The sequence below is a fragment of the Pleurodeles waltl genome, chromosome 12 (genome assembly GCF_031143425.1).
Source record: "Pleurodeles waltl isolate 20211129_DDA chromosome 12, aPleWal1.hap1.20221129, whole genome shotgun sequence".
Taxonomy (NCBI): Eukaryota; Metazoa; Chordata; class Amphibia; order Caudata; family Salamandridae; genus Pleurodeles; species Pleurodeles waltl.
In genome coordinates, this window is record NC_090451.1 from 53,332,589 (window position 1) to 53,476,767 (window position 144,179).

The 144,179-nt window shown below is 46.3% G+C and overlaps 1 protein-coding gene across 1 annotated transcript; it reads right to left on the minus strand.

Annotated features, from left to right (window-relative positions):
• Positions 1–40,972: 40,972 nt before the first annotated feature.
• Positions 40,973–117,649, minus strand: LOC138267730 (uncharacterized). The gene is made up of 3 exons (XM_069216904.1): positions 117,541–117,649; positions 56,387–57,314; positions 40,973–44,297 (listed from the first exon to the last, which is right to left on the minus strand). The coding sequence occupies exons 2-3, from the start codon at positions 57,307–57,309 to the stop codon at positions 44,147–44,149; spliced, it is 1,074 nt and encodes a 357-aa protein (XP_069073005.1). The 5' UTR covers positions 57,310–57,314; positions 117,541–117,649; the 3' UTR covers positions 40,973–44,146.
• Positions 117,650–144,179: the final 26,530 nt, after the last annotated feature.

Here is a 144,179-nt window from a genome sequence, read left to right on the forward strand (position 1 = left end):
CACTGATGCCAGTGTTGGATGTATTGTACAATGCTGTCAGAAGGCATCCTAGAGATGCCCCCTGTATTGTATCCAACCCTCTAATGTAGGGCTGACTGGTCTGTGCTAGCCTGCCACTAGCAGACAAGTTTCTGAACCCATTGGGAGAGCCTTTGTGCTCGCTGGGAACAGGAACAAAGCCTGTTCTGGGGGGAGGTGCTTAACACCTCCCCCCTTGCAAGAACTGTAACACTTGGCAGTGTCCTCCCCCCCCCTACCCCCCCGGGACCAAGCCCCACTTTTGGTGGCAGGTCTGGTGGCAAAATTAGGTAAAACAGGGAGGAGTGACCACTCCAGCTAGGACCACCCCTAAGGTGTCAAGAGCTGAAGTGACCCCCCCCCCTGCAGAATCCTCCATCTTGGTTTGGAGGACAGGGACCAATAGGGTTAGGAATGTGCGGCCCTTCCAAAAAAGAGTGGGCACAGGAAGGGTGAAGCCACCCTCCGGGACAGTAGCCATTGTCTACTGCCCTCTGACCACCGTAATGCCCCTAAATTGTGTATATAGGGGTACCCCTGAACCTAGCTCACCAGATTCCTGGCAACCTCAAGAAGAAACAAAGAAAGAAGCAAGAAGGACTGCTAAGCTGACCCCAGCAGAGAACACTCCAGACACCAACTGACTTGGTCCCAGCCCTATCGGCCTGTCTCCAGCTTGAGAAGCCCTGCTACAAAAAGGCGATGCATCCTGCAGGACCAGCGACTTCTCCAAACCCTAAGTGAACTGACTGCCCACCAGAGGACCAAGAACTCCTGAGGACAGTGGCCCTGTCCACAAGAATTACCAAGAAGGACTCCAGAACTGCCCTGGATCTGCAAGTCCAGCCCACTCTGCACTCAAAGACCATGGCCCGATGTCCAGGTGCCCACAGGTCCAAAGCAGGTCCCCAGGTGATTCTGACCTTGTGTCCACCCTGGGTTGACCAACACGACGACGCCTGCAGCCTAAATCCGGAGGACCCCCCTACTGCAAGAGAACCGGATGAAAATTCCCGACGTCTAAAGGTAGCCCTGCACACGCTGCCCCCTGGCCTTGGAGAATCCTACCACCGGTCCAGCAACATTAAGCAGGCGGCCCTACTCCTTGCCCATCCTCTGGTTTTTCCGGAACCAATCCCCTGAACCCAGCCTGCAGCATCTTTGTGACCCCGGGGTCCACCTATTGAAAAGAATTGTGAGCCCGACAATGTGTTTGCTACCTGCATCCGGCTGCCCCTGTGCTGCTGAGGATGTGTGTTTGGTGCTGACCTGGCCCCCCGGTGCTCACCTAAACCTCCAAGGTCTGCCCTCCGAAGTCACGGGTACTTACCTGTCAGCAGATCTGTTTCCAAGTGCCCCCAATCTCCATACGATTTCATTCTAAAGCTACCTTCAACTTTGAACTCTGCACCCCCCTAGCCCCATGTTGCTGGTGGTGTAAGTTTGGGGTCATCCTGAACCCCGACCAGCAGACATCCTAACGCCCAGAAACTGGAACTGTAAGTCGAGTATTTATCTCATTATTGCACTAACACTTTTCCCTCCAGGACTGTTCTGAAAATTGCAGTCAACTTTTGAAATTGAAAAATGTTACTTACCTGTAAACTGTTTTATTTACCAAATCCAAACAAAGTGTCTTTGATACTTATGCATGATACTTACTTACAAATGTACTTTCCTGCAACATGATCCTTTTGGTTCTAGAAATAAAGTAACAAAGTATATTTTTCCAATACAAATACTTTGGCCTGGAGTTAGTCATTGAGTGTGTGCCTCATTTATTGCCTGTGTGTGTACAACAAATGCTTAGCACTACTCTCTGATCAACCTATTGCTCGACCACACTACCACAAAAGAGAGCATTAATCTTCTCTACTTTAGTCTCTGTTAAGCTTCTGGGAACCCCTGGACTCTGTGCACACTATGGGGGTCATTACAACATTGGCGGTAAAAGGCACTTACCGCCGTGCAGAAGACCGCCAACACACCGCTGCAGCCACGGAATTCCACCATGGTCATTATGACCCAAAGCACGGAATCCGCCAAAATCTAGACACCCACACAAGTCCGCCACACCAAAGGTCAGTGAGAAACTGGCGATAACAAAACCTCCACATCACGCCAACAGGAATACGTCCACACTATCACGAATCCACGCAGCGGTCTTTCAACCGCGGTATTCCATTGGCGGTACATACCGCCGCGCTCAAAATACACACACATTTACAAAACACAGCCACATTGGACAATTCGAAATATACACACACCTGATACACATACACACACCACTCCCACACATCCAATACAATATAAAACACACACCCACATCACCCACAAACCCCTACGACAACAATAGAGAAAGACGCATAGAGAGAGACACCAACATCTACAAACGAGCATCCACAGGCACTCAACACCATCACTCACATAACATCCACGCACCTCACACAACACACCTCTAAATATCACCCCACACATCACAACACACACCACCCCACACATCACCCACACCACCCCATGGCACCGCAAAGACACCCCAGGTTCTCTGAGGAGGAGCTCAGGGTCATGGTGGAGGAAATCATCTGGGTAGAGCCACAGGTATTCGGATCACAGATGCAGCACACCTCCATACCTAGGAAGATGGAGCTATGGTGAAGAATCGTGGACAGTGTCAACACAGTGGGACAGCACCCAAGAACTAAGGATGGCATCAGGAAGAGGGGGAACGACGTACGGGGGAAGGTGCGTTCCGTGGTCTCAAGACACCACATCGCAGTACAGAGGACTGGCGGCGTACCCCCACCTCCTCCCCCACAACTAACAACATGGGAGGAGCAGGTCTTGGCTATACTGCAACCTGAGGGCCTCGCAGGAGTAGCTGGAGGAATGGACTCTGGTAAGACAAATCTTTACTACCTTATCCCCCACCCTACCTGCATGCCATCACATACCCCCACCCTCACCCCCATCACTCCAACTCCTCACACATGTCCCAATATCACAAACCACACATCCCAAACCCAAGCCCTGCATGCAACACCAAAGCATGGACACCCATCACCAAAGCAGGGCCACTGCACATACCCATACACCCCTCTAAAGCATTATCACACAAGGTCCTACACAGGAATGCAATCACTGGGGTACACGGTCATCCACCCATTGCACACCATGGCACACACAGATGCAATAATCATGCTTTTACACCCCTGCAGGACCCCTACCCAACGTCACCGGACAGGTGGATCCATATATGTCCACTCCACCAACAGAAGAGGCCCACAGAGATGACAGCAGCTCTGTCGAACTGGATTTAGATGACCAGCCCGGCCCATCTGGGACCTCGGGACAGTCGGTTCCCCTCACACTGGCACAAGCCACTACAGACCTTCCCCCCTCTGGAAACACCAGCGCAGCACCCACCCAGCGGGCGCATACCTCTGTCCCCAGGACACGTCAAGCAGCAGTGTGTCCACCACTACAGGGAACCCAGGCTAACCCACCACCCCAACAACACCAGGGACCTGGGGGCAGTGGGCACACGGTTCAGGGGACAGAGGCCCAGGAACACAAGGGAACTGGGAGGGCTGCTGTGCGACAGGGGGAGGACAGGCCCAGACAACCCACTCTTCACGAGGCCCTCTCCAACATCATGGGAGCCTACCACCACTCCCAGGAGACAATGGCAACAGTACTGGCCAAGTTTCAGGAGGCCCTGCGGCTGCTGGAGGAACAGTATTTGTGCTTCAGGGAGGAACTCAAATCCATCCATTCCACCCTGGGCACCATTGTAGGGGTGCTGAAGGAACTCGTCAACACCAGGAGAGACACTGTGGCACAACAAGGGGCCCCTAACACTAGCCTGGACGATGAACTGCCCACCACCTCCGCCGGTGCTAGTGGACAGGAGGCACCGCCACAGGACCACCACACCAGCACCCCACCCCCTGCAGAGGGAGAATCACCCCGCAAACAGTCCCTGAGATCCAGTACAAAGACAGAGAATGATGCCAAGACCCCCGCCAAGAAATGAGACCACCCTGATTGTCATCCTTTTGTCCCACCTTGTCACCCTGTCCATTCTTAAACTGCCCCAGCTCCACTTCCTATGCCCCTTTGGACAATGCACCTGTGAGACTAATAAACTGGACTCTGCCATGGATATTCCTCCACCATCACCCCTCACCATTTTTCAACCCCCTCCAATATTGAGCACTTAAATAAACACCCTTAAAGCACAAAACAATCAGTAGTCTGTCTGTGATTTCAAAATTGTGTATTAGCAATTACAGTGGCAAAATGCTCATTCAAATGTAATGTCAACATACGTATGTCACACAGCTATAGTCCATGAGGATACAAAGCAGATGTCACACAATGGGACCCACATCTGTGAAATCGTAAGGGAAAGTGACAACTCAGTGACCATACACTGGGTGAAAATGACAGACAGTAGAGAGGTAGTACATTTACATCAGATGTAGAAGGCAGTGTTGTTTTCTTACCTGTGTCTCACTGGAAGTATTGCAGGATCACCGTGTCCCTGTTGTAGATGTCCTCTTCTTCTGCTTCCTCGTCTTCACTGTCCACAGGCTCCACAGCTGCCCCAACACCTCCATCCAGACCATCCTCCTGCAGAAAAGGCACCTGTCGTCGCAAAGCCAAGTTGTGAAGCATACAGCAGGCCACGATGATCTGGCATACCTTCTTTGGTGAGTAGAATAGGGAACCACCTGTCATATGGAGGCACCGGAACCTGGCCTTCAGGAGGCCGAAGGTCCGCTCTATAATCCTCCTAGTCCACCCATGGGCCTCATTGTAGCGTTCCTCTGCCCTTGTCCTGGGATTCCTCACTGGGGTCAGTAGCCATGACAGGTTGGGATAACCAGAGTCACTTGCAAATGGTGAGGGACAACTGTTAGACACACACAAACTCATAGGGACATCCACAGACCCAGACAACTATTCCCCCTGTATTGGGTCCATGTGCTCACCTAATAGCCACACCCGGTGCCTCTGGAGTTGCCCCATCACATAAGGGATGCTGCTATTCCGCAGGATGTAAGCATCATGCACTGAGCCAGGGAATTTGGCATTAACATGGGAGATGTACTGGTCTGCCAAACACACCATCTGCACATTCATGGAATGTAACTCTTCCGGTTTCTGTACACCTGTTCACTCCTGCGGGGGGTACCAAGGCCACATGTGTCCCATCAATGGTATCTGTGATGTTGGGGATATGTTCCAGGGCATAGAAATCACCTTTCACTGTAGGCAAATCCTCCACCTGAGGGAAAACGATGTAGCTCCGCATGTGTTTCAGCAGGGCAGACAACACTCTGGACAACACGTTGGAAAACATAGGCTGGGACAACACCCTGATGCTATGGCCACTGTAGTGTGAAAAGACCCACTTGCTAGGAAATGGAGTACTGACAGCACCTGCACTTGAGGGGGGATTCCTGTGGGATGGCAGATAGCTGGCATCAGGTCTGGCTCCAACTGGGCACACAGTTCATGGATTGTGGCTCGATCAAGCCTGTAGGTGATGATCACATGTCGCTCCTCCATTGTCGACAGGTCCACCAGCGGTCTGTACACCGGAGAATACCGCCATCTCCTCACATGCCCCAGCGGACGGTGCCTATGGAGGAGAACAGCGAGCAGAGAATCAACCAACTCTGAGGTACGTAGACACAGCTTACTCTGAAAATATTAGCAATTTGAAATTAGCCTGTATGAGTGTTTAGGCAAGGCCTACGTATGTGTGACGCAGTCAAACGTAATGCCATGTGGGCCCATGAAATGGCGGCTGCCTGACCTGTAAAGTGGGACAAGGGGATATGAGGTAACTGCGCTGGCATTGTACACCGTCGCAGTAGGCAGTCGAAGACCGCGGCGCAATCCTGCATTGGTTAACATTGGACCCTATGGGTCCCAGGAGCCTATGATGATGTACGTCGGCGGTGACGGTACGCACCACCGCGGACGTGACTGCCATTTTCTCTCTGTTTAATCACTTGATACCTGATCTTCGACAGGAGAGGACCTACACTGCAAGTGCTGCTGTGACCTCAGTCTGGAAGAGACAATGGCTCGTGTGTCTGGGGAAAGGGCCCCTGCCTTCAGCACGGAGGAGTTGGAGAAACTCGTGGATGGGGTCCTCCCCCAGTACACGCTACTCTACGGTCCTCCAGACAAACAGGTAACTACAATGTGAGCATGCTGTATGGGCAATGCCTGTGTGGAGTGGGGCGGATGAAAGATAGGGGGGGTGAGAATGAGGCGTGCATGAAAAGACGGTGAGTGCATGTGCGTCATGGCAAGGGTAGGGATGCGGGCCAATGACTGTGACGGTGCGGGTGGTAATATCTTCTCCTTTTCCCCTGTACTATTCCTGTAGGTCAGCGCCCACGAGAAGAAGGACATTTGGCTTGCCATCGCAAAGGAAGTCCGGACCCTGGGGGTCTACCACAGACTGAGCACCCACTGCTGGAAAAGATGGGAGGACATTCGCTGCTGGAGCAAGAAGACTGCAGAGGCCCAGCTGGGGATGGCCTCCCAATGTGGGAGGAGTGCCCGTCGCACCATGACCCCCTTAATGTTCAGGATCCTGGCGGTGGCGTAGCCGGAGTTGGATGGGCGCTTAAGGGCATCACAGCAGCAACAAGGGGGTGAGTACACTCTCATTCTGCTGATTCAGCGTGCATTGGAGGTGTCTGGGTGGGGGAGGTGGGCTGTGGGTTCCACTAGGCCAGGACGAGTTTAGTAGGCAAGGACCCTACTTAAGGCAGGCCCTGTGGCACCCCACCACACCTGTGTGCATTGCCAACTACACCTAGTCAGGCTCCTGTGACATCCATGTGTGCAGAAATTGCCCATAGCCTTGTAACCCATGTCCCTGGGATTGAATAGTGGACTCCAAGTGCGCGGCGTAGTGCAGGGGGCTTCTGTGTCTGTCGTGTCCGCCAACAGTAGCGGTATTGCATGCACTGAACATGTCTTTCTTCTGTCTTCTCCCCCCCTTTTTGTGGTCTCCCTGTTCTTGTGTGCATTGGCATAATCAGGCAGAGGAGCAGTGGCACCGGAGCAGGAGGGAGCTGCATCCCACATGGCCCTGGAGGGTGAAACTACGGAGTTTGAATTCACCAGTGGGACGGAGGGCGAGGGGAGCTCCACGGCGGGGACAGGAGCTGACACCAGCGATACGGACTCCTCCTCTGATGGGAGCTCCCTTGCGGTGGCAGGCCCATCTGTGCCCCACACATCTACAGGTACAGCCACCACCCCCCCTACCAGCACCGCCCTCCCAGCAGCCCCTCAGCTTTTGCCCCGTGCCTGCTCACCCAGGAGGGTGGGCATCACCTTCGCCCCAGGCACCTCAGGCCCTGCCCCAGTCACCCCTGCTACCCTCAGTGAGGAGGCCATTGACCTCCTCAGGTCCCTCACTGTTGGGCAGTCTACCATTTTGAATGCCATCCAGGGTGTAGAGAGGCAGTTGCAACAAACCAATGCATACCTGGAGGGCATTCACTCTGGTCAGGCAGCCCTTCAGCGAGCACTTCAGACTCTGGCCTCAGCACTGATGGCAGCCATTGTCCCTGTCTCTAGCCTCCCCCCTCCAACTTCCTCCACCCAGACCCACACCCCTGTACCTCAGCCTATCCCAAGCACACCATCAGACCAGCATGCACACACCTCAACACACAAGGGAAGCTCAGGCAAACATAAGCACCACACATCCCACAGGCACTCACGCAAGGATCAGACCCATGCAGACACACCAACATCCACAGTCTCCACTGTGTCCCCCTCCTCCTCGTCTCCACTCACACCTGCATGCACTACATCCTCAGCCAGTACGTCCATCACCAGCACACCCACCACCACACCCCGCTCATGTGCAGCCACCACCCCCACTACCATTCACACGTCCCCTGTGTCCTCTCCCAGTGTGTCTGTGAGGCCACCCCCAAGGTACACAAACGCAGCCACACACCCACCCAACAGCTATCCACCTCACAACAGCCTCCAGCCCATGCACCTTCACCCAAAGTCAGCAGAAATACATCTCCTACAAATACTACCTCATCCTCCACTCCCAAACCCCCTCCAGCTACCCGTCCCAGTGTTCTGAAGAAACTTTTCCTGGCCAACCTTGATCTCTTTCCCTCACCTCCCCCACCCCTTCAGTCTCTTAGGGCCCGACTCTCCAGGCCCCAAACTAGCACCTCAGCCACAACATCGGCGGGACCAGTGGTGCCAGTAGTCACCAGCTTCTGGAGTGCACCAGGCAGCAGGGCAGCCAGTGTGACAAGGAGCCAGAGTACGGACAGTCCCCCACCTGTCAAGCATAAAAAGTTGGCCAGTGCCGTGGGAGAGGGGAAAGAAATCAGCCACCAAAGCCGCTCCCAGGGGTACAGTTGGGAGTGTGGAGACAGCTGCGACACCATCCAAGCTGGGGAAGGGGCACATTAAATCCGGCAAGTCTGGGAAGATCAGCACGGGGGACAAGACCGCCAGCAGCCCCGCTGCCCAGGACAAGACCTCCAGCAGCCCCGCTGCCCAAGAGAGGACCGCCAGCAGCAGCCCCGCTGCCCAGGACAAGACCGCCAGCAGCCCCGCTGCCCAAGACAGGACCGCCAGCAGCAGCCCCGCTGCCCAAGACAGGACTGCCAGCAGCAGCCCCGCTGCCCAGGATAGGACCGCCAGCAGCCCCGCTGCCAAAGACAGGACCGCCAGCAGCAGCCCCGCTGCCCAAGAGAGGACCGCCAGCAGCCGCCCCGCTGCCCAGGACAAGACCGCCAGCACCACCGCAGGACAGTGAGCGCCAATGATTACTACGCTACTGAGGTTGCCACGGGCAGGATGAAGCACTCTGGGCACCAAGCCCCCTCCAGAACCAGTGGAGAGTCACATCCACTACCTCAGTCCTTGGCAGGATGAAGCACTCTGTGCACCAAGCCCCCTCCAGAACCAGTGGAGAAAAGCATCCACAACATCAGTCCTTGGCAGGATGAAGCACTCTGGGCACCAAGCCCCCTCCAGAACCAATGGAGAAAGGCATCCACTACCTCAGTCCTTGGCAGGATGAAGCACTCTGGGCACCAAGCCCCCTCCAGAACCAGTGGAGAAAAGCATCCACTACCTCAGTCCTTGTCACGGTTCACTCTGGGCTTACCGTCAAAGTTGATGAGAGGTGGGGAACGACCCCGGTTCCGGCAGGTTCTGCTTTGGCCGAGGTAGGGGCGACCCCTTCCGGTAGCCACGGTGCTGTTTGACAATAGCAAGCCACGACAGTCCGTGCCCTCCAGAAGGAGTCCCAGAGTGTTGGACTTTTGCTTATGCAGGGTCATCCCCAGTCTTTTTGCCTCCTGCCTCCTATTTTTTTCTGACCTGTTGCTGTTGGCTTTTCAACTCTGAGCACTTTACCACTGCTAACCAGTGCTAAAGTGCATATGTTCTCCGTGTAAATTGTATGTAATTGGTTTATCCATGATTGGCATACTTGATTTACTAGTAAGTCCCTAGTAAGGTGCACTAGAGGTGCCAGGGCCTGTAAATCAAATGTTACTAGTGGGCATGCAGCACTGGTTGTGCCACCCACACAAGTAACTCTGTAATCATGTCCCAGACCTGCCACTGCAGTGTCTGTGTGTGTATTTTTACACTGTAAATTCGACTTGGCAAGTGTACCCACTTGCCAGGCCTAAACCTTCCCTTTTCTTACATGTAAGGCACCCCTAAGGTAGGCCCTAGGTAGCCCCAAGGGCAGGGTGCAGTGTATGGATAAGGTAGGACATATAGTAATGTGGTTTATATGTCCTGACAGTGAAATACTGCCAATTTCGTTTTTCACTGTTGCAAGGCCTGTCTCTCTTATAGGATAATATGGGGGCTACCTTTAAATATGATTAAAGTGTAGATTCCCCTAGAGAGTAAATGGACATGTGGACTTTGGGATCCCTGAACTCACAATTAAAAAATACATCTTTTAGTAAAGTTGATTTTAAGATTGTGCGTTTGAAAATGCCACTTTTAGAAAGTGAGCATTTTCTTGCTTAAACCATTCTGTGACTCTGCCGTGTTTGTGGATTTCCTGTCTGGGTCAGTTTGACAGTTGGGTTGTTTTTCACCTCACACCAGACAGTGACACAAAGGGAGCTGGGGTGTAACCTGCATTTCCTGATCAGCCATCTCTGCTAGGAGGGAGGGGAGGAGTGGTCACTCTCATCTGAAAGGACTGTGCCTGCCTCTGACAATGCCGGCTCCGACCGCCTGGTGTGTGTCTGAGGCCTTGCCTGGGCAAGGCAGGATTTCACAAGTAGGTGTGAGTCCCCTTTGAAGAAAGGTGACTTCAAAGACTAAAATGGGTATAAGAAGGGCACCCAAATCTACAGACTTTAGAAACACTTCTGGAACCAAGAGGAACCTCTGCCTGGAGAAGAGCTGATAGCTGAGGAAGAAGTGCTGCCCTGCCTGTGACTGTGCTTTGTGGAGCTTTCCTGCAGTGCTGCTTCTGCCAGAGTAAGAGGGCAAAGACTGGACTTTGTGTGCCTTCCATCTTGTGAAGAAATCTCCAAGGGCTTGATTTAGAGCTTGCCTCCTGTTGTTTGAAGTCTCAGGGACAGCAAAGACTTCTCTCTGCCAGCACCTGGAGTCTCTGGAGAGACTCCTACTCTGACAAGTGGTGCCCTATCCAGTCCCTGGGCCCTTGAAAGGAAAGCTGGTGGAATCCAAGGAAATCGACTTCCGACGACTTCGGACCGACGCCGCTGCTGAATCCGGTAACGCCGCCTGCACCTGACGCTGTGACCTTCGCTGGAACGCGACGCTCTTCGCAGGCCCGACGCTTTAGCAGCCCCACTGAAGTCCGCGACTCCGTGGAAGTCACCGCACCACGTCGTGAACAACGCTGCTCAAAGTGCGCGGATTCAACGTTTCGCACAGACGCCGCGATCCCCGACTTCGCGCATCGGCTTGTTTTCACTCTTCACCAAAGGTACTGTTCTTGGGGGTCTACACGACTCCATGTCTGGCGCCGCTGGTGTCGGCTTGTTGGGAACGACTCCGTCACAACGCCGTGTTAACATCTCATCGAAGCATTTTTGTTTCTAAGTGCTATTTTTGAGTTTAATCTCTAAAAATTCATAACTTGGCTTGTGTATGTCGGATGTTTGTCGTTTTGGTCTTGTTTTGTTTAGATAAATATTTCCTATTTTTCTAAACCGGTGTTGTGTCATTTTGTAGTGTTTTCATGAAGTTACTGTGTGTGTTGGTACAAATACTTTACACCTAGCGCTCTGAAGTTAAGCCTACTGCTCTGCCAAGCTACCAAGGGGGTAAGCAGGGGTTAGCTGAGGGTGATTCTCTTTTACCCTGACTAGAGTGAGGGTCCTTGCTTGAACAGGGGGTAACCTGACTGTCAATCAAAGACCCCATTTCTAACATTGGTGATCAGCGGTTGGGATTTGGACTTGTATTTGTACTTGACATACAGTGATTAAGTGTACACTACTGTTTTGAGGTCAGACCACTACTTGACCACATACTACTTGTCTTGTGATTCTGCTTTTTGTTCTCTGATGTCCTCCTGGAAGTATTGCTAATATTTTGGGACTTTGTTTTTTGTTTGTGAAGCCTTTGCAGAATGGAAGTCAATTTCTGGCACCTATTTATGTATAAAAAGTGGCAGCTTAAAGCATTCTGCATGGAAAGGGGAATGGCTGTGAACAAGAAATCCAGAAGGGAGGATCTTGAGTCAGCCCTGTTTCAGTATGAATTGAAACGTTGTCAGGCAACACCACCAAATGAGTCTGAGAAGGATAACTACTCTGAGGAGGAGGGCAGTGGCCCTGAGGAGGGAACAGAAAGAGATGATTGGCTCCTAGCTCGAATCCAGAGTCTGGAAGAGCTAGATGCAGAGCTTGAGAGGGCTGAGGAGAAGAGAGCCTTAGTCCTGGAAAAAGAAAGGATTACAGCTCAAGAGCTGAGCTGTGAAGAGCTGAAGCTGGAGACCATGAGGGCTGAGTCCAGTTCAGATGGTGGCAGCAAAAATCTTGTATCCAGTACTGCTGAAGAAGTGCACATGCCCAGAGATGTGGTGCCCTACTTGAAGGAGGGAGTTAACACACGCCAGGAGGTTCAGGGGTATGAGGTAGCTCCAGTGATGCACAGGGTCCCTGAGGTGGATTGGGGAACTGGCATGGGGAGTTATATTCCTACTGGTGGGAGGGACACTCTACTGACTCTAGCTGAGAGTGACAGGGAGAGGGGTTCCCCCCAGGTAGAAGTCCTGGTTATGGAGTGTGAAGACATCCCAGAAGAGTGTGGGTTGAGTGTCAGGGACAATCAGGTACTGTTTCACCAGTCTCAGGAGGGTGATGTGGGGTGCGTTTTCAAAGCAGAGTCACTGGATGGTTGGGTGAAGGGTACTTTGGTTAATTCATGTAAGGGGCTGAGTGATGTAATTGCTGGAGAGCATATGTCTAGTCCTTATTTTCCAGAGCTACGCCAACACCAGGTGGAGTGTGAGTTCTCTGACCCCAGGGAGCTTACAATGGAGGCAGACCTCTTGGTGAGTACCAGAGAGTCTGAAGAGGCATTTGGGGGGGCTCCTGAGAGGAGTGGTCTAGGTATTTCCCAACCAGGTGAGGTAGGGAAGGATTGTAGTGTCCCAGGTAGGTCCCAGTGTAGTGGGATGGGTGAGGGATCCCATGTCCAGTCTCTGAGGAGAGGTAATGGGGATGGGCTGAGGTCCAAGGTGCCCGAGATCCAGTCCCAGGTCCTGGAGGGTTCCATGAGGGAACACCAGGAGGGGAGCCTAGCCTGTACCTTAGGGCCATCTGTTGAGGGAGATCCCACATTGTCAGGAGAACTTGGGGCGGGCGGCTGTAGCCAGCGTCCCACCAGTTCTGGTGTCTGGCAGTGCCACTCCTAGTGAGGGGGTGCAGAAGTCCAGACAGAGGGTTGAGAGGGGGTTGCGGACCCCAGTGGAGAACCTGGAGGGTCAGGGGTCAGCTCTGAGAGCAGAGCCCCCCAGGAATGACCTTGGTAAGACCATTTCTGGGTTGGGGGGGATCCAGACTCTGTCAGATGGGCAGAGGTCAGGAGACCTGCGCCAGCCAGACTCTTGTGTGGCCCTTGGGGACAGTGTGTCCCTTGAGGGCGGTAAGTGTGCACCCCTGGAAGTCCTGCTGTGCCAGGCAGTGGTTCAACCACAGGGTGGTGACTGGGTTGAATGATCAGGTTCAGGAGGTAAACTCTGACCTGGTGGGGGGTAAGTGTGCTCCCAAGGAAGTCCTGGTGCGCCAGGCAGTGGTTCAACCGCAGGGTGGTGACCCTGGGTTGGATGACCAGGTTCAGAGGGTAAACTCTGACCTGGTGGGGGGTAGGTATGCCCCCCAGGAATTCCTGGGTTGCCAGGCAGTGGTCTAGTCTGGGGGTACAGACCCTGGACTGGAGGATCAGGTGCAGGGGATAAACCCTGACCTGAGGGGGGGGGGGGGCTGTTTGCCCAATCACCCCCCCGGTGTGATTTCAAGGGGTACTCTCCCTGAGGGGTGGGTGCAGAACCATGAGAGTAGGGGAAGGGGAGAGAAAGACTCACCCCTGACCCCAGAGCAATCTAAGGGTACAGACCCTGGATTGCAAGGCCAGGTTCAGGGTGTCCCCCCTGACCTGGAGGAAGGGGCTACTGCTAACAGTGCCCCTACCATGTTGTCTTCTGGGGGGGCCACTCCTAGTTGGGTGGTTCAGGACCCCAGAAGAGACGGCAGGGGGAGGGAAGCCTCACCCCTGGCCCTGGTTCAACCTGAAGGTACAGACCCCAGGTTGGAGGATCAGTTGCAGGTTAACATCCCTGCACTGGTGGAAGAATTATACAGGACTGCTTCTACAAGCACCCTGACAATTTTTTACTCTGGGGGTGCCGCTCCTGGAGGGAGGGTACAGAGCCCCAGAGGGGAGGACCAGGGTCAGGTTATCTTCTCTGACCTGGTGGAAGGGAGAGTGGTCAAAGGGTGTCAGGCACCTGGGGCTACCGCCCTTCACTCTCCACAGTCACAGTGGGTGGAGAGGCCTGAGGTCAGGCTCTCATCCCTGACAGTCATCAGGGTCACTGTGGCTTGCTGTCCTGGTGGACAGAGTTGCCCCTGGGTGTGGGACGAGAGTCACACCCCAGGGGTGGAGTGGGCAACACCACTGTGTTGGCCCTGGTGGTACTATCTGCCCATTGCAATACATCTGTGAGCAAAGTAAAGTTAGGTGCTGCACAGATGGTGTCTGCAGATGTGGAGAAGGGTTCCCCATGGGTTAGCTTAGTGGGCCCCGAGAGTATGGACAGAGGGATCCAACTGGAGTCATGAAGGCGTAGAACTGGAACATGCCCCTGCTGTTGTGGGCCTGGGTCCTTGTTCTATCGCCCCAATCAGGGAAGTACATCAAGGTATTGATTGTTCTCCCCTGGCTTTAGGCTGGTAGGGGGTCATGTTGGACTTTTGCTTATGCAGGGTCATCCCCGGTCTTTTTGCCTCCTGCCTCCTATTTTTTTCTGACCTGTTGCTGTTGGCTTTTCAACTCTGAGCACTTTACCACTGCTAACCAGTGCTAAAGTTTATATGCTCTCCGTGTAAATTGTATGTAATTGGTTTATCCATGATTGGCATATTTGATTTACTAGTAAGTCCCTAGTAAGGTGCACTAGAGGTGCCAGGGCCTGTAAATCAAATGTTACTAGTGGGCCTGCAGCACTGGTTGTGCCACCCACACAAGTAACTTTGTAATCATGTCCCAGACCTGCCACTGCAGTGTCTGTGTGTGTATTTTTACACTGTAAATTCGACTTGGCAAGTGTACCCACTTGCCAGGCCTAAACCTTCCCTTTTCTTACATGTAAGGCACCCCTAAGGTAGGCCCTTGGTAGCCCCAAGGGCAGGGTGCAGTGTATGGATAAGGTAGGACATATAGTAATGTGGTTTATATGTCCTGACAGTGAAATACTGCCAATTTCGTTTTTCGCTGTTGCAAGGCCTGTCTCTCTCATAGGATAATATGGGGGCTACCTTTAAATATGATTAAAGTGTAGATTCCCCTAGAGAGTAAATGGACATGTGGAGTTTGGGATCCCTGAACTCACAATTAAAAAATACATCTTTTAGTAAAGTTGATTTTAAGATAGTGCGTTTGAAAATGCCACTTTTAAAAAGTGAGCATTTTCTTGCTTAAACCATTCTGTGACTCTGCCGTGTTTGTGGATTCCCTGTCTGGGTCAGTTTGACAGTTGGGTTGTTTTTCACCTCACACCAGACAGTGACACAAAGGGAGCTGGGATGTAACCTGCATTTCCTGATCAGCCATCTCTCCTAGGAGGGAGGGGTGGAGTGGTCACTCTCATCTGAAAGGACTGTGCCTGCCTCTGATAATGCCGGCTCTGACCCCCTGGTGTGTGTCTGAGGCCTTGCCTGGGCAAGGCAGGATTTCACAAGTAGGTGTGAGTCCCCTTTGAAGAAAGGTGACTTCAAAGACTAAAATGGGTATAAGAAGGGCACCCAAATCTACAGACTTTAAAAACACTTCTGGAACAAAGAGGAACCTCTGCCTGGAGAAGAGCTGATAGCTGAGGAAGAAGTGCTGCCCTGCCTGTGACTGTGCTTTGTGGAGCTTTCCTGCAGTGCTGCTTCTGCCAGAGTAAGAGGGCAAAGACTGGACTTTGTGTGCCTTCCATCTTGTGAAGAAATCTCCAAGGGCTTGATTTAGAGCTTGCCTCATGTTGTTTGAAGTCTCAGGGACAGCAAAGACTTCTCTCTGCCAGCACCTGGAGTCTCTGGAGAGACTCCTGCTCTGACAAGTGGTGCCCTATCCAGCCCTGGGCCCTTGAAAGGAAAGCTGGTGGAATCCAGGGAAATCGACTTCCGACGACTTCGGACTGACGCCGCTGCTGAATCCGGTAACGCCGCCTGCACCTGACGCCGTGACCTTCGCTGGAACGCAACGCTCTTCGCAGGCCCGACGCTGCAGCAGCCCCGCTGAAGTCCGCGACTCCGTGGAAGTCGCCGCACCACGTCGTGACCGACGCCGCTCAAAGTGCGTGGATTCAACGTTTCGCACAGACGCCGCGATCCCCGACTTCGCGCATCGGCTTGTTTTCACTCTTCACCAAAGGTACTGTACTTGGGGGTCTACACGACTCCGTGTCTGGTACTGCTGGTGTCGGCTTGTTGGGAACGACGCCGTGTTAACATCTCATCGAAGCATTTTGTTTCTAAGTGCTATTTTTGAGTTTAATCTCTAAAAATTCATAACTTGGCTTGTGTATGTCGGATGTTTGTCGTTTTGGTCTTGTTTTGTTTAGATACATATTTCCTATGTTTCTAAACCGGTGTTGTGTCATTTTGTAGTGTTTTCATGAAGTTACTCTGTGTGTTGGTACAAATACTTTACACCTAGCGCTCTGAAGTTAAGCCTACTGCTCTGCCAAGCTACCAAGGGGGTAAGCAGGGGTTAGCTGAGGGTGATTCTCTTTTACCCTGACTAGAGTGAGGGTCCTTGCTTGAACAGGGGGTAACCTGACTGTCAACCAAAGACCCCATTTCTAACACAGAGGAAAAACCCCAAAAGGGTATAAAACCTCCAACAGGAACTCCCTGAAACAGAAGGGGGACACAAGGTCGTTAGGGCGGAAGATACTGCATTCAGGAGTACAGGAGACGAAAGACAGGTCAAGAATAACTGGCTTCTCAAGAGGAAACCAGCCGGAGCGTGACTACCACCACAGGAGTGTTGAAACGCAATGAGAAAGAAGCTAAATTCCCCTTATATACCCCTAGACAGGAAGTGAAAAACAGGAAGTAGAAATACCACCATCTTGGATTGGGGAAAAGGTCATGAGTAAAGATAGGGAACATGTGCCTAGAAAGGAAAAGCAATGCATGCAGGGAAGAGAGGATGTGAACAGCATGCTGGGAAAAGAGAAAGCATGCATAAAAAGAAATCATGTGCATTCAGTCGGCTTTTGCCTGTGTGACCGGTAAGTGAGGGAAAAGAGGGTTGTAGAATATGCCCCAGAGTGTTAAGCGCACTAAATGCGCTATGCGCGGCAGGTTCGAGACCCAACTCGGAGTCTCTTCCCCTGCCTGCATCTGCCCTGGAAGTGGCGAGGGAAAGAAGGGGGCGCGGCGAGTGCCGCGACCCCTGACCTGAGTCACGGCTTCCCCCGCGGCCTGCTTGCGAGCCGCGGCTTCCCCTGCTGTGCTTGCGGCCGCAGCGCGACAGTAGGTCCCCCCCCGAGGCCCCAGGTTTGTGAGGAAAAAGCAACGGACCAAAAGAGGGGCATGAACCGAATGGGCATCTTCCCAGGAACAGTCACTCATAGGGTAGCCCTTCCAATGAATAAGATATTGGAGGCGTCCATGAAAAAACCGAGAGTCACAGATTTCCTGGACCTCGCACTCGGGCACATTATCAATCAACAGAGGAGGAGGACAGGAGAATTGTCTGTGAAAGGGATCAGGAAGGTAAGGTTTGAGTTGAGAGACATGGAACACAGGGTGTATCTTCCAAGTCTGGGGCAGACAAAGACGCACAGACACTGGATTAATCTTTCTGAGAATCAGGAATGGACCATAATAACGGGGTTTAAATTTGTTCTGAGTAAGTCGAAGAGGTAAAAACCTAGAGGAAAGCCAAACCTTATCATGGACCTGATACTGGGGAGCCTCACAATGTCCTTTATCAGCCATCTTTTTCATGCGGGACTTAGTGACCATAAGGTTAGAATGGATAACACGTTGGACACCCCATAGCTGCCGAACATAGGAGGAGATGGCAGGAAGATTGGAAGTATCTTTCAGGGGAGTTGGAAAGGCCTTAGGATGGAAACCGTAAGACACATAGAAAGGAGAGACTTTCGAGGCACTGTGTCTTGAGTTGTTGTAGGAGAATTCTGCAAGTGGTAAATAGGTAGACCAATTACTCTGCGTAGCATTGCAGAAGCTGCGTAAATATTGTTTGAGGCCTTGATTTAGTCGTTCCGTCTGTCCATTGGTTTGAGGATGGAACCCTGATGATAAGGCCACTTCGATTCCCAAGATCTTACCAAATTGTTTCAGAATCGGAAAATATATTGAGGACCCCGATCCGAGATAATGACCTGAGGTAATCCATGAAGTCGGAAGATTTCTTGTGTAAAGATTTGGCTCAATTCCTTGGCCGTTGGTAACTTTCTTAACGCTGTGAAATGAGCCATTTTGGTGAAAGAGTCAACGGTTACCATAATTACTTGATTTCCCACTGAAGAGGGTAACGAGCACATGAAATCAGTGGAGATAGTGTGCCATGGACCTGGGGGAACGGGTAATGGGCGAAGTAATCCTACTGGTTTAGTACGGGGTGTCTTGGCTTGAGCACATATAGGACAGGATGATACATAATCTTCAGTATCCGTCTTGAGAGTTGGCCACCAGCAGGAGCGAAGCAGAAGTTCTTGGGTAGCTTTCATTCCTCGATGACCTGCGATGGGGGAATCATGGCACATACGTAAGGCTTCGGTCTGTACTAACTTAGTGGGTAAGAACAGGGCCTTGTCATGCTAATACCCTTGATCTATTTGAAGTTGCGGACAAAACTTATTCAGCTCTGTATCTTCTAAACGGGAATACTCGGACTTGACTTGGTCTAAAAATGTCTGTACTAAACCAATTATCTTGTTATTTTCAAATAGGTTCTGTACAGGAGAATCGCTACACTCAGGGTAACGCCGAGACAAGGCATCAGCCAGGATATTCTGAGAACCAGGGGTGTATGTGATATAAAAGTCATATTGACTGAAAAAGAAAGCCCATCGAGCCTGCCGGCTATTCTGACACTGAAAGTTTCTCAAGCATTGTAGATTTCTGTGGTCTGTCCGGGCTTCAAAGGGTTCTTTCGAGGCCATCAGAAAGTGTCTCCATTCCGTGCACGCGGTCTTCAAGGCGAGTAATTCTCGTTCTAACACTGAATAGTTCCGCTCTGAATCGGATAAGGTGTGTGACAGGTAGAATACAGGGTGCTCTAAATCATCATCGTCTTGTTTTTGCAGTAAAGCAGCCCCAATGGCTCTTTCTGAGGCATCTGCGACAACAATGAACTGCTTGCTGGTGTCTTGGTGTCGTAGAATAGGTGCTTGAATGAAGGCTTTCTTTAAGTCTTGAAAGGCTAACTCTGTGTCTGATGTCCAATAAAAGGCCTTCTTTAGATTGTCTTTTTTAAGGGTTTGAGTAATGTAACTGGTTCTCTGGGCAAAGTCTGCTATAAATTGTCAATAGAAATTGGCTAACCCCAAAAAACACTGAGTTTCTTTGATGGAAGAGGGAGATGGCCAATCCAGTATAGCTTGTACCTTGTCTGAATCCATGGTGACCCCAGTTTGGTTAATGCAATATCCCAAGTATTTTACTTCTGTTCAATCAAACTCGCACTTCTCTGGTTTGCAAAATAAATGGTGTTGTCTGAGTCTCTCTAGAACTTGGAGAACATGTTTAGAGTGGTGCTCTGGGTGGACAGAAAATATTAAAATGTCGTCTAGATAAACAACTACTGTTTGTTGTAGAAGATCGGAAAAAATAGAGTCCATGAACCTCTGAAAAATGGAAGGGGCATTGGTGAGTCCGAATGGCATTACTCGATATTCGTAGTGACCGAAAGGTGTTCTAAAGGCGGTCTTCCACTCATCCCCTTCTTTTATCCTTAAAAGATGGTATGCTGCTCTGAGATCCAGCTTGGTGAATCTCTTTGCCCCTATGACCGCTTCCAAGATGTCCTTAATAAGTGGTAACGGGTACCGTTCCTTAATAGTGATCTTGTTTAATCCTCTAAAATCAAAACAGGGACGCAAGTCTTTCGTCTTCTTAAGCACAAAGAAGAGAGGAGCCCCTGCAGGTGAAGAGGAGGGAGCAATCAATCCGCTCTGTATGTTTTCATCAAGGTATTCCTTAGCAATCTGCTTCTCAGGTTCTGTTAGAGAGTACATTCGCCCAAAAGGAACCACAGCATCTGGTTCCAAAGGAATGGCGCAATCATATTCTCTATGGGGTTGCAGTTCAGGTTTTTCTGGCTTCTGGAATACATCGGCATATTCTTGATAATGACTGGGTACTCCCTGTAGGACGTTAATAGAACATCCCACCTTAGGGGGTGCTGTTAAAAGACCTTTTGGGGACCAATAATCTCCTGCTAGGTAGCAGTGGTGTTGGCAGAAGTGAGAGGATAACGAAATAGTTCTTGTTTCCCAGTTGATGTAAGGGTTGTGCTGTGTGAGCCATGGAATTCCCAGGATCATGGCGTGATGTGGTGATGAAATTAAATCGAACGAAAGATTTTCTTGGTGTTTCCCGAATTGGAGACAGAAAGTAGGGGTGGTATACTGCACGGGTCCTGAGGCCAAGAGTGATCCATCCACCGTGTGGACTTGTTCTGGTACTTCCTTAGGTATTTGTGCTATCTGTCGTTCCTTTACCCACGCTTCATCTAAGTAGATAGCACTGGCTCCGCAGTCCAATAAGGCCAGAGTTCTTTCTTCCCGGCCATCAGTTAAGTGAAGGATAACTGGTAAAAGGAAAAGAGCGGTTCCTTCCTCCCTGGAAGAACAAATGGAAGGTATTTCACGTTATCCCGTCCTCACCCTTCTCACTGAGGACGGGAGTTGGCGTTTCCCAAAGGCTTGGCTGGACGAACAGGGAAGGTGCGAATTAGGTGACCAGCTGCACCACAATACAGACAAAGTCCCTTCCTTCGTCTGTGTTCTCGTTCACTAGATGATAAAGGTCCTCGAGCCATATCAATTTGCATTGGCTCTTCCTCGGTAGCCCCCTTAGGTTCAGGACGGACTTCTTCGGTACGATGAGGGAAGGTGCGAGACGTCACTGAGTGTGATGGCAAACGACTCTTCTTTTTCTTCATTCTTTGCTCATTCAACCGATATTTTATCGTCAGGGTCTGATCCATCAACCCCTTAAGGCAGAGTGCACCAGTTCATCCTTAATGTCCTCTCTGAGACCCCTGCGAAACAGAGTCACTAAGGTACGTTCCACCCAGGACGTTTCTGCTGCCAATTGTCTGAAACGGGTGATATATTGTAATACATCTTGATTTCCTTGTTGGATATCACAGAGAGCTTCTTCTGCTGAAAAGACTCGAGTCCAGGGCGATCAAACATCTGTTTAAAGGTAGTGACAAAGCTGGAATAATTAGACAGGCTGGGGTCATTTCTTGTCACTAAAGGAGTGGCCCACGCCAAGGCTGGCCCAGATAGGGCGCTAATCAAATACCCCACCTTGGTCTTGTCTTGCACAAATTGTGAGGGGCGAAAAGCGAAATAGACCGTCGCTGCCGGCGTTCGTGCTCCTGGTAGAGGAGCAGGAAGATAAAGGCTGGGAGTATCTGAAGTTCCGGCTCCATGGCGTCCTGGTTCCTCGTGGGGTGTGTAGAGGTGAGCGTTTTCCCTTCGAAGTCCTGTTTCCGCCGTATTTTTGTTCGCGGTGAATCCGCCCCGGCAAAGGTGGCGGATTGGCCTCTCATGATACTGTGGGCGGTACATTGTGTTCCGCCTGTCTGTTGGCGGTTACCGCCGCGGTGTCTGCTTGTACCGCTGTGGCGGTCGGAGTGTTATAGTGGCTGTCTATGTTGACGGTTTCAGCCACGATCGTAATTCCAATTTTTTTTCCACTGGCCTGTTGGCGGTTTTACCGCTGCTTTAACAACGACCGCCAGGGTTGTAATGACCACCTATATCTCCTTTTGATATAGCATGCACAGAGCCCGCTTCCTACACTGTTCGTGTAATTTCTTTAAGTACTTTTTGATTTAGGTTCACAATTTGGATAGCGCTGTGAAGCTACAAAGATATGGATCCTGTCTTCCAAAACAGATAAATACATCGAGCAATGTAGATACCCTAGTATTTAAAAGGTGCGTCATACTTTTTGAGAGTTTGGAGACTTTCGTTTCGCTTTAGCTGCATGCCATGTTCTTCTGAGCCAGGCCAGAACAGGTTAATCAGCCCAGTTTTTATCTTGGCATTCTGGACCGGGTACGCCCGCACTTACCTTTTTGAAAAGCAAAATAACAGGTACTAGGCGGCAAAAAAAAAATGCCACGTGACAACTTTAAAAAAGATCTCCTAAATGATGCAGAAAGAGACATATCTCAGATTCTGTTTTTTAGAGTTTCATTCTTTTTTTTTCGAAGGGGTTGATTTCCAACACAGTCACTATTGCTCTGAGGTGCGAGGCCAATGAAAGCAGTAGGGAACTAAGGAAGCAACTTTGTGATTCATACCTTGAAAAGTTTACAAGTAACATTCATATTTCAGATCAACGGCGTGAGAGACACTACATTTCTTTGGGAGGGCACAGACAGCCTTGAGAGGAGGCGAACATAGGGTCTGACTTGTCTCTAAGAGCTAAAGCATGAGCTGAGCCCTCAAAAGATGTAAATCAGTCAACAAATGTCATGAAAAAAAACATGAAAAGCTTTTCAAAAAGTATTTTGAACAATGTTCTGTGTTTCATTACATGCATACGATTACACCTTTGATTTAAGTACACTTTTTAACGTATTATTTTAAACGTGAAACATTCAAGAATACCTCTATGACCTAATGACATGAATTAACTGTGTCACTTTGTCATGTTCTCTGCTTATACAGTCTACATTGTTATTGAATGTGAAGCAATATTAATTTATATTAACCATATATACAAATATGAGTTTTTTTGTAGAGTATAGATTGTTTACTGACTTACTTTAATGTGCTGTCAAACTGGATGGTAAAGGAAAATGATACATAGTGAAGTAAAACGATGATCTGTAGATGACAACTGTCAAGTTGTGAAGCTGAGATTTAAGTGCAGGATTTCATATTGTGCAGTTCATTGACTGTAGGGTTACATCCTTCTCTCTTCTCTGGTTATTGGTATTCAATGAGTGCACACAGTGCAGTTAATACACTTGCACTTTACATCAACCTGACACTATGCACACTTGTACACATGTGAATAGTCATAAGATTGAAAGGGCGCGCTCTTTAGTTTGGAATGTTTCCACTGACACCAAAGAGCGAACACATTGTTAGGATGCTCTTAGTGATCGCCTCCTTGCAGAGCTGAAACATAAGCAGCAAACTCTGTGATCGCCTCCTTGCAGAGCTGAAACATAAGCAGCAAACTCTGTGATCGCCTCCTTGCAGAGCTGAAACATAAGCAGCAAACTCTGTGATCGCCTCCTTGCAGAGCTGAAACATGAGAAGCAAACTCTGTGATCGCCTCCTTGCAGAGCTGAAACATAAGCAGCAAACTCTGTGATCGCCTCCTTGCAGAGCTGAAACATAAGCAGCAAACTCTGTGATTGCCTCCTTGCAGAGCTGAAACATGAGAAGCAAACTCTGTGATCGCCTCCTTGCAGAGCTGAAACATAAGCAGCAAACTCTGTGATCGCCTCCTTGCAGAGCTGAAACATAAGCAGCAAACTCTGTGATCGCCTCCTTGCAGAGCTGAAACATGAGAAGCAAACTCTGTGATCGCCTCCTTGCAGAGCTGAAACATGAGCAGCAAACTCTGTGATCGCCTCCTTGCAGAGCTGAAACATGAGAAGCAAACTCTGTGATCGCCTCCTTGCAGAGCTGAAACATAAGCAGCAAACTCTGTGATCGCCTCCTTGCAGAGCTGAAACATGAGAAGCAAACTCTGTGATCGCCTCCTTGCAGAGCTGAAACATGAGAAGCAAACTCTGTGATCGCCTCCTTGCAGAGCTGAAACAAACTCTGTGATCGCCTCCTTGCAGAGCTGAAACATGAGAAGCAAACTCTGTGATCGCCTCCTTGCAGAGCTGAAACATAAGCAGCAAACTCTGTGATCGCCTCCTTGCAGAGCTGAAACATGAGCAGCAAACTCTGTGATCGACTCCTTGCAGAGCTGAAACATGAGCAGCAAACTCTGTGATCGCCTCCTTGCAGAGCTGAAACATGAGCAGCAAACTCTGTGATCGCCTCCTTGCAGAGCTGAAACATGAGAAGCAAACTCTGTGATCGCCTCCTTGCAGAGCTGAAACATGAGCAGCAAACTCTGTGATCGCCTCCTTGCAGAGCTGAAACATGAGAAGCAAACTCTGTGATCGCCTCCTTGCAGAGCTGAAACATGTGAAGCAAACTCTGTGATCGCCTCCTTGCAGAGCTGAAACATAAGCAGCAAACTCTGTGATCGCCTCCTTGCAGAGCTGAAACATAAGCAGCAAACTCTGTGATCGCCTCCTTGCAGAGCTGAAACATGAGAAGCAAACTATGTGATCGCCTCCTTGCAGAGCTGAAACAAACTCTGTGATCGCCTCCTTGCAGAGCTGAAACATGAGAAGCAAACTCTGTGATCGCCTCCTTGCAGAGCTGAAACATAAGCAGCAAACTCTGTGATCGCCTCCTTGCAGAGCTGAAACATGAGAAGCAAACTCTGTGATCGCCTCCTTGCAGAGCTGAAACATAAGCAGCAAACTCTGTGATCGCCTCCTTGCAGAGCTGAAACATGAGAAGCAAACTCTGTGATCGCCTCCTTGCAGAGCTGAAACATGAGAAGCAAACTCTGTGATCGCCTCCTTGCAGAGCTGAAACATGAGAAGCAAACTCTGTGATCGCCTCCTTGCAGAGCTGAAACAAACTCTGTGATCGCCTCCTTGCAGAGCTGAAACATGAGAAGCAAACTCTGTGATCGCCTCCTTGCAGAGCTGAAACATAAGCAGCAAACTCTGTGATCGCCTCCTTGCAGAGCTGAAACATGAGAAGCAAACTCTGTGATCGCCTCCTTGCAGAGCTGAAACATGAGAAGCAAACTCTGTGATCGCCTCCTTGCAGAGCTGAAACATAAGCAGCAAACTCTGTGATCCCCTCCTTGCAGAGCTGAAACATGAGAAGCAAACTCTGTGATCGCCTCCTTGCAGAGCTGAAACATGAGAAGCAAACTCTGTGATCGCCTCCTTGCAGAGCTGAAACATGAGAAGCAAACTCTGTGATCGCCTCCTTGCAGAGCTGAAACAAACTCTGTGATCGCCTCCTTGCAGAGCTGAAACATGAGAAGCAAACTCTGTGATCGCCTCCTTGCAGAGCTGAAACATAAGCAGCAAACTCTGTGATCGCCTCCTTGCAGAGCTGAAACATGAGAAGCAAACTCTGTGATCGCCTCCTTGCAGAGCTGAAACATGAGAAGCAAACTCTGTGATCGCCTCCTTGCAGAGCTGAAACATAAGCAGCAAACTCTGTGATCGCCTCCTTGCAGAGCTGAAACATAAGCAGCAAACTCTGTGGATGATACTAGACCTCTTTGTTTTTGCCTAATTGTTTAATCGCTGTAAATGGGGTGTTCGGCCTCTCCCAACATCTTATTTTATTCAAGTCAGCCGAGCCTGAGAAACTAATGTCCAACATTGACGACATTAATGGACAGTGAAAAATACCCAGGAGTTAATGCACATGGCAAACAGAAGTCTTAAGTACCATGGTCGTCATAAGGGGGAGGGGACCGAAGGCGACATTATGCCCCGAACCCTCACCCTTTCCAGAGTCCTCTTTCATTCTGCAACATTTATACATTCATTTTAAATGCAAGCAAATCCGCCATCTTCATTAATGGTGAGGTAACTTGAGTGGCCTGGCCACTAGATGGCACCAGTTAACAAATGTCATGTTCTCTTTTTCCCTGGAGTGCATTTTTTAAGCCTTAGAAATAGGTGTTGCGTTTCGCACTTGGCCAAACCCGAAGCAGCATCCACGAGGCCCACCTCCACTAAGTTTCGGTCCAGGCATCGCATTACCTTCAGACTACCCTGAAAGTGCCTAAACCAGAGGAAATAATGGCAGTTGCTTCGTGCATTTTCCCAGCTGGACTGGCATGTTTTGCTTGCATTGCAAGCGAATGACAATGTATAGTAGAGTCATGGACGTCATTTGACTACCTAATACAGGATGGGAGTTGTAGTCTTGGTTTGCTTCTCTTAAATACATTGTACTAACACAGCTTTCCAACATTAAACCGAGCCCTGGAAAAAGACAGTCCCCCTGCAATGTAGAGGAAAGTGGAAGTATGTCATTGAATGCAAGATGCCCCTATATACTCCTAGGGCAAAAGTCAGGGGTTCATGCGGTGGACGGCGTCCACTCTACCAAGAAGTTGGGCCCGCTGTAAAATGTTGAACTAGACCCTGTGAATTTTTCAGACACGGGGGCACATTCAGCAGCTCCTGCACATTGTCTGCTTTTGATTCAAACAACAAAGTGCAGGCGGCGAGGGGGTATTTCCATTTTCAGACTCCAGCTGGGCCTATAGCAAAGGCTGAGTTTAAGAGGCCTCTTTTTGTTGGCGTAACCTTGGCTGGAAGGAATCTGGAGCGTCGCATCTAGATGCAAATGCAGTGGAGGTGAAACAAAGGCACAGAGCTTGTTAGCGCTTCGAAGGTACTTAAGAGAGGCACCCTTTTCACTTTGTTCAGTCCCGGCATATGACAGATATGCATGCACTATAATCATTTCAGATATGGTAGTCTGTCCTGTATTTACACAAAATAACATTTTAAATTCCGCTATTATTGTTCTTGTTATAGTGCTGCTCGTCAAAATGCAGGGTGTCAGAGCGCTTTCCATCACCCATGCTCATTACATTGAGAATAAATCATACAAGTTTGTACATCAATGTTCAGGATATGTTACATAAGACCGTGAGGGTTACAAGGTGTAGGGGTCATATATCGTCCTTCATAGCTCCCTGTGCTATTTTAGAAGGATTACAACATATGAACTGCAAGTATCAAAAGCATCTCTACCTTAAAACAGTAACTTACCTACTTACATAAAATACAATTCTGTCATCTTCATGTTACATGATGTGCTTTGCAGGAGACACATTAACCTTCTATGCTACTTTTAGTCATAATGGGCACTAGAACCCTCCATGCTACTTTGAGTCAAAACAGGCACTAGACAAAACACAGCAGATCCGTTAACCACTAAAGGTATCTCACCATTATTATACCCTCAGATTTACTGAAAACTCAAAGATCTCTGTAGCTGTCTTAACCACACAATAAATTTTAAAATTTAGACTTTGCAACCAGTTAAGCAGAGCATATTTACTGTCTTGTTTCTCCTTGTTGCCATTTTTTTGTGGCAGAGTTTTAAAAACTCAAATGTATAAGTTGATGTGCAGATTTTGTGTCAGGGTTTCGTCACTTTTCTGCCACAACCCTGATGCAAAATCTATTTTGGGATTTGCAGTGCCACACAAATCACAGTTGTGTAGATTTGTTTAAAAAAAAGCACAAATGCAAGGCAGCACATTGTCCTGCATTGCCTTTCTTCAGGTATCGGTTCATGCACAGGCAGCAAAAGCAATTTAATCTACATGGAAATGTGCTGCATATAGACTATTATGCCTGATGGAGGTAGTTTGTTTGGTCCTTGGATAAGAAAACTATACGCTGACAAAAGGCAATATTGTTTTATGTGTACTTTACAAACACAGGGTGTAGGAAGTTGGCTCTGTATGCACTATTTCAAAGTAAAAAATAGCATGCACAGAGTCCAAGGGTTCCCCTTAGAGGTAAGATAGTGGCAAAAAGAGATAATTCTAATGCTCTATTTTGTGGTAGTGTGGTCGAGCAGTAGGCTTATCAGAGGGTAGTGTTAAGCATTTGTTGTACACACACAGGCAATAAATGAGGAGCACACACTCAAAGACAATTCCAGGCCAATAGGTTTTTATATATAAAAATATATTTTCTTAGTTTATTTTAAGAACCACAGGTTCAAGATTTACAAACAATACTTTAAATGAAAGGTATTTCACTCAGGTATCTTAGGAACTTTGAATCAACACAATATCATGTACAGCTTTGGCAAAAATGGCACACCACACTACCACAAAATAGAGCATTAGAATTATCTCTTTTTGCCACTAACTTACCTCTAAGGGGAACCCTTGGACTCTGTGCATGCTATTTCTTACTTTGAAATAGTGCATACAGAGCCAACTTCCTACATTGGTGGATCAGCGGTGGGGTACAAGACTTTGCATTTGCTGGACTACTCAGCCAATACCTGATCACACGACTAAATTCCAAGAATTGTCATTAGAAACTGATTTTTTTAATTTGAGCTATTTTTCTAAATTTTTAAAAGTCCTGATAGGGCCTTGTGTTAGTCCTTGTTAGCATTTCTTTTAGAGTTCTAAAGATAGTTGTAGATTCTAAAAAAGTATTCAAACTTTTAGAAACAAAATGTCTACTACAGAAGAGATTGTGGTGGAACTCAACCTCACCCCTTACCTGCATCTTAGGATGTCAGAGTTAAGGTCTCTCTGTAAAATCAAAAAGATAAAGACTGGTTCAAACCCTACCAAAGTACAGCTCCAGGAGCTCTTGGCAGAGTTTGCTAAAAACAACCCCTCTGATGATGCCCTCACAGAGGGGGACACTAGTTAGTTGGAGGAACTCCCACCTCCAGTCCTAGATAGGGAGACCAGGGTTTCTCCAACCCTGACTCCACATGTGATAGTCAGAGATGCTGCTTCTCTCACAGGAGAGTCCAGCAACTCTGAAAGCATTGAGGACAGCCTCAATGAAGATGACCTCCTGCTAGCCAGGTTGGCCAAACGATTGGCTTTGGAAAGACAGATCCTAGCCCTAGAAAGGGAAAGACAAGAGATGGGCTTAGGTCCCATCAATGGTGGCAGCAATATAAATAGGGTCAGAGATTCTCCTGACATGCTAAAAATCCCTAAAGGGATTGTAACTAAATATGAAGATGGTGATGACATCACCAAATAGTTCACAGCTTTTGAGAGGGCTTGTGCAACCAGAAAAGTAAACAAATCTCACTGGGGTGCTCTCCTTTGGGAAATGTTCACTGGAAAGTGTAGGGATAGACTCCTCACACTCTCTGGAAAAGATGCAGAATCCTATGACCTCATGAAGGCTACCCTGATTGAGGGCTTGGGATTCTCAAATGAGGAGTACAGGATTAGGTTCAGGGGGGATCAAAAATCCTCGAGCCAGACCTGGGTTGATTTTGTTGACTTCTCAGTCAAAACACTGGATGGCTGGATTCATGGCAGTGGTGTAAATGATTATGATGGGCTGTACAATCTGTTTATGAAAGAGCACCTTTAAAATAATTGTTTCAATTATAAACTGCATCAGCATCTGGTAGACCTAGGACCAATTTCTCCCCAAGAATTGGGAAAGAAGGCGGACCATTGGGTCAAGACTCAGGTGACCAAGACTTCCACAGGGGGTGACCAAAAGAAAGGGGTCACAAAGACTCCCCAGGGGAAGAGTGTTGAGACATCCAAGGGTAAAAGTAAAGAGTCTTCTACATGGCCCCAAAAACCTGCTCAGGAGGGAGGGTCCAAAGCCTCTTCACAACCCAATTTTGGGTACAAGGGAAAAAACTTTGATCCCAAAAATGCTTGGTGTCGTAGCTGTAATCAGCAGGGACACCAAACAGGAGACAATGCCTGTCCCAAGAAAGGTTCCACTTCAAACTCTACTCCAGTTAGCAATGGAATAGCCAGTCTCCAGGTGGGATCAACAGTATGCCCAGAGCAAATCAGGGTTCACACTGAAGCTACATTAGTCTCTGAGGGCGGGGTGGACTTAGCCACACTGGCTGCCTGGCCCCCTAATATGCACAAATACAGGCAGCAACTCTTAATTAATGGGACTAGTGTAGAAGGCCTGAGGGATACAGGTGCCTGTGTAACGATGGTGACAGAGAAACTGGTTTCCCCAGGACAATACCTGGCTGGACAAACTTATCCAGTCACCAACGCTGACAATCAGACTAAAGTACATCCCATGGCTATGGTAACTTTAGAGTGAGGAGGGGTCAATGGCCTGAAACAGGTAGTGGTCTCCTCAAATATCCCTGTAGACTGTTTGCTTGGAAATGACTTGGAGTCCTCAGCATGGGCTGAGGTAGAACTTAAAACCCATGCAGCCATGCTGGGTATCCGTGAACTGGTGTGTGTCAAGACAAGGGCACAGTGCAAGGCTCAGGGTGAAAAACTGGTGTTGGAGCCTGGAATAATGGCCCAACCCTCCAAGAGAAAAGGAAAGAAGACTGGGGAACCAGCTTCAACACAACAAAAGAAAAAGAACCTCTCTTCCCAGGAAGACGTTCTGCCCTCTGACGGAACTGAGCCCATGGAGTTAGAACCTTATCAGGTTGAGCTCCTAGGCCCAGGGGGACCCACAAGGGAACAGTTGTGTAAGGGGCAAGAAACATGTCCCTCTCTTGAAGGCCTTAGGTAGCAAGCTGCTGAAGAGACCAAAGGAAAAATCACTGGAACACATAGAGTCTATTGGGAAGATGGACTCCTCTACACTGAGGCAAGAGATCCAAAACCTGGTGCCACTAGGAGAGTGGTAGTGCCTCAGGAGTTTAGGATGTTCATTCTGACCTTAGCTCATGATATTCCACTTGCTGGTCATTTGGGGCAAACCAAGATTTGGGGGAGGTTAGTCAACCATTTCTATTGGCCCAACATGTCCCAGAAAGTAAAGGCGTTTTGTGTCTCCTGTGCCACCTGTCAAGCCAGTGGTAAGACAGGTGGACACCCAAAGGCCCCCTCATTCCACTTCCAGTGGTAGGGGTCTCCTTTGAAAGAGTGGGTGTGGACATAGTGGGTCCACTTGAGCCTCCCAAAGCCTCAGGGAACCAGTATATCCTAGTGGTAGTGGATCATGCCACTAGGTACCCTGAAGCAATTCCCCTTAAGTCCACTACTGCCCCTGGAGTAGCTAAAGCACTAATTGGTATCTTTACCAGAGTGGGATTTGTCTGACAGGAACTTCACGTCAGCATACTTGAAACACATGTGGAATGAGTGTGGGGTGACTTACAAATTCACTACACCATACCATCCACAAACCAATGGTCTTGTAGAAAGATTTAACAAGACATTGAAAGGAATGATCATGGGACTCCCTGAAAAGCTCAAAAGGAGATGGGATGTCCTCTTGCCATGTCTGCTTTTCACCTACAGAGATGTGCCTCAGAAGGGAGTAGGGTTTTCCCCCCTTTGAACTTCTGTTTGGTCATCCTGTAAGGGGACCACTGGCTCTTGTAAAAGAAGACTGGGAGAGACCTCTTCATGAGCCTAAACAAGATATAGTAGACTATGTACTAGGCCTACGTTCCAGGATGGCAGAGTGCATGGAAAAGGAAGCAAAAACCTTGAGGCCAGCCAACAACTCCAGAAGATGTGGTATGACCAAAAGGCTGCTATGGTTGAGTTTCAACCAGGGCAGAAAGTCTGGGTTCTGGAGCCTGTGGCTCCCAGGGCACTTCAGGACAAATGGAGTGGCCCTTGCCCAGTGCTAGAGAGAAGGAGTCAGGTCACCTACCTGGAAGACCTAGGCACTAGCAGGACCCTCAAAAGGGTGATTCATGTGAACCGCCTCAAACGCTTTCATGACAGGGCAGATGTGAATCTGTTGATGGTAACAGATGAGGACCAGGAAGCTGAGAGTGAACCTCTCCCTGATCTCCTCTCCACAGACCCTAAAGATGGCTCAGTAGATAGAGAGATCTATTCAGACACCCTCTCTGGCCAACAGCAATCTGACTGTAGGAAAGTCTTACAACAGTTTCCTGAGCTCTTTTCCCTAACCCCTGGTCAGCCACACCTGTGTACCCGTGATGTGGACACAGGAGACAGCATGCCTGTCAAAAACAAAATATTCCGACAGTCTGACCAAGTTAATGAAAGCATTAAAGTGGAAGTCCACAAGATGCTGGAATTGGGAGTCATTGAGAACTCTGACAGCCCCTGGGCTTGCCCAGTGGTCTTAGTCCCCAAACCTCACACCAAGGATAGTAAGAGAGAGATTAGGTTTTGTGTGGACTACAGAGGACTTAATTCTGTCACCAAGACAGATGCCCATCCCATTCCAAGAGCAGATGAATTGATTGACAAACTAGGTGCTGCCAGATACTTAAGTACCTTAGACTTGACAGCAGGGTACTGGCAAATCAAAATGGCACCAGGAGCAAAAGAAAAGACCGCATTCTCCACACCTGATTGGCATTATCAGTTTACTGTAATGCCCTTTGCCTTAAAGAATGCCCCTGCCACCTTCCAAAGGTTGGTGAATCAAGTCCTTGCTGGCTTGGAGTCCTTTAGTGCAGCTTATCTTGACGATATTGCTGTCTTTAGCTCCAGCTGGCAGGATCACCTGGTCCACCTGAAGAAGGTTTTGAAGGCCCTGCAAGCAGCAGGCCTCTCTATCAAGGCATCCAAATGTCAGATAGGGCAGGGAACTGTGGTTTACACGGGACACCTTGTAGGTGGAGGCCAAGTTCAGCCACTCCAACCCAAGATCCAGACAATTCTGGACTGGGTAACTCCAAAAACCCAGACTCAAGTCATGGCATTCCTTGGCTTGAATGGCTACTACAGGAGGTTTGTGAAGGGATATGGATCAATAGTGACACCCTTCACAGAACTTACCTCCAAGAAAATGCCTAAGAAGGTAAATTGGACTATAGAATGCCAACAGGCCTTTGACACCCTGAAACAAGCTATGTGCGCAGCACCAGTTCTAAAAGCTCCAGATTACTCCAAGCAGTTCATTGTGCAGACTGATGCCTCTGAACATGGGATAGGGGCAGTTTTGTCCCAAACAAATGATGATGGCCTTGACCAGCCTGTTGCTTTCATTAGCAGGAGGTTACTCCCCAGGGAGCAGCGTTGGAGTGCCATTGAGAGGGAGGCCTTTGCTGTGGTTTGGTCCCTGAAGAAGCTGAGACCATACCTCTTTGGTACTCACTTTGTAGTTCAAACTGACCACATACCTCTCAGATGGCTAATGCAAATGAAAGGTGAAAATCCAAAACTGTTGAGGTGGTCCATCTCCCTACAGGGAATGGACTTTATAGTGGAACACAGACCTGGGACTGCCCATGCCAATGCAGATGGCCTTTCCAGGTTCTTCCACTTAGAAAATGAAGACTCTCTTGGGAAAGGTTAGTCTAATCCTCTTTCGTTTGGGGGGGGGTTGTGCAAGGAAATGCCTCCTTGGCATGGTTACCCACTGACTTTTTGCCTTTGCTGATGCCAAGTTATGATTTGAAAGTGTGCTGAGGCCTGCTAACCAGGCCCCAGCACCAGTGTTCTTTCTCTAAAACTGTACCTTTGTCTCCACCATTGGCACACCCTGGCATCCAGGTACCTCCCTTGTAACTGGTACCCCTGGTACCAAGGGCCCTGATGCCAGGGAAGGTCTCTAAGGGCTGTAGCATGTCTTATGCCACCCTGGGGACTCCTCACTCAGCACAGACACACTGCTTGCCAGCTTGTGTGTGCTGGTGGGGAGAAAATTACTAAGTCGACATGGCACTCCCCTCAGGGTGCCATGCCAACCTCACACTGCCCATGGCATAGATAAGTCACCCCTCTAGCAGGCCTTACAGCCCTAAGGCAGGGTGCAATATACCATAGGTGAGGGCATAGGTGCATGAGCACTATGCCCCTACAGTGTCTAAGCAAAACCTTAGACATTGTAAGTGCAGGGTAGCCATAATAGTATATAGTCTGGGAGTCTGTCAAACACGAACTCCACAGCACCATAATGGCTACACTGAAAATTGGGAAGTTTGGTATCAAACTTCTCAGCACAATAAATGCACACTGATGCCAGTGTACATTTTATTGTGAAATACACCCAGAGGGCATCTTAGAGATGCCACCTGAAAACATACCCGACTTCCAGTGTGGGCTGACTAGTTTTACCAGCCTGCCACACACCAGACATGTTGCTGGCCACATGGGGAGAGTGCCTTTGTCACTCTGTGGCCAGGAACAAAGCCTGTACTGGGTGGAGGTGCTTCTCACCTCCCCCTGCAGGAACTGTCACACCTGGCGGTGAGCCTCAAAGGCTCACCCCCTTTGTTACAGCGCCACAGGGCATCCCAGCTAGTGGAGATGCCCGCCCCCTCCGGCCACAGCCCCACTTTTGGCGGCAAGGCCAGAAGAGATAATGAGAAAATCAAGGAGGAGTCACTGGCCAGTCAGGACAACCCCTAAGGAGTCCTGAGCTGTGGTAACTCTGACTTTTAGAAATCCTCCATTTGCAGATGGAGGATTCCCCCAATAGGATTAGGGATGTGCCCCCCTCCCCTCAGGGAGGAGGCACAAAGAGGGTGTAGCCACCCTCAGGGCTAGTAGCCAATGGCTACTAACCTCCCAGACCTTAACACACCCCTAAATTGAGTGTTTGGGGGCGCCCAGAACCGAGGAAGACAGATTCCTGCAACCTGAAGACGAAGAAGGACTGCTGACCTGAAGCCCTGCAGAGAAGACGGAGACACCAACTGCTTTGGCCCCAGCCTGTCTCCCCCGTGGAGAAAAACTGCAACAGCGACGCGTCCCCCAGGGTCCAGCGACCTCTGCAGCCTCAGAGGACTACCCTGCATCTAAAAGGACCAAGAACTCCAGAGGACAGCGGCCCTGTTCCACAAAGACTGAAACTTGAAACAAAGAAACAACTTTTAAAGGACTCCACATTTCCCGCCGGAAGCGTCAGACTTTCCACTCTGCACCCGACGCCCCCGGCTCGACATGCGGAGAAACAACACTACAGGGAAACTTGGTTAGTTTTGCAGGTAAGTAAAACACCTACAGGGTTCAAAGTTGGGTCCAAGGTAGCCCACCGTTGGGGGTTCAGAGCAACCCCAAAGTTACCACACCAGCAGCTCAGGGCCGGTCAGGTGCAGAGGTCAAAGTGGTGCCCAAAACACATAGGCTTCAATGGAGAAGGGGGTGCCCCGGTTCCAGTCGGTCAGCAGGTAAGTACTCGCGACTTCGGAGGGAAGACCAGGGGGGTTTTGTAGGGGGGACACAAGTCAGCACAAAAAGTACACCCTCAGCGGCACGGGGGCGGACGGGTGCAGAGTGCAAACAGGCGTCGGGTTTGCAATTGGTTTCAATGGGAGACCCGGGGGTCTCTTCAGCGAAGCAGGCAGGAGGGGGGGGCTCCTCGGGGTAGCCACCACCTGGGCAAGGGAGAGGGCCACCTGGGGGTCGCTTCTGCACTGGAGGACGGATCCTTCAGGTCCTGGGGGCTGCGGGTGCAGTGTCTTTACCAGGCGTTGGGTTCTTTGAAGCTGGCAGTCGCGGTCAGGGGGAGCATCTGGATTTCCTCTGCAGGCGTCGCTGTGGGGGCTCAGGGGGGTCAACTCTGGCTACTCACGGGGTCACAGTCGCCGGGGAGTCCTCCCTGTAGTGTTGTTTCTCCACAGGTCGAGCCGTGGGCGACGGGTGCAGAGTGGAAAGTCTCACGCTTCCGGCAGGAAACATGGAGTCCTTTAAAAGTTGTTTCTGTGTTGCAAGTTTCAGTCTTTGTGGAACAGGGACGCTGTCCTCGGGAGTTCTTGGTCCTTTTAGATGCAGGGTAGTCCTCTGAGGCTTCAGAGGTCGCTAGACCCTGGGGGACACGCGTCGCTGTTGCAGTTTTTCTCGCAGTGGGGAGACAGGCCGGTAGGGCTGGGGCCAAAGCAGTTGGTGTCTCCATCTTCTCTGCAGGGCTTCAGGTCAGCAGTCCTTCTTCGTCTTCAGGTTGAAGGAATCTGTCTTCCTCGGTTCTGGGCGCCCCTAAATACTCAATTTAGGGGTGTGTTTAGGTCTGGGAGGTTAGTAGCCAATGGCTACCAGCCCTGAGGGTGGCTACACCCTCTTTGTGCCTCCTCCCTGAGGGGAGGGGGGCACATCCCTAATCCTATTGGGGGAATCCTCCATCTGCAAGATGGAGGATTTCTAAAAGTCAGTCACCTCAGCTCAGGACACCTTAGGGGTTGTCCTGACTGGCCAGTGACTCCTCCTTGTTTTTCTCATTATCTCCTCCGGCCTTGCCGCCAAAAGTGGGGCCGTGGCCGGAGGGACCGGGCATCTCCACTAGCTGGGATGCCCTGTGGCGCTGTAACAAAGGGGGTGAGCCTTTGAGGCTCACTGCCAGGTGTTACAGTTCCTGCAGGGGGAGGTGAGAAGCACCTCCACCCAGTACAGGCTTTGTTCCTGGCCACAGAGTGACAAAGGCACTCTCCCCACGTGGCCAGCAACATGTCTGGTGTGTGGCAGGCTGGTAAAACTAGTCAGCCCACACTGGAAGTCGGGTCTGTTTTCAGGGGGCATCTCTAAGATGCCCTCTGGGTGTATTTCACAATAAAATGTACACTGGCATCAGTGTGCATTTATTGTGCTGAAAAGTTTGATACCGAACTTCCCAGTTTTCAGTGTAGCCATTATGGTGCTGTGGAGTTCGTGTTTGACAGACTCCCAGACCATATACTCTTATGGCTACCCTGCACTTACAATGTCTAAGGTTTTGCTTAGACACTGTTGGGGCATAGTGCTCATGCACCTATGCCCTCACCTATGGTATAGTGCACCCTGCCTTAGGGCTGTAAGGCCTGCTAGAGGTGTGAGTTATCTATGCCATGGGCAGTGTGAGGTTGGCATGGCACCCTGAGGGGAGTGCCATGTCGACTTAGTCATTCTCTCCCCACCAGCACACACAAGCTGGCAAGCAGTGTGTCTGTGCTGAGTGAGGGGTCCCCAGGGTGGCATAAGACATGCCGCAGCCCGTAGAGACCTTACCTGGCATCAGGGCCCTTGGTACCAGGGGTACCAGTTACAAGGGACTTACCTGGATGCCAGGGTGTGCCAATGGTTGAGACAAAGGTACAGTTTTAGGGAAATAACACTGGTGCTGGGGCCTGATTAGCAGGTCTCAGCACACTTTCAAATCATAACTTGGCATCAGCAAAGGCAAAAAGTCAGGGGGTAACCATGCCAAGGAGGCATTTCCTTACACAGGGGTGTTTGCATTTATACTCATAATGCACTCGAATGTGCTAATGATAGACCTGCTAAACACGTCTGAGATCTTAAGATCTGATGCCACTTCTTATTTTGTCACTTCCTGTAAAGTCATGGGTTGTGATGCCACTTCCTGTAATGCCAAGTGCGATGTCACATGGTGTGATTTTGCTTGCATACTGCCTAACGTGGTTAGCCCCCCCCCCCCACTTCTCTTTTTTAGGACTTGTGCCCTTTATACTCCACACTAACAAAGACATCTGAACGCAGTATAGAATAAATAGATCTGATACCACTCAATTAATCTTTTAGTGTTATTCTTCCATTCATCATATAATGGCTCTGAAATATGCAGTAAAGTATGATAAGCTATGACACAGCTCTGGTCAATTTAATCACCACAAACTACAGTTCAATTGTTTTACATTTTAGCTCCTAGCTATGCCCAGGTGAAGTTTTTTGATATGCAAAAAATCATGCTGTGGAGACTGGGTGAAGCAGAAAATGTTGCAAGAGCAGTAAAACTCCTGTAGCATGACGTCTTTCCCAAAATCAGTCCCCTACCTGAGTCTGGCATGTCTTTTGAAAGTGAGGAACATTCTCTTTGCATTCAGTTTTCACGCGAGATACCGGTAAGTACATTTCGAAAAATGTTACAAAGTTTTGCAACGTCAGTCAACCTTACTCTTAACTAGAGTTAATTGCTAGAGTTAAAGAATGGGGTATACTGAATCAGTCCACACATCATTGATCACTTGAATCTGCTGGTAGCAGTTTCCCATGAACCATTCAGCCATGTCCGAACAAACAGGACAGAACAGACTGGTTAAAGGAGCCATAAGGAACCCTGGCAGACCTGGTGAGGGTTAGCAGTAATGAACCATATTTGTAATAAGGATAGTAATGATAATGTAATAATAATCATAAAAAGATTATTGAGGATTAATATCATGCTCAAGTATGTTTGAAAAAATCATTGAGCTGGCGCAAAGGACCACCGAGAGACAAAACCAATGAGATGAATCACTCCAAAAAGGGTCTCTGATTATAAGGGTTGCTTCTCTTCTAGTTGGTGTTGAGAACTGTAGTTTGTGGTTGGCAGCAGTGGTGGTTGGTGAGATATTTAAATGGAGGGGGCGCAAGACAACATTATATATATATATATATATATATATATATATATATATATATATATATAAAGGTTCACTTACCTTACTATGCCGGCAGCACATCCCCGATGTTCTGCAGCATGTTCTCGATGTTTCTGGCTCCGGACTCCAGTCCAAGCGTAAGGTCCCGCGGCCAACTCCTTTTCTCAATCAAGACACCGCTCTCATGCTGTTAATCAGCATGAGTTAAGCATCTTAACGGACGGGAGCAGGCTTCCTCAGTGCTCTGAAAAGCACTGGAGGTCTGTGTCTGCTCTCCAACCCAGCTCTCTAAGACAGCTGGGTTGGAGTAGTTTGAATTGTTTGTGCCATTTTGGCCATAGCAAGGTAGTTAGCCAAACCAACATGCGCACTTCAAACTAAAGTGGCCACGACACACTGGTTCTGCCCTCACACTCCATTTGCTGGCAGAGAGTAAAAGATAAAATGGTAATAAAATCATTTTATTGCCATTTTATTTTTCACACTTTCTGAGCAGCAGTGTGGGGGGGGGGGGGACGCTCCTCCACCCCTATGGAGGAACTGCCGCTAGTTGGTGGGAAAGGGGAACTTGATTTTGGAATATAAATGAAAGGTCTGTGCAAGCAAATGTTCCCTGATCTCTGCTTGCATTGCTTTAAACACATCTTTCTGGTCCTCCAGTGAAGCCCAGCGAAACACTTAACAAGTCCGGGATGTCCAGGTATGTGACCTATGCATAATTGTGTTTTTCAGCATAGTGTGACAGGTGACAGGAAGGACATTAAGAGGTCTCTCTGAAAGCAGAATAGGTAGTAGGTGATAGAAGAGGGACATTCTATAGGGAAACTAGTCAAGGGATAAAAGGCACAAGCTAATAGATTCGTCCAGCAGATTCATACTAGGGAGTAAGAGAAGTGGCCAAAGAGGGGTTCTGCTAGGTGAATGGCTTTAGTAGGAAGTTCAGATAAAAGTCTTGGAAAGAAGGGTCCAGGGAGTTCACTACGTTCCCTCTCTATTACATCATTGCACCTCAGCCAGACACACAAACCCTTCATTCTCCTAAAACCACACCCTATGACAATCACACGGCCATCTAACTTCAATAATATCTCGGCCTTCCTCACATAAACCATGGACATGAAGTGGGTGTGGACATCACCTTCTCCATATCATACTTACCGCTCTAGTTATGATAGATAGGTCACAGTGGGTGGCAATATGCTGTTCTCTGACTCTATCTAGGCTTGTTGCGAGTACCCGCTACCCCAAGCCACACATTCCCTTCCTACTTGACATTGCTGTGCGAGCACAAGCATGAAGCACAGTGCAAGGTGGACATCACTGCCCACTATGGGAGGTTACTAGATGACTCCATGTCACCAAGGAGGCTGGGTTCCCGTACTGTTTTTTCAATTAACACCGTAATCCTTTCTGAAAGTTGTAGTCCTGCTTGACCTTGCGGTTGAGGCACTTGAACTAATAAACCAGAAAACAATGATTTGCAAAACAGAAGACAAGAACTGGATCAATACATCCTTGAGGACATGAAGCATCTGGTAACCTTACCAATACTTGTCATGTTTCTTACACAGCACTTATTTACAGTCAACTATTTTTTTTTACAAAGTTGACTCTTATGAACTTTAGCTTTCACTGTTCTCTAAACCCATTCTTTCTATATGTATTTCTTTCTCAATATTCACTGCATTTCTAAGCAGATAAAGATAGACGCAGACATAATGGAAACATGTTTTATTGTTAGGTCTGACTTAGCAGCGTTAGCTGTCTGTCAGCGCTCTCGTGATTACAAAAAAGGTTAAGCAGTGTGGGAAATGGATCTTGGGTCCACCCCTTTGTTGCTCTTCTTTAGAGGCAGGTGATTGTAGTTAAAGCAGACCCTGCCTGACGTTCAGTAGGAGGGAGCTTTGCAGAGTGAAGGCACACAACAAGTGTAGTAGGGAGTGGGTTTGCACTCACAGACACCTGCAGTATCAAGGGGATCTACACTGTGAACTAGCAGAATGAACTGTGAAGCAGAGAGGGGGCCTGAGAGGGTGTAGGAAACGAAGGCGTAGAAGTGATGAGAGAGCCAAGGCAATGTGAGAAAGGGAGTGAGATGAAGAGGTGAGGGGGAGCGAGATTCAGTGTTAGAAGGAACAAGAGGGGCGGGAGATAGAGAAAGAGACAGAGCGAGAGTGGAGGGGCGAGAGAGGCAGAGAGACAGACAATAGATAATAAGACAGCTAAAGACTGAGTAGAAAATACACAGCGAGAAGATGTCAGTGATGTGAGTCAAGAGCGACGTGCAAGCTGTTCGTTGCGAAAGCTTAGACTGTGCTTAGGCCAGCTTGGCAGCAAACACCCAGTTCCACTCGCCACCCCCACTGATGCCCAGCTCATAATGTGGCACGCTTGTGGCATTCGCATTACCACATTTTCTGAATGCAAATGTGCAAATGGAAGTCTTCTGCCCCATTTCTGTGTGCAAAATAGGTCACAAGACTATGCTGCAAGAATCCTGCCTCAGCTTTTATGATGAATCAGATGTCTGGGAATCCTTGCATTCAACCTTCTTGCGCAGAAGTTCAGCAGAGCAGAAAGACCTGACCAGGTTGCACTTCAGATGCAACCTTCTGCGATGACCCAGGACTCCGAGAACCCGCTGTTCAACAGTATCACATGCAAACATGGCTCCGGCCAGTCGGTTCACTGATAGCATATTGAACTGGCATGTCCAGGCCCATTCAAACTCTGCTTGGACTACAGAATTTACATTTCATAATGTGTCAAGAAAAGGAATAATACCAGAATGCAAAGCAGTACTAACTGGAAAAAGAACTCTCTAAACATATCGCACCTAACCTGAAGCAGCCTTAGATCTCTGCTCCCACAGGTGGGATAGGCAGGCCCCTCGAGGTAGCACTGCTACAAGAAGGCTCTAGTCGGACACTTTTTATTGAGCTGAAAAACAAAGCTGAAACAGTGGAACATTTTAAGTTCTTGAAAATGATCAAACTCGGGGCAGCTTTAATTAAAGGGTGGAACAAAGTAGTTACAGGTGGGATGTGTACTGATTATTTACAAATAAAAAGAACATGATATTACATTTATCTCTATTGTAAAGCATTTTAATTTGTCAAAAGATGACTTATAATTTCTGAAGTAAATTCAAAGATGGCAGACAAATACATGCTGAAATATTTCGAGGCACAGGCAACAACGAAAAGAGGCTCACATTGTTTCTGTCAGAAATTGACTATTTAATTGCTTGTGTCTACAGAGTTACAAACTCACTGTTTTATGTACATGTGACAAGGATAAACACTACAAATAAATTCACAGCAAACCTATCGACATTATTTGCACCATTCACATTCTTCAACACAATTTCCACTGCCTACAACATCATGCAACAGGCCATCACTCTACCACACACCACAAATCCTCTCGCACCTCAAATCACCTACCACACATTGCCGCACTAGACAGCATCTAAGCTTCCGCGCCTCATCGCAATATGACACGGTACAACTCTTGTCGATCACATCTCCTCTCTCCTCCCTGCTTTCCAGCTTCCTTTCTCCCCTTACCTCAATCTCACCTCCACCCCTTACTTCCTCCCCTCCTGCTTCCCTTCCTTTCCCACTCCATCTCATCTCTCATTTATCCTCACACTCACTCCTGTACGCCCTGCCTATTCTCCCTTACCTTTAAGTCTCGTCTCTCTCCCCACTCCCTTCTCACAAGCTCACTTTTTCCTTCCGTCCTTCCCCTCGCTCTCCTCTGTTCTTATTCCTCTTTCCTGGCTGCGTTCTCCTCTCAAAAGTCCCAAATCCTTTACTTGACCAGATTTCTTCAGACTACATCAGACAAGACTATTGCTGCAGACAGCAGTTCGCCATAGATAGAACAACGTCTCAGCATGTACCAGCATACATCAGTACAATTCCCTGTCACCAAACACAGCACAATACCTTTGCAACCTAACTAAACAAAACTGTATCGAACCATAACAAACAGCCCTAAACCACCCAGTACCGGACAGCTTGCAGAATGTGACTAAATACCACTATCTAACACAAAGTCCTGTTGATCATGTCACACACAACACCTGTTATCCACAGTATCACTGACAATCTCACCTTCCCTCTTCCTTACACACAACCCACCACATCACAGGAAGCCTCACACTACACAATTCATGTCGTCGCACTGCATGGCGCCACTCTATATCGGACACCATACTGCAACACATGACATCGAAGCCATTACAAAATACTACACTGTCCCACCCAAAGGCAAGCCAGATCACTTGAAATAAAAATCTCTACACGTAGTTTCTCCCAATGACAATTTACCACTTCACTGTACAACAAGCACTGCCACACCACAATACAGGACCACGAAGTTCCACCACTTCATCATACATCTGACCGCTTTTCACATATCATATTGACAGCCCAACACTCACCGCACGTTCCTCCACTATCACATCACCATCTTTGTTGTACCAAGCCAGTAAGCAAGATCGAAGGCTATTGTAACCAATGGTGTTTCACTTCCCTCAGGAAATGGGGGTGTCCCTCTGATAGGTATCCCACCAAGAATGTTCCTATGAGCGAATTTAAGGATGCAGCAATAAGGAGGGCAATGAGTCTGGAAAGGGCAGGGAACCTGAGACCTTTCATTCTAGAGAATGATAGCCTCAAAGGTAAGGTCTATTGGGGAATGGAAACATCAGCACAGAGTGAGACGCGAAAACCCTTCTTTGTAAGTGACAGTGTATTGCCAACTACCTTACAATTGGAAACTTACTAGCTCTCGATACATGGGAGCATTTTGGTACCTTTTCTGTACCTTGGTGAAATATCAGATGCACTACATTTTAGAAGGATGGACTAAACAGTGGGCCACGGTGATACTGTGCACTGTGTTTTGGGAGAAGGGGATACCTTGAGTGCACAAAAACTCTTTCAGTTTCAGGACAGTGCAGTAGATTTAAACCTTTAGTTGGGTCTTTGGTTTTGTGTTTTTTATGTAGTCTTGCATCTCAAACACAAACAATGCACATATGTTGCATTAACAAGTTCATCATACCATTGACAGTGGCCAGTAACTGAAAACAGAATGAGGGTGGAGAGAAGGTCAGTTCCAAAATACGAAACGGAAATATCGTTGTTCAGCTTTTAATGACGCCCACGGGAGCTAACTTAAAACACTCTTGCCTTACAGTATTGAAAGCTGTGCATGTTTTCTCTAATTAAAAGCCACTGTGCCTGACATATAGGTTTAACCTTTAAAGCGGAGTGTGCCTAGTTTAGTTCGCTAAAAGCAAACACAATCTCCTGCATGGGTTTGAGGCTTGAAAAGCACCTACATTAAAGGAAGTCCAGTAGCTCCATTTTTTTCCCTCGAAATGTCGATTGATTTTTCTTTTCCTTAGATGTTTTTTATTATTATGAAGATTATCTGGTTCTGTATGAAGGAGCCTTTAGCATGGATTAATGAATTTACATTTACAAGCTGTTGAGTGGCAATCCGCTAGTTTTCCTGCGCACCCCAATATTGAGACTCTGTGGCACAAAGCAGGGAAGTGGTTTCCCAAGATAACACTGTGTATGGAGTCATAAAGCAAAGACCCAAATGATAGGGAAAAAGCATTCCATCCTAAGATACAGCCCACACCGCCTGTCCTCCTCTTCCTCACTGCAGACACCCGATCTTTTCAGAATCGCCAATATAAGACACTCATAAAGTTCACGTAGAAGGTGCTGCTTTAAAGACCTCCACTCGTTTTCATAATCCCATCTGTCCCAGAAGTGACAAGAAATAGACTATTGGTTTGACCCCATAAGCTTGAGAACAGAATGAAGGCCATATAACCAGCAGTTCTCTCCCACAGACCCCAAATAAGGCACAGCAGTTTGAAAAAAAAACCACAAGTATTCAATTACTCTACCATCTTGGGTCTGTTTTAAGATAAACTAAATAGAGTCATTGGAGGTTCTTCCACGTTTCTGGTAGAGAAAACAACCGAATTTTGGCAAACTGGAATTTCTCGTTGAAGCACACGGTAAGCATCACAGTTTCTGTTTTAAAGTTTCGTTGGGATTATGCGTCAGGCATAATGTAGACATCATCGTCTGCCTGATTTAGCGGGCCAGCATAATTGTAATACATCTGCTCTGTATTTCCGTAGATAGGTTGGTTGCCTTCGTTGGTATCGCACTGCATGTAATAGTCTTCGTCCACAACATGGCTTCTATTGTAGATGGTGGAGAAAGCAGACAGATGTATAAGTACAACAGGGACACATGGGTAATGCCAAGACTCACTATCAATACACATGCTTCGAAAAATCCTACAACTCCTTCCTCCCACCATTGCATTCCAGGTAAAAATTATTCTCCAGCATTAGAACTTTCAAAGATTCACAACTTGAAAGATTTCCTGTCCTCAGGGTGTAAATAATTCCTAACTTGATGAAGGGGATGATTTAAACATGTGAATCTATGAAAGATGCCAATGCTGGAGAACAGTAGTTAAAGTAACTTTTTCATTGCCTTGCTTTTGGTGCCCCTGCCCCTCCCAACAATACACATGTTGAAGAGTCCTACAAAATACAGACATCATTAATAACAGAGCAATATACTTCTAGTGGTGGCTTCCATGCAATGCTACAATGCTGAAAGGCAGCAAACTATCAGCTCTTCTAAGAAGTTTCATAGCAATCTTTTACTGGTTGACAATAGGAGTGGGATGTATTTTTATAAATATTTCCTTTTTTATTTTGTAGTATTTCAGGTCAAATGAAAGTGAACCCACATTACTGCGCTTCTGAAAACATCTCTGAATCCTGAAAATTAAGTCAACTACAGGGAAGTCTCAGCTCCCTTATCTAGGTAAATTACTAAAACATAAATCTTTTAATCAATCAGCATAATAATTTAGAGTCTATGCAGGCCGGCTTTCTTACCGGTTGCAGTACAGATACTGAACTAACAAAAGCCTTGGATGAGCTTCAACACTGTACAGACAACACATTTGTCACTTTAATCCTGTTTGTTGTGGACCTCAGAGTTCTGTGTTGTCACCTTTTCTGTTTAACATCTACATGGTTACTTTGGCATCTCCTGTTCAGTCTTTCGGTATTTGGTTATTTATCCGCGCTGACTACACTCAAATTATTTTTAAGATTTCTGGTGATCAGAGTACCTGCAATCTGTGTGGCTGCCTGTAGGCAGGTGAATATTGGTAGAGAAGACACCAACTCAATTTGAATGGAGGAAAGAACGAGAACCTGCTCCATTTCAAATCATCTCCTGTGTGGGAGTTCCCTTTGGGTCGTCTTGACTTGGTGAGAAACCTGTACCTGTAATCTGTTTTAGAAATTTGGAAGTTAAACTCACTGTTCTTGTTTAGTCATATTAATTCTTTTGTCAGTTCCTGTTAGTTTCAACTCCACACACCTAAGCTGGACATCCACTTCTTGTTCTCTCACACGGTTCAGATTCTAAACTTGGTCATTGCAGTACTTTTAGATTACTGTAATGTCATTTATCTCAACTTACCCACAAAGGCACTTTACAACTTATATTTAGCGTAAACTTCTTCAGCCAGATTGGTGTTTAATATTAAGAGATCTGATTCTATATCACCTATTTTGGCCCCTTGAATTGGCTGAGGCTTCTGGGAAAGCAGAGTTTCTTTCAGATCTGTCCGTCTCGTTAATAAAGCTGTCTATGATGTAAGGATCGCCCCTCTATCTCATGTTTTTTGGTTTATATTCTACAGACCAAACCATTGTCTTCAATCTGCGAGTTCTTTTTTGGTGACAGCACTAAAGTTTGGTCGGGTCACCATTGTTGGAAGAGCATTCTAAGTAGCAGCAGCTAAGCAGTGGATTGCCTTCCCTTTATCATATCATTAAGGTCTCACATATACTTATTCAGACTCAGGAATGCCTTAAATACCTGACTCTTTACTTTTTCTTTTTCTTAAAACATGGAACAGCTTTCAGCTTTTTTTTATTATAGGACTAATATAGGTCTTCAGGTCCGTAATACCTTTTGCTGAACGGTCTGTACTTTACAAATACCCAAAGAGATAACTAAAATAAATTGCCAAACAATTATTTGCCTCCCTGTGGACGTGGCTGTATCTTCGCTGGTTATGTGTTGAGCCATTACCCTTGCTCCTTTAGTGGTACTCACCAGTATTACAGATGAACAAAGATTAACCAGATTAGGTGTTGATTGGAAGCTGGGGTAATGGGGTAAAGAAGTGGTCAGGGTAGGGGTGGGCGTAACTTGCAGAGTGTCACGTTGTATGTATTCCATTATATTTAAACTCATGAGATTCTGCAGAGTTCCACAAATGGGCGGAATTAGGCACATCGCCATTCTCATGCTGATTTTTAGTGCCGGGAGCTCATTCCACTCTGAAAAATCAGCATGAACGGCACCACGCGGAGTGCCAGAGGGTGCTGCTTCTCAAGTTGATTTTGCTGCCGCTCGAGTATATTGTCTAGTCAAGCAGCAGCTTTCTGACCACAAACTGTCCAATCGCCCTCATTAGAGAAATCTCACTGGGTGCCCTTCTAGCGACCGAAAATCACGCACGGGAACACTAAATGTTGCTTGCACTCGCCAGCTTACTGTTGGCGAGCCATATGCAAGAAAAAACTCTGCCATGCGGCATTTGGTGAAACTTGGCCAGAACTCCATGTTACATACGTAACTCACAGTGGCCAAAACTCTGCTAACTCCGCTGGCGGAGCGGGATTTATTGACCACCCATACGTCAGAGTCACTTCCAGGACAAGACATTACTAGTTAGCTGCCAATAGAAAATACGGTTCCCAATAATAGAGGGACCACATAGATCTTACAGTCAGTAAATAACACCCTACTATCACTGAAGTTGGAAAGTCGAAATTTCACTTACTCTAGGGGGCCAAAATCCTTGTTCTAGTCCTAAGATCTATTGTTGACATTGGCGAAATAAGCAAATAAGTTATCCAAATGAACTGATGTTTTGTGGTGAAAATCTTGCCATAATATTTTCTGAGGTCAGTTCAAAGCACTAGAATAGATATCTTCTTACTAGGAGCACAAGAAACATTGAAACTAAGGACTGAGAAACCTTCTAACCTTATCTAATACAATTATAGAAAATCCTACAGCCTTGTTTTTACTTCTTCTCACTCTGGTTATCCGGAATATTAACATGTAAAGAAACCCTTTGCAGTTTATGTTCTGAAAAGGGCTTGGCATCAAGAGAAATATTTGATGAAGCCACTTTCCTAGCAGGAACAGTGAGCAGGCTCTTAACAGGGGCGTCTCTTGGTCAGTCAGATTGGGAGGGGGGTGAGCTTCAGATTCTCCGACTATCAGGCTGGCATATAGGGGGTTATTCTAACTTTGGAGGAGGTGTTAATCCGTCCCAAAAGTGACGGAAAAGTGACGGATTTACCACCAGACGTATTACGAGTCCATTATATCCTATGGAACTCGTAATACGGCTGGTGGTATATCCGGCACTTTACCGTCACTTTTGGGACGGATTAACACTCCTCCAAAGTTAGAATAACCCCCATAATGTTTAAATACATTAAACAACAAACAAGGTGCATGAGAGTGGCCTAGGGGGCAGTGGAAAGGGAGATGAATGCCGAAAATACAAGATTCTGTAAAATAACCAGTATTTTTAAGGACTTTCAAAGCAGCGACTGAGAGTGTATGTGTTTTTGTCTGTGTGTATGTAAACATTCCTGCTGAAATCCGACTGACATCTCACAATACCCAACTGAAAGCACCTGTACCCAACTAGTTATCAGAAAATACATTTATTAGTGGGATGTAGCACCCCAAACAGTCCCCCCTGAAGCTGTGCCCTGCCTCTCATGGCAGCACAAAGTATATTGCCCCTATAAATAGCTCTTGTCTTGTACTCCAGCTGTCATTACAGGCCTCTCCACTGAATCCTAAGCCTGACTAATAGGGAAAGGCCTGTAAAGGGCAATAGAAAATGTAGTGATTGGAATAGACTAGGTTGAAGGACCATCTGGCTATTACAACATTACACATACTGAAGGCAGAGTGTTCTAAACTGGGAAAAGCAAAAAGATCAATGCAGCAGTGTTGGACACATCACAATTTACTCTCCACCATTTTCTATTTTTAATTGGACCCATGACATTCTAATGTATTTATATTATTTGTTTCAAATAACAAGCATCATAAGGTTTTTGGTGTAGGCCTGGGGTGTGTGAAGTTGCAAAGTCATATGTTTCGGGACTTTGTAAAAATGTTTTAAAACTTCTAAATATATACTTTTTAATGATGAGAGTAAAAATGTGGTCCTGTGCAACAGTGGGAAAACATTCTTGCTTCTGCTCAGTGCAGTTTGTCCATTGCTTTCATCAGAAATCCCTGGCTGAGGCTTTCAGCATTGGTTAATAGTTGTAGGCCTATGTTTTTTTAAGGCTGACAGTTAAAAGCAGCCCAGAGTTGTGACGAGAATAACTCTCTGCTCAGCAGCCATTTCTCTGTCCCATTTTTCTTGTGTGTTGTATGGGACATCAGCTGCACTACATCATCAAGGTATATAGATATAGAACAGTTTAGATTTATTATTCTTAACTCCATATCCACTTACCCCTGGCCTCCTTTTGTGGTGGATCGCATCTACGGGCGTGAATGTGCCCGTATGTAAATTTCTCAACAGGCAGCGTTCCACTTCACAGCACACAGGACGCGGGCTCACTTGTGCATAAGTGGTCCATACTTTTTTCTAGCAACAGATGCCACCCAACACGTTTTAGGGATGCTTCCCATTGTACAACATTGATTACCTATTATAAACAGACAGACTTTCAACAATAACTGCTGACCAGCATTTTGTTTTGCAATTGCCATCTTGTAGTTGCCACTAATTCATAATTGATTAATGGCCCACTACGGGCAACTACAATCTAGAAACTCTGGAGAAATGAAATGTTATATTGTTTCAGGGCTTCAATGAATTATTTGGCCCACACATTATGTTAATTCAAGTATGTAAACTTGTGCCGTAAGGTAACTATAGCTCGTGCCCTCGACATGCACAGTTTGCTCATTAATACTTTTACTACAGATGTTACAGTGATAGTATCAATGATATCATAGAAGAGGTCATGAGTGATATAATAGCTGGGGTAATTAGCAGTGCATGGTGAGGGCGCAAGTTCTAGTTACCTTAGGGCACAACTTATATTTACTTGAAATAAATAACTATAAAAGTTGAATTTCTATGATTTTGAGCCTGTAAAATCTGAACCTAACTCTAACGTCCCTGTAAACTTTGTTTTTTTAGTGAATTTCTAAGGTTTTTATGTATTCTATTTCCTAACTATATCATCCCTATAACCTTTGCTTTTTTCAATGAATTTCTAGGGATTTCTAAATCTGAAGTAAGATGCCCAGTTCAATGCAAGGTGGGAGAGTAGAGCGGGTTTGGGATGAAGAGGCTGGACTGGCATTGTGTTGCCGCCACCCAAGCTTCCTGCCCCACCCTCCCTTGCCATCCATTGTCCAAATCCATGCCCCTGCTCCCTCATTACAGCCCTGTGTGGCCGTTGTTCTTCCAATGCCCTTCCCGCCTGCCCTGAACAGTTAGCTTGCTGCCCCATCCACCTCCTCCTTTTCCTCTGTTGTCCGAGTCCATGCACCAGCCCCCTTCCTCCTGCTCTAGCTGGTCTCATGTGCTGCCAAAGCACTCTATTTAGCTTGATGTCCCTGCCCGCTACTCCTGCCCTCCATTGCTCAATTCCATGCCCCATCATTGTCCTCCTGCTTAGCCTCTGTTCTTAGCTTGCTGCCCCTACCCTCCTTCCTCTGCCCTCCGATGTCGGTGTGCATGTCCCTGCTCCTTCTGTTTTGCCCACTATGTTCCTTGGACCTGCCACTGCCCATCCTACCTACTCTGAGTGCTCTGTTGAACTGCCACTGCCCCTCCCACCTGCCTAGCATGGTCAGATAGCTACTGCTTGTCCAAGTTCCATGGCCCTAGCCCCTCATTCCCGTCTTACATGGTCCATTTTGCTACCACTCCCTTCTGCCCTCCATGCTCTGTTGTGCTGCAACTGCTCCTCCTGCCTGCCCTGCGTGGTCTGTTGTGAAGCATACCTTCTCTTGTCTGTGCCCAGTCCCTCCCTTCTGACCTGCATGGTCCTTGAGCACGCCGCTGCCGCCTTGGTCTTGCCCACGATGGCCATTGTGCTCCCAATAACCCTACTGCTTGCCATGCATAGTCGTCTGTGCTGCCACAGCCGCTTCCACTTGCCCAGTGTGGTCAGCATGCTGCCCCTGACCCCCTCCCACCTTTCTTCTGTTGTCTGTGTGTATGCCATTATAGTCTCACTGTTGCCCTCCATAGTGTGTTGTGCTTTCAGTGCCCATCCCACCTGCACTCCATGGTCAGCTTGCTACTCCTGCCATGCCCTCCGTTTTCCATGTTCATGCCCCTATCCCCTCCCTCCTGCCTTGTCTGGTCCTTTATCATGCCCTTGCCCCATCCCTCCTGCCCTTCATGGTCCGTGATGCTGCAACTGTCCCTCCTGTCTGTCTGTTATGGTCAGCTTGCTGCCTTTGCCTCTTTCCCCTCTGCTCTCTGTTGTCTATGTCCATTGTGCTGCACTGTCATCTTGCTTGCCCTGTGTGGTGCACTGTCCTGCTGCAAACTTTGACGCCTGCCCTGTAAGGTCAGATTGATGCATCTGCCCATCATCTCCTGTCCTCTGTTCTCCAAGTCCATGCCCCATTCCTCCTGCCCTCATGGTCCAATGTACCGTACTTGCCAACACTGTGAACTTGGTAAGAGGGAGATTTTGAAAATAAAACCTGGGGAATTAAATTTTCCCATTGACTTACATTGATAAAGAGGAGACATTAGGCAGAAAAAAGATAAAATAAAGCCCTTTCGGGCTTAAAAACATCAGGAGTCTAATGCCTGAATTGGGTCTGTTAGGTATGTGTGGTTGTACTGCCACTGCCTCTTCCTTCTGCCCCCAAGGGTCTGCTATTTTGCCACATCCTTTCTTGCCTGTCCTGCAAGGTTAGTTTCATGCCCTGCCCCCTTTCCCCTTCCCTCCATGCTCCATTGTGCTGCCACTTCTCCTCCCGCCTACCCATTGTGTTCAGCTTGTTCCCTATGTACCCTTCTACCTGCCCTCTATTATCCGACTCGGTGCCTCTGACATCTGCCTCCACACAGTACTCTACTGAACAAATAGATTGCTTACATTCTATATTTATTGCAAAAGTGTGGCATGCCTAACGTCATCTTGATGCATTCAAACCATAATTGTGACACCGCAAAGACCGGCGGCGCCTCACTTACGGGCTGCGGTCAGATCGGCAGTCTGCGTCTCGGATGGCCATTTCTGCTGCGGTCCGCTTTATGGCTAAACTTTCCCTTTGGGCACTGTTTACACTGCCCTCACTCTTTACCCTTTTAAGGTGCTTACCTGTTCTTGCTGTTTTCCTCTTTTCTTCTTTTTTCTCCCTTTTTCCTTTTCCTTGCCTTAGCCATGTTTCTTCTTCCCAAGAGTCTGTGTTCCTTTCCCTGCATGCTTTGCTCACTACCGTCCTATAATATGGCTATTTTTCCATTCACCTGAATGTGGTCTTTCCCAATCCAAGGTGGCATCTTTAATACTTCCTACATGTCACTTCCTGTTTGGCAGTATATAAACACAGTTGGTCTTCTGTTCCTTGCGTTGCAAACACTTCCTTCCTGGTTGTGCTCCTCGCTCCCATAGCCTGTGATTTTGGATTTCTCCTGTTCTTTTTCCACCTGCAGCTTGTTCCAGTTCTTTTTTGTGCTTTTGTTCTTCTTTTTTCATGAGTCCTTGACTCTGAAGTTTTCCCACGTTGGGTTTTTTCCTCTGAGACTCCTTCTGAAAGTTACAGCCTGCTTGGTGTTTTATTATCAGCAGAACCGTGGCTACTGGAAAGGGTCGCCCCTACCTTGGTAAATCCAGAACAAGCAAGAAACCAAGTGGTGCCCAGAGACTGGCTGATTATAGCGGTAAGAAGCACTCAAGTCGTGACAATAATACCTAAACCATTTCCTTTAGGAATTATAAAAATGACATAGGGGCTCATTCTGAGCCCGGCGGGTGGCGGGAGCCGCCCGCCTGGAGGGAGCCGCCAAATGACCGCACCGCGGTCAAAAGACCGCGGCGGCCATTCAGACATTTCCTCTGGGCCGGCGGGCGCTCTCCAACAGAATTGAGCCGGCGTAGTTGCAGGGGTGCGACGGGTGCAGTTTGCACCCGTCGCGTATTTCAGTGTCTGCATTGCAGACACTGAAATACACAGTGGGGCCCTCTTACGGGGGCCCCTGCAGTGCCCATGCCATGGGCATGGGCACTGCAGGGGCCCTCTTACGGGGGCCCCGCGGCACCCCCACCAGGAACAGGATGGCGGTAGGGGGTGTCAGAATCCCCATGGTGGCGGAGCGCGCTCCGCCGCCATGGAGGATTCCCCCGAGCAGCGGGAAGTCGGCGGGAGACCGCTGACTTTCCGCTTCTGACCGCGGCTGAACCGCCGCGGTCAGAATGCTCGTGGGAGCACCGCCAGCCTGTTGGCGGTGCTCCTGTGGTCGGTGGCCCTGGCGGCCACCGGCCGCCAGGGTCAGAATGACCCCCATAGTCTTATTCCCATAGATGTTATGGTTAGCGCTTTAAAAAACTAAAATGAGAACACCTTTTCTGAGTTCTCAAATAGCGACAAAGCACTTTTAAATTATTTGCTATCTTTATGTTTTTTATCTAGTTGATCACTTAATTATATGTTACACTTAGCAGACAGGATGTGGTGTTATGGCCAGAGCTGCAGACTTTGCCTATGGGGAACTAGGTTCGAGTTTCGACATCAGCTCAACATCCTGTGATTCTGGGCAAATGACTTAATCTCCCTATGCCTAAAATCAAAATGAATGTGTCTTTGTAAAGCACTCCAATACCTTCGGGTCAAGTCTGTGCTATATATATCTGCCAAAAAAACAAAACAATAAATGTTTTGCACACTCCTCTCATTGGGCTGTACCCGGGTTACATTTGGGTGATATCTGGCTGCATTTGGGATCTTGTTTCTCTGGTAGGCATCTTGGGAGACTTATTTGTTATGAAGCTCCCTAACTTTCTCATTTACTGCAGTATTCTCAGTAGAATATGCTTTCAGTTTTCAACTTTGATTCTATCAAGATGGCGTTCAGATGTGACATACTTTTGGCATAAATTCAGAATGTTAGCACTTCAGTTGCTTATTAGAACACTGTAATACGCTGCTGATCACCAAGGAGTTAACTGGCAGTCTACTGCTGGTGTTGAAAGTGCATGTTTCAGTGTATATGTCAGAAGGTTTTAATGACATAGAATAGGAAGATATTTGAGAACTTACTTAAAACATGTCCTAATTTTTCTTTCTACAGCACTAACCATAATTCTATGACAAAATGAACCCCCTCACTTTGGTCCTTTCCAAATGAACTATTTTAAGTTTAACCAGTTTGATTCAATCAAGATGGCTTCAGGTGTGCCATACGTTTGTCATAAGTGAGAGTGTTAGTGCTCTAGTTGTTCTTTAGTACACTCTGGGAGGCTGCCGTAGAACACAAGGGAATGAACTGACAGGCTGCTCCTGTTGGAAGTGCATGTTTTACTGAGAATGTCAGACTTCATTCTCCTATGTCTGCGAAGGATAGAGTGAATTTACAGAAAACATGCTCTCATTTTATCTTCTAGAGCATCTTCCATAACCTCTATGGAAACATCATAAGAAAACAGTTTTCTCTCAAAAAGAATTCATGAAACCCCAGCAGAAGGCTTTTTACAGGGGAAAATAACCTTAGAACACACCACAATTCATAAAACGAGTATGGGACCATCAACAAATAATTTAGATTATAACTAAAATCTGTTATCACCCTGTATACATTCTCCTTTCTGTGACCCTCAAACCCTGCCATTCACTACAATGCATGTCAATGGGGACCATGCCTCAGAGTCCTGTAAGTGCTTCCACAGCATGTTGTCCATGTTGTGGCCAGACAATAAAAGGGGGGGGTGGTCCATTTGGGACCCCCCATATATATCCTTTGGGATATGGATGTGCTCCCCGTGCCCACTTACATATTTATTTTAATTCATTTTAAGGACCCAGGGACCAAGTCCCTGAGTCTTGTAATGGCTGCCAAAACGTATTAAGTACTTTAATATCTCAAAAACTACTTAACTGATTTACACCAAATAACACAAGCGTGGTCTGAGCACCAAGATCTAGCCTCCTGCCCAATTTGGTGTAATTCCGCTCAGTGGCTCAGGCTATAGCTGTGTTTAAAGACCCTGTGGGAAAATGCTTGGCGAAAATGCATTTTGGGAATCCCCCTTTTTCTCAGCCCCCACTTGACGGATCACCCCAAAAGTTTCAAGACAGCAGTTGAAGTGAGTAGCGTATTAATTTTGACGATTAATCCGACAGTGCCAAAGTTATTGGCAAAACAAAAAATGCTTTCCCTAGGGAAACTAGGTCCTAACTATAACTACGTACTGGCAAACGCTTCACTTTTAAAAGAAGTCGTTCTTTGAAAGATGTGTTAAGTCGAAGTTTGATGTCTAAAGAGGAACATGTAAAGCCTATTCAAGGATTTTATACGTGTGGCAACTGCAAAGCGTGTAAATATAGCTCCAACTGTAAGGAGGTTTAGTTTCCGGGGACAAAAAAATCCTTTGTAATAAGGAAACATCTCTCATGTATATCGGATTATTGCATTTATACATTAAGATGCCCGTGTAATAAATTTTACATTGGTAGTACGATACACACAGCTAAAAAACGTGTCCTGGAGCACATGAGAGCTATTAAAAACGAAGACAAGTTATATCCTGTGGCTAGGCACTTTAAAGAATTTCATTTAAAAAATGCACACACACTACAGTTTATGGTCCTTGATAGGATCCATATGGGAGTAAGAGGTGGCAATAGGACTCTGGATTTGAGGAAACTGGAATCCATGCTTATTATACACACAATGTAATACGATGGAACCTATAGGGATGAATAGGGATGAAGAATTATCCGTACATTTGCACTGATTAGTTGAAATTTTAGTATTTGCTTCTCTGCTAATAGAATTTTGTAGATTTAACATTAGTTATTTTATTGTATGTATTTTGATCAGTTTGATGTGACATCACTAATTAACTTTTCCTCATTTCTATTTCTTAACAGGAGATCACATTTAATTTAAAAAGCAAAAGAGCTATTATATCAATTCAATTCAAGGACTTCACATTAAGTATGGTTTTGAGACTACTCTAATGATTATATGAGGTATGATAAGCTAAGTGAGGTCTCTTTGAATTGATGTATTGATGATAATAATATGAAGTACTACTTGTAGAAATTGTGTAAAGAATTATGTTAAAATTGTGTTAAAATTATACATAAAGTCAACTGTTAGATGTATATGGGAAGCTATATTAGATATAAAATGTGTATAAATGGATTACAGTTACAAGGAGAAACAACTGAACAAAGTTGATTTTTATGTTTAATAGTGTTAAGGTTAATGATATCAGTAGTACACTTAAAGATGGCAGCCATTATTTTGTGCAGGAAATTGAGTCCGTTTTTTATGTTGTTGAACTTGGTAGTATGTAAGGTAGAGAGGGAATGGGGGCGGTAAACAACTCTGTGAACAAGGGAGCTTTGCCTCCTGAAACGCGTTAGAGGGTTGGTTTTTTTTTTGCCTTTTTGTTTTTTCTGCCACATTAAAATTATATTTACCTTTAGTGACACGAGTGGCTGCAACTTTCTCTTCTGTTTGGAAGTGATTTGGTTTGATATATATATATATATATATATATATATATATATATATATATATATATATATATATATATATATATATATATATATTATTTTTCCCCAAGGTAAGTAGATGTGGAGTTAAGATTAGTAAATCTACATTTTATATATACTTATTTAGATGATATCATAGTAGATGAAATTCTACAGGCCATATTCTTCTAGGTCAATATTTTTTACCTCAGTATTTTGACTTACAACCCTTTGCTAGAAGCATTCACAACAGAAAATTCAACATTTCTGCAATGACCATATTGCACTAAATTGTATTGCAAATAAGACAAACTTGTACGTAGCATGGAACATTAAAATATCTTTATGCTAGTGAAGTTACAATTTAGGTACATGGCATTAAAGCTGGCAGAACCTATTACATTTCAAAATACAATATTCATGCCCAAATATGCAGTTGAACTTTGACATCCATGTTTCTTACCTTGTATCTTGTTGTGATCTGTCGAGGCATTCATACTGCCCTGCAGGAGGAGGGTGAAGCTGGCCAATGAAAACATTTTCATATGGTTTAGTTGGTGTTTTCAGGTTGCTTGAACCTCCTTTTGGGAGACTTTCCACATTTCTGCTTGTATACCTGGGCTGAGTGTGAGCTTGAGGTGCGTTGGTGTCTGATTTGTCTTCAAAGTGTGTTGACCTTGTCTTCTTCCTTACAACAACAATGATTACAACCACAGCAGTGATCCCCACAATCACTAGGGGTACAGAAATATAAACTGCAAGAAACCTTGGGTAGTGACAGTTCTCTGTGTAGAAAACACTTATATCTAGCCATGTGTTTGTTGATTTGCAGTAGAATGTACCTTTGTTGCACTCATTAAATGTGGCATTTTGACAAGACCGTGAAAATAATTCCATAATGCTCTTCGTTATGTCACATCTGCAATCCACTGTCAAATTGACCAAGTTGGTTTTGATGATGGTATTGGGGACAGAGAATATTGGATTTCCTTCCAGATGTAAGACCTTAAGTTTAGTTGAAGCATTAAAAAATTCTTCTGGTAGATCTAAAAGATAGTTGTTCATGAGGTTGAGTTTTGTCAGTTCTTTGGTCTGGAACAAAAACTCTTTTGGCAGATATTTCAGTTTATTAAAGGACAAATCGAGATGTGAGAGATTTTTCATGTTACTCGTGGAGTAAATTTCAATATCTGTGATATTATTATTGCTAAGGATTAATTCTGAAATGTTTGCACATTTGCCAAATTCTGACCAATTCAATTTACTGCAGTTTTTGCCCATATTATTTAAGTCCAATTTCTCAGAACATTTAATGTTTGTGAAACAGTCTCCATTGGCATATGTTATCACCTGAACTAAAACCATTAATGCCAATACCACCATCATCTTATCTGTAAGATATCAATAAGAAGAAAATAATTAGCAAATTATAAATTCAAAATGAAGTCATTGTTATATATGGCTGTCACTGTGTGTTACTAACGTGAATATCAGATTCTAAATCTGGTCATTCACAGCAAAGAGGTACCAACAGTGCGAAACAAAAGTTGTAAATAATAAATGTAGTTCATATTGGAATTCCAGGCTGCTCTGACTGAACTCCTTGTACGTTTATCAGCGCGTCACTGGCTTTCAACTATGATGCTGAGAGTACAGATGTGAGGAGAAAGGAGGAGGGAATACAAGGGAGAAGTTCAGGGGAGGCAGATATATTTTTTTTTACGTTCAGGACAAGGAGGAGAGGCCATGTTATGTTTGGCTCCCCCATTAATTTTCTACCACTTGTGTAGCAATTGATGCAGTGGCAGAAGATTTCAGGTACCATACAGAACACATACTTATAGATGGGTAAAAAGTGAATAACAGGTTTGTTTTTCACCTCAGGTTCTGAGTGACATCTTAGACAACTCTAGTTTCACTGCAGTTGTGATACCTTTTCTGGATCAATATTTCAGAACACTTTCCGGAAATACGCTTTTTTAAAACCTTTGGCACTAAGCAATTTGCCAATGTGCTAGAAAGCCTATTGGGCTGCGACCACCCCACAACTCCCTGTGCAATATCTGAGTGTGAAGAGTTTCCGATAACAATCATTCCTGTGAGATATCACAGGGATAATTAGTCGGACTGAAATCATTTTTATTATGATGACACACACAAGAACAGTAGAAAACATGGTTATATTTTTAAGATTTGTGGTTTAAAAATCAAAACCTTATCCTACTGCACACAATATGAATGATAACTAATATGAATATAAACATTATTGTAGCAACAAAATTTACTTAAAGTATAAAAAGTAAATAGTTCTGGAACAAGTTGGTAAAATCATTACACTTTTCTTTATGTCAATATTTACAACCCCACCCACACCACTTTGGATAACTAAGCTGAACGTAGCACCAAAGAAAGGGCCTAATTTGAGTTTCAGTGATGGTTCCCACAATCATAATGTCTTTGAACAAGGAAGCAGCTCTTAGTATAATAGCAGTGTCTGTTTTTCTTGTGTGTCAGCAGGCAGACAGATAAGCCTACCGAACAAAGACTAACTATTCGAGAAATACCAATAGATTGCATTGAGAGTAATGTTTTGCTCTTAAGACTAGGTCTGGTAAAATACAACCACCCAGCTGAATTAGGTACTTTTACCTCTCTTTTTTCTGCAATGTAGCTTTAGTCTTAGAAATAGAAATATTATAAGTAAAATGCCCAAAAACTCTATTAAAATACTAAACTCTTTGCGTAGCACAATCACTATTTGAAAATTTTACTTACCATTAGTGCTTGATTTTTTTAAATTGACAAGTCCATAGGGTCAACATTTTATTTAGGGGGATGGTTGACACTGCCACTGTTGCTAACTTTCATCAATTATGCTGATGACATGTTATGTTGATGGTCAGATCAGTATTGCACCATTATCTCATGGTCTAATTATCGTCTAACAAAAATATTGTGTCCTACACTTTGTTTACAAAGATATCTCTCCATTGGAGTTAAAAGCAGAAAATCTAAATCTACACCTTATGGGATGAGATGTTGGTAAACAATGTGTAGTACACAATTTTTATTTCAGACAGTATTTCTGTATACCATATCCTGACCAACAACCCATTTGGAGATTGGTTCTAAAGTCTTCTGTTGGAACATAACTTAAATTCTGTTCCTAAACAGATTTAAGAAGTCAGAATATATTAATCTAGACTCTATTGTTAATGCTGACCTCTTTCATATTATGTATTAAGTAGAATAATCTATTTGATCACTAACATTAAAGTTTAAAAGTAGATTCCAGTATTGAAAATAATTCTCATACACTCTCACTATGATGTTTACACTGCAAGATTGTGGAAATGTTTTAAATATATTCCACTGTACACAGTATATGCTCCAAAAACCTAAAAAACTATGGGGTACTAGTTACATTAATGAAGTCAATTACGAATTAAATACCTACTCAGTGCTTGGTAAATTGAGAACTTAGCTAAGAGATCAAATGCATATTTTTAAAGGGGCCTATATTGATTAGTTAGTAGACCAAAACATTCAACCTACTCCATTCTTTTTAGTTTTGTAGTTTTTTATAGTTCCAATAAGTAACCCAGGCCAAAGCACCTAACAGAGCAGATGGAGAACATTAGTAGCACAACAACTAATAATAAAATATCCAAATCTTGTACTTGCTAGAGTACTGGATAGTCGAGTCACCAAAGTGCTCCAGACAACAAAGCAGGAGGGCTTTTACTGAAAATAAACAATGCCTGCCTGCCTGTCATGCCATAGTGGACCAGTCGGCATCTTTTCCTTTTCCAACAACAAGCCCCCAAGGTATATCTTTGCATTTGAGAAACAAAAAATCCAAATCCCTGACGCACAGTGGGGAATTTTTTCTATTTTCCTGTCTGGTACAAATTAAAACAAGCGCTAACAAAGCCAATAGTTCTCAAATTATTTTCAGCCAGCCTCGTTGTTTTGTAGTGGTATTTCCAAAATGTTATTTTTTAGGAAACTGCCGGGCCCTTGTCAATCCAAACAAATATTGGCTAAAAGTAATATTTCTTTTAATCTCAAAAAGCAAATGTTACCATAGTAGTCCCTGGCATCAAAAGGAACCACTTTATATGTAGATGTGCTCCTAGTGAAAGGGTATAATGTAGTCACTTATAGTGAAGTTAGCCAATGGCTGAAGTAGGCCTACCAGTTTCCCCTTGCTGTAACACACCAGACCAATAATAAAGAGGGCTGTCTGAAAAACCCTAGAAATAGGTATATGATACATATTTGGTACAATCAAAAAGCTTCGCCAATGCCAGACCTAAAACAGAGCTAACATGGCATGGAAAGCCTTCCTAAATAGGGCACACCTGTTGACGGTATGACATGTGGCAGTCTACCGTCAGAAAAAATATTTCTGATGGGAAAGCTAGCTATGGCTCTGCCCTCGGAAACAAGGAGCTTCCCCACCTATAAATGAGGTTGGAAAACTGAGAGGATGAAAGACTCCACATCCATCAATTTCTGGTGGACGCACTTTTAATGCCAACCTCTAAATAGGATCCAAATAAAAAAAGCAGTTAAATGTGACTAATAGGGCCATTTTTCAAGAGCAATATTGTGAGCAGACCATGAACAACAGATGGCATATTAACAAATAATTACTCCAGTATTGGAACTTTCATAGATTCACATGCTTGAATACTTCCCGTCGTCGAGATGGGAGTCCCCGGTGGAATATACAACCTAGGCCTGAAAATGTACATATACAATACATGGTCTAGGCCTCAATAGAATAACCTATCATAGTTGTTTTGTAAAATAGACACAAACTCAAATTTGAACAAATCAGATTTCCTCACCCCTTAGAACCTCCTGTGAGGAGCTGCCTTCCCTCAGATTTTCCACCGCACGTTGTGCTGAGGAGTCTCCTTTGAGCTCTGCTCAATATCTTCTCTCAGAAGATCTACTACTTCAGTTCTAGGACATTTCTTTTCTTCTCTGGTGCTTCAAACTGGCTGCCATCTCAGAGACACCAAGGAAAGGCCTTTTTAGATCCTGTGCCTCTTGCTTGAAGTGAAGATTATGGCCCTCATTACAACTGCTGCGGGCACCAGTATACCGCCAGTGCTGGCGGTATATCTGGCTCCCTATTATGACTTTTCCTCTGGGCCAGCGGACGGTAACAGTGTTTCCATCCGCTGGCCCAGCGGAAAAGTCACATCAACATTACAGCCGGCTCGTAATAGAGCCGGCGGCAATGTTGATGTGTAGCGGATGCAGCAGCACCTGTCACACATTTCACTGCCCGAAATTCGGGCACTGAAATGCGCAATGGGGCTGTGCTTTGGGGCCCCTGTACTGCCCATGCCAAGTGCATGGGCAGTGCAGGGGCCCCCAGGGGCACCCCAAGTCATCCTTACCGCCAGCCTTTCCATGGCGTTGCTTACCGCCGTGGACAGGCTGGCGGCTGGGGACTCATAATCCCCAGGGCAGCGGTGCTTGCACCGCTGCCCTTTCCGCCTGGCGGTACGTTGGAGGGGCCGGCAGTATGGTTGTGGCTAATGTGCCACGGTCATAATAGCTGCCGGAACACCGCCAGCCTGTTGGCAGTGTTGCAGCCAGCTTACCGCCAGCTGCCAGGTTCGTAATGAGGCCCTATATGTGTCGCGCCGGGCGTTCGGCTCGGGCCGCGCACCGCGTTGCTAGGACGCGGCGCGCCCCCAGCCTCTCCTGCGCATTTCGAGGCCCCAGACTTGCATGGGGCCTCGTTCTACCTTCTGCTTTCCACTATACTAGGGGTCTATGACCCCTCTTACCTGTTTTTTCGTTTCTTTCCCTTTTTTCTTCTTTTTCTTCTTTTCTGCAGTCTTTTGTTGTGCCTTTCTTTATGTCCTTTCCCCCTTCCCAGATTCCTGTTCTTTCCCAGCATTCCTTGTTCCCTATTCTCTATGGTTCCTGTTCTATTCTGTTCTATGTGTTGTTTCCCTGTCTAAGATGGTGTCCTTTTACTTCCTGTGGGTCACTTCCTGTTTTTTAGTATATAAGGGCTGTGTTTTCTTCTTTCTTTGTGCTGCAACACTTTCTGCTCAGTTAGTGTCTTCGCTCCTGATTTCCTCACCTTTTGGTTCTGGATTTCCGCATTCTGTGTTTCCTGACTTTTGCTCCTTTTGGATTCCTGTTTGTTTGTTCTTGTTTTTTCCAGGAATCTTCCTGTTTGGAGGTTTTTCCCATGAAATTTTATCACAGTTGAACGATGCGTCTTGTTATGAGAAGATTATGTACAATCCCATCCCACACCTTACACTGTTGATCAATAAGAATTTATTGGCATGGCAACAGCAGGGGTTATTGAATAAAGAAGAACACCTGTATTTGAAGGTGTACTATCCTCGGTATCCTTGTTTGTATACTTTACCTAAAATACACAAAGGGTTACCTTTTCCACCAGGGAGACCCATTGTGTCAGGTATACTTGGTCCCACGGAAAAGCTCTCAGAATATGTGGACAATTTTCTGCAACCATTGGTGCACAACCTTCCCTCTTTTATTCGAGACACCACACATATTCTGAGTGTCTTGAGTGATGTTGAATGGGACAGCAACATGCTTTTGGTAACCTTAGATGTTGTATCACTTTATACCTGTATCAAACATGATCTAGGCTTAGTAGCCTTGAAATATTTTTTGAATAAAAGATCAGCAGATTTATGGGATCATACCAAGATGTTATTAGACATGACTAGCATGATTACCAATAACAATTTCTTTTTGTTTAACGACACATGGTTTCGACAAAAACAAGGTGTAGCTATGGGCTCCAAATTCTCTCCATCCTATGCAAACTTATTCATGGGGTGGTTTGAACACACATGGATTTGGAGCCCAGGAGCTGTTGCTTGGCATACATATATCTTGTTCTGGGGTCGTTACATAGATGATTGCTTGATGATTTGGACTGGTGGTGAACAAAAACTTATTGAATTCTGTAATTTCCTAAACTTAAACAATATGAATGTGAGATTCACATATCAATTTAGTAATGTGAAGATTGAATTTCTAGATGTGGAACTTTTTATTATGGACGATAAAATTCACAGCAGACTGTATCGAAAAACAACTGCCTGTAATTCGATCTTGCATGCTAATAGTGCTCATCCCAGACATCAGGTGGCATCAATTCCTTTTGGAGAGTTTTTAAGAGCACGACGAAATTGTAGTATAAATGACGAATTTGTTGCCCAAATGAATGACATGGAGAGGAGATTTGTAATCCGTGGTTACTCAAATAAGTTATTAAAGAAAGCTAGACATAAGGTGAAATATATAGATAGAAATGCAACATTAAAACTTAAAGAACAGAAAAAGACTGATTTGGCATCCGATGTGGTAAGGCTCATAATTGATCATAATGAGGCTTCTTTGATTTTGAAAAAAATTATTGTTAAACATTGGAATTTACTGTCACAGGATACATCACTCAAGGACATAGTTTCTGGAACAGTAGTGACATCGTTTCGTAAAGGCAAAACCCTTAGAACTATGTTAAGTCCTAGTTATACTACTAGCTCCCCCAAGATAACTTGGTTATCCAAGAGAGAAGTGGGCTTTTTCAAATGTGGTTCGTGTGGAGTGTGTCGCTGGGCTTGTAATAAGCTTAAGGAATATTCCCATGAGGGTAAATCATATTCGATATGTTATACCATGGATTGTAATTCTAATTTTGTTGTGTATATAATACGCTGCAAGTGCTCTAAAATATATGTGGGAAGTACTATACGACCACTTAGAATAAGAATAGGAGAACATATGCGGGCACTCAAAAATGGTGATCTGAGATATCCCTTGGTGGCACATATGGTTTCCTGTGTAGCACAATCAACTTATAAAAGCTTTGAATTTTTTGGACTAGAGCATATCCCCCGTGACCCTAGGGGTGGGAATAGAGAATTACGTTTACGTAGACAAGAGGCACTTTGGATTTTGAGATTAAGAGCTGTGGAATCAGGGTTGAACACTGATAGAGAATTGGAATTTTTTTTGGGGGACTAATTCCTGACTTCAATGTGTTTTATTATGCTTTTCATTAATTGTATCAAATACATGAATTTTGCATTTGTATTACTAATTGTTGTGCTGTGGTATATCTTTATTTAATGATGTTAAGCTCCATCGGTTTATACGAGTTTTATGCCAAAATTCTCAAACGTCAGAAATGTACTTAGTTGGAGGGTTCTCCTAATCCTTTAGACTTTTTTACTATTTGTATGATCTTCCTCCCTATGCTGTGCATCAATAGGACAGTTGGGTAATATTGTGTACGTTACAATTTAATCTCAGATGTGGAAATTTTGGACAATTGATATATTTATATCTACTTAAAGTCGGGTTGATCATCCTTATGGGTGGTAGGTTTGCCCTATTGCACTAAATAAAAGTGTATAGTGGTGTATATTGGTTATTGATTTAAATATTTTTATCCATTTTTGACAACTTAGATAATTTTTGCGGTGTGGTGAAATAGGGGGCATCTTTGGCACACCTTCGTATGACATGGTTACTGATTATTTCGTGGTAAAGCTAGTGGCATAAAGGGTTAATGTGCGGTTGAGACGTATAATCATTACCGGGCAGCGTGTGTCCGTTATTTATTATAGTTGCTCCGAATTCGGAAGGGATGAACCCGGAAGTGTACTTTAACTTCCGGAGTTCACATGCGCGTTACTAGCGCACTCGCGAGGCACCCTGACACGGAGGCGCCGCTCTTTGAATACGTGGACTTTTTACAAGATTACAATTGGTGAGTGCATGGGATAACTGCATTAGTTGGTTGAGAACCGAGTTTCTCTCCAACAAATTTTATTAGAATGCACGTATTTCGAGTTGGAGCTTCAATTAGTATTGGTTAGGGATGTTATGAATTTTGCTGTAATAATTTGACGAACTGGTGCTGTGATGTGTATATATTTTGAAACTTTATTCTTGAGTGACACCTGTTCTTTATTAACAGTGGTTTGAACTTCCATTCGGAGATTATCTACACAGCAACATTTCGGTTGCTTGATTAACTGATATTATCATTTATTCTCAATCATTACTGGATCTATAAGGTATTATGTTGAGCCACAATTTTGGTGATTTTAGTAAGTGACTGAGCACTATTGGTAACTTAGTGGTGTTTTTAATGGAGTGTTATGATGATTGATCACGTATATCGTGTGTATAAGTTTTCCCACTCACTTTATGTTTGTGGGCATTGGTGCATTGGTTGTGATAGGTTTTTCACTTTTATTGAGTGTTGTGGTTCTTCACAGTGTGTGGGTGTCTTTCTTATTTACCTCCCTTGGGGCTTTGGCACATCCTAATGTGTATTTGACGATTGAGCATATTGGTCTTAACTCGTATGTGTTATTTGTGATTTCTAGCCCTGAAGAAGTCGTAGAGGGATTGTAAAATACTCCCAAAGACGAAACACGTGTTGGCTGGAAAATTGGAAGCACGAATTCATTTGGATTGCTGATTACTCTTGTGACATCCTATTCGTAATAAATTTTGAACTGATCAAATTATCTGCACTGAGTGACTTGAAAATCTACAGGTTACATCATGGACTGATTGTTGCAACCAAGTTTTTGTGAATTAGATATTTTTGTATTCTATATGTGCCATTGGGGTTCCTCATTGTGTTTTTTTTTTTTTTTTTTTTTTTTTTTTTTTTCTATGTGTTGTTTCCCTGTCTAAGATGGTGTCCTTTTACTTCCTGTGGGTCACTTCCTGTTTTTTAGTATATAAGGGCTGTGTTTTCTTCTTTCTTTGCGCTGCAACACTTTCTGCTCAGTTAGTGTCTTCGCTCCTGATTTCCTCACCTTTTGGTTCTGGATTTCCACATTCTGTGTTTCCTGACTTTTGCTCCTTTTGGATTCCTGTTTGTTTGTTCTTGTTTTTTCCAGGAATCTTCCTGTTTGGAGGTTTTTCCCCTTTTTCTAAGGGTTTTTTTCCCTCTGGCGCTATTTTCTGAAGGGCACGGTCTGTTCTTGGCGTCTCCATTGCCTACAGCACCGTGGCTACCAGAAAGAGTCGCCCCTTTTTGGGCCAAAGTCGAACATTGAAGATCCACGCCACCAGATCTGCAAATTCCAGGCGCAAGCAGCACGTGAGTCGTGACAGATTGCAGCGCCTAACCATTCCGACGTCCTCAAACACCATGGATGACACAGTGGCGGCTGCTGCAGATCCGGAACAATCTCTTTTGACCACGATTCAGCAACAAGCTCAGGAATTGCAACAACTACGCAATGAAAATGCTGCGTTACGACAGGCTTTGGCTCTCCGCACCAGTGATGTTCCAACCATCTCCGCTTCTACCCCTTGTTTCTCTGGTGAACCAACCAAGCTTCGCGAGTTCCTGGATGCATTAACAGTGTACTTCGCCTTCCGACCTACCCAATTCTCCCACGACAGGACCAAGGTGGGTTATCTTATCAGTGCCTTATCCGGTCCAGCCTTGGCCTGGGCAACCCCGATGGTGTCCTCCAACGACCCTGTATTGTCGGACTATTCCACCTTTGTGAGTCGCTTCAAACAGATGTTTAGCCGTCCTGGATTGGAAGCCTCTGCTGAAGAAGCCCTATGTGACATCCAACAAGGCTCGCAAGACGTCCTGCAATATATAACCCGTTTTCGTCAGCTGGCGGCAGAGACCACTTGGGTGGAACGTACTCTGGTAACTTTATTTCGTAGAGGACTCAAAGAAGAAATAAAGGATGAACTAGTACATTCTACCAGAGCGGAAGATCTTCGTGGCCTGATGGATCAAGCACTGTCCATCGAATATCGTCTTCAGGAACGGAGATCGGAAAAGAAAAGGAGTAGAGGGTTTTCCCAGCCAAGTAGCTCACGAGCTTGCCTGCAGCGTTCCGAGGAACCTCGCACTCCTGCTAGAGACATCGAAGGGGAACCCATGCAGGTGGATACTACCCGAGGTCCGCTCTCTGCTAGTGAACGAGAAGACAGACGCAAGAGAGGGTTGTGCCTGTACTGTGGTTCTGCTGGTCACATGCTTCGTACCTGTCCTGTACATCCGCCCAGGCCTTCGGGAAACGCCACCTCCCGTCCTCTGTAAGAAGGGAGGGGACGGGATCTACAGCTATACCTTCCATCAGCTCCTTTAATGACAATACAACCGCCTTGTTCATTTTTCCTGTCCTGTTACAACTTCCTGACGGTCGTCAAGAAAAGACTATGGCATTACTAGATTGTGGTGCTAGTGGTATATACATGGACAAGACGTGGGCTGCTGCTCACCAAGTTCCTACACAAGCAAAAGAAGTACCCGAACAGGTACACACTGTGGATGGATCCTTGATATCCTCGGGTCCTGTAGACACCACTACCCTGATGTTAAGTCTACAGGTGGGAAACCATCAAGAACACATTTCCTTCGATCTTATCACGTCCCCCAACCATACCATCATTCTTGGAATTCCGTGGTTCATCAGACATAACCCGTATATAAATTGGGTAACCCGGACAGTGTCTTTGTCTTCGCAATTTTGTCATGAGAACTGTTTTACTTCTGACAAGTATTGGTCTCCGAAAAGATCCTTAGATACTGAAGGTGCCACTGGTATGTCCATTAATACGGTCCAAGGGGTCCCAGACCACTATTTGGAGTTTCAGGATGTTTTCCAAAAACCGTCGAAACCTGTGCTACCTCCACATCGAGAATATGATTGTGCTATTCCATTGGAACCCGGCACAATTGTTCCTTTTGGGAGGATGTACTCCCTCACGGAACCCGAAAGGTAAGTTCTAAAAGAGTATCTGGACGAAAATATACAGAGTGGTCTTATTGTCCCATCGTCGTCTCCGGCTGGGGCTCCTCTCTTTTTTGTGCCCAAGAAGACAAAGGATCTTTGTCCTTGCCTGGATTTTCGAGGTCTGAATAAAATAACAATTAAAGATCGTTATCCTTTGCCTCTCATCAGGGACATACTAGAAGCTATCAGAGGGGCTCAACGTTTTACTAAATTAGATTTACGAGGAGCTTACCACCTTTTACGCATAAAAGAAGGCGACGAATGGAAGACAGCTTTCAGGACTCCATTTGGCCATTTTGAATATAGGGTTATGCCGTTTGGTCTCACTAACGCCCCCGCAATCTTCCAGAGATTTATGGACTCAGTGTTTTCAGACCTTCTGAATCAGACAGTCGTGATCTACCTAGATGATATTCTTAATTATTCTAGAAATCCTGAACTCCATTCTTCCCATGTGAAACAAGTTCTTCAAAGACTTCGTGCTCATCATCTATTTTGCAAACCAGAAAAATGTGAGTTTGACATGACGGAAGTCAAATATCTGGGCTATCATTTAAGTCCCACCGGCATAGCTATGGATCAGGAAAAGGTACGAGCTATCCTAGAGTGGCCTTCTCCTTCTTCCATAAAAGAAACACAATGTTTCCTAGGGTTAGCAAACTTCTATCGACAATTCATTCTAGACTTTGCCAGACTGACTAGCCACATAACTCACACCTTAAAAAAGGAAAATTTAAAGAAAGGGTTTGTCTGGACTGAGGCGGCTGAAGCAGCCTTTCAAGAATTAAAGAGAGCCTTCACCCAAGCCCCCATCTTGAGACATCCAGATACCACCAAACAATTTATAGTCGTAACTGATGCTTCTGAGAGAGCCATCGGAGCTGTCTTACTCCAACGACAAGAGGATGATGGTCTTGAACATCCTGTTTTCTACTTGTCTCATATCCTTTCCACAGCTGAACAACACTATTCTGTACTGGAAAGGGAATTATTGGCTCTGAAAACAGCCTGCCTTGAGTGGAGACAGTTTCTGATGGGTTCCAAGGAACCATTTGAGGTGAGGACAGACCACCGTAACCTACAATGTCTACGAAATTTTGTATGCCAGAATAGTCGTCAGGCCCGCTGGGCCTTTTTCTTCAGTCAGTACGATTTTTTCATCACATATATTCCTGGATCTCAAAACATTCTGGCTGATGCTCTGTCTCGCCGATATCCAGAGTGTACTCCTTCCTCATCTCAGTATCTTCTGGAACCCAGTAAGATCATTGGAGTGGCTCAGTCTTTCCTGGAAGAAGTACAACTGGAATACGCCAACCTATCGGACCACGACATAGAAGAACTAAGACCATTATTACATAAGAAACAAGGATATTTTTATTATCAAAACCTGATATTCCTCCCTACTAACAAGGTGCAAGAAAAGGCATTACAAATGTGCCATGATTCACCTGTAGCTGGCCATAGAGGCATCAAGGCCACTCAAGAACTTCTTTCACGATTTTTCTGGTGGCCTACCTGGAAGCTGGATGTGGAAAGATATGTTCAGGCCTGTCCCATATGTGCCCAAATCAAGATACCCCATACCAGACCGGCAGGATTACTACAGCCTTTGCCTGTTCCACCGGCCCCATGGCATACCATCTCTACTGATTTTATGTGTTCACTCCCACCATCAGCAGGAAACCGGGTCATCATGGTCACTGTGGATTCTTTCACGAAGATGGCTCATTTCACTGCCCTGAAAAGGCTACCTACTTCTCAAGAACTAAGTCAAATATTCATTGATCATATCTTCCGTCTCCATGGACTTCCACATACCATAATATCTGATAGAGGACCTCAGTACATTTCCCGATTTTGGAGGCATTTTTGTAAAACACTAAATATTAATAGAGCCCTGTCTTCAGGGTTCCATCCTCAGACCAACGGCCAGACCGAGCGTCTGAACCAAGGACTAGAGCAATATCTTCGATGCTTTGCAATTCTACCCAAAGTAACTGGAACACTTACCTCTCTATAGCTGAATTTTCCTACAATAACTCAGTCCATAGTGCCTCCAAGGTCACTCCCTTTTTCTGTTCTTATGGTTTTCATCCTACCTCTTTTCCTACTTCTCCACAATCCAACTCTCCTCTACCCGCCATTACCTATTTCTCCAAACGCCTTCTCCAAATCCATAGACTAATTCGATCTAATTTATTACATACCAAGAGATATATGAAGAAGGCTGCAGACAAGAGACGTGCAACCAATCCAGACTATCATCCGCAAGATAAAGTCTGGCTCTCCTCCAAATTCTTACCCTCACGTCTTTCTCAAAATAAGTTCACACCTCGTTACTATGGGCCTTTCCGTATTCTTCAGTTGGTCAATCCTGTCACTGTCCGTCTTCACTTACCTCATACATGGAAGATTCATCCGGTCTTTCATGTTTCTCAGCTTAAACCTTATGTGCCTGACCCTTACTCACGTCAGTTTCCTTGTCCACCTCCTGTACTCGTGGATGATGTTCCTGAATATGAAGTACAGGAAATTTGTGACTCTCGTCTTTTTCACAAACGCCTTCAGTATCTGATTCATTGGAAGGGTTATCCTCTCAGTGAATGCTCTTGGGAAGATGCATCTTCCGTTCACGCACCTCTCCTGATTCAACGCTTTCACGGTTTATTTCCTCTCAAACCTGGACCTTCGGGAGGGGGACCTACTGTCGCGCCGCGCAGTGCGGCGCGAGCCGAGAGCTCGACTCAAGCCGGGCGTTCGGCTCGGGCCGCGCACCGCGTTGCTAGGACGCGGCGCGCCCCCAGCCTCTCCTGCGCATTTCGAGGCCCCAGACTTGCATGGGGCCTCGTTCTACCTTCTGCTTTCCACTATACTAGGGGTCTATGACCCCTCTTACCTGTTTTTTCGTTTCTTTCCCTTTTTTCTTCTTTTTCTTCTTTTCTGCAGTCTTTTGTTGTGCCTTTCTTTATGTCCTTTCCCCCTTCCCAGATTCCTGTTCTTTCCCAGCATTCCTTGTTCCCTATTCTCTATGGTTCCTGTTCTATTCTGTTCTATGTGTTGTTTCCCTGTCTAAGATGGTGTCCTTTTACTTCCTGTGGGTCACTTCCTGTTTTTTAGTATATAAGGGCTGTGTTTTCTTCTTTCTTTGCGCTGCAACACTTTCTGCTCAGTTAGTGTCTTCGCTCCTGATTTCCTCACCTTTTGGTTCTGGATTTCCGCATTCTGTGTTTCCTGACTTTTGCTCCTTTTGGATTCCTGTTTGTTTGTTCTTGTTTTTTCCAGGAATCTTCCTGTTTGGAGGTTTTTCCCCTTTTTCTAAGGGTTTTTTTCCCTCTGGCGCTATTTTCTGAAGGGCACGGTCTGTTCTTGGCGTCTCCATTGCCTACAGCACCGTGGCTACCAGAAAGAGTCGCCCCTTTTTGGGCCAAAGTCGAACATTGAAGATCCACGCCACCAGATCTGCAAATTCCAGGCGCAAGCAGCACGTGAGTCGTGACAATATGTGGATGATCCACATGAGGAATGTATTTACTGCTTATATCCCAGCCACAAAACAAAGCACTGCAAAATATGTAGAAAATTCTCTACAAAGACTTTGAAAGACACAGATGGTTGCCTGCTTTTGTGGCTTCAGAGAGGTAAGACTGGTCACTCAGCCTCTGATGAGGACAGTGCCTCCTCCTCTATTTCTGCTCCTAAAACACCTGTGAAGAGAAAGCAGAAGGGCTTAGATATTCAAGAGCCACCTAATAAAATGGTGCAAAAACCAGCAGGGACATCTGCTAAAAGTCATAGCTATCCACAGAGGAAGAAAGCAGGCACAGAAACCCTCAAAAATCATTAAAAAAGACTGCTTCTGAACCAGCTACTCTACCTTCTAAGGTTCTCCACAAGTTCAAGAAGCCATGTTCAGCACCGTTGATGGCGCCCTCGTCGACGGTACTCTTGTTGACGAATATTTCTTCACTGACACCGGTTGTAATCACTCTTTCAGTGTCGACGGCAGCGGTTGCAAGATCCTCATCGATGACGCTATCATCCTCGTCAAAGGTAGGCCCCATTTGGTCAAGGATACTCTGGTCGACGACACTCCCATCGACAGTTGATTTCACGTCGCCGATGCTCTCGTCGACGACACCTCCGTCGATGACGCTTCCGACGACGCCTCCGTCGACGATGTTTTCCAGTGATGACGATATCGTCGACACCCCCGTCGACAACAACAGGTTTCTTCTCGTCGACTATGAAAACGTTTCCAGCAAAGCGGCAAAGAACATCAACATTGCCATTGTATCAATCTGCGGAGCATACTCCTCTCAAGAGGCTTTCCAAGACTCATTTGACACCGTCTGTCACATCACCAAGCAAGGTGTCAAGGCTTTTGCCATCTAGGTTTTTAGATGGCGACAATGATGAGGAATCAGATCAGGACGCATTGTTTGGAGTAGCTGGGAATCCTTCCCAGTTGCATGTTAAATGTCAGGAGTACTCTGATGATGACTCCCATTATGATCAGCATTATTATGATCCAGTCCCACAGCAACAACAAGTAATGGTGTGCTTGCCATCTGGTCTTGTTTCTGACCTACAGGCCATGCTGGCAGATTACAAGGAAGTGCTTCCATCCTCAGTCGGCAAAAGATCCTAAACCAATAGTGACTGCACCATTTACTCCAGTACCTCTACCAGTTCTTCCTGCTGCGCCACTAATTCCTCCTCAAGCTCCACAGAGTCCTCAAGTCCAAGCCTCTTTGGACGAAACGGCTGAAAAAGGAGAAGTCTTTCAGACCAGGATGAATGGGATGATTATGTACCCCCAGCACCTCTTCACCTGAGCCAACAACAGTTGAATCCCCTCCAGAGGATATTGGCTCTTTTCACAATCTGTTAGAAAAAGCACCTGCACGTTTTGAGATCCAGATGCCATCCACACAGCAGGATTGCATTTCATATGACTTTAAGGAGCCGCATAGGAAATTAGTCAGAGCAATCCCTATAATAGATCATGTATAGAAACAGGGATTGAAAATTATGCGGAACCCAGCGATGGTGCCAGCGGTATTGCCAAAGCTGGACAAGAAATATAAGGCGACAGAGGACGCCCCTGCTTGCCTAGTGGGTCATCCAAAACCAGATTTAGTGGTTTCTCAGGCTGCCTAGCGATGCTCCAGAAAACCTTCACTACCTCTATCTGCACCTCCAAACAAAGATGGTAGGCGCCTCAACAACATTGGTAAAAGATTTTCTTCTATGTTTGCCATTGTGGTCCGTGCCGCAAACTCCCTGGTGCTCCTGTGTAGATATTACAGGCAGCTATGGTCAGACATTTCGCACTCTGTCAACGATCTTCCAGATTCCAGCAGGTCGGAAGCGAGAAAGATCCTCATGAAGGGTCAACGCACATCTGCAGAGGTTACTGACTGTGCTTTGGACATTGCTGCTATGGGGTTTTGGCTATTGGCTGGTTCAGCTGTCCTAAGACGCCAAGGGTAGCTTAAGGCCACAAATTTTAGACCTGATGTCCAAACAAGAACCTTGACCTCCCTTACGATGGACAAGACCTGATTGGCAAGCATGTGGATGATGCTCTTCAAGCGATCAAAACAGATACGGATACTGCCAGGTCTTTAGTATCACTACAGTATAAGCGCACACCCTTTCGAGGAGCCAGGGGTAGAGGACACTCTTCCTTTCATGGTGGCTACCAGTCTTTCAGGTACCCAACCTATTCCTCCCAGTATCAATCTTCCAGACCCTAATACCACCAAAGACAACCTCCGGCGGTGGCATACAACAGACCTCCTCCTAGAAGGAAGTTGGGGAGACAATCTAAGGACACCTCCAGCAGTCAATGACAGCCTCCAGGGGCCGGCTACCTCTCCTTCTTTGACACATCACCTGCAACGTTGGCATCAGATCACAAACGACAAGAGGGTTCTGGACATAATAACTTATGGTCATCTGCTAGAGTTCACTTGCATGCCCCCCTGAGACTCCGCCTTCCCAGGAACATCAACAGCATCTGCATCTTCTCCTTCTGGAAATAGATGTCATGTTATCCAAAGGGGCGATAGAGGAAGTCCCTTATTCTCAAAAAGGAAGTGGTTTCTATTCTCGCTTCTTCCTCATCAGGAAGAAGTCTCGTTTGTGGAGACCCATCCTGGATCTGAGGCAGCTCAACAAATATCTAAAGAAGCAATCCTTCTGCATGGTGACATTGAAGGATGTTTTGCAACTTCTCAACAGAGGGGATTTCATGGCTTCCCTAGATCTGTAGGATGCATACTTCCACATTCCCATTCACCCAGGCACAGAAAAGTCTTAAGATTCATGGTAGCCGGCTGCCACTTTCAATTCAAAGTGCTACCCTTCAGACTCAAATCCACTCCCTGGATTTTCACAAAATGCTTAGCCCCTGTTACAGCATATCTAAGGCATTTCATTCACCAGATATTCCCATATCTGGAAGACTGGTTACTGAAGGCTCCAGACATCTACACTCTACGCCACTCTCTCAAGACCACGTTACGTCTATCGCATCAACTAGGTCTCACTCTCAACAGAGACAAGTCCCATCTTCAGCCGACCAGAAGAATAGTTTTCCTGGGAGCTATACTGGACACGACTTAAGTAAAGGCATTCCCAGCGGAGGAATGACAACTCAAACTTGTTACCCTAGTAGATACAATTTGAAAAAGAACGTTTCTTTCAGTTCGAAAGTTCAAATCGTTACGGGGGATGATGTCCTCCTGTATCAATCTAATTCCCCACTGTCGCCTTCGGATGCGCCCTCTTCAAGAAGAGCTTGACAAACAGTGGAAATAGACAAAAGGTTCTTTCGGGGACATCATACAGATAACAGCAAGGATCGTCGACTCCCTCGATTGGTGGTCAACACCGTCAAACATCTCCAAGGGTTTAGGATTCGTAGCTCAGGTCCCTCCGTTTAGGCTAACAAAGGATGCTTCGATGGAGGGATGGGGTGCATGCCTTCAGGATCTTGAAGTGAGCGGCAGGTGGCCCCCCTCTCATCCTACTCTTCACATCAACCTCCTTGAGCTCAGAGCTGTGTACCTGGCATTGCAGGCTTTTCTGCAAAGAATCCAAGGCTCATTGGTGATTTTCCGAACGGACAATACGACCACCATGCACTACATCAACAAACAAGGAGGAACTCGGTCTCATTTGCCGTCCAGAGAAGCTCAAACCATTTGGACCTGGTGCATTCAACATTCAGTGCACATACGAGCAGAACGTTCTTCCGGGATTGAGCAACACCACAGCAGATTCACTAAGCAGGCTCGGCACATCTTCCCATGAGTGGGAGTTGAATCAGAGGACGCTGGACACAATATTTCTCAGGTGGGGAAAACCAAACCTGGACTTTCTTTGCGACATCCCGGAACGCGAAATGCCGGTTTTATGCAAGCTGGCATCACCAACCAGGGTCGGGCAGAAATGCCCTTTCGATTACATGGTCAGGGATTTATGCTTACGCTTTTCCTCTGATAACCTCTTCTTCTGCAGGTAATCAGCGAGATCAAATCGGAACCCTGCCAGATAATCCTAATTGTTCCAGCCTGGCCACGTCAACTGTGGTACACAGAACTTCTGTTGCTGTCCTCACATCAGGTTAGCACCGATACCGGAGGTACTAATCATCAGCCAGGGTCAAGTGAGGCATCCGGATCCCAAGACTCTCAGATTGTGTGCCTGGCTCCTGAGTTCAATGAGTTCGGCCATTTGAATATTCCTATTGACTGTCAAACCATTTTAGCTAAAGCATGTGCTGATAGCACTAGTAAAATGTACAAATTAAAATGGAAACAGTTTTGTTTATGGTGTGCCCCAAATGGCATTCATCCGCTTACATCTGCTGCAGAGCAGGTTTTACCGTATCTTCTTCATCTGGCGTACTATGGTCTCACGCATGCATCTATTAAAGCTCACCTAGCTGCTATCTCCAGATATAGACAGCTTTCTAAAGGACCATCCCTCTGGTCTCATCGGCTTATCAAGCAATTCATGAAAGGGCTGTTCCGATCTTTTCCTCCAGTCAAAGCACCGCCTCCAGCTTGGCAGCTAAATACAGTCCTTGGTCAACTAATGAAGGAACCATTCAAGCCCATTCATAAGTCAGACATTAAGTATCTCACCTAGAAGGTAGCGCTCCTCTTGGCTTTAACATCTGCTCGTAGAGTAAGAGAGATCCAAGCATTTACCATCCAAGAACCCTTCATGAGGTTTGTGGATGATAAAGTCATCCTGTGGACAAACCCTAAGTTTATCCCCAAAGTGCCGTCAGACTTCCATATTAATGAGCCAGTAGTGCTAAGGACTTTCTTTCCATGGCGTCAGACTGGGGCAGAAGGGTCGCTGCATTACCTTGACGTCAAACGATGCCTTAAATTTTATCTGCAGCGAACATCCTCGATCCGGAAATCAAATCAACTATTTGTGGCATTTAGTCCGCCCAGAAGAGGGTGTCCTGTTACTCAACATACTATTTCTAGATGGATCTCAAGTGCAATAGCCTGTTGCCATCAAAGAGCGGGTCAACCCCTGGACGCCAGAGTACGTGTGCATTCTACCAGGGCAGTCTCTACATCCTATGCGCTCTTCTCTGGGTTGTCACTGCCGGACATGTGTCAAGCAGCCACGTGGAGAACGACACACGCCTTCGTGAAGCATTACAATCTGGATGGTGAGGCGCTCCGAGATGCAGCGGTGGGACAAGCAGTCCTTAGACATTTGTTCCGATAAGGTGAGCTGTTTGTTTTCCCACCATCCGGTTCTGATATAATGTCACATTTTCTGTTCAGTATTAACGTACCTCTTATGCATATTCATTTATGTTTCAGAAGGTTAACTTTGTTGCTTTGCATTTCCCTGTCTAATCTGAACGATATCTCATGATGAGATGAACAGTGTTTGTCAGTACAGAAAATGTGTTGGTTACTGCTTGCTAGTCTTATTCAAGCATGTGAATCTATGAAAGAAATAAGTTACTTACCTGTAACTGTAGTTCTCTAGTATTGGAACCTTTCATAGATTCACATTCGGCCCACCCACCTCCCCAGGGGAGCTCACCTTCTCTCTTTTCTCAGTGTTCTTTATTATTACAGCACTTATGCTTGGAAAATCTGAGGGAAGGCAGCTCTTCACAGGAGGTTCTAAGGGGTGAGGCAATCTGATTGGTTCAATTTTGAGTTTGGGTCTATTTTACAAAACGACTATGATAGGTTATTCTATTGAGGCCTAGTCCATGTATTGTATATGTAAATTTTCAGGCCTAGGTTGTACATTCCACCGGGGACTCCCATCTCGGCCGACGGGGAAGTATTCAAGCATGTGAATCTATGAAAGCTTCCAATACTGGAGAACTACAGTTACAGGTAGTAACTTATTTCATATAAACCAATGAGGTCGCCTGGTAAATATACAAGAGAACAATATTGTAAGAAGATTTATATAACTGTCTAAATATATTAAACACTATGAATGAAATATACGTCAGAAAATATAATAAAGACTCTAGATATTATAAGTCTCCACCCTAAATGAGTGAGAGCCATTATGTGACTCTCAGCAGCAGAAGGTGAGTGAAACTGTTTAGGTACTTAGATTTGTAGTTGTTGGTTCCACAAAAGAGATATAAGTTGCGTTTCAAAGACATGGAAAGATGTGTTGTGCTACAGAGTAGAGAGGGTGAGAAGGAATTCCATATTTTCAGCACACTACCATAAAAGTTGTATCTTGCTTCATTAACACATGGGGCTCCAAGCGAAGCGTCTTAGAGCTTTGAATATACATCTATTGAGATGTCTATTTCTGAACCAGATAATTGGAGACTGCAGGATGAGGAGGCTTATTTCCTAAAGCGGCCTTTAGTAAATACCTCCTGACTTCAACCGGACTCCACTGGAGAGTGATGTGGATAGGAGTAATGTGGTCAATATCATAGGAGCTACGTGCAGCTTACGTCATTCTGTCAATAGAGAAATTCCATACTCAACTTTCAAGTGGACTAAAGACTTTTAGAACAGGTGATTACTATACCTTCTTGTTCCTGGAACTAAGAAACATCTAGCAAAGTAAACAAGTCCATAGCCAGAAATGATAACAAACTGAGAAGCCAAACAAAATTAAGCTCATATTGCTTGGTAACGGTGAAACTCAAGCAGGTGTGTTTTGCTGATAAACATTATCAAGAGCTGGGCACAGGGACCTTTTCTTCACATGCTTTCAAGTGGTTCTGTAGTAAGGTAAACCATTCCACAGCCACACTAGTTAATCAGATGATAACACAATTTAGATAAGGATACCGCTATGCGTATTGTATCTGAAGGCCAAGCCCTTGGCTGAAAAGCATGCTGAATGAGTATTGAGAATATGGCGCTTGGTAGCAAGGTTGGTAGGCTACAGGAGTCCCCATTTGCAGGCCTGGGTGAAGCTGTCTGACCAAGTGAAGAAGAGGTAAACTGGTCAGTGGAAAGGAAAGTCCCTTGAAAGAAATAGTAATTGCCATCTTGGGCTTGATTTGAATATGTGATAGGTGATCGTGGTAAGGAACATGAAAGGCAGAATATTGAAGGGTCACAACATTGTGCTCACTATATCAAGGGACAAAATATTGAAGAGGGAAGTTTCCAGAAGGCGGTATGGATTTACTATTCTTAAGCAAAACATTTCAGTTCACCAAGCTTAGCATTATACCTACAAGGATCAGAAAACACAGCCTATCTCAGGAGTGCACTGCTAGGTCTGCTGTTGTATATTTGTGGCCATTTGTGATGGGCGGTTGCGAGAGAGGTCAATGGAGGGATTGGTGGGATAGATAAAGTGCTGCACAATGCTTGTTGGTGATGCTGCCCGCTTTTGCCAAAACAACCTTTAGATAGAATAGCCAGTCCATAGGGAAGACAGGTTGCTGGACCAGATGGAGAGTGAGACTTGACACAACAACTCAGCAGTGTCTCAACTCAAGGTTTGACCCATGAGCATCTCCTAAACATGAGCACAAAACCCAGCATATCACTCTTTCCCATTAAGGAGCCAAAGAGAAGTGAAGCAAACAGCTGGTGTCACAACACACTTGGGTGGAACGTGCAGCATTGCTGCATGTGCTAGTAAAACTGAAAACACAGTAGAAAAGTTGACAGTAGACTAGAAAAGACCAGGACACAATGGAGCTCCCAAGGTCCAGAACTGTTGGAGTTTAAATTGGAACTGGAGATGCTTTGTATTAGCACTTTGAGATGTGGATTCCAGTTCAACATTTGGCAGTGTTACACACACAGGTTTGGAATAGGTGAAATCCAGGAAGGAGAAGTAGAAAATGTTAATCCTGTGAAAATGGCTTTCCTTGAGATTATAGTATATAGGCATATACATCCCTCTCGACCTTGTTTTTATCCATTGAGCCACGGTGACTTGCAAAGGTTACAATTTACTCAATACTGTCAAAGGCTTTTCAATAGACCAAATGACTTTGGTAAAGAAGATACATTACAAAATTACCCTGAAACATTGTCCCTTGTGAGGGTTGTGTGAGTCTTGTGTGGGTGCAGACGAAATATTGTTACTGAGGAGGAACTTTTTCAATTACAACAAGGGTCAATTTAAGATTCCTTAAAATTCCAGCCTTGTGACTCTTGACTTTTTACAATGGTTTGAAATTTTGTGGTATCCTTGTTTCCTAGGTGTCGAAATCTTTAGTATGAGCGGGACAGCGAACAGCCGTAGTCCCTTTACAGAGACACCATGCCTGAACTAGTGAGCTGCATGTTAAAATCTTTGATTCTTACCTGGTCAGGAAGTACTTTGAACTACCTTTTATGTGCTTGTACAACTCAGGGGGATATTTTGATCACCAGTTAAAAGATATATAAGACCTATGTTTAGTGTTTGTCGTTTAATTTAATTTTGTAGCACTTGATGTAAAGCAAAATAACCTTCGAGTTATGAATCACTGTATGGCTTATTGGAAGGTTCTCATCATGTTTGCAACTTCTATGAAATAAAGCTACAAACTGATAATCTCCTTGACTACTGGGAAATATTGACGCACTAAAAATGCATAATAACAGAAATAATTAACTAGACTTTTAAAAGTAATGTCATGATACAGAAAAAGGCATGCTCCGAAAAATTGTCAAAAAAATAATAGTGTGGTTATACATCCAGTGGTATACCCAGTGGTATACCTGACACATTTAGTGTAGTCAATGTGTCGCCAGTTGACTCCACCGGATTCTATCATGATTCAGAATTAATCAACCTCTAATCCACTTTAGGGAACTCTGAAAAAGTCTGAATTATGGTGGACTTTCACAGAAACAAAGTATGGTATCCTTAACATTCTGGGACAAAGCAGAATGTTAGTGTGACCAGATATGTGGCATTGACAACGTACCCTTGCTTTATTGTACATATGCCTTCATTGACCTCTTTCGGTCCATTGTCCACCAGAGCCTTACTTCCCGAAATGACCCCTCCCTTAAGAGACACCTCCACATTGGTAGAAAAACCTTGGACCCTGCAGAAAACTCAACAAAGAGCAGCTTCTGTGTGACCGCATTGTCAGCTGCAGAAACTCTCAATCAGGATGCAAATTTTTGCCCTAATGGTGTAATTATAATGTTATGCAAGAACGGAATCTCGGTTTCACTTCTGTAGTTTGTCATTCATATTTCCTGTATTTCAATTACTTTCAACACTTGAACATTTTGTATCTTACAACATGGTGTAGACAGACTGTCTGTGAGCCCAGGATGCTTGCTGAGTTATCAAGTGACCCATGGTTAGAAGTTCAGTTACTCAGTATTCAGTAGTACTTTTTTGCTACTGAGGAGTGTCAGTACACTTCCATAAAAGGTATTCCATCATTGTGGAGAAGTACTGCTATGCATCCTTTTAAATTAAATAAGTGCAGGTACGCCATACGTGACACAACAGTTCGCTTAGAGCCCTGGGTGTGCCTCTAGGTAGGTAAACAGAAGAAAAATAGGACGAGGTTGAAACATTCTCTTGCAACAATAATAGTGGTTAGAAATGTCTTTTCACTAAAGGGATGATAGTCAAAAATGGATCTATCAAGGGCTTAAAATAATCTCATATTCAAAAAGATAAAGTTGTATACCCTGCATATTTTTTTCTGGCGGCAGAGGTAGGATTCACTTTCTTGATTTTGTTGAGAGAAGGTTAATTTTAATTCAAAATATGAACCCTGATATTGTGATATTTTGCGGGATTGATTGTTGACGAGGCATTGAAATGTGTTTATTTGCATCGATGCTGATATACCACAAACCTGGATAGGAACTTACAAAACACTTTATCTAATATCTGGAATAATTCAAGGCTGTGCACATAACTGTGGAGAAGAGGAGAACTTCTCCTGATGTTGGGACTCAAAGCTAACAGAGAAAGCAGACTCTTTATTGGTGGCACGCAAGTAGTATGATGAAGATAGATGCTGTCGCCTATATGAAGTACAGGAGTGAAGGGTTAGCAAGATATGTGATTGGCTGTTGTTCCAGGTCATGGCAGCTTATCTGAAGAAGACTTGTCTTCTGGTCTTCTTGATGTATTCTTACATGACCTGGAATGATAGTGTATTGGTGCACTAATGCTTCAGGAGGAGGAGAGTTTAGGTTTGCTTTCCGAGTGATGTTAACAGTCTATTTGTAGACTGTGTTGATGTTTACTCATCGGTATGCTCAAGCAGTAGGGGTAACAATGACTTGTTTAGTGTGTCCATTTGTAGGCAGCCGAAAACGTGTCTTTGTGTGCGTAGGTTTGTGGTATGCATGGTGGGTGGATTGTGGATTCAGCATAACAAAGGCTTTTGCCACCAAAGGGTTAGACTGGCATTGCAGTGAAGACCTGGTTTAGGGTGTTTCCTGTCTTAGTGCATTCATTAGATGATCTGATACCTGAGGTTCAGTGTGTCTAGACTTTGGAAAGCAGTCGATTTAGGGTTTTCTTTTAATAGGGTCCAATCAGGCTGTTGCCCCAGAAACAAACAAAACTAGAGTGTTTGACAGATGTGTTGTTGAGGAAGTAAATTATTTCTTTGGTTAATGTTTTATCAGTTGTGAATTATTATCCAATTTATCCAAAGATAGGACGAGAAGAGACTGGGAAGTGGAGAAAAGGGCAGTGGCAGCCAAGAAGCGTCAAAACGTTCAGAATCCTTAAAAATGCAAGGCCAGGAAGATTTTTCGGATATCTCGGAGGCAGACTTCATTAAGCAGTCAAGGGATCACTTGCTGTTGCTTGTAGAAATGCAGGTATTGAATGAGGGTTGAGGTTTGGAGACAAATGTTCTCTGATGAAAATTGTCTGAAGCCTGTTCACGGTGATGGTATTTGCATATTTGGGGAATATTGCACTGTGCAGAATTCTTCACAGAGTGTGAGATACGGAGTCTGCTCAGTTTGTGGTATGGGTGTAGTGATATGTTGAGGGAACTGGAGGTACACACAATCTGAATACGTATGGACTACTTCTGTGCATGAATGATAGGGAGGATTCTCTTAACGTACAGTGAGTGCAGAATTATTAGGCAAATGAGTATTTTGACCACATCATCCTCTTTATGCATGTTGTCTTACTCCAAGCTGTATAGGCTCGAAAGCCTACTACCAATTAAGCATATTAGGTGATGTGCATCTCTGTGATGAGAAGGGGTGTGGTCTAATGACATCAACACCCTATATCAGGTGTGCATAATTATTAGGCAACTTCCTTTCCTTTGGCAAAATGGGTCAAAAGAAGGACTTGACAGGCTCAGAAAAGTCAAAAATAGTGAGATATCTTGCAGAGGGATGCAGCACTCTTAAAATTGCAAAGCTTCTGAAGCGTGATCATCGAACAATCAAGCGTTTCATTCAAAATAGTCAACAGGGTCGCAAGTGGCGTGTGGAAAAACCAAGGCGCAAAATAACTGCCCATGAACTGAGAAAAGTCAAGCGTGCAGCTGCCACGATGCCACTTGCCACCAGTTTGGCCATATTTCAGAGCTGCAACATCACTGGAGTGCCCAAAAGCACAAGGTGTGCAATACTCAGAGACATGGCCAAGGTAAGAAAGGCTGAAAGACGACCACCACTGAACAAGACACACAAGCTGAAACGTCAAGACTGGGCCAAGAAATATCTCAAGACTGATTTGTCTAAGGTTTTATGGACTGATGAAATGAGAGTGAGTCTTGATGGGCCAGATGGATGGGCCCGTGGCTGGATTGGTAAAGGGCAGAGAGCTCCAGTCCGACTCAGACGCCAGCAAGGTGGAGGTGGAGTACTGGTTTGGGCTGGTATCATCAAAGATTAGCTTGTGGGGCCTTTTCGGGTTGAGGATGGAGTCAAGCTCAACTCCCAGTCCTACTGCCAGTTCCTGGAAGACACCTTCTTCAAGCAGTGGTACAGGAAGAAGTCTGCATCCTTCAAGAAAAACATGATTTTCATGCAGGACAATCCTCCATCACACGCGTCCAAGTACTCAACAGCGTGGCTGGCAAGAAAGGGTATAAAAGAAGGAAATCTAATGACATGGCCTCCTTGTTCACCTGATCTGAACCCCATTGAGAACCTGTGGTCCATCATCAAATGTGAGATTTACAAGGAGGGAAAACAGTACACCTCTCTGAACAGTGTCTGGGAGGCTGTGGTTGCTGCTGCACGCAATGTTGATGGTGAACAGATCAAAACACTGACAGAATCCATGGATGGCAGGCTTTTGAGTGTCCTTGCAAAGAAAGGTGGCTATATTGGTCACTGATTTGTTTTTGTTTTGTTTTTGAATGTCAGAAATGTATATTTGTGAATGTTGAGATGTTATATTGGTTTCACTGGTAATAATAAATAATTGAAATGGGTATATATTTTTTTTTGTTAAGTTGCCTAATAATTATGCACAGTAATAGTCACCTGCACACACAGTTATCCCCCTAACATAGCTAAAACTAAAAACAAACTAAAAACTACTTCCAAAAATATTCAGCTTTGATATTAATGAGTTTTTTGGGTTCATTGAGAACATGGTTGTTGTTCAATAATAAAATTAATCCTCAAAAATACAACTTGCCTAATAATTCTGCACTCCCTGTATTAATTTAAAGTTGCATCTTTGCTGCACAAAATGGCAATGGCTAGCTGGAACATCCAAGATTAAAGGTGCAAAAAAATGGGTAGATTGCCATCCCTTCTCCTTTATACATGAATTGGCGCACACACTTGATGGTGTTCTCCAATCCATTTAGAAAGGCCAGTACCAGCATACTGACGTGTAGGAGCTGTCACAAGCCCTAATGTGAAGCCCTTTGGTGCCTATTGGTCCTTATGATGCACTGTTCAGCTGGTGCATTGAGCTCACCATGGCATTGGGCTGCACTCTACAACTGATGCATTACTCAAGCAACTTTCAACTGGAAGGCTCTCTTTAGCTGAGCAGCTCTATTTCATCATTCCATTAACTGGATGAATTGTAATGGGTGGCAGGCCCTTTTCATACCTATCTGACAATCTCTGGAACAAACTGCTTAACTATATTCAAAATACTGGTGACCATAGATATTTCCTTGGAGGCACAGTCTTCACCTACAGTCTTCACCTTGAATCGCTTAATTAGATATCCTGCAATCCTGTTCTCTTCTTAGTCTGCCTTTGCTTTCTTTTTCTGTGCCTAAATGTGCCTTAGTTGTACTATTGCGCTTTTAGAGACAACTATCACACTTCAGAAATTTAGATCATGGCATGATATGAATGCTATTCCGGCTAGAGCCTTCCTCGGCTGGTTTTTGAGCTTTTAACACATTTTTGCAGCACCAAAAGCAGGGGGCAGGCGTCTAGGAAGATATTTTGGTATATGGGCAGTGAAGCTGAGTAGAAAAATGCCTTAAGCAATAATAATTTTCTGCCACACAATTGGATGACACATAAGGTGTTTTTAAGACACCATCTTGAGTTTATAGTAGGAGTGTTTGAATTTTAATTACATGCAGAAAGTCTTGCTTAGATGACAATTATTGGACTATCCTGTGAGTTAACTTTAAAACCAGTTTTGTAGTGACTTTGAAACAGGATTGAAGTTGGTCGTTTTTCTCTCACAACAATTTAAAAGAGGTGTGAAAGTTACAGTGTGAGTATGAAAACCGACTTGCAAAAAACTGCAAGCTACGAACTGTTATCTAAACTTGTGAAAATTAGAGAACGTCTGTGGGAGACAGCATTTGCGAATACTCCCAGCCATGGAAGACAGGTTGTGTCGCTACTAGGAGAGAAATTGTCCCATGCAGGTTGGCAGTTGTCGTAAAGAATGCTCCATGCTCACAGTGAAGAGAGAAGTTTCTTTCTTTCTTGGGATATGTGAGTAGTACTGTACATTCACGCTTTGGTTAAATGTCAATGCAATATAGTCACTCCACGGACCCACTTGAAATTTAATTCCTCCCTAATGTTTGTCTTCACAGTTGATGTTTAGTTTCAGTGCACATGACAAGAAAATATGATTCTTATTGTTGCACATAGTATTGGCTTTGAATTATTGTAACCTGAAGACACAATTTAAACACATCACAATTTAAACACATAAGAATAATCCATTTTATGCCACTCCACTCTATGCCACTTTACTCCAATGTACACCACTCTATGCATCTCCACTATACTCCACTATATTTTACACTTCACTCCACTGCACGCCACTCAACCCTTCTCCACTCTACGTCATTCAGCTCTACGACACTCTATGCCACTGCACTGTGTGGCACTTTATGCTGCTCCACTCTACACCACTCCAAGCCATTCTACACCACTCCACTCTATGACACTGTACTCCACCCTGTGCCACTCCACTCTACAACACTCTGATCCATTCTTCAACACTCCTCTGCATCACACTCTACTCTACTCCACGCCACTCTATTCTATAACACTTCACTGTACAACACTCTTCTCCACTCTACCCAACTCCACTTTACTCCACTCTGTACCACTCCACTCTATACCACTCTACATGGCTCCACTCTATGACACTCTACTCTACTACACTCCACTATACCCCACTCCACTCTGCGATACTCTGTCACTCCAATCTGACTCCCTACTCCACTCTATGCCACTCCACTCTACACCACTGCACTCAACTCTACCACACTCCACTCTACTCTACACCAATCCACTCTGCAACACTCTACTTCACTCTACAACACACTAATCCACTCTACAACACTCTACTCTACTCTGTGACACTGCACTCTATGACACACTACTCTATGCCATTCCACTTCATGACACTACTCTACTTTATGCCACTCCACTCTACACCACTCTACGGCCCTCAACTCTGACAATATACACCACTTCACTCTATACCCCTCCTCTCTAGTCCACTTTATGCCACTCCACTGTACAGCACTTCACTCTATGCTGCTCTACTGTATGACACCCCACTGGAGGACACTCTACGCCACTGTACTCCACTCTATTCTACTCCACTCTATGCCCCTCCACTGTACAGAACTCTGCATCACTTCACTCTATGCCACTTCACTCCACACCACTCCTCTCTACTCCAATTTATGCCACTCCATGCCACTCTACTCTACTCCACTCTATGACCCTCCACCTGAGGACAGTCTAGGCTATTCTACTCCACTCTATGGCACTCTATGGCACTCTATTCTACTCCACTCTACACCACTCCTCTCTACGACACTCTACTCTATTCCAGTCTATGACACTCTACTCCACTCCACTCTGTGACACTCACTTTACTCCACGCCGCTCTCCTCTACACCACTAACATTTAGCCATGCTGAACAGTAGCCACACTGGGATGCAACATGACTAAAACACATTGGCAACACCAATAACTCTTACATAGGCAAGACCTAATGGTTTTGCCAATACTTGTTTTTTTTCTATGCTCTACTTATCAATTCTGTCACAAGTCTCCCTCTCAACAGGCTCTCTCTGCCTTTTTCTGTGCACCACCCTCACAGTCTGGAGAGGGGTCATTGTTTTTTTGTTATTCCTCATATATGACCAACACTCCCTCTCCTTAGCAACCCCTCGCCCTTTCCAATAGCAATTGTGCCATGGCCCCGGGTGCAAGCAAGGGAAATGGGAAGTCTGAAATTTGCATAGTAAAGTACAGCCATATTTGGGGTGGAGTGGGTCCTTGGTCACTATTGGTAGCTATGCCCCTGCCACATAAACCTTCTCTGCCTGTTTCTGCACACTAGGGCCAGTATGGTGTGCCAGGGGTCACTGGTTGATGTTATTCTCTTGCCAAGATGGCTCTGCATCTTCCAAGCTACCCCGTGTCACTTTGGAGCCACTGCAGAGGCTGTTCGTGATATAGGGGGTCATTCTGACCCTGGCGGTCTTGGACCGCCAGGGCCACGAATGACGGAAGCACCGCCAACAGGCTGGCGGTGCTTCAATCCCCATTCCGACCGCGGCGGTAAAGCCGCAGTCAGATTGCCGGGGCCGGCGGTCATCCGCCGTTTTTGCCCCGGCTGGGAGAATCCGCCAGGGCAAGCAGCGCTGCCCTGGGGATTCTGACCCCCGTACCGCCAGCCTGTTTCTAGCGGTTTTCACCGCCAGGAAGAGGCTGGCGGTAACGGGTGTCCTGGGGCCCCTGGAGGCCCCTGCACTGCCCATGCCACTGGCATGGGCAGTGCAGGGGCCCCCTAACAGGGCCCCGGCCAGCTTTTCACTGTCTGCATGGCAGACAGTGAAAAGCGCGACGGGTGCAACTGCACCCGTCGCACCGCCGCAACACCGCCGGCTCCATCCTGTGTTGCGGCCTCATTCCCGCTGGGCCGGCGGGCGCTAACTTGGTTAGCGCCCGCCGGCCCAGCGGGAATGTCAGAATGGGGGCCGCGGAATTTTGTCCGCATGGCGGCCAAATGGCGGTTTCCGCCTGGCGGGCGGCGGCAGCCGCCCGCCAGAGTTGGAATCACCCCCATAGTGTGTCAGCAGTTGCTGGTTAGTCGGGGGTAGGTAACTTGTAATTGAAAAAGACTGTAGAGGCATTAGACTTGTACTTTTGCTCATTCACTATGTATACCCGGGAGAAAAAGTGGGAAATCTAGCCAGGACATTGACAAAAGTTGCACAACAAAAATTATATTTCATGAAAATGATAGTGGAATCATTTAATAAAATATTGGATAAACACACACAGTGGTGGCAGTAGTTCCGGGGAAGCACAATCGTGGCCTTATGATAGCATGAATTGGGGTGTCAACAAAAAAAATGGGACAAACATTCTCTCCCCTTTGGGTTGGGGGTGATTTAAAACTATCCAACAGAACTCTCCCTTCACTAACTGCACTCTAAATCCTCGCTTTGGCATCTCACTTAAATCTTTAAAGTTACCATAAGCAGGCTACAGTTCTCTACAAAAAACTCAAAATAAATATTATTAGATGGGTATGTTGGTTTTATGTGAGGTTAGACTCTGTCGAATACTCTTTCTCTACTACACGAGTCAAGCAATGGAGTTATAATTCCATAAAGCACATTATGCTTAACCATCCAGGCTTGTTCTATTATCTCGAGAATTCGCTGGAGAGTCTGATCTGAAAATAAATTGTGGATATCCTTAGCACTGTCTGATCACAAAAACACAAACCTGATACATTCTAAGCATTCATGTGCAAGTAGCACAGTCCTGGATGCATTGACTTGTGACAGCGCTATGTCCCTCGCATTCATTGCAGTCTTCCTTATGATAACTGTGGGAGGAAGGTTGAGAATTCCTGCATTATTAATTTGTAGTTGATAAGGATTGTTTGGTTGATGGTGTCGAAGTCCGCTGGTAGGTCCAAAAGGACCAAAGCTACAGTGCAACCACCATTTTCAGTGTGATGCAGACCTTCTACGATGGTAATAAATCCTTAAACCCCCATTAGTTGTTGAAAACCACTCTGTTGAGAGTCCAAAATAGTTAATTTCTTCAAGATAGTTTACAAACTAGCTGGACGCAAACTTTTCTGCAAGTTTCGCCATTGTCAGAAGGACTGAGACTGGCCTATGTTTAAGGGTTGATCCACATTTAAGGATCCATTAGAATAGGCATCACCACTGCCTCTTACATGGCACAGGAAGCCTTACCAGACTGGACAGTAGTATGATAAATGAAAGAAACAATTTGTTTCTCTGGTCATAAAAACTGCCAGCGATCCAGGTACAGGGAACTGTCAGTCTTTGAAACTGATGGAGAACTGTCTGTTATTGTGCTCACCGCCCATGTTCTAAAGAGTTGGTTTTGGCACTGAGTTGTGAATGGAGCAAGTAAAAATGCCGTCTCACTAAGTGATTAGTAGTATGACCCCAAAATTCCAAGGGTGAAACCAATAGTTGACCTACTGAAACTTGTCTTCTTGTAGCAGGTCCCAGGGCTCCAACAGATGGAGCTGCAGGGAACACAGGTTGAGACTGGTGAGGAGCCCATAACTAGGAGTTTATAGGCCTCTAGAACCTACATATCTGGCAAGGGGAACACCTTTGTCTGGCGAGAGTTTGTAATGCACCCTACAAACTGAATACTTTTGAAGGAAACCAGAAAGGTTTTTGATGTCCTTCATTAAGAAAACTAGCTTGTTTTTGTATCTAGTATAAAGGCTAAGGTGGACTTTGTATCGTCCATGGACTCTGCTTGAAAGAGATAATAGTTTACTATGGTTAGCAATCAGCCTTCCCTTGGATACAGGAAGACTATTGTCAGAACCATGGTTTTTGTAAAGACCCAAATGATGGCACTGACACCATATTACTTGTCCTATACTGCTTGTTTTGTACGTGAATTTGAAGTTCGCCCTGTGCCTCTTCAGGGTGGGTATGTAAAAGCAGACATCCTGAGTGTCCACTGAGCACACCTATTCATTGCTTCCCTTAATGTCCAATACACAGCCAAAGTCCGAAATTTGAAATTCTCTTGGGTACTAACTGGTTAAGATTGTAAAGGATAGGTCCCCTTTCCTTTTTACTACAAGTAGGTAGTGGGTGTAGTGACCCTGCCACCTTTCTGGGGATGGAACCTGCTCACGCAGAAATTTTTTGGATTCCAACCTTGGCCTATATGGTGGGGATGGCAGCTCTAGGGCATAACCGTTTGCTACAGATGTGTTCAGCCCATACATTTTTTGTTATCTGTGAACCATTCTGGTGTGATATGGGCACATGAAAAGGTGTTGAGGAGGTTGTCTTGTCCAAGGAGAACTTCTAAGCTTTGTTTGAGGCGGGGGGAGCAGGCGTAGTCTTCGTCATGAAGCAACTTCTCTTTGCCTTCCTATGTTTTAGAAAGAAGAGGCTCCACCCGAAGGCTTGGGTCAAAAAAGAGTCTCTAACCTTTAAAGACTGAAAGACCTTCAGCATCTAGAGAAGGGAAGAAAGGCTAGCGACTACCATCACTCAGAAATGGACGTGCCTCAGAAATGTGGCCATCACTTTACTTGTCTTGTATTCCTGGAGGACCTCGTCCTTCATTGGATGGAACAGGCTATTCAAATTAAAAGGTTGGATCAACGACTTTTGCTTGGGCGTAGGGTTTTCATCTGAGGTCTTGAACTTTGACTGCCTCCTAAGGACCAGACCAGAATTCATGGTTGGCTGGTCCTGTGTGTGAGGTTCTTGAAAATTAGCAGGTTCTGCTTTGTAGCATCCTTTCCTAGGTAAAGCATGAATCAATACTCCTTCGAAGTGTGGTCCAGGAGCAAGGAGACATAACAAGCAAACTTGTACGAGTAGTGGAGACGTTAACTAGCTATGACAGCATTAGCATTGGTATGCCGCAGAAAAAGACCACCACACTGGTACATTTTCTTTGTCAACATTTGCCGAAATATCACCTCTTTGTCCATGTGGGAGGGCATAACTATACCAATCACAATAGCCATCATCAGCATCATGGAATAAGCTGGGGGATTTCTGAGATCAAAGATGCAGCAGTCCTTAGGCTCTATGACTAGGCTGGTGATGGCAGGTAGTTCTTGCGCCACCCAGGCAGAGATACCCTCATTCTGTGGCTGTGCACTGGTGTCATGAGACTGAAGTCAGGGCTTATTCTGCGCTTTCTGAGTGGCACTCCCATCCACAACAGCCCCTTACACAGTGCAGGATTCAGACTCAACCACAGACTAGAGGGTGAGTCAGGAGATATCACTACCCTGTCAGACTGGAATCTAACAGAGAGTGACCCCAGAAGAGCAGGGCTTAACTTTCCTGCGCAATTATCAAGAGTTACAAATGAGGATGGAGAGTCAGAAACCCTGGTTAAACCCCAGAGAGTGAGGCGAGTTCATGCTCTTTTTGCTACCGATCTGCAGCTCTGTACTTCTACGGAGAGGCATTTACCAATCTTGAGCATTAAGGCAGATTCAGGAATCTGTTTCCAGATGAGGACCTAAGCTAGAGTCTATGATGCAAAAGAATTTCTAGAGTGAGGTGGCCTACATCCCAAAGAATCCACGTGCTTTGTTGCTGCACTCTCCTAAGAAAGTGACAATAACATCCCAATGCAACAAGTCAGAGGGCACATGGAGACTGATTGACTTTGTATCAGGTAATTTCACCCTCCATTGAGGTATTTGTTCCACTTGCAAGGTTTATTAAGACTCCTTGGGGCAAATACTATCTCACCTTCAAGAGCAGTTTCTGCACCCATCTTCACGTGGCAGGAGTACCTAAAGTTTCTGAACGGAAAAGAGGATGTGGAGTTCAATATTACACCATACCTGCCTCTTCACCTTAAACGTAGCACCTCTTACACTGTTTGGGAAAGGTTGTGGTGTGCTACCTGCTGAATCTTACAAGCACTTACTGGCTGCTCCAGAGATCAGTGTGTAATCAGCAGGTGAGAGTGGATTGAGGAAAGGTCGACCCAACTTTTCATCATTCTGAGAACAGCAAAACCGACACTGTAAAAATGAGTAACAAAAACGCCTATTGCAAAAAAATGCCAAAATAGAATCATCAATAGAAACAAACCGGATAATGGAAAGAGTTGAGTGTTGAATATTAGTTTTGAAGTCAAGAGAACGATGAGTGGCTGAGTTTGCTGAGTGGTGGTAGATGTTCTGGAGTGGTGGAGCGGAGTCTGCTGGACGGTGCTAGTGTGGAGTGTGGCAGACTGGGACGTGATGTGTTTTGGAACTTGGCAGCTGTTGGTGGGATTGACTCTCATGTGTCGGCTGTGTTGATCTACAGGAGTATGTACTGTGTGGTCTGACGCTTTTTCTCTGATGGTGCATGGTGCACTTGATGGAGGTTTCGTGGATGGGTACAGGTGTGGTGTAGTGGAGTGGGTTGCTCAGTGCCTTTTCAGTTGGTATGTGGTTACATGTAATGAGGAGGGATTGTTGAGAAATGTGGGCTGAAGCACCGCTTCACCACTGTGAAGACTTTCACCACACTGCTGAACACGGAGGGCACTAGGATCTGTTGGAGACGGCCGACTGTTCAGTTAACAAGACGTCTGTTTGGCTTTGCATGTTATTGCCACACAGTTAGCAGTAGCTTCCTTTACCAGTTAATATTAGCTGTGGCTGCTTTCAGGCACTTACTTTCACACCAACCGTTCAAAACAAACCACTACATACACGAATGTACCTAAAAATTCAGAAAATTGCCTGACTCACATTGTACCAGGCATATTCATGCACACAGCATGTCTAAAGGTATACACATTTGTTGCATGCAAAACGTACTCTCTTTTTTGTTTCTTTTCTTTTTAAAAAGGTTTATTAAGCTTCTTGAGAGGCATAACAAAAAAATTCCACGGTGCGGTACTCAGAAACACTAACAATGCAAATTTACATTTATATTAACTAGTAAACAAAAGGCAGCAGTGCTCAGCGGCCAACACAGCGAGGAGAAGTCACCATTGTCTGTGCATCTCCCAACTTCCCTCACTGACCCGATGTAAGAGCAGCACTTCGTAACAGGAAGTGCTATACCTGAGAGGCAGCTTAAGACGACAGAAGCAATTCTGTCTGATCTTATGTTCCAGTCCGGCTGTGCCTAAATTGTATAAAAATAAGTGCTGGAGCACAGAACCTTTCTTAGGAGCTACTGTAGAATGCTGATGATCCTGATTACCAATGCTGCCTAATCTTGATCTATCTACTGCCTCTTTCGTCCACCACCCTATACTTCTGATCTCTTTATCTCATGAACCCCAAGGTTGCTTAGTCTTGTTGCTTAGTCTTGATTCCACCTCATGCCTCTCTCTTCCACCACCCTACACTTTCCGTTTCTCTATCTCATGAATATCAATGGTGCCTAGTCATGATTCCTGCCTATTTCTTCCATCACCCTACACTTTCTGCCTTATCTCATGAATACCAAGGTTGCCTAGTCTTTATTCTACCTCGTGCCTCTTTCTTACACCCCCTATACTTCCTGTCTTTTTATCTCATGAATACTTAGGCTGCCAAGTCTTGACTCCACCTCATGCCTCTTTTTCCACCCCTGACGTTCTATTCTCTTTATATCATGTTTACCAAGGGTGCCTATTCTTGATTCCACCTCCTGCCTCTTTCTTTTATTGCTCTGCATTTCCTGTGCCAGATCATAAAACATTTTTGACTGGTGCTAAATCATATCTTTATGGAACTTAAGGCAGTCCTTGCTTTAAATACCTTTTGCCACTTGTAGGAAAGTGCCCCTTTTAGACATGGTCACTCCCACTTTTTGCCTAGTAATTGATGCATTTTTGGCTGGAAGTGCACTGAGTTCCTGCCAACCAGGTCCCCAGTGCAAGATCTCTTTCCCTAAAACTATGCAATTGTTCCCAAATTGGCAATACCATTGGCCCCTCTGTAAGTCCCTAGTAAATGGTACCCCTGCTACCTAGGACATGGGTACCAAAGAGGGTCTCCAAGGGCTGCAGCATTTATTGTGCCACCCTCAGGGACCTCTCACCTAGCACAAGCAGCCCACAGTGCAGGTTGCATGTCTTGGCGCAGCTAAAAGTGAAAAGACGACATGGCACACAGTCTGTGTGCCCTGTCCCCTAACACTGCATGCAATATATGTAAGTAACCCCTATGGCAGGCCTTACAGCCCTAAGGCAGGGTGCATTGTATTACATGTGAGGGCATGCCCCTGCTATGTCTTTGTCGATTCTTAGACACAATGAGTGAACAGGGAAGCCATTTCAAGTACATGTTCTGGACACTGGTCAATACGAGTTCCCCAGCTACATGAGGGCTTCAGTGAAAATAGGAATGTTAGGTATCAAACATCTTTGTTAGAAATGGGGTCCTTTGTTGGCAGTAGTTTGCTCCCTGTCCAAGTAGGGACCCTCACTCTAGTCAGGGTAAGAGAGTCACACAGCTAACAAAACCCCTGCTCAACCACTTGGTAGCTTGGCGTGAGCAGTCTGGCTTATCTCAGAGACAATGTGTAAAGTATTTATATACGCACACACAGTAACACAGTGAAAACACATTAAAAGTACTCCACACCAGTGTATAACAATAGGCAATTTCTATCTGAGTAAAACAAGACTGAAACAACACAAATTCAACATACACAAGTAAAGATATGAATTTTCATAGATTAAATCTTAGTATAGCGCTTAGAAACACAGTAGCTCCAATTGAGGCTACCACAGCATCTTGACGGAGTCATTCTGAATAGTTCGATGCTACTCGTGAGGGAATGCAGGCCAGTCATGGAGTCGCACTGACCCCAGGTACTGTACCTTGGAAAACGATGAGGAAACAAAGACTTTGCATGGAGTCAGGCAGGGGAGGCGTTGCCGGAGCTGGTGCAGTGTCGGTTCCTTACTGCTACTGGGGAGGTGAGGCGTTGGTTCCTTACTGCTAGGCAGGGGAGGTAAGGCGTTGGTTCCTTACAGTTGCTGGGGAGGTGATACGACGACGGTGGCGAGGCATTGGTTCCTTAAGAAAAGGCAGGGTTGATGAATCCAGCAGGTCAAGCTACAAGACGTCAACTTCGTGGTGTTGGGATCACACCACAGGGCCACAGGTGCTGCGGGGAGTCGGAGCTGGGTGCCATGGATGTCGGTAACACAGTGTTCTGAACTCACACTGTGGTGGGACTTTAGGGGTGCTGCTGCAGCATCGGGCCTGCGGCGTCAGTCACGGTCGTTGCACTCAGCGTAGACCACGGCTCCTGTGCAGGCAGCGGCAAGGAGTCACTCTGGAGTTGTGCTTGGTTTCTTCTTGGTTGCACCAGAACTCACTCCCAAGGGTCCAGGAACTGGATTTGGCACCACTTGACAAGTCAGGACTCTCAGCAAGAGAGCCTACGTGCTGGCAATTGAAGCTTTTGATGTACCTGAGACTTCGTAACAGGAGGCAAGCTCAGTCCAAGCACTTGGAGAACCTTTGGAAGCAGAATGCAGAAAGCAAAGTCCAGTCCTTTTACTCCCAGGACAGAAGCAGCAAGCAGCACGCCAGCACAGCAAAGCAACAGGCAGGGAGTGTCAGTCCCTCCTGCAGCCTCCAGTTCTTCTTCCTGGCAGAATGTCCCCAGTCCAGAAGGATTCTAACTTTGTGGGATCAGAGCAGTACTTATACCCATTTCTGTTTTTGAAGTAGGCAAACTTCAAAGAGAAGTCTTTATAGTGCACAAGACCCTGCCTTTCCCTGCACTGGCCCCTGACACTCCAGGGAGGACATGTGCAAGTGTCAGCTCCTCCCCTGACTCTAGCTCAGAAGACCCATCAGGAAATGCAGGGCTCACCTCAGTTCCTTTTGAATTCACAAACAGCCCAACTGTCATCCTAATCCAGAAGTGTGTTCCACAGGCAGGTAGAGGCACAGAATGGTTAAGCAAGAAAATGCCCACTTTCTATAAGTGGCATTTTCAAACTTTCAGTTAAAACAAAAACCTGACCAAAAGTTGTATTTTTAAATGGTGAGTTCAGAGACACCATACTCCATATCTCTATTTGATCCCAATGGGAAATTACACTTAAAAGATACTTCAAGGCAATCCCCATGTTAACCTATGAGAGAGATAGGCCTTGCAATAGTGAAATCTGAATTTAGCAGTATTTCACTATACATGTAATACACATATGTACATGTCCTACCTTTTAAATACACTGCAACCTGCCCACGGGACTGCCTTGGGCCGACTTTAGGAGTGACATACATTTAGTAAAAAGGAAGGTTTGTGCCTGGCAAGTGGGTTCACTTGCCAGCCCGAAATGGCAGTTTAAAACTACACACACACCCACACAGCAATGGCAGGCCTGAGAAATGTTTGCAGGGCTATTTATGTGGGTGGAATAATCAGCGCTGCAGGCTCACTAGTAGCATTTGATTTACAGGCCCTGGGCACACCTGGTGCACTATACTAGGGACTTACTAGTAAATCAAATATGCCAGTCATGGAGAGACAATCACCAATACAATTTAGACAGAGAACACTTGCAGTTTAGCACTGGTCAGCAGTGGTAAAGTGCCCAGAGTCCTATAGCCAGCAAAAATGTAATTCAGCACTGAATAAAAAACAGGAGGTCAGAAGCAAAAAGACAATGGAAACCCTGTAAAAAGGTTAGTTTCCCACAATCTTGTATTCATAAACCCCCATTGATGCCAGTTATAGATTTATTATTACATCCACCTGGAGGGCATCTTAGGGGTGCCACCTGAAAACCTACCAACTACCAGTGTGTGGACTGACTAGTTTTAGCCAGCCTGCCACCACCAGACACACATCTGACCCCCAGGGGTGGGAGCTTTTGCTCTTGGGTGGTCAGAAACAAATCCTGCCCTGGGAGAGGTGTTTACATTGCCCACCTAACAGGATGACCTGTGAATCTGCATTCCAAGGCAGGGAGCTTCAAAGAAGGCCCCTGCCCTTGGTATGCAGATCTGGCTTCACTCAGAGGATAGCTGCTGATCCCCCTGGCCCAGGGCCCATTTGGCACCGGGACAGGCAGGAAAGTTAGTATTCAAGGAGGTGTGTCCATCCTTTAGGTCAATCCCACTGCTGTATGTGAATCCAACATTTGGAAATCTACCATCTTGGTGTTGGCAGAATTAGGAACTCTGGGACAGGGGTATGCCCACTTCCCACTGGAAGTGATCATATAGGGGGCATAGTGACCCCATCAGTAAGTTGAACATTGGCTATTACCCTACACTCCCCAAAATGCCCCTAACTTTAGTATTTAGGGGAGCCCCTGCCACCAAATCAGATTCCTACTGACCTACTGTAGGAAGTTGGCTCTGTATGCACTATTTCAAAGTAAGGAATAGTATGCACCGAGTCCAAGGGTTCCCTTTAGAGGTAGGATAGTGGCAAAAAGAGATAATACTAATGCTCTATTTTGTGGTAGTGTGGTCGAGCAGTAGGCTTATCAAAGGAGTAGTGTTAAGTATTTGTTGTACACACACAAGCAATAAATGAGGAACACACACTCAAAGACAATTCCAGGTCAATAGGTTTTTGTATAGAAAAATAACTTTTCTTAGTTTATTTTAAGAACCACAGGTTCAAATTTTACATGTAATACTTTAAATGAAAGGTTTTGCCGGTAGGTACTTTAGGAACTTTGAATAATCAAAATAGCATATACAGTCTTCTCATAAATCACATATAGCTATTTTAAAACTAGACACAGTGCAATTTTCAACAGTTTCTGGGGGGAGTAAGAGTTAGTTAGTTTTTGCAGGTAAGTAAACCACCTACGGGGTTCAAGTTTGGGTCCAAGGTAGCCCACCGTTGGGGGTTCAGAGCAACCCCAAAGTTACCACACCAGCAGCTCAGGGCCGGTCAGGTGCAGAGGTCAAAGTGGTGCCCAAACGGCATAGGCTTCAATGGAGAAGGGGGTGCCCCGGTTCCAGTCTGCCAGCAGGTAAGTACCCGCGTCTTTGGAAGGCAGATCAGGGGGGTTTTGTAGGGCACCGGGGGGGGACACAAGTCCACACAGAAAGTACACCCTCAGCAGCACGGGGGCGGCCGGGTGCAGTGTGCAAACACGCGTCGGGTTTGTAATTGAAATCAATGGGAGACCAAGGGGTCTCTTCAGCGATGCAGGCAGGCAAGGGGGGAGCTCCTCGGGGTAGCCACCACCTGGGCAAGGGAGAGGGCCTCCTGGGGGTCACTCCTGCACTGGAGTTCCGATCCTTCAGGTCCTGGGGGCTGTGGGTGCAGAGTCTTTACCAGGCGTCGGGATCTGGGAGACAGGCAGTCGCGGTCAGGGGGAGCCTCGGGATTCCCTCTGCAGGCGTCGCTGTGGGGGCTCAGGGGGGACAACTCTGGCTACTCACGGTCTCGCAGTCGCCGGGGAGTCCTCCCTGAAGCGTTGTTTCTCCAAAAGTCGAGCCGGGGGCGTAGGGTGCAGAGTAGCAAGTCTCACGCTTCCGGCGGGAAACGCAGTTGTTTTAAAGTTGCTCCTTTTGAAACAAAGTTGCAGTCTTGGGTGAACAGAGCCGCTGTCCTCGGGAGTTTCTTGGTCCTTCTAGAGCAGGGCAGTCCTCTGAGGATTCAGAGGTCGCTGGTCCCTGGGGAGAGCATCGCTGGAGCAGTGTCTTTAGAAGGGGGGAGACAGGCCGGTAGAGCTGGGGCCAAAGCAGTTGGTGTCTCCGTCTTCTCTGCAGGGTTTTTCAGCTTAGCAGTCCTCTTCTTCTTAGGTTGCAGGAATCTATCTTGCTTGGTTCTGGGAGCCCCTAAATACTCGATTTAGGGGTGTGTTTAGGTCTGGGAGGGCAGTAGCCAATGGCTACTGTCCTTGAGAGTGGCTACACCCTCTTTGTGCCTCCTCCCTGAGGGGAGGGGGGCACATCCCTATTCCTATTGGGGGAATCCTCCATCTGCAAGATGGAGGATTTCTAAAAGTTAGAGTCACCTCAGCTCAGGACACCTTAGGGGCTGTCCTGACTGGCCAGTGACTCCTCCTTGTTTTTCTCATTATCTCTCCTGGACTTGCCGCCAAAAGTGGGGGCTGTGTCCAGGGGGCGGGCATCTCCACTAGCTGGAGTGCTCTGGGGCATTGTAACACGAAGCCTGAGCCTTTGAGGCTCACTGCTAGGTGTTACAGTTCCTGCAGGGGGGAGGTGTTAAGCACCTCCACCCAGAGCAGGCTTTTGTTTCTGTCCTCAGAGAGCACAAAGGCCCTCACCACATGGGGTCAGAAACTCGTCTCTCAGCAGCAGGCTGGCACAGACCAGTCAGTCCTGTACTGAACAATTGGGTAAAATACAGGGGGTATCTCTAAGATGCCCTCTGTGTGCATTTTGTAATAAATCCAACACTGGCATCAGTGTGGGTTTATTATTCTGAGAGGTTTGGTACCAAACTTTCCAGTATTCAGTGTAGCCATTATGGAGCTGTGGAGTTCGTTTTTGACAGACTCCCAGGCCATATTCTCTTATGGCTACCCTGCACTTACAATGTCTAAGGTTTAGCTTAGACACTGTAGGAGCATAGTGCTCATGCACCTATGCCCTCACTTGTGGTATAGTGCACCCTGCCTTAGGGCTGTAAGGCCTGCCAGAGGGGTGACTTACCTATGCCACAGGCAGTGTGAGGTTGGCATGGCACCCTGAGGGGAGTGCCATGTCGACTTAGTCATTTTCTCCCCACCAGCACACACAAGCTGGCAAGCAGTGTGTCTGTGCTGAGTGAGGGGTCCCTAGGGTGGCATAAGACATGCTGCAGCCCATAGAGACCTTCCCTGGCATCAGGGCCCTTGGTACCAGGGGTACCAGTTTCAAGGGACTTACCTGGGTGCCAGGGTTGTGCCAATTGTGGAGACAACGGTACATTTTAGGTGAAAGAACACTGGTGCTGGGGCCTGGTTAGCAGGGTCCCAGCACACTTCTCAGTCAAGTCAGCATCAGTATCAGGCAAAAAGTGGGGGGTAACTGCAACAGGGAGCCATTTCTTTACACAAGCCCCCCCCAGCCCACAGGCCAGGAGACTCAGTCAAAGCTGGGAGAGTCTTCCTAGTCTGTCAGGCGAGGAAGAGTAAAGGAAATAGGCTGGTTTGTTGCAGGGCCTACTCTGCCTTACATCCTCCTGTTCAGGTCATTCCCTCTGGGGAACTGACCCACTTAGTCCTAGTCTGAATTGCCTCTTGTCTGTGTCTTTAATGTCTCCACCCATTCTCTCTATTTTGGGGTTAGAGGCATCCACCTCCGCTAATCTTATCTTAGCCAGGGTCACCCCTAACTTACCCAAAGAGGTTACCCAGAACTGGAGTAACCCCACCATGACCAACAGGGTCAGGGGGCCTAATTTGCTATTTGGCATGGCGTCAGACCACCATGCCAAGGATAGTGCAGCCATAAAGGCTAACACCCAGCAGAGGCCACTGACAGCTGTCAGTGTCCAGAACCACACCTTTAGCTCTTCACCTACAAGGGAAGGGGCTAAGTTACAGGCTTCTTTGGGTTCAGGGTGCCTGTCTGCTGTATTAGAGTGGGGGGTTACCACATCTTGTAGTAAACACCCTTCTTCCACTCTTTCTTCTGTTAGCTGAGGAGCCACCCACTCAGGCTTAACAGTTGCTTGACTAGCCAGTACTTCTTGTGGGTCAGGTTGGACGTTACCAGTGCCATTTTTTGAGTTTTCCCCTACTGGAGCAGAATCTCCTTGGCTTGCTGGAACCTTGGCTAAAGGTTGTCCACCCTTCCTACACTGCTTTCTTTTCTTTTTCTTCTGGGGCCTACTTGCAGTTACTGCAGGGGTAGCACCTCCAGAGTCCTTAGCAGAGGACTGGCACTAGACCAGTTCCTCTCTTGGGCTCTGACTAACCTCTGGGTAGTCATTTCCAAGGAGACAATCAAGGGGGAGGTCTGTACTGACTACCACCCCTCTCCAGCTAAAAGTCCCACCCACTTCTATAGGCACAAAAGCCACAGGCCTATCAGTGACCCTGTCTGGGCTAACTCTTAGTCTGGCAGTCTCACCTGGGATGTACTGGTTTGAGAACACCAGCCTGTCATGCACAATAGTGTGACTGGCACAAGTGTCTCTCAGGGCAGTGGCTGGGATTCCATTCACCAGTAGGTGGTGGAAGCGTCTACTTCCCTCTGGAATCTCCAACTTACCTGTGGGGCCCTTTTTCCAGTTGAAGGCTATGAAGACCTCCTCATCTGAGGAGTCATCCCCAATGGCTACACTGGTCACCCCTGGGATTTTGCTAGGGGGTTTGTATTTGGGACAAGAAGTGTCCTTGGTGTGGTGCCCTGTCTGTCTACAGTTTTGGCACCATGCCTTAGTGGCATCCCAGTTCTTACCCTGGTACCCACCTTTGTTTTGGGTTGTGTCTTGGGGCCCACCCACCTGGTCTGGTTTTTGGGGGCCTAAGGAGGACTCTTTTTCTTTGTTTCTTGTGTCACCCACTTTCTCTTGGGGAGGCTTTGTAACCCCTTTCTTTTGGTCACCCCCAGTGGAAGTTTTGGTTACCCTAGTCTTGACCCAGTGGTCTGCCTTCTTTCCCAATTCTTGGGGAGAAATTGGACCTAGGTCTACCAGATACTGATGCAACGTTTCATTGAAGCAGTTACTTAAAATGTGTTCTTTCATAAACAAATTATAAAGCTCAACATAGTCATGCACTTCATTTCCAGTTACCCAACCATCCAGTGTTTTTACTGAGTAGTCAACAAAATCAACCCAGGTCTGGCTCGAGGATTTTTGAGCCCCCCTGAACCTAATTCTATACTCCTCAGTGGAGAATCTAAAGCCCTCAATCAGGGTAGCCTTCATGAGGTCATAGGATTCTGCATCTTTACCAGAGAGTGTGAGGAGTCTATCCCTACACTTTCCAGTGAACATTTCCCAAAGGAGAGCACCCCAGTGAGATCTGTTTACTTTTCTGGTTGCACAAGCCCTCTCAAAAGCTGTGAACCATTTGGTGATGTCATCACCATCTTCATATTTAGTTACAATCCCTTTTGGGATTTTCAACATGTCAGGAGAATCTCTGACCCTATTTATGTTGCTGCCACCATTGATGGGACCAAAACCCATCTCTTGTCTTTCCCTTTCTATGGCTAGGAGCTGTCTCTCTAAAGCCAATCTTTTGGCCATCCTGGCTAGCAAGAGGTCATCTTCACTGAGGCTATCCTCAGTGATTCCAGAGGTGCTGGACCCTCCTGTGAGAGAACCAGCATCTCTGACTATCCCAGTTGGAGTCAGGGTTTGAGGGACCCTGTTCTCCCTAACTAGGACTGGAGGGGGGAAATTCTCCTCCACATCACTAGCTTCCCCCTCTGTGAGGGCATCATCAGATGGGTTGTTTTTAGCAAACTCTGCCAAGAGCTCCTGGAGCTGTTCTTTGGTATGGTTTGATCCAGTTTTTATTTTTTTGATTCTGCAGAGAGTCCTTAACTCTGACATCCTAAGACGCAGGTAAGGTGTGAGGTTGAGCTCCACCACTGTCTCTTCTGCAGTAGACATTATGGGGGTGATTCTGACCGCGGCGGACGGCAGTCACCGCCCACCAAGCGGTTCCCGCCGAAAGACCGCTCCGTGGTCAAAAGACCGCGGCGGTCATTCTGGCTTTCCCACTGGGCTGGCGGGCGACCGCCGAAAGTCCGCCCGCCAGCCCAGCGGGAAACACCCTTCCCACGAGGAAGCCGGCTCAGAATGGAGCCGGCGGAGTGGGAAGGTGCGGCGGGTGCAGTTGCACCCGTCGCGAATTTCAGTGTCTGCAAAGCAGACACTGAAATTCTTTGTGGGGCCCTCTTACGGGGGCCCCTGCAGTGCCCATGCCATTGGCATGGGCACTGCAGGGGCCCCCAGGGGCCCCACGACACCCCATACCGCCATCCTGTTCCTGGCGGGTGAACCGCCAGGAACAGGATGGCGGTATGGGCTGTCAGAATCCCCATGGCGGCGCAGCAAGCTGCGCCGCCATGGCGGATTCCCATGGGCAGCGGAAAGTCGGCGGTACACCGCCGGCTTTCCGCTTCTGGCCGCGGCTGTACCGCCGCGGTCAGAATGCCCGGCGGAGCACCGCCAGCCTGTTGGCGGTGCTACCGCCAACCTCCGCCATGGCGGTAATTACCGCCAGGGTCAGAATGACCCCCTATGTTTCTAAAATTTGGAATACTTTTTAAGAATCTAAAACTATCTCTAGAACTTAATTCAAACTTTTACAGAAAATTTAAACTCTAAAAGAAATGCTAACAGGGACTAACACAAGGCCCTAGCAGGACTTTTAAAAATTTAGAAAAATAGCTCAAATTGCAAAAATCCTTTTCTAATGACAATTTTTGGAATTTAGTCGTGTGATCAGGTATTGGCTGAGTAGTCCAGCAAATGCAAAGTCTTGTACCCCACCGCTGATCCACCAATGTAGGAAGTTGTCTCTGTATGCACTATTTCAAAGTAAGGAATAGTATGCACCGAGTCCAAGGGTTCCCCTTAGAGGTAGGATAGTGGCAAAAAGAGATAATACTAATGCTCTATTTTGTGGTAGTGTGGTCGAGCAGGAGGCTTATCAAAGGAGTAGTGTTAAGCATTTGTTGTACACACACAAGCAATAAATGAGGAACACACACTCAAAGACAATTCCAGGCCAATAGGTTTTTGTATAGAAAAATATATTTTCTTAGTTTATTTTAAGAACCACAGGTTAAAATGTTACATGTAATACTTTAAATGAAAGGTATTGCAGGTAGGTACTTTAGGAACTTTGAATAATCAAAATAGCATATACAGTCTTCACATAAATCACATATAGCTATTTTAAAACTAGACACTGCAATTTTCAACAGTTCCTGGGGGGAGTAAGAGTTAGTTAGTTTTTGCAGGTAAGGAAACCCCCTACGGGGTTCAAGTTTGGGTCCAAGGTAGCCCACCGTTGGGGGTTCAGAGCAACCCCAAAGTTACCACACCAGCAGCTCAGGGCCGGTCAGGTGCAGAGGTCAAAGTGGTGCCCAAAACGCATAGGCTTCAATGGAGAAGGGGGTGCCCCGGTTCCAGTCTGCCAGCAGGTCGGCGAAGGTCGAAGACCGGCGTCTTTGGAGGGCAGATCAGGGTGGTTTTGTAGGGCACCGGGGGGGACATAAGTCCACACAGAAAGTACACCCTCAGCAGCACGGGGGCGGCCGGGTGCAGTGTGCAAACACACGTCGGGTTTGTAATTGAAATCAATGGGAGACCAAGGGGTCTCTTCAGTGATGCAGGCAGGCAAGGGGGGGGCTCCTCGGGGTAGCTAACCTGGGCAAGGGAGAGGGCCTCCTGGGGGTCACTCCTGTACTGGAGTTCCGATCCTTCAGGTCCTGGGGGCTGCGGGTGCAGAGTCTTTACCAGGCGTCGGGATCTGGGAGACAGGCAGTCGCAGTCAGGGGGAGCCTCGGGATTCCCTCTGCAGGCGTCGCTGTGGGGGCTCAGGGGGGACAACTCTGGCTACTCACGGTCTCGCAGTCGCCGGGGAGTCCTCCCTAAAGCATTGTTTCTCCACAAGTCGAGCCGGGGGCGTCAGGTGCAGAGTAGCAAGTCTCACGCTTCCGGCCGGAAACGCAATTGTTTTAAAGTTGCTCCTTTTGAAACAAAGTTGCAGTCTTGGGTGAACAGAGCCGCTGTCCTTGGGAGTTTCTTGGTCCTTCTAGAGCAGGGCAGTCCTCTGAGGATTCAGAGGTCGCTGGTCCCTGGAGAGAGCGTCGCTGGAGCAGTGTCTTTAGAAGGGGGGAGACAGGACGGTAGAGCTGGGGCCAAAGCAGTTGGTGTCTCCGTCTTCTCTGCAGGGTTTTTCAGCTTAGCAGTCCTCTTCTTCTTAGGTTGCAGGAATCTATCTTGCTTGGTTCTGGGAGCCCCTAAATACTCGATTTAGGGGTGTGTTTAGGTCTGGGAGGGCAGTGGCCAATGGCTACTTTCCTTGAGGGTGGCTACACCCTCTTTGTGCCTCCTCCCTGAGGGGAGGGGGGCACATCCCTATTCCTATTGGGGGAATCCTCCATCTGCAAGATGGAGGATTTCTAAAAGTTAGAGTCACCTCAGCTCAGGACACCTTAGGGCCTGTCCTGACTGGCCAGTGACTCCTCCTTGTTTTTCTCATTATCTCTCCTGCACTTGCCGCCAAAAGTGGGGGCTGTGTCCAGGGGGCGGGCATCTCCACTAGCTGGAGTGCCCTGGGGCATTGTAACACGAAGCCTGAGCCTTTGAGGCTCACTGCTAGGTGTTACAGTTCCTGCAGGGGGGGAGGTGTTAAGCACCTCCACCCAGAGCAGGCTTTTGTTTCTGTCCTCAGAGAGCACAAAGGCCCTCACCACATGGGGTCAGAAACTCGTCTCTCAGCAGCAGGCTGGCACAGGCCAGTCAGTCCTGCACTGAACAATTGGGTAAAATACAGGGGGTATCTCTAAGATGCCCTCTGTGTGCATTTTTTAATAAATCCAACACTGGCATCAGTGTGGGTTTATTATTCTGAGAAGTTTGGTACCAAACTTTCCGGTATTCAGTGTAGCCATTATGGAGCTGTGGAGTTAGTTTTTGACAGACTCCCAGACCATATTCTCTTATGGCTACCCTGCACTTACAATGTCTAAGGTTTTGCTTAGACACTGTAGGGGCATAGTGCTCATGCACCTATGCCCTCAGCTGTGGTATAGTGCACCCTGCCTTAGGGCTGTAAGGCCTGCCAGAGGGGAGTGCCATGTCGACTTAGTCATTTTCTCCCCACCAGCACACACAAGCTGGCAAGCAGTGTGTCTGTGCTGAGTGAGGGGTCCCTACGGTGGCATAAGACATGCTGCAGCCCTTAGAGGCCTTCCCTGGCATCAGGGCCCTTGGTACCAGGGGTACCAGTTACAAGGGACTTACCTGGGTGCCAGGGTTGTGCCAATTGTGGAGACAACGGTAAATTTTAGGTGAAAGAACACTGGTGCTGGGGCCTGGTTAGCAGGGTCCCAACACACTTCTCAGTCAAGTCAGCATCAGTATCAGGCAAAAAGTGGGGGGTAACTGCAACAGGGATCCATTTCTTTACACCTACGAAGCAGAAGGCCCTCAAGAGCCGTGAAAGAAAAGTCTGAGAAAGAAGCGCCTGACTTGGCCCCCAGCCCTGCCAGCCTGTCTGCTTTTCCTGCCTTATTTGCTCCAAAGTTGTCTCATCCTGCAAGCTCGTGTACCTCCAAAAGGCTGGGAGGACTGCCTGCCTTCAACAAAGACCCAGGAACTCCTGTGGAGCAGCTGAGCTGCTTCCCTGTGTCTTGCAGGCACCCCAAGAGAACTGTGAGGACTCTGGGCCATTGAAAGCCCAACACCTGAAAGCACCACTGCACCCAAGCCACCTTGCCCGAGCTGAAGTGGGCCAACTGTGCTAAAATGGTCCCCAGCCCTCCAGAGACAAAGCCAATCTTGGACTTTCCCAGTGTGTACTCACTGGTGCTGCCTGCACCTACTGCCCACAGGCCCCCTCAACCACGAGTGCTCCCGGTGGAGAAAACCCAATGCCTCAGGACACCTCTGCACCCATCGCCCCTGAGGCGTGGGGAAGTGGACCTAAGACGTCCTGACATCCCTGAGCAGCTCAAGATTTGAACCTACCTGTTGGTTCACCCCAACTGGGCTCCCAGTCCAAACCTGCAGCCTCATTGTAACCAGACCAATCTCCATTGACTAACATTTGGGGCCAGATGTAGGTAGGTTTCCTTTTGCAAGGTGCAAATTGCGAGTCCCAGTGACTCGCTATTTGCACCTCGCAAAAGGAAATGCAGAAAGGTGTCTCAGACACCTTCTGCGACTCGCTATGGGGTGCAAGTTTGCGACCCCATAGCGAGTCTAGGCACTCACGGGGATGGTGGTTTGCTGGAGACAGCAGACCATCATGTCCGTGACTGCTTTTCAATAAAACCGTTTTTTTTTTCTATCTGCAGCTCGTTTGCTGCAGGAAATCGAGCTGCAAATAGAAAAAATTACCGAAACCTTTTGTTTCGGTATTTTTCAGAGTAGGCAGTGGTCCATAGGACCACTGCCTGGTCTGAAAAAATAATTTTGTGATCATTCACAAAGGGGAAGGGGTCCCATGGGGACCCCTTCCCGTTTGCGACTGAGTTACCATCCACTTCAAGTGGATGGTAACTGCGAGTTGATTTGCGACCGCTTTTGCGGTCGCAAATCAACTTACATCGCGGTGCGAGTCGCAAATAGGAAGGGAACACCCCTTCCTATTTGCGAGTCGAAAACACATTTTGCAAGTCGGTTCTGACTCGCAAAATGAGTTTCTGCATCGCGTGCGGGCATTAGCGCCTCGCAAACAGCGAGCCTCGAAAACGGCGTTTTTCGGTGTTTGCGAGGCGCTAATGCCTTGCTACATCTGGCCCTTGGTACCCAATGCTGTGCTACACCTCTGTATCTGGCTGCCCCAGTGCCGTCCGATCTGTTGGTGTGGCCCTGACCCTTGGCCAATAATGATCTTAAGCCCAGGAGATTGGTCCCGTAAGTCGATGTACTGTACCTGTTTGCCGTATTTGTTTTTCCTCCATAGAATAACATCGCAGCTTCCAAATACTGCACTGTGTAGACTTTTCTGAACTGTAAAAACAATTCTAGCAAAATGTACTTACCTGATCGTATTGATTTTGGTGCCAAAATATATATGATACATATTATTTTTGTAAATTGGTGTGGATCTCCTTATTGAGTCGTGTGTCTCATTTATTGACTGTGTGTATTGGCAGATGTCTAATGCTCCTCTGATAAGCCTAAGGCTGCACGACCACACTATTCCTAAAAATAGCACCTTGGGATTGCTGGAGCAAGCCCCTGTCCACTAATAAAGTAACCCCTCAACTCTTTGCATGATATATCTCATTTTCATATTGTTAGACCTGGCATCCTTAGGATTGTCCTAGCCCAGATTTTTTGCCTTTCCCTCCTGTTTTATTGTTGCATCCTTTTATTGGCCTTAGGACTCTGAGCACTTTACCACTGCTAACCAGTGCTAAAGTGCATGTGCGTCTCCCCTAAAAGCATGGTAACATTGGTGTATCCACAACTGGCATATTTAATTTACCTGTATGTCCATTGTAGAGTGGCATATCATATGCGCAGGGCATGTAAATTAAATGCTACCAGTGGGCCTGCAGCACTGCTTGTGCCACCCATTAAGTAGCCCTGTAAACATGTTACATGCCTGCCACTGCAGAGCCTTTGTGTGCAATTCCACTGCCACCTCAACATGGCATTTAAAACCTCTTTCCAAGCCCTACACTCCCCCTTTCTCACATATAAGCAGCCACAGCCCATCCTTTGGGGCTAAGGGGCCACACACACACACACACCTTTTGCCCCTCAGGAAGACTGTCTGTCAGGGGTCTGTCAGGTGTCTGTCAGGTGTCACACTCTTCATTTTCAGGTCAGGCAGACAGGAGTTAGACATGTGCTATTTGCACAGGCTCCCAGCTGCCTGAACTGAACTTTGCTGGGCTGAAGAAGTCACAGCCCTGTGGGCGTGACCTCTTCAGCCTAGCAAAGGTGCCTCAAGGCCCTCCCTCTCGATACGAGGGGGAACATCACTGATTGCTTCGGACCTGGGCGCTTCGGTTTTAAGCCCTGGAGCACCCAGGGCTGAGTATCAACCAGTCACAGAGTGGGGTCAGCAGTTTCACTGACCGCATCCTACACTGTGAAGAGTTGGGACTGCTGCCTTCCCTCATTGGCTGACCATAGATTAGCCAGTGAAGGAAGGCAGCAGTCCCAACCCTCCTGCGACCTCCAAGGGAGAGCTGAAGGTAAGTCTGTGTGTGTGTTTTTTTTTTTTTTTATGAATGTTTGGTGCGTGTGTGTATGTTTGAATAATTGATCACAATGAGTGTTGGGAATGGATGTGTGTGTGCATGAGTGAATCAATGAGGGTGAGTGTGCATGTGTGCCTTTGTGTCCCGCCCACCCCTTCCTTCCTAAAATTACCGGCAGCCACTGCATATAAGTCACCCCTCAAACAGGCCCCAGGAAGCCCATAGGGCAAAGTACCATGTAAAAAGGCTGGACATATATTTCCACTTTCCATGTCCTGGTAATGAAAAACTCCTCAAGTGTTTTTTCGTCACTGTGAGGCCTACCCTTCTCAAGGCCAGCATTAGGAATGCCTTATAATAGCTGAAAGTTGTAATTCCTGATCTGAGAGGAATGGCTGGGTCATGTTCAGTACCCTTGGAATGGTAATAATAAATCCTCTTTACTGTTAAGGTTGGATTTAATACTAATAGTCTAGAAACGTCATTTTTATAAAGTGGACATTCTTCTGCACACACCGCCCTGTGATCCTACAGCCTCCCTCCAATACACTTCTGGCTGGGGTGGGGTGACAATTCCACTTGTGCATTCCCTTCAGACACCGACAACACAGGATACCCAGCCATATTTGCATTCATCTGCATACTGATAGGTCTTCCTGGGGAAGGGGTAGGGTGGATCTCACACTTACATCTCAAAGGATAAGGGCTGGGGTCCACCCAAGAGGCTGATTACCTCCCACTGACTGGAGCCGAGACTGACTTGAAAGGGGGACCTGCACACTTCACAAGGATTCTTTGTTGGTCATCCCCCACATCAAAGGCACTTTTCTGTATAAATAGTAAGTACCCGTGACCCACTCATCAGTACACTTCTGGACCCCACAAGCTTATGCTGGATCAAAGACTGCTGTGTGCCAGGATCGCCACCCTGCCAGACCTCACTGTTCCCAGGAACTGCTGCTCTGCCCTGCTGCACTGCCCTGATGCCTGCTGATCTCTGCCTGCACTTTGGAAGGATTCCCGAAGGCAACCCCGGAGTGACTCCAGGACATGCCTGATGTGCCCTGCCTGCCCAAAAGACTACTACCAGCAAACTTCTGCCCACTTGGATCGGCCGTCCTCCGGACAACCCAACTGTGCCTCTTGTTCTGCGTATCCCGACCAGCTGGACGGAAAAACCCTATGTGCATTGCAGCTCCTCCATCCCTGTGGACCAGGCTGCCGCTCAGCACCACCACAGCCGCTGCCCTCGAGAGCCGGCCAGGGCCACACAAGCAACTCTGCTCTTGCCTCCGTATCTTGCCCCATCTGTACAGGAGCCAGACTTCAACAGCACTGCCATTGCCGGCTGCTCAAGTAAAGGAGAGCGTGACCGGGGAAAAATTGCTGTACGGGCCTGAGGCGAAGCTCCTACGTAACTTGCCCCTTTCATGCAGGAGCCGGGCCTCAGCTGAACCACCATTCGAGTCAAGGAGAACGTGGCCGGGGAAACCCTACCATGAAGGACCTCAGACGAAGCACCTACACTTTTTTTTCCTACCTCATGAAAAAACTGTACTTCATTGGTAACACCCCTTTCCTGGCCACTCAAGCAAGGAGAGTGCGACAAGAAACAATTGAAAAAAAAAAACCTGAGGTGAAGCGCCTCCGTATCTGGCCAAGACCGTGCTGGAGACAGACCTCAGAAAATTACCTTTTCTGGCCGCTCACGTAAAGGAGAGCACGTACCGGGAAATTGGCCTTAAAGACCCGAGGCGAAGCGCTTCTGTATCTTACTAAGGCCCGTATTTATACTTTTTTTAGCGCCGCATTTGCGCCGCTTTTTGACGCAAAACGGCGCAAACCTACAAAATACAATGGCATTTTGCAAGTTTGCGCCGTTTTTGCGTCAAAAAACGACGCAAATACGGCGCAAAAAAAGTATAAATACGGGCCTAAGTCTTTGCAGGAGCCTAACTTCGTCCAATTACCATTTCCGGCCGCTCAAGTAAAGGAGAGCACAACTGGGGAAAGTTACTTTAACAACTTGAGGCAAAGCACCTCCACCTCTTCAACAGCCAGTGGAGGGGCAGGACCAAATTAAACGCACCATTTACGGCCGCTCAAGTAAGGAGAGCTTGACCAGGGAAATACCATATTATCCTGAGGCCAAGTGCCCCCAGATACTGCAAAGCTCGAGAGGGTGCAGAGCGAGTGCTGTAAGCCTGCCTGCCCTGTTCCAAGGTACCAGGGGGTGCACACAGGTTAATTTAGGTTGTGTTTCTGACTTACCCTGACTAGAGTGGGAGGGTTGTGCTTCGCTGCGGTGCATACCCTAGCCAACCAGGTACTCCATTTCTAACAGATATATAAAGAGCCAGTTACCTACGCCACTGTATTATGAAAGCAGATTAGAGGAGGTGGTAAAATGTGACCAGAGTGTTTGTTCATTCTTGATCTTTTGCATTTGGATATGGTGGTGATGTGCTGAGATGTACTGTGGTTTTGTGTTGCATTCTTTTTTTACAGCTAGTTGTCTTGCTCTGTTGATGTCTTGTTATTTTGCTTTGTGTTTATTCATTGCCGCTCTGTTGCTTAATTTAGAGTTGCTGTTGCTTAATTTAGAGTTGCTAAAATTCTGCTACATTTCCAGTCAAAACCAGTAAAGTATTTTACCGTTCTAGTGGTAATCAACCATTTATCACTGTCTAAGTGGGTAAACTCACACTCCTGGATCTCTTCAACTATTTAAAACACCAGTCAGCCCAAAACCACGGCAGTCACCTGCCTTAAATTAGCACTTTCAGTGCCCCCTTTATGTGATGTGCCTCTCTATCTTGTTCTCTCACTTGTGCAATTTCTTTTTCATCCCTTTCTCCTTGTTTCTCTGGCTTTCTCTTCCTCTTATCTTCCCGATTTGTCACCGTTTTCCTGTATTTCTTGATCTTTCTCACTTTTTTGCTTTTCTTTCGCTTGCACAAAGGCTAAAGATGAAAACAAGTCCTGCCCCCAAACATAAGTATCAGTGTCACCAGTGGAAACCAGCGGCATAAAGTAAGTACTATAGACCTGGGATGATATTAATGCGTTCTGAACATATGATGTAGACTGCATGGCTAATGAGATTGGGGGTATCACTCTTTAAGCTGAATGGGGTTGGGGTTGAAGGTTATTTTGAAACTGCTCACAAAGGAGGTGGTCTAAGGATGGGGTGCAGAGACAAAACCTGTACTGGGTCTCTGATTATTGGGCATGGGCATAAGTATATGAGACTTTGGTATTAGATTTTTTTAGGAGGTGAGCCAGTCTGTGTTACCATCTCCTCCTATCCTAGCATCAAGAATTCAGAAGTACATTACAAAGCTGGTTCGGCCCGACAAATTTGGACAGTGTATTTCTATAAAAAAATAATAATAATAATAATATATACATATACACCATCTGGCCCTCATTCTCCTCTGACGGTTATAAATGCCACCATACCTGCTTCGTCTGTGATAATCACCTAACAAAGTAAAGAGAATGAGAGAACTCAGTGTCCAAACTTAGTCCGTGAATACTGAATCCATGGCACAATTTAAGGATACTTAAAGGGGGCATGACTCTGGATCTTGTCGAATGTCACCGGGCATCATAACTCTCCGATTCCAGAGGGGTTGGTACCTTTTGACCCAGGTGACCAAACAGGAACCAACTAAATATAATATCACCTCTCATGTTATGGCTACGAAATATTGTAAAAATCACCTAATCAGTCCTTTCGATCCCTCCAAAGTTCTGTAGACTCACCTGGGCTGGCATTTCTTTCTCCAGTTGGGAAAATATAAACCTCAATTCTGAACCTTCTATCTTGGATTCAGATTCCTGTCTTGCTCAATGCACTGACAGCGAAAAGAGACTTCACAAATCTTTGAAGCCGTAGCACACAGAATGTGCACATCATTGCCCTTTTATGGACCTCGGGACTTTCCGTCGGTGTCTTAACCGGTTAGTGAGATTCAACAAGCTCTCACGGTAGCAATGCCAAATCTCAAGGATTCGCTGTTTCCCTGACAGAACGACATGCAGCAGTGAGTAAGAAAGAAGAACGAGACCCAATAACAAACAATTTATCATGAACCTCATTCAGGAAACCATGTCCTAACAAGAAACAGAAGAGGAGGCTAAGATGGCGCAACAGAAAACCACACTTATCACTTTCTCTTGTGATGTCCCATATCCTTAAATGGTAGCAGAGAAAAATTATACAACAGGGAAATCGCATGAGATCTCTTTATTTCAGTTGTCTGATGGCAAACATTATATACGTGCCTTCCTTGAAAAGACTCCTGTCACTGTAAAGAACTGATTTAAGCCATTTTCAGGGAATCAAAGTGTTGTGAATGACAAAAAAACCTAAGCCGTTATCACTAAGTAATCACTAGACCTGCATTTCCAATCCAACCAGCTGCTGCCAAGGATCCCTCAATCCCTCCATGCATAAACACACACACCATTCATGCATAACCCCGAAAGCCTCCATCAACTCAGACTGCAGCCAAGGAGTGGACACCAGAAAAAGGCCAGGGCAGGAGGTGAAGAACTCATGCAGCTTAGTCCTCCTGGGGTGTGAGGTCAGATCTGCTTAGCCTAGCAGGAGAGACTCACTGTTGTGGAAGAGATGATGGATGGAACGCCCTAGTCTTAGAGTGAGAGCTGGGACAGCTGGCTGAGGAGAGACCGGTAAAGTGTGGGATGATCAGATTTCTGACTAGGGTTACCATTCCAAGCTCAGACCACTATCAAATTGGTCCTGCTGTTATGGGCTTTTGGTCCTACGTTTAGGGAGAAAAACAAAACTGGTAGTCCAACAATGCAAAAATGTAGATGGATTGGGTGAGCTAATGCGCCTGACCAGGGATAACTTTTGCTCGTCATGGCCATAGGTAGGCAGCATTGCTTTCTGGGCTTATGTTGCTCAGCATTCTGGTAGCCGTCGCCCTGTCTTATTTCAGAGAGGAAAAACAACTAAAAGCTCCAGAACGATTAGTGGTTTGGATGAAGCCACAGTTATGTGGCTAGACTCCAACAAGAAGGGGCTTGACATTTCTATCTAATGACACGTCAGTCCTCAAATTACCCTGTAACTCATAGACATACCTGAAAGCTTGTTAAACAAAGAGTTGAAGCTACACAAAATCTAGTTAGTGGTGTACCAGTCCTGATTTGAAATCGCTGAATATGGACAAAAAGTAGAGGATGTTTAGGTACAAAAACTATTATTTTTAAGTCCCACACACCAAATAGAATTGTCTCTTGGGGTCTTGTTATCATGGACAAAAAAAGTGATGCATTCTGACAAAGTATCCAGTAAGTGATATGCCCCCCTTTATCCCATGTCACTCTTGTAGTGGGAATGTCCCCCATTCGAAATGTCTTCAACCACCAAACTCTGCCCAAACAAGCCAAGTGCCTTCAGAGATTTCAGTGTGTCATATCTACACCAGCCTCCAGCAGTGGTTCACCCAATTAACTTCAACATCATACTCTCAACAATCATTCACCCCCAAAGACTTTAATGGCCTTAACCCTAGAAGGCTCAGTATAGCTCTCCCAGCAATGTTTCACCTCCGTGACCTCAATGGGATCAAACGTCTGCTTCCCCTTTTCGGCAAGCTCCACTGACTTCTAAGGCACTGAACTACCTTACCACCCCAACATCTCACACTTCACAAACGTGTCTCCTCCTCCAAACAATGTCTTACCACCTCTGACGTCGGTGTAACAATGGCTCACCACCACTGACTTCAGTGGCACCACCGGTTCAACAATTGCTCACCTCCACGGACTTTAGTCGCATCACCAGTCCAACAATGGCTCATGTAAACTGACTTAAATTGCATCACCAGTCCAACAATGGCTCACCTCCACTGACTTCAATGGCATCACCAGTCCAACAATGGCTCACCTCCACTGACTCCAATGGCATCACCGGTCCAACAATGGCTCACCTCCACTGACTTTAGTGGCATCACCAGTCTAACTATGGCTCACCACCACTTCTTCAGCAGCACCACCAGTCCAACAATGGCTCACCTCCACTGACTTTAGTAACATCACCAATCTAACAATCACTCACCACCACTGACTTCAGCGGCACCACCGGTACAACGATGGCCCACCACCACTGACTTCAGCAGCACCACCGGTCCAACAATGGCTCACCTCGACTGACTTCAATACCATCACAGGTCCAACAATGGCTCACCACCACTGACTTCAGGGGCACCACCGGTCCAACAATGGCTCTCACTTCAATAGCATCACCAGTTCAACAATGGCTCACCTCCACTGACTTCAATGACATCACCAGTCCAACAATGGCTCACCTCCACTGACTTCAATGGCATCACCAGTCCAACAATGGCTCACCTCCACTGACTTCAATGGCATCACCGGTCCAACAATGGCTCACCACCACTGACTTTAGTGGCATCACCAGTCTAACTATGGCTCACCACCACTTCTTCAGCAGCACCACCAGTCCAACAATGGCTCACCTCCACTGACTTTAGTAAAATCACCGATCTAACAATCACTCACCACCACTGACTTCAGCGGCACCACCGGTACAACGATGGCCCACCACCACTGACTTCAGCAGCACCACCGGTCCAACAATGGCTCACCTCGACTGACTTCAATAGCATCACAGGTCCAACAATGGCTCACCACCACTGACTTCAGGGGCACCACCGGTCCAACAATGGCTCTCACTTCAATAGCATCACCAGTTCAACAATGGCTCACCTCCACTAACTTCAATGACATCACCAGTCCAACAATGGCTCACCTCCACTGACTTCAATGGCATCACCAGTTCAACAATAGCTCACCTCCACTAACTTCAATGAACAATGGTTCACCTCTATGAACTACAGTGGAATTACCTTCCAGTAGCTTGGCATAACCACCCCTGGAATTATTTACTGCCAGTGCCTAGTAGGCACAAAACTTTGCATCACATGTTCAAGATTGGTTCAGCTCCATTGACTTATCTGGTGCGGGACTACATTATCACTCTGACATTGAAGCATCTCACAAATTACAAGACACTGGCTCTGTTTTCCCTTTTGTGTGAGTGGGTGAGAGTCGGTAGGTTAGTCATAAAAAAGACATAAAATGTTAAGAGTGATATGCACAAGCACATCCAGTAATGGTAAACACAGACACCACATTGAATCACCGGAACCAATACCAACCTCAGAATGCACAATTTAGGGGTGACTGAGCCTCTCCAGCACCTTCCTTCTGAGAACTTGCCCCTGCCCAAAGTGCACAATGTCAACAGCGGGAGTGTAATACTATGTAAAATAGCATAATGCAGGGTGTAGTCAGAACACCGCATGCGTGAACAAACCTGCTTTGCTCAGCCTCTCACCTTACCATAGTAGGTATAAAGGAGTACCAGTATGATGGGTCAAGATAACACCTTTTCAGCGCCTAGAAACAATTCCGTGTGTAGCATCTTTTCTAGCGCAGTATCACATATCGCTTTAACAGTCAAACAAAGCACAAAGCTTTCTTGCATATAAGACTGTATGGACTCGCTAGTATGGAACAAAGAGCTCAATGAACCCTTAGCTCATGGGTATTCACAAATATTTTCCATTGGCCAAAAAGTTTGATCTGTGATGTGACCGAGGCCACATTGATGCCAATAAGGTGGGGGTCAGGTGTGGTGGTGAGTTGGTGTGGAGGAAGCAAAAAATATACATCTAGTGGCTGAATTGCACAATGTAAAACCAGAAGACCTGGGATTAGTCCCTGAATCTCCACTTAAACAAATTGTGTGATCGCAGTGAATTGTTTTATTTCACTTTTCCTCTTTTTTCTTCATTATCACATATAAGAGGAACTTGAAATACAGCTTCAGGGTGTGCACTGTAAAAACTTTCTCCTGTATTTGATTTAATAAACTGTGTTTGCCATGTATAATAGTAACCCAGGCCACCCACAGAGTGTGCACAACAACTGACTTGCCTCTTAGTTCACTATTGGCATTGCTGTCAGTGTGGGGGCTGGGAGAATTAATGTTTCTAACTCTGTATTTGAAAACTATTACTTAAAAAAAAGACTTCTCTTTGCACTGATAATCTTATGTACTAAGGTGAAACGCTTCTACATGTTAATGTAATACACTTTTTTTATTCTACAGATATTTCATCATATTTTATACTTTTGCTGCACAATGTCTTTAAAAATGAATGTGTTCCTAAAAGTTAAGCAGTGCAGGACACCCTAGTTACTTCCTTTCTTTAACCTTCAATTAACCTTTAAATAAATATCTATTCAATATTAATGCTGAGTGGTGTAAACAGCAGCTCAATGCTGACTAGGGGGGCGCAGGTGAAGGTCAAGGGCCGCATGCTGCCCCAGATCCTACTTTGAGTAACACTGCCTTAACTTAACCCGTGCAACTTAACTGCAACAGCTTAATATATCTGTACATTTTACCTACGCCAGACCTGTTTGTCAGTGGCAGAATTATTTCCTAATAACAGAATGCCAAACATATGTACATGTAGGTGCTAATTCTGTCCTTTATGCTAGATGTTTAATTTGCCTGCAAGCCCTCCCCGTCGTAGGAGATAGAGGTATTAGCACACAAGGGGATGCTAGCCCAGGGTCACACGCTGCAATGTTCTAGTTGAATTTAATCTAAATGTCTATCTTCCCTCTTTGCTCCCAACCTCCCTCCCTCACTTGTCTGCCACTGTGATGTGTTTCCCCCTTCCCTCTGTTAGTCACATCACACACGGTGCTCCATTTCATTTTCTTTTGTCTTTCGTCCCCTGTATCTTTGCTTCCTTTTAAAGTGTTGTGAACCACACAAAACACTACCACAAAAAACATAGCAAATATGTTATACTCGTCTTAGTTATTTTTTCCTTACTTTATCTCTCTCCTTATGCTTATCAATACCTTATTTTCCTTTCATTCACTGACAACAAGATCTCTACCTCAAAAAAGTTCTCGCAGCAGCAGCCCTAAACCCTGCATAAGGAAGAAGCGCAGCGGCGTCGGTGCCCTGCGTGGACTCAGGCGCGGCAGAAATGCCAAGAACGCGATAAAAGGGCAGAATCTCACCTCTGCATCAGTGGCCAGCCGCCTGCCCGAGCTCTGCCGTGCTGCGCGCCTTGTGGCCGGGGATGCAAATTCTCAAACAAAATACTCACGGCAGGGAGGGAGGGAGAGAGAGCGAGTTTATCACTTCCCGTCTGAGCCCTCCCTAAAAAAAAGGGAAGCCGAAACAGCTAGTGAAGCAAATGTAACTTCTCTATTTCTACCATGAGAAACAGTGATTAGGAACCAGGGGCTTCAAAGTTTAAGTGAAAAATCAGCAGCTGGGACCCCTTTCTTCCTGTAAACCATCCTGTGGCGGGTGCTGCAGACACCAGTGCAGGAGAATGTGGTCTTGCACATGTGCAGTCTGCAGGCCGGACTGGCCAATAGGGCTATCTGACGCTGCCCGAAGGGCCGGTCTGACAGATCAGTGGATGGTCTGTGTTTTTTGGCTGTTCGTGGGCCTGCTTTATGGCCCCCTCGGCGGGGTTTTTACTGCTGATTTCTCTTATATTCCCACAGACATTGCATGCAGCAAGGTCAAATCGAGTCAGTCTCGCGTACTTTGAAAAACACCTATACCAGGGGTCTCCAACATTTTCTATAATAATAAGAGCTACTCAGTGCTTAAATTTGTAAATAAAAAGGTGCCAGTGCCCACAGATCTCCTCTTAAACATGCTGCTGCTGCAATTAAACGTGTGAACATGGAATACTGAGGCGGCGTAATCCTGAAGCCATCTCTGGCCTCTTCAATCCATATAAAGCCACTCCTTGTCCCTTCTGCTCACTCTTGCAGCTTTCTACTTTCTCTCTTTGTGACGCTTTTTCGTTTTTCATTTCCTCCATCTTTCACATTTGTGTCTTTTGCTCGTAGCAAATGCTTGAGGCAGAAGAATAAGCCCCGGCCCTCACAAATAAGTGGCGGTGCTCAGCACTGGAAACCAGCACAAATTAAGCACTGGAGCTACTTAAGTTCAATACCTATCATCCCGAGCTACCGTTATTACTATTGTAGTAATAAGCATATAAGACAAGCTTACATTAGCAACCACCCTATGCAGAATTGCTAGCAGTGATCGCCTTAGTACCACAGACAGTTTTGCTAACACAAGGTAAATAAAGGCTTTATCAATTTGGAATGCCTCTACATGAGTAATACATAACAGCCATAGCTGTAATAGACCTGGTACTAAGTTATATGTGCTTGAAGTCTCTTTGATGCTTCATTTTTCTCAAATCATCAATTTATGAGATCTGAAAATATGCACATTCTGATCTCAAATAGACTGTTCTTAATTTTGATATACATATTTCTGATGGATACAAATACCTGTGGATTCCTCACCTTATGAATTCGTCCTTGTGCCAGCATCCGACAGAAAGTCTTCTTTCTTCCCAGCTCTCCACGTCGACGAGGACGTCAGAATTGCACGGCTCCACGTGACTCTGTCTGACATCACCGTGCCAATGTAAATGTAAATGTAAATTAGCACTTGTATAGCGCACTACTCACCCGTTAGGGTCTCAAGGCGCTGTACTCATACCGCTATGGAACCCCTCCTGGCTTTTCCCTGTGAGGCGCCCACTCCTGAGCACCCCCAGGGTGAAGCCAGGCATCCAAGCGCTGTTGGGGCCGTTGTGGAGATTAAGCAAGCTATTGCCCAGAGTTGCAGAGTGGGACCCATGAATTAGATTAGGCACCGAGGCGAGAATTATCTGGTCAAGGGGAATTGAGCCCAAGACCTGCCGAAGCAGGACTTGAACCCTGGTCTTGAGCCAGATCTCTGCTTCAGGGTCTGCCGCTCTAACCATTGAGCCACACTTCTCCACTAAGAAGTCCTCGCCGGCGTGCTGATGTCAGTTTCCTTTTTTCTGTGCCTTTGACTCTAACATTTTTTTCCTGGCTAACTTCGGTTGGTGTATCTACTGTAGCGCTTGTGGTTACAATGTCTCCCCCGAGAAAATCTGGGTTGAAGCCATGCAGAGAATGCCGTGGTCGGATGTCGGTCACAGACCCACATGAAGATTGCCTTTGGTGCCTTAGCTCTGAGCATGACGTCAAGGAGTGCGCGTCGTGCCAGAGCATGAACCCTAAGGCATTGAAGGAGAGGGAGGCCAAGCTCTTTTTGGCAAAAGCTGAAAAAATGCTAAATAGAGGCCATAAGAGATCCTCTTCCCACGCTTCTTCGAAGAAGCATAAGAAGCGGCACCATCACACGCCGTTCGGCTCGGAGTCGTTCGAGGTCAAGATCCCCATCTCATCGGCGCCATGATAAGTGGGAACTGAGCCCGACAGTGACTCCGGAGCCCCAGAGTCCAGAGGCTTCTCCGGCGCCGTCTGTCTTTGAGGTGGCTCCTCATAGTCCTCGATTCTCTCCGGCTCTACAGGAGTCAGATGGACAGCAACAGGAGCAAGACCAGCGGTATCCTGCCTTCCCGGCTCCGGGAGCGGATCCGGCGGCATTTTTAAATGCCATGTATGCGGTCTTTCAGACAATGGCCCCTGGTGGTGGTGCACCAGCTGGTCCCAAGGGGCCATTGGTGTTTGGTTTGGGCTCCCCGGCTCCATACAAGACGGCGCCGTTTATGCCATTTTGCCCAGCTGAAGGTACCGGACTGACGCCGATGATTTCACCTCGGGGTGCTTTTCCTATGTCGTCGCCAACTAGCCCTTTACCATCGCCGCGTCAGCTGGCGCCGATGACATCTCCTTGCCAGCCGGCTCCGGTGGAGGCGCTGTTGGAGTCTGTGCTGACGCCTGGTCTGAGTGATGGGTCTCGGAGTCGACCTTCCTCTCCAGTGCCTTTTTGGAATTTGAAGGTTGTGTCTTCGACGTCAGCGAATTCAATGTCGACGCCGAGGTTGGAGTCGCGTTTGCGATCACGCAGGAAGGCCTTGCATCTCCTGGAAGAGGAGGAATACCGGAGACAGCTGGAGGAAAGTGAGCTTGTCGAGCCCTTGGGAGAGTATGAGGGCTTTGGGTCAGCCAGTGGGCTGGATACTTCCCCGGAATGGGACTTATCTTCGCCGGGGAGTTCACAGAAGATGCGTTGTCATTTCACTCTGTGATTAGAAAGGCTGTGGACTTTTTGGAACTGCCTTTGTCTGCAGCTGAGATAAAGACCAACTTGTTAACTGAAGTGCTGCATCCCCCTACAACTTCTGCTGACCCTTTGCTGCCTTTCAATGAGGCATTAACGGAACCCATCTTAGACCTGTGGAGAAAGCCGGTTTCGTCTCCAGCGGTTAATAGAGCTGTGGCTAGGAGGCATAGAGGAGCGCCTGGTGATCAAGGGTTTTTGTCACACCATCCAACCCCGAAGAGTCTGGTAGTTCAGGCCTCTTGCTCCACAAAGTCTGCTCCTGGGTCTTTCCCTGTGAACCCATCTGACAGGGATTCCAAGCGGATGGAGCAATCTGCAAAAAAGACCTTTTCATCTTGCAGCATGGCTCTCAAGGCTGCGAACGCTACCTGTGTGCTGGGCAGGTATGTCCACGCCCTCATGGATTCAGCAAAGGCTATGATTGTAGTTCTGCCTCAGGAGGTTCAAAGACCATTTGGGGCACTCCTTTCTGATGCACAGGCTGTGGCAAAGCAGATTATTCAGTCTGGCTTGGACTCCACAGACTCGGTGGCCAGGGCAATGGGAACATCTATTGCTACCAGAAGGCACGCTTGAATAAGGTCTTCGGGTTTCTCGGCTGATGTGCAGGCCACATTATTAGACTTGCCCTTTGATGAAGAAAGGCTGTTTGGCGAGAAAGCAGATTCTGCCCTGGAATGTTTTAAGGACAGCCGGGCCACGGCGAAGTCCTTAGGGTTGCAAGCCACTTCTGCTACCCCTTTTAGATCCTTTCTCAGGTTTAGGGGGTTCGGTCATGGGGCAGCTTTTCGAAGGCCCCAGTCATTGGTCCAGCAGCCTGCCAATCCTCCATATCGATCCTTTAAGGGCAGGAGAGGGCTAGAGCTCGAGGGGCCGCCCAGCAGCACCCTTCGTCAACCTCTTCCTCTGGAGGACAACAGCAAGGGAAGCAGTCCTAGTTTTCCCCACTTTATCGACCATTCCTGTCCTGTAGGGGGAAGGCTATGTCTTTTTCTTCACGCGTGGGAGTCAATTACATCGGACTCATGGGTACTGAATATTGTGAGAAAGGGATATGCTCTCCCTTTTCATGAGTTTCCTCCTCCCATCCCTCCCCGTCCCTCGTTTTGTTCAGAAGACCATCTCCTGTTGTTGCAACAGGAGGTTCAGACCCTGTTGTCAAAAGGTGCACTGGAGTTGGTCCCAGAGCAAGAAAGGGGTCAGGGCTGTTTTTCAAGATATTTCCTGATCACCAAGAAGGACGGTCGTTTGAGACCAATCCTGGACCTGAGGATTTTGAATTGGTTCCTCAAGCAGGAGAAATTCAAAATGCTGACTCTAGCGCAGGTACTTCTGGCGTTGGGCGAAGAGGATTGGATGGTGTCTGTCGACTTGCAGGATGCGTACTTTCATATCCCTATACTCAAGTTGCACAGGAAGTATCTCCGGTTTGTGGTGGGATCGCAACTCGACCAATTTGCGGTCCTTCCATTTGGGCTTACTTCCGCACCTCGAGTCTTCACCAGGGTGATGGCGGAGGTTGCAGCAAGTCTCAGGAGGAAGGGAATAGCGGTATTCCCTTACCTGGATGATTGGTTGATCAAAGCCAAGTCTCCAGAGCTCGTGCTGCATCACCTGCAGATGACAACCCAGCTGTTGTTCGATCTGGGCTTTTTGATAAACGTGCCCAAATCTCACCTGGAGCCCTCTCAATGCCTCCTATTCATAGGGGCAGTACTGGACACAACATTAAATCGAGCCTATCCTCAGCCTCAGCGGATTCAGGACATTCAGGTGTTGATTCCAATGTTTCGAAATGGAGCGGTTGTTCCGGTCCTCAAGGTCTTACGCCTGCTTGGTCTGTTTGCTTCTTGCATTCTGATGGCATATGAGGGCTCTTCAGTGGGGCCTCTGCCGGCAATGGTCTCAACACAGAAGAGATCTTGTGGAATCGGTAAAGATCTCCAGGGACGCTGCAGCGGATCTCCAATGGTGGGCTGTGGACGGCAATCTATCTCGAGGAAGGCCGTTTTCGCTACCACCACCGGTGACAACGGTTGTAATGGATGCTTCCACTCTAGGGTGGGGAGCTCATCTGGGGGTCCTGGAGATTAAAGGTCATTGGTCTCCAGCGGAACAGATGTTTCACATCAATCTGTTAGAATTGCGGGCGATACGTCTGGCTCTCAAGGTCTTCCTCCCTTCCCTTCACGGTCGGTCTGTTCAAGTCCTGACCGACAACACTACCGCGATGTGGTACATCAACAAGCAGGGAGGAGTAGGGTTGTACCTTTTCTGCAGAGATGCTCTGCGGCTCTGGTCCTGGGCTCAGGACCATCATATTTGCTTGATGGCAAATCATTTGGCTGGAGTTTTGAATGTACGTGCGGACAGTCTCAGTCGCCACTTCTCGGCGGATCACGAGTGGCGTCTCCATCCAGACCTGGCCCTTTACATCTTTCAGATGTCGGGATCTCCTCATGTAGATCTGTTTGCCACTCGGGAGAACGCGCACTGCCCGACATTCTGCAGTCTCCAGTATCCGGTGCAAGGAGCGTTGGGGGACGCGTTTCAGATGTCCTGGTACGGCCAGTTGTTTTACGCGTTTCCCCCCATACCCTTGATTCCTCGGGTTCTGAGGAAGATTCGCCAAGACCGGGCCCAAGTCCTCTTAATAGCTCCGGATTGGCCAGGAAGGGTGTGGTACACAGACCTTCTCCAACTTTCACTGTGCCCACCGCTCCTTCTCCCTCACAGGGCAGACCTCCTCTCGCAGTCGCAGGGGCAGGTTCTACACCCTCACCTCCAGAGCCTGCACCTTCATGCCTGGAGATTGAACGGGGCAACCTGAGTTCCTTTTCTCTCCCACCGGATGTAGTGGATGTTATTTTATCGGCCAGGTGACACCCCACTAAGACCATTCATGCCGGTAGGTGGGCAAAATTTGTGTTTTGGTGTGGAGAGAGACAGATTGATCCCTTGAAGGCCCACCTTTCTGATATTTTATTATTGCTTTAGAACAAGCAAAGAATGGTTGTACAGTGGCTACAGTTAAGGGTTATTTGGCTGCCCTATCAGCATTTCTTTGCCTCCCAGCTCAGCCCTCTCTGATTAAGTCACCTATTGTAATTATGTTTCTAAAGGATTTGCTTAATATGTTTCCACCCACGCCTTTTCATATGCCTCAATGGGATCTAAATCTTGTTTTATCTTACTTGATGGGTTTGCCTTCTGAACCCATGCACTCTTGTTTGTTAAGGTTTTTAGTTCTTAAGACTGTTTTTCTAGTTGCAGTTACCTCGCCTAGGCGGGTAAGAGAGCTTCAAGCTCTTTCCGTGAAACCCCCCTTTACCTTGTTTTTCCCTGATAAAGTGGTACTGAAAACCAGGTAGGCTTTCCTGACAAAAGTTGTCACTCCTTTTCATATGGGGCAGACGATTACCTATAGGAAGTTGGCTCTGTATGCACTATTTCAAAGTAAGGAATAGTATGCACAGAGTCCAAGGGTTCCCCTTAGAGGTAAGATAGTGGCAAAAAGAGATAATACTAATGCTCTATTTTGTGGTAGTGTGGTCGAGCAGTAGGCTTATCAAAGGAGTAGTGTTAAGCATTTGTTGTACATACACACAGGCAATAAATGAGGAACACACACTCAGAGACAAATCCAGCCAATAGGTTTTGTTATAGAAAAATATATTTTCTTAGTTTATTTTAAGAACCACAGGTTCAAATTCTACATGTAATATCTCATTTGAAAGGTATTGCAGGTAAGTACTTTAGGAACTTTGAATCATTACATTAGCATGTATACTTTTTACATAAAACACAATAAGCTGTTTTAAAAGTGGACACAGTGCAATTTTCACAGTTCCTGGGGAGGTAAGTTTTTGTTAGTTTTGTCAGGTAAGTAAATCACTTACAAGTCTCAGTTTTTGGTCCAAGGTAGCCCACCGTTGGGGGTTCAGAGAAACCCCAAAGTTATCACACCAGCAGCTCAGGGCCGGTCAGGTTCAAAGGTCAAAGAGGTGCCCAAAACACATAGGCTTCAATGGAGAGAAGGGGGTGCCCCGGTTCCAATCTGCCAGCAGGTAAGTACCCGCGTCTTCGGAGGGCAGACCAGGGGGGTTTTGTAGGGCACAACTTTGGTTACTCACAGTCTTGGAGTCGCCGGAGGGTCCTCGCTGAGGTGTTGGTTCTCCACCAGTCGAGTCGGGGTCACCGGGTGCAGTGTTGCAAGTCTCACGCTTCTTGCGGGGAGTTGCAGGGGTCTTTAAATCTGCTACTTGAAACAAAGTTGCAGTTCTTTTGGAGCAGGGCCGCTGTCCTCGGGAGTTTCTTGTCTTTCTCGAAGCAGGGCAGTCCTCAGAGGATTCAGAGGTCGCTGGTCCCTTGGAAAGCGTCGCTGGAGCAGGTTTCTTTGGAAGGCAGGAGACAGGCCGGTGAGTCTGGGGCCAAAGCAGTTGGTGTCTTCTGTTCTTCCTCTGCAGGGGTTTTTCAGCTCAGCAGTCCTCTTCTTCTTGTAGTTTCAGGAATCTAAATTCTTAGGTTCAGGGGAGCCCTTAAATACTAAATTTAAGGGCGTGTTTAGGTCTGGGGGGTTAGTAGCCAATGGCTACTAGCCCTGAGGGTGGGTACACCCTCTTTGTGCCTCCTCCCAAGGGGAGGGGATCACATTCCTATCCCTATTGGGGGAATCCTCCTTCTACAAGATGGAGGATTTCTAAAAGTCAGAGTCACCTCAGCTCAGGACACCTTAGGGGCTGTCCTGACTGGCCAGTGACTCCTCCTTGTTTTTCTCATTATCTCTCCTGGACTTGCCGCCAAAAGTGGGGGCTGTGTCCAGGGGGCGGGCATCTCCACTAGCTGGAGTGCCCTGGAGCATTGTAACACGAAGCTTGAGCCTTTGAAGCTCACTGCTAGGTGTTACAGTTCCTGCAGGGGGGAGGTGTGAAGCACCTCCACCCAGAGCAGGCTTTGTTTCTGTCCTCAGGGAGCACAAAGGCTCTCACCGCATGAGGTCAGACACTCGTCTCTCAGCAGCAGGCTGGCACAGACCAGTCAGTCCTGCACTGAACAATTGGGTAAAATACAGGGGGTATCTCTAAGATGCCCTCTGTGTGCATTTTTTAATAAATCCAACACTGGCATCAGTGTGGGTTTATTATTCTGAGAAGTTTGATACCAAACTTCCCAGTATTCAGTGTAGCCATTATGGAGCTGTGGAGTTCGTTTTTGACAGACTCCCAGACCATATACTCTTATGGCTACCCTGCACTTACAATGTCTAAGGTTTTGCTTAGACACTGTAGGGACATAGTGCTCATGCACTGGTGCCCTCACCTATGGTATAGTGCACCCTGCCTTAGGGCTGTAAGGCCTACTAGAGGGGTGACTTATCTATACTGCATAGGCAGTGTGAGGTTGGCATGGCACCCTGAGGGGAGTGCCATGTCGACGTACTCGTTTTGTTCTCATCAGCACACACAAGCTGGCAAGCAATGTGTCTGTGCTGAGTGACGGGTCCCCAGGGTGGCATAAGATATGCTGCAGCCCTTAGAGACCTTCCCTGGCATCAGGGCCCTTGGTACCAGGGGTACCAGTTACAAGGGACTTACCTGGATGCCAGGGTGTGCCAATTGTGGAATCAAAAGTACATTTTAGGTGAAATAACACTGGTGCTGGGGCCTGGTTAGCAGGGTCCCAGCACACTTCTCAGTCAAGTCAGCATCAGTATCAGGCAAAAAGTGGGGGGTAACTGCAACAGGGAGCCATTTCGTAACATTACCCTTCCATCTTTCTACCCTCCTTCTCACCCCTGAAAGGAGGAAGAGAGACTCCATCGATCGGACCCTAGAAGGGCTCTCAGTTTTTATATTGAGAGGACGAAAGACTTTCGCCTGGAGGATCAGCTGTTCGTGGGATATGTTGGACAGCGAAAGGGCAGAGAAGTCCATTAAATAACAATCTCCAGGTGGGTCATTCTTTGTATCAAGGTTTGCTACTCGTTGGCAAAGAAAGTTCCCCCAGAGGGTATCAGAGCCCATTCTACCAGGGCTAAGTCAACCACTTCGGCCCTGGCAACGGTTGTTCCAGTGGTGGCCATTTGTAAAGCGGCAACTTGGGCGTCCCTCCATACCTTTGCAAAACATTACTGTTTGGATTCGGAGGTTAGGAGGGATAGCCATTTTGCACGTTCTGTATTACAGGATTTCTTAGTGTAATCAGGCAGGCACCCTCCTCCAAGTGCGGTACTGCTTTGAGACTCTATTCATAAGGTGAGGAATCCACAGGTAGTTGTATCCATCAGAAGAACAAGTTACTTACCTTCGGTAACGCTTTTTGTGGTGGATACAATAGCTACCTGTGGATGCCTCACAATCCCACCAGCCTCCCCGTTGCCTGCCTGATTGCACTAGGATATGTGATATTTATATGTATGAATTTTATATATGTGTATATTTTGATGTTTTTCTCGTATCTGTTAATGATGCGTTTGACAAGGACGAATTCATAAGGTGAGGAATCCACAGGTAGCTATTGTATCCACCAGAAAAAGCATTACCGAAGGTAAGTAACTTGTTCATTAATTCAAACCAGCAAAAGCTTCTAATTTAGTACTCTGGGCAGCACATAGGAGAGCTACTTAAAGGTAGCTGGAGAGCTACCAGTAGCTCACGAGCTACTCGTTGGAGAAGACTGACCTACACAGTTTGGCTTCACAAGTGTAAAACTATGCTGATGTGCAAATGTAGGCCACTTTTAAGCTCCCTGATTCACTAACAGGGGCCACTTTTAATTTAGTGTATGTGTCTATTTTCTGTTAAAGTCCAACCCTGCAGTGGTGTAACAAATAGTAATGGGACCTCCTGCAGAATATGAAGAGGGGCCCTTGAGTCTACTATATCTCAATGATATTCATTGGACTTGGGCTGAATGAGGGCCCCCTAATGGGTTGGGGACCCCCTGATTGGTTGGAGGCGCCCTGTGCCACAGAGTCCTGCCTTAACACCCTTGCTACCCTCTCTGTCTCTCTCAGATGTTTGCACTAACTTGGTAAAGGGCAAGGGCATGACTGGTGGTGATTGATGCCTTCTCTACTAGAACAGGTATTCATTTCTGTTCTGGTTAATTTAGTCTGCCCTCTTCACCCACCCGCTTTAAAAAAAACATGGCTTAAAGCATTTTCTTTTTCGTTGTTGCTGTTTACATTTCTACAACTGTGTATCTCCTTCATACAATTTCCAATAGAATCATAAAAACTACTGGAAAATCTGTAACAAATTGTTCTGTGCACTCTACAAACAGGCCAAGTACTGGATGATCACGTAGGCTGAACACCTCTGGACTCAAGGACAGGCACCCTGAGAAATTGACTCTGTCTTCAGCCTCTACACAGAGTCCTCAGTCGCCTTTTCACGAACAGCCATTCACACCATAAACCCACAAAGATACCTAGAGGGGATGTAGTTCACAGTGAGAGCTATACGAGACTCGTGTATTGTATAAAAAACAAAATTAGTCCAGCATAACATTTAGAATCAGCATTCACAAAGCCAGTAGGTTTTGTGTTGACAGCCGACCTTTTGTATGCGCCAATGTGTGTTTTCTTTTAAAACATTTTCACAGATATCACTAATGATGGAGGCTCACGTGTGCACGTGCTTGCACATCCACGAATGGCCATTTTAAAATAGTTTTTGTAATGAAGGTTTATACGCATGGTGGGGCAATGTTTTTTTGTCATATTTTTGTTTAAACAACAAATCACAGATGGCTACCCATGCGTGCACGTTGTCATCGCCCACGTTAGGACGTCGGGCTTTGTATGGGAATGCCCCAGAACATGCAAAGATAGGTGGAAGTGCGTGTACACGGCGTCAGTAGTCTTTGAATGCTGAAAAGTATCGCAAAAACCTTTCAAAGCAGGTCGCCTGTGTGTGCGCAAAGATGTGCGCCACTTACAGTGACGGTGCAGGACGCATCACCCTGCGAGCTGCTGCACGGACCCAGAATCAGTGACTGTGGAGCTATTTTGCCCTTGCAAAATAAAACAGTGTAAAAAGGTTTTTATCTAAAGATGTCCTATTGTCGCACTAATGACTGGCACGGAAGGGGACTACTTCCTACGTCGGCGATGACACTGTGCTTGGGCCTAACGCCATCTCTAATGTGGTAGGGAACCATAGCTGAAGGGGGCTGGCCCATTTCATTATGTGGTTTGCTGCAGTGGGCGGAAGAGCAATGTGAGTGACTCTATGGCAGACGGATGGACGAAGAGGCCTGACTCTTTAACTGTGTGTAAGTTTGCACAGGTAAATATTTTTTAGGGATTAAAAAAAAAGATTTGGGCTAACACCAGCCTTAAAAAGGATACACTCGTAGGGTAGACGGACACAAAGGATTCAACAGCTAGTAAATCATGCAAAATGTAAAAAGGGAGTGCATCTCTGACTTAGGATGCCTTAAGAAGTGCTTACACTGACTCAGAGGTCAGTATGTGACATGTGTCCTGAAAAAATCCACATTCTGTTATTTAGACTTCAGTCCATTTCAAAAGCTTCAAGCATTACAACTACCTCATTGTATCTGGTGAGTCACCTAACCTCTTCTGACTGCCAATAAGGAGTTTGTTTGCTCTATCATCTGCAGTGCTTTTTGCTTTCTTTTTTACCTGTAAATATAAGGGCATGAACAGGGCTCAGGAGGCTCTTGATTCAATGTCACCATTTAATTACTGTCAGTGCTGAGCACTGGCAAGACCCATCCCAATTAAAGCCCCAAATACAGCTGCATATTCACGAAGAACGATATGAAAGATCTGAGTGGAAGAACTTAGCATCTGTCAAGAATCATTACGCAACACTTAGGTACTAATTATGAGCAGCGTAGTACTGAGGCAGATTTACTGCTCTGTGTAATTTGCATGTGTATTTAACTTTGGCAAATGCAAAATCTGCCTAAAACCGGGCAATTAGAGATACATTGTATGAAATGGGGAATTACCATGTGGAGCTGCTTTACGCCATTCTATGGTGTTCTTCCGCATACATTTACCACATGCACTGGAAGTGCGTTGAGTGTGTGGTTTGGGGTGTCTGGGTGTTGGAGTATGTGTGGAAAAGGGACTTTTTTTCTGATGGGGTGAAGCATTGTGTCTTTCTTTGATTAGAGTAAAAACAAGCATTAGCAAAGCCAGTAGATCGCATCTGTGCCAGCTACCCCAAGAGGTTACTCGACTTATGCTGCATATTTAAACTGAACTACTCACGTTTGCACCAGAACAATCCAAATGCTGAAGGAATTGCAGGGTCTGACAGTGGGTGTTGTTTCAGACTGGGATGGCTTGATTTATGTGAAGATATATCCAATTCCTATTGTGCAAGGAAAAGCCGGGACACCATTGTATTGCTGTCAATTTATTGAGTCATGAATACAGGAATACAGGAAAAAGTTTCCCCTCCAAAGCGTTTCGGCTGTAGCCTTGCTCATGGATGGAGTGGGAATACCATTATGCGTTTAAATACCACAAACAAAGGACAATAGTTTGTATATGCTGCAATCCATAGTTGGAGATATTGCTTTTCATTTCTTCCCAAGCGATATCTATAATTAGGGAGTGTGTGATATACACTAAAATAAAAAAAATACGATTGTATTTAACATCAGTAATTTACTTGGCTTACAGTTAATCATGGTTTGATTTTGTCACAATATGAATATGTTCTAAAAAAGCTTAATTCAATGTAGGTGGATAACAATTTTGAATCCCACAATGATTATATTTATATATTATACAAACATTATGAAACACAGTTCTAAGATGGCTGCCATCGTTCTGGGGCACACTGCAGGATATACAAACTATTGTCCTTTGTTTGTGGTATTTAAACATGTAATGGTATTCCCACTCCATCCGTGAGCAAGGCTACTGCCGAAACGCATTGGAGGGGAAACCTTTTCCTGTATTCATGACTCAATCAATTCACAGCAGTACAATGGTGTCCCGGCTTTTCCTTGCACAATAGGAATTGGATTGATATGTTTAGAGTTTCCTAAACCCGTCTGGGACCGCTGCGCTACACTTTCCACAATCCAGATTGAATTTTGCTAATATATATATATATATATATATATATATATATATAATATTTTTTTTAAAAAGGTTACAGGGACTCTATAGTTGGGTTCTTAGTTTGCTCGGCAGGACCATAGGGGTTCAACAGTTATAGTTAGTTATTTCAAGTAGGTATAGCTCACACCCCCTCCATGCACAGTTTTTTTCTTCAATACTTTGACTGCTAACATTCCATTGATATTTTTATTGATGTTCTAAAAGTTGTCACAAGTGCTGCAATATTTGGGGTAATTAGCAGTGCATGGCGAGGGCATGAGTCATAGTTACTCTAGTGCGTGACTTATAATTACTTGAAATGACTGTGGATGCTGAGTTTCTGTGGTTTGTGCAAGTGGATTCGGAACCTCCCTGCAGCTAAGCCCCCATAACCACCCGGCCCGGTGTTGCATATGGCTGGGAGTTGGTCGCTGGACCTGTCTCTCATGGTGTGAGAGTAGGTGTGAGGGGGTGTCTCTGGGTGTGAGATGGTCTATGTGGGTGTGAGTGTCTATTGGGTGTGAGAAGGTGTCTCTGGGTGTGAGAGTGGGTGTCAGTTTGTGAATGGGTCTGTGAGTGGGTCCGTGAGGCCCTGAGTGGGTGTGTGAGTGGGTGCATGAATGTTTGAGAGGATCTGTGAATGGGTGTGTGAATGTCTGAGTGGATGTGTGAGTGGATGCATGAGTGTCTAAGTGGGTCTGTGAGTCAGTGCGTCTGTGAGTTGGTGTGTGGGTGTTTTTCTGTCTGGGTTTGTCAGCATCTGTGTGAGTGACTCTGCCACAAAGGAACTTCACCTGCCCTTTTATCCAACAAGAGTCCACAGCTTTGCACAAAATATGTACCCAAGTGGAGTTCTTTCTGCCTCCTAGGGTAAATGTCCAGTATGTATTCTACACTACAGTTGTGTAATGGAACACAAGGAAATGTCACTAGTGACCTTGTATGCGTTTTGGCAACATCATTGTTACTTTTGAGGCTTTCTCTAGAATTCTGTGATAACATGAGATTACAAAGACTTAAATCTCACCAAACCAGGATCCTTCCTTTTAACTATATGATGTAAGTGATTCTTTCTCTTGTGGAGATGTCCTCCTATTACTCGCCATTGAGAACACGCCACCAAAGTCATTGAAATGCACTGGGGGACTTTTTAGTAAGCTGTCCATCATCCGGGCAAAAGGATGGGAAGACATATGTGTACTACTGTAGTGGACAGTACTGTTCCAAGTGAGTGCAGCAATTTAAAAGAACGATTGACTCTGCTCTCACCAGGAGAGGACAAGAAAGAACCCACTTGTTGTGAGAAAGTAGCCTCTTTCTAGCCTTGTTACCCCCACTTTGGGCCTGTTTGTGAGTGTATGTCAGGGTGTTTTCACTGTCTCACTGGTATCCTGCTTGCCAGGGCCCAGTGTTCATAGTGAAAACCCTATGTTTTCAGTATGTTTGTTATGTGTCACTGGGACCCTGCTAGTCAGGACCCCAGTGCTCATAAGTTTGTGACCTATAGGTATGTGTTCCCTGTGTGATGCCTAACTGTCTCACTGAGGCTCTGCTAACCAGAACCTCAGTGGTTATGCTCTCTCATTTCTTTCCAAATTGTCACTAACAGGCTAGTGACCATTTTTACCAATTTACATTGGCTTACTGGAACACCCTTATAATTCCCTAGTATATGGTACTGAGGTACCCAGGGTATTGGGGTTCCAGGAGATCCCTATGGGCTGCAGCATTTCTTTTGCCACCCATAGGGAGCTCTGACAAATCTTACACAGGCCTGCCACTGCAGCCTGAGTGAAATGACGTCCACGTTATTTCACAGCCATTTTTACACTGCACTTAAGTAACTTATAAGTCACCTATATGTCTAACCTTTACCTGGTAAAGGTTGGGTGCAAAGTTACTTAGTGTGAGGGCACCCAGGCACTAGCCAAGGTGCCCCCACATTGTTCAGGGCCAATTCCCCGGACTTTGTGAGTGCGGGACACCATTACACACGTGCACTACATATAGGTCACTACCTATATGTAGCTTCACAATGGTAACTCCGAATATGGCCATGTAACATGTCTATGATCATGGAATTGCCCCCTCTATACCATCCTGGCATAGTTGGCACAATCCCATGATCCCAGTGGTCTGTAGCACAGACCCTGGTACTGCCAAACTGCCTTTCCTGGGGTTTCACTGCAGCTGCTGCTGCTGCCAACCCCTCAGACAGGCATCTGCCCTCCTGGGGTCCAGCCAGGCCTGGCCCAGGATGGCAGAACAAAGAACTTCCTCTGAGAGAGGGTGTTACACCCTCTCCCTTTGGAAAATGGTGTGAAGGCAGGGGAGGAGTAGCCTCCCCCAGCCTCTGGAAATGCTTTCTTGGGCACAGATGTGCCCAATTCTGCATAAGCCAGTCTACACCGGTTCAGGGGACCCCTTAGCCCTGCTCTGGCGCGAAACTGGACAAAGGAAAGGGGAGTGACCACTCCCCTGAACTGCACCTCCCCTGGGAGGTGTCCAGAGCTCCTCCAGTGTGCTCCAGACCTCTGCCATCTTGGAAACAGAGGTGCTGCTGGCACACTGGACTGCTCTGAGTGGCCAGTGCCACCAGGTGACGTCAGAGACTCCTTGTGATAGGCTCCTTCAGGTGTTGCTAGCCTATCCTCTCTCCTAGGTAGCCAAACCCTCTTTTCTGGCTATTTAGGGTCTCTGTCTCTGGGGAAACTTTAGATAACGAATGCAAGAGCTCATCCGAGTTCCTCTGCATCTCTCTCTTCACCTTCTGCCAAGGAATCGACTGCTGACCGCGCTGGAAGCCTCCAAACCTGCAACATAGTAGCAAAGACGACTACTGCAACTCTGTAACGCTGATCCTGCCGCCTTCTCGACTGTTTTCCTGGTGGTGCATGCTGTGGGGGTAGTCTGCCTCCTCTCTGCACTAGAAGCTCCAAAGAAATCTCCTGTGGGTCGACGGAATCTTCCCCCTGCAACCGCAGGCACCAAAAAGCTGCATTACCGGTCTCTTGGGTCTTCTCTCAGCACGACGAGCGAGGTCCCTCGAATCCAGCAACTCTGTCCAAGTGGCCCCCACAGTCCAGTGACTCTTCAGTCCAAGTTTGGTGGAGGTAAGTCCTTGCCTCACCTCGCTAGACTGCATTGCTGGGAACCGCGACTTTTGCAGCTACTCCGGCCTCCGTGCACTTCCGGCAGAAATCCTTTGTGCACAGTCCAGCCTGTGTCCACGGCACTCTAACCTGCATTGCACGACCTCCTAAGTTGTTCTCCGGCGACGTGGGACTTCTTTGTGCGACTTCGGGTGAGCACCATTTCATGCATCCTTGTAGTGCCTGTTTCTGGCACTTCTCCGGGTGCTACCTGCTGCTAAGAGGGCTCCTTGTCCTGCTCGATGTCCCCTCTACCTCCTGGTCCAATTTGCGACCTCCTGGTCCCTCCTGGGCCACAGCAGCGTCCAAAAATGCTAACCGCACGATTTGCAGCTAGCAAGGCTTGTTGGCGTTCTTTCGGCAGGAAAACACTTCTGCACGACTCTACAAGGCGAGAGGGATCCGTCCTCTAAAGGGGAAGTCTCTAGCCCCTTTGTGTTCCTGCAGAAACCGCAGCTTCTTCTGTCCAGTAGAAGCTTCTTTGCACCCGCAGCTGGCATTTCCTGGGCATCTGCCCATCTCTGACTTGCTTGTGACTTTTGGACTTGGTCCCCTTGTTCCACAGGTACCCCAGATTGGAAATCCAGCGTTGTTGCATTGTTGGTTTGTGTCTTTCCTGCATTATTCCTCTAACACGACTTCTTTGTCCTTAGGGGAACTTTAGTGCACTTTGCACTCACTGTTCAGGGTCTTGGGGAGGGTTATTTTTCTAACTCTCATTATTTTCTAATAGTCCCAGCGACCCTCTACAAGGTCACATAGGTTTGGGGTCCATTCGTGGTTCGCATTCCACTTTTGGAGTATATGGTTTGTGTTGCCCCTATCCCTATGTTTCCCCATTGCATCCTATTGTAACTATACATTGTTTGCACTGTTTTCTAAGACTATACTGCATATTTTTGCTATTGTGTATATATATCTTGTGTATATTTCCTATCCTCTCACTGAGGGTACACTCTAAGATACTTTGGCATATTGTCATAAAAATAAAGTACCTTTATTTTTAGTATAACTGTGTATTGTGTTTTCTTATGATATTGTGCATATGACACTAAGTGGTACTGTAGTAGCTTCACACGTCTCCTAGTTCAGCCTACGCTGCTCTGCTAAGCTACCATTATCTATCAGCCTAAGCTGCTAGACACCCTATACACTAATAAGGGATAACTGGGCCTGGTGCAAGGTGCAAGTACCCCTTGGTACTCACTACAAGCCAGTCCAGCCTCCTACACTTGTCACATACAGATTGCGTTCCAATAGATCACCAATGCATTCACCTCCGTAAAGGATTTAAGATTGTTTTTCAATATGGAATTGCTGAGTAAACACACTTAATAGAGGAGGGGGGCCATGTGGCCCACCCTCCCTTGGCTAGTCTTGACCCTGGGGACCCAATCCCCTGGGGCCTGGCCTTCATTTAATAGGGGAGGGGACTGTGCAGCCCTCGTTCCCGGGCCGATCTCTGCCTCAGGGACCCCATACATCCAGTGTGCAATAGGACTGTGGATGTAGCCTCAAGGCCCCAGCTGTCTCAGCCAGCTCCCCGCCTCCTGCGGGAGTCAGCACTGCTATTGCACACAGGGAGCTGCTAATATACAGCTCCCTGCGGGTAAGAGCAATCGTTTCAGCTCTTTCCCTGCCTGTATCTCTGCGGCAGAGAAGGAGATGAAACTTCTGCTTCTAGCGGACAAGAGCACTGCTGGAACTGGAGTGTTTGCTCTGAGCTCCTGCCAAGTCAGGGCAAACAACTATATCCCAGCAGGGGGTGCGGGGTGGGAGACACCCTGGGACATAGCAGGAGCCAGCCCTGAGTTCTGGCAGTCCTCCGAGCCATTATTGGCACCACGAGGGGGACCACGCAAAACAAAACTTAGCCCCAAAGAGGTGGTGGTCCCCAGGGTGCGGGGGCCATATACCCCCCTGAATATTTTTGCATCATTGCCCTGGGGAGGTGGTGGTCCCCGGAACTAACATAAGCCCTAGGAGGGGGGCCAGTATGCCCCCCTCTTTTTTAAGCCCCCAGTGCTCCCGGCACCTAGCCCACCCAGGGTCAAAATAAAAGAAAGTGGTGGGAGACTGCCCCTTTAAAAAAAAAAAAATGAGTTTTAGCCCTGCCCCTTTTTCTCCTTTTAAAAAAAATCTTTTTTGTGGGACTCGGCTGAAGCAAAATCCCAAAATGGCTGCCAACACTTCTTGTTGAAGCGTTGGTAGCCAGTCAGATATCAGTATTGGGACAGTTGGATCAGTGGAGGAACTATGTCCCTTGAGATCTGTGTTTTTAACCTGTAATATCTCCAAAACTACTGAACGGATTTACACCAAAGCACAAAGAAAAATTCCTTTAAAAGTTTAACACACAGAAATATATGGCTGCCCCCTTTTTCTTTGCTCCAAACTCTTTTGACCCCCTCATTCTCTGGGTTAAATGCCACAAAGGTGCCTCTTTGTGGCTTGTTTAGTGTTAGAAAAATGTAGGTAAACACTCAAAAGGGTTGCATCTCTAGTGTATCAGAGCCAGCCTGTAGGAATTAGGTAAAAACATTCCCAAGATGGCAGCCTTGTTGTGTCCTCTCTCCTGCAGTGAGAGACCTCAGGGGCATGCCGTGGCACCTGGCATACATTCTCTACACTCCAAACCAAAACACATAGCTAAAATACATTGTCATTTACAAAGCCAGTACCTCTAACTCTCACAAATGTGAGATCTACTGCATTGCAAATGCTTTTTTTGTTTTATCTATCACAGTAGGTAAGTATTATCTTAACTTTATCTACAAGCATTTCACTGTTGAAATATTGAGGAAAGATAAAATACTGTTCTAAAAGTACACATATAAATTAGCTTCAAATACTGTAACTCTTGAAAGCCTGTGTTTATATGATAGAACTTTACATCTCAATATTATATTCCTTACACGTGTGGGGCCTCGTTGCGAGTTTGAAGGAGGGGACTACTCCGTCCCGGCGTGGCAGATGTCCCGTCTGCCATTTTGCAAGTTCCATAGGATATAGTGGTGCTTGTGGTGCAAGGTTGTCCGTCCCATTTGGGGCGGGGTGGTCCCCTCCGCCGGGCTTGTAATGAGGCCCTTATTCCCTTGATTATGTAATTATGTATCTATATATTTACTACTCTAATCCTACTGTGCAAGACGGAAAATTATTTTTACTCTCTCAAACTGACCACAGGGTACAGGGTATACCTCTATCAATCTGTCTTCCTTCTCCACTCACCGACTCATCCCAAACCCATTCTATTACTATGATTTCCAAAATAACCCTTCCCAGACTTTTCTCTCCTCTACCCTTCCTGGCTCACCCCAAACCTCAGTTTGCGACTTTGAACTCCAAAACAACCCTACTAAATTCTCTTTCACTTATCTCTCCTTTGATTCATCTCAAACCCCATTTAACTACTGTGATGTCCCTAATACCTTTCTACAGACTCTTGCATCCTCCACCTCTCATTACGCATCCCAAACCTCATCTTACAACTATGATCTCCCAATTAACACTTCTGGATTCTTCCCTCCATTATTCTATTCAATCAACTAACAGACTAACATGACCTCTGATTATATTAACTCACACCTCCCTATACTAATGCCATACTCATACAATTACAATCTTTTGGACCTATAGGCTTTGCAAATGCCTTTTAGGCATAGTATAGAACATTGGCAAGAAGCTGTGCAGCAAATTGAAAAGGGTGTCATTGATCGGTAAATAAACAAATTAAAGAAAAAGAAGTTGTGCAAAATTGCTTCAAATCAGATGGGCTGCCAGCAGTTTGCAATTTGCCAGGTCTTTTGCTAAAATAAATACATAACATGACCTGTTGGGGGGTGGGATAGGGCAGCAATGGGGAGCAAGAGGGTCAGATGGAGCAGAGGGCCGGTGGGAAAAGCAACACAGGGAGGATGCACAGGATGAGCACAGCACGGAGGAGGTGGGGGTAAAGCACAGAGGCATAAGAAAGTGACACAGAGCTCAGAGAAGAGAGGAAGAGAAGTACATGAGGCAGAAAGCTGTGAAACACATGCACTCTCATGGAGTGCATAACCAAAAAGAAAAAAGTAGTGCCTGAAAAGTAAGTTGTGGAAGAACACAACTAATGAGAGCATGCCCCAGAGATGGGACTAACACAAGAAGAGGAAGGAAAGCCCTCACAAGCTCATGAATAAAAAGCGAACAAATAAGAGTGACAATGAAGCCTATAATATGCAGTGTGTGGGCTCTAAACCCACAGTACAGTGACAATAGGTTTTTTCATTGCTCAACAGCTTCTCCTGTTTAGTATGCAAGACCTAAAAAGAAGAATGAAACTTTACTGCTCCTGCAGTTATAATCTCATACAATTTTCCGGGCCTGTTTTACTGGCCAAACAAAGTGGAAAAAAACAGTTGTGGAAAAATCTGACAACTATTAATCAAGTGGAACGAAATTAACGCATGAAAGAAAGCATGCTTTAATTTATATCAGCCTGACTCATTCAAGGCCCTTTAGTGGGCAGAACCCAGGAAGTATTCAAATAAAGAGCTTTATGATCCAGACACACGGACCGAAACAGGTATGCACTTTAAAATTAGCCAACAGTGCAATGATTCAGTGTGAAGAATTAATTCATTTATCTGTTGCCAGAAATAGATGGCCGGCTTTGCATGTTAACTATATGCAGGCATGATATGATGTATCACTGTAGCTGACTTGATACAGTTGATAAACATCAACCTTATTTCTACTTACGTTGACTATGGAATAAGTCTAAGTAAGGAATAATATTCAGATACAATTGACATAGCAGGCCTTGAGGGGTCTTTCAAATGTGTTTCACTCAAACATTAGGAGATGGTGCTTATTCCAACAGTTGTTCCAGAAGTATGTTTTGTTTCTTGGCCTTGCATTTGTGTTTGGCTATGGAGAGATTGAAGCTATGGAAAGTGTGAAGCTTAAGGGGGTTTCTGCTCAAGATTTTTGAGAAGCACCAGACCATCCTACAATTCGGTCTGATTAGATAACAAATACATAAGCTTCCCCCCACACGTGGAGTAAATTCTTTCGAAATTGTGGATTAATCTAGATTATCACAGTCACAACTTTTCAGGAGTACTCATGTGCACTCATACTTAGAGGTGTCATGAATCCATCTTGTGCCTTAAATGCAGTGGGTTTTACTCGCTGGACTCATGTCACCCTTCTCTTGTGGTGCCTCCCTGCCCCAAGTTCTCCCAGTCATGCTTCCCTTGTGGTGCCTTCCAGTCTCAAATACTTAAAGGCCCCCTCCCAGAAAGCCTGAACCAGTGACCTTCCTGTTCAGTTGGTATGCAAGGTTGGTCTATTGTACGCCTGCAGATATCACATGTCTATTTAGGATAGTTACGTTTTCCATTGTGACCTATTGACTTGAACCATCATTCACTTGGGGTTCAGTTGTACTTGCTAATTGTTGCCAATTGCGTTTGCACCTGCCAGGCCTCATATCCGTTGCATGTAACGTGTGATCTTCCCCTCAGGTTCATTGGAATATTCCATGCGTCTATGTGGGACACATGCCCTTCTGGAACGCTCCATCCTTCCAATATAAATAGCTCCTCTGAAATTCAATCGGCGCTTGGCCTCACACCCATCCTTCATAAGCTATGTCCCTGCACTCACCTCCTGAGTTGCCCGGATCTTCAGCATCCCAGCCCTCCACAAGCTTCATCCCTGCTCTCAACTCCTGATTCGCCAGAAACTTCCAGCGCTCTAGTCTTCCAAGCCATCTTGATGTCTTTGTGATCCATGCACCAACGACGCATTCAGTGTCTTCCTTCATGAGTTAAATTGTTTTTTTCCTTGATTTCTTTGCACTGAGTCTCCTGTCATCTTCGGATTCCAGTTCAAGTACTGTCATGTCTAAGTACTTTGCAATGAGGTTAATGTACACTAATCTACAGGTTAAGATTTATCCAGAGACTTGAAGGCGTAAGCATATTTGTTGATTTTGGACTTTGAGTATTTAACCCCATGAGGCCCAGCGCTTTGAACTTCATTATTGCGGCATTCTGAACTCTTTTTATACCTGAACTGAAAGTTCCCCACTGTATTTCTTGATCAGTTGTATCCAATATTTTGAGAGAATCTTTTTCAGTTTGGAATTGTTTTCAAGGTTGAATCAGAATCCTGTATGTTCCAAAGTTCTGGAAAATCTCCAGCTTATTCTTGAAATGGTTTCTGTTTTCTTTCATGCAATGTTTATGATGAAGTCTATAAGTGTACAAATAGTGTAAACAACTAGTAGATCATATTGAGTAGGGAACCTATGAGTAACATTGCCTCTTATTGTTTTAGCGTATTACGGTCCAGAGAGTCCCGATCCTACTGGGCAGTGCACAAGACAGCCAAGCAGTTCCCTCAGTGATGCAAGATCTTCTTTTTCTTGTTTTATCCCACGCCTCTTTCCCCCAGTGGGCAGTTTTTGGAACCAGACAGTTGTTACTTGTTTCAGTAGGCTGCACCAGCTGGGATTGGCGGGCCAGCATCATCTCCACAGTTGGAACCAGGTGAGTGCATGACATCAGGTACATACAAATAACAGGCACTCATTTACTCATGCACAAGTGCATTTCCACTTGCAAGCTTTCATTTTTTGGATTGCTTTAAAGAAGTCCCGTACAGCACCACTAAATTTAGTGGGAGGGATTACAGACTTATTTCTACTCTTGACAGGAGTAAATCTCTTAACGTAACCAGGGTAAGGGTTTCCCTTCTAACCGTTTTTAATACATATAAAATCAGAAGCTTGTGAATATTCTCTATTAAGACACCACAGCCCTGGAAAACCAACAATCTGCCCAGTTACACAGATTTGAGCACAAACAACACACCATGCACAGCAGAGCACAGCTTCAAGGCTACATCAACATGATAAGGGCACACCTGTGGTGATCACGAGTAATACCAGAGCTCTTCCTTCATGGGGCACCCAATAAACCATCACTCTACCAAACAAAACACAGTGATGGTATGTAAGAAGTGTAAGCTACTCCCTCTCTCATTCCCCTTCACTCCACTGTTAGGCACAGCAAAATGGTACTAGCGCCCCTCCGGTCAGTAGCACACCCTGCTGATCTGTTACATTCCTCTCCTCCTCTGTTTAGATAAGCTATAATAAGGTGATCTATCTTAAAAATGAAAATGATGAATGTGGACCAATTTAAAAGAGTTTTCAAAAGTTACAGTCTAGTCACAAAGCTTTTTAGCTATACATCACTTTGTTGTTTCTTTTGGAGAGATTAAATGTCCCGTGGCCAACACTATTGAAGACGAGCCGTGATGCTTAAAACATTTCTCCAGTCAGCAATAGTGCTTGTTCCTTATTCTTCCCACACAAAATACCAGTGATAAAATTGTGCTAAAACAGTTGCAGTGTGGTTTTGAGAAAAAAAAGAACTTGGACCGTGTTATTAGGCAATAAGGCACGAGTTTTCACTGTGAATATGATTCAGCCATTCTCAAGAAGAGCCCGTATTTAGAACAGGACCACGGACTGCTACAGAATCATTAATATTGCAAGGCTCTTTAGGGACTTTTGTGAAAAGGATTCTTCATTGCTTTACAGACTCCATCCGTCAGATGGGCATAAAACTAAGGCACCCATTTAGAGGAGGGCAGTAACTATATATTAGAGGCGGCCCGCCACCCACCTCTCTCATCTTCCGGGTAACTTAGAGTGCTGGAGACTGTGGTTTTCCTTGTGGTGGGGATAACGTCAGTATCTGCTGATGGGAAGAAGTTGTGCAAATAGCATCAAAGAGGCGTCCGTAGACGACAATAGGTCTCTTTAGAAGAAAAAAAATCCCTATCTACAGCCGCCCTCTAATGGTTTTCTCTCTGGCTTTCTTGGACCCAAACAGGAAAAAATGCTCCGAGTCCCATTGTGCCAGAAGGAAACACCCATGGGTGCAGGAAGCACCTTGGGTTAAAAACACAAGTGATGGTGATAAACTTTAGATATGGTGGACTGTGAAAAAGAGGATGAGAGATATACTTACGAAGGGCACTAACGGCGGCCCTTTCCCCGCAGAGAGCAGTTCTGAAAGATGTGTGCACACAGCTCAGGTGCTACGCTGGATCCCCAGGTGCTCTCTTTCCTTTTGCAACAGGGGCATCTTGGGTGTGTATGTTTCCACCTAACGCCCTCTTGTGGCCATTTGTGGTGGCACAGTAAGACGGTGACCACCATGAGCTTTCGCAGTGTGGCCCTTCCTCGTGACACAGCAGCATTCGCAGCTCTTCTGCTCATGTAACTAAAGCAGCAATGTGGAAGGTCAGTTCCCTTTTTCTGGGAGGCCCCAAGAGCTAGTGGGTAAGGTACAAACAAAAGGTAAGGAAGTGCAGGTGAACAAGTATGGGGTATGAGAAAAGCAGACACAATGCAATGTGTTTGATTAGAGAACTCTGTAAATTATTATTAAATACTGGGATATATTTACACATTACAAAGTGGAGTGGTGGGAGTTGCAAGTGCAGGGAGTTGCAAGTGCAGGTTGTGTGTCTGGGTTCGCTGCTGAAAACAATGGGTTACAACAGAGCCTGACCGCTATGCTTTGGAAGAGTTGAAGGAGCTGGGTGTTGGTGCCTGTGTTTGTACAGCAGGGGCCTCTGCAGATCAGGGAGCAGGAGCACTGGCAGGGTTGTGTGCTGTGCCCATGCCAAGGGGTTCTCGAGGTCAATGTTCAGATGTACTGGTTGCATTTGGGTCCCAGCAAAGAGATGTCAAGGGCTACTTAATGCAGTGTTGAGGTTGAGGTTCACTTAACATCTCTTTGTAGGTGAAAGTTGAGGAATAGCTTGGGGTGCTCCAAGGCATAGTACACGGGCATTGGCAGAGTTTTTGGTGATAAGGTTCTGTGCTTAGCATGGAATCGACTGTCACTGGTTAGGATTGAGTTGCTTTCGAAAAGCTGTAGCAGGGTGCCAACAGTCGATTAACAGGAGTGCTGTGGGTGACGCTTGAGGTACCCTGCTATAGCTGCATTTGCACTGGCTGAATGAGATGTTCTCGTTACTGGAACAAATAAGGGGTACCACAACCCACATTTAAGGTGCAGAACATTGGTAGAGCTCTGTCATGCCAGTAGTGGGACTGCAAGGATCATTGTATACTGGGGTTAATGTGCATTGACAAACTTGTACTTGCGGGACTCTGGTCTAGGAGAGCAAGGGTGTTACAGGTCAGAGACGAGGCACATAAGTAGAGGTGTACCATCCTCTTAAGAGTATAATAGGACAATCCACCTATGGAAGGGGAAGGGAAGAACACCACATGTAGGCAGTGGTGGGTGAAGTTCAGGGGTGATACAGACAATGACAGAGCAATCATGCTACACATGGAGGCAGAAATGGAAAGAGAGCACCTGTGCTTCAGCATCAAATAATACTTCTTGAGCTTGAGTGAAAAGGTGGAAGGAGGGTAGAGATGGCTAAACGTTGTCAAGAAGATGGGCGGTAAGAGGCACTAGTTCAGAGACCTCAATTAATGTAGGTGACAGACTGACCACCACAAAGAACCCAGAGCTGTTGAGAATGCAAAAGGTGAAATGGTAGGCAACCACTGGCATGCTGTGTTTTTCAAATGTGAACCATCAGCATTTTCTGTATTGAGGAGATAAATTATTACACCAAGGATAAGCGATTTGAACACATTGACGAGAACATCTGCTTATGGTCTGTACAAGTGGTGAATGAGACCAACGAAAATCTTCAATAATTCACTGCTCTGTTTTTATGACTAATTGCTGAGAGGGAATAAACCACAATCAAGCCTAGTCAGCCAGAAATATAAATAGGCTGTGTTGGGCAGACGAGACATAGCCTTGTTCTTTTTTCTTAGTGTAGATGCCGCTGACAAGAGTGAAAACTGTTCTTTATGCAAAATGTGGTATTTTTGGTTCTAAATAACCTTTCCACTTCCATCAAGGGGACAGCTTCACCAGAAGCTAGTTGGAAGAGTCCATAGAGTTGGGAGATGACATGGCACCAGTATTGCACGAAGCCCTTCCTCCAGGCTATCAAACCATCACACAAAACCGTATAGGCAAGAGAGGAGGTGGACTAGCTATTATATTCAAACAGGCAATAAACCTCAGTAAAACAGACAACATCTCCATACAAGGTTGTGAAGCCCTCCTTACCAGATGCCACCCTACTCCAACTTCCACCTGTAACTTTCTCCTCCTTTACAGACCTCCACCTAACAACTCCACTTTCCCAGATGCCTTTCTTGACATAGTCTCAAACCTTATTACACTATACTCCAATCTATGCATTCTTGGGG

Bases quoted from the DNA above. Each gene is read 5' to 3' on its own strand.
- LOC138267730 (XM_069216904.1), bottom strand. From the start codon at position 57,309: ATGATGGTGGTATTGGCATTAATGGTTTTAGTTCAGGTGATAACATAT. The intron at 44,298-56,386 runs GTAAGAAACATG...CATCTACAATAG, and splicing joins AGATCACAACAAGATACAAG to AAGCCATGTTGTGGACGAAG.